Source organism: Ursus maritimus, unplaced genomic scaffold (genome assembly GCF_017311325.1).
Source record: "Ursus maritimus isolate PB19 unplaced genomic scaffold, ASM1731132v1 scaffold_6, whole genome shotgun sequence".
In the NCBI taxonomy this organism is placed as follows: Eukaryota; Metazoa; Chordata; class Mammalia; order Carnivora; family Ursidae; genus Ursus; species Ursus maritimus.
In genome coordinates this window covers 35,904,624-36,048,802 of record NW_024426774.1, presented here as the reverse complement: position 1 = coordinate 36,048,802, position 144,179 = coordinate 35,904,624, and the positions used below count along the sequence as shown (strand labels likewise).

Genomic DNA, 144,179 nt, shown 5'->3' with positions numbered 1-144,179 from the left:
TGCATAACACTCCATTGTGTGTATGAGTATATCATCATTTATTTAACCACTTTTCTATGAGTGGGGATTTAGGTGGTTCTCAATATTTGAAATTACAAACAACCTGGCAATGAATAACTTTGTGCATGTTTACTTTCATATTGTTGGAGGTGGTAGTTTCCTGATAGTGACATTCCTGGGTTAAAATATATTACATATTATATAGTAAATATATTGAAAAATATAATAGGTTTTTAAAAAAGATTTCATTCATTTGCCAGAGAAAGAGAGAGAGAGAACACAAGCAGGGGGAACAACAGGCAGAGGGAGAAGCAGGCGCCCCGCTGAGCAAGGAGCCAGATCTGGGACTCGATTCCAGGACCCTGGGATCATGACCTGAGCCAAAGGCAGACGCTTAACTGACTGAGCCACCCAGGCATCCCTATATAATAGGTTTTTAACCTTTGTAATATATTTTGGGCTCTATCATTAACCCAATATTCACATACATTGTTAAGTAGGTAACAGCAAAGTGTACAATGCAAAGTTACATTATCAGGTTTATAAACATTTAGTATATTATATATCCTAAAGTTATTAGCTTTTTGTCATATATATTGAAAATATCTTCTCCCAGTTTGCCATGCCATTTGACTTAAAAAAATTTATTTTCCCATGCAAATTAAAAATTTTTTTATGTAGTTACATTTATCGACCTATTTTTTTTATTGCCTTTGAAATTTGAATCATAGTTACAAAGGTTTCCCTATACCAAAATTAAGAGGCATTCATTGGTGTTTTCTTCTAATACTTATATGGTTTGACTTCACATTAGATTCCGTAATCCATTCAGAGTTCAATCTTGTATGTATCTTGAAATAGCAATCTAACTATATTTTTCCATATGGCTATTCAGTTGTCCCAGCACTATTTATTATAAACTCTATCTTTATCCAAATAATTTGAGCCACCTTTAATTTTTTTATGTGGGGGATAATTTTTAAAAATTAACTACAGTACGTTATGAATGAAAAATTTTAGTGTTTCTATGTAGTATTGTCTTCTAGAGAAAGTTTAATTTGTTCTGGTGGGCAATTAATGTAGGGAAAGGTCATGCTTATCCAATCAAAGCCTTGAGATGATTCAAGACTAATTTCACTCTTTGTAAGAAGATACTTATTTCCGGCTTGTTCTTGCTCCCGGGTGTAGTCTTTTGGGCTCTCTGCTGAAATCCTGGGGTGTTCATCAGGTTCCCCTCACATCGACAAGACCCAAACTCTAATTTTTGTTTTCTCAGAAATCGTGTTATAGCTGCCATTTTGTACATGGCTTTTCCACCTTTTGTCCTGTGTTCCTCAGGGATAAGTCCTGGCTGTCGTGGCTGTTCTCTGGGTTTAATAAACTATTTTATCCATCTTTTAAACTGTTCTTAGTGACCAGTTTAGTCTGATACACTTGCAGTTTGAAGCAGAAGTTTGAGAATGTTTACAGTTATGACTCCGATCATGATCTGAAAGATCGTCAATAATATCATTCAAACCAGAGAGTAAAAGCAGAAAGATAGAAACCAGGCATGAAGAAACAGTAGAATTGGAGGACAGGTCCAGGAGACCCAGTTTGCAAATAATGGGGCTTCTAGAAGGAGAAAAATGAAGATCGAGGAGAAGGAAAACTTTTAAACCAATAATAGGAGAAAGCCTGTTAATGACCCAAATGACCCAAATCTGTACATAAAAGCTGCTCCCTCAGTTCTCGAGGAGACTGTGGAGAAAAGAGACACCTAAAGCCTCTGCTGGTAAAATTCCTGAATTCTAAGTGCTTTCAGACAGAGGAAAAACGAGTTACTCACAAAAGAAAAATCAGTTAGACTGGTAACAAATAGACCGGCCTTGGAGTTCTCACCTGTACCTGTGGAGTCCAGAAGGTGCTGGAATTGGGTCTATGGGCAGCTGAGAGAAAAGGAACGCCACAAAGAATGGCCACATGCCATTATAGTGCCCCCCGCCAGCACAGGAAGGACATAACAGTGCAGATGTGCAAGGATGTGGTGACTGTTACCACTGTACCCCAATTCCAGAAACCAAGAAAATTAAAAAAAAAAAAAGATTAACAACACTAACCCACAAACAGAAACCAGAGACCTCAAGGTAAGGGAAGATGAAGAAGCAACGAGCTTTGTACAGGACAATAGTATCGCATCTTGGAATGCTTGATGGTACAATTCTTGGAAGAGAAAATGCAATGCTAAGGGAAATTCCAACTGCAGCTTCAAATGAATAACGTTAGACTATGTCAGCCGACTCTGAAAGCAGGGATGGGAGTGGGGGGTGAGGGGAAGACAGGAACATGGTCCTCAGGTCTCAAGGAAGAGGGAGGAGCGTGGGGAAGCCCAGCAGGTCATGACAGGGTGCCTACTGACCTTCTCTGTGTGAAGCACCTTGGACTCAAGCTGGTATTGGGATGTAGCCATTTAAATCGCCTTAACACAGCGCTCCACAGCCTCATTTCACATAGACAGCCCTGGTGTGTGACAGATTTGTTTCTCTTCCCTCCTTTTAACATGAAGAAATGGAAATCCCAAGAGGCCAGGCTGCATTGGGGAAGGTCCCAGCTCTGCAACTGAACAGCTGACAGGATGTGGCGAGTCCTATCTATGGGCTGAGCGGACTGCATGTCAACCTCGGCTGATGAGCACATTTACCGCAAGGAGTTAAAAGTGAAGTGAGGGAAGGAGACAGCTGTCACACATTCCTCACCCCTCATGTTTCAGCATTTCGGCATGCTGGGTTGTTTGGTTTCTGTCGTTCTGCACAAGGGGGAACTCTAGGGATATTTCTGACAAGAAATATCTGGGATGTTTGGAGCAAGCTGAGATGAGGGGCTTTGAAATTGGCTGCCACTACGTAAGGGACCAAAAGCTGAGAGGAGAGTCTCAGTGATTACTCCAGCTGGCACTCCTGTGTCCTCTCAGCCTACAATTCCGAAGGCACAGAGCTCAGCTTCATTTGCAAAGAATAATCGTAAGGGGGCCGGAGGACTTGGGACTTTTCTTGTTCTGTTTTGTGTAATTAGGAATTACTGTTGAAAGGGGAATGTTTGCATCACATGAAAACAGTTGCTGTGGACAGCTGTGTTCATGGAAATGGATTTTTGTTACGCAAAACCTCTCCTCTTGATAACATGGATTGAAATGAGATTCTAGGTATTTCTTTCTTACAAAAACAGGCTTTTTGTTTTTTGTAGTAATTATACATGTTCATTGCAGAGAAAATGAGAGGAATTCAAAAAGGAATGAAGCATATTTTTATTTTTAAAGGTTTTATTTGTTTATTTGTCAGAGAAAGAGAGCATAAGCAGGGGAAGTGGCAAGCAGAGGGAGAGGGAGAAGCAGGCTCCCCACTGAGCAGGGAGCCCAATGTGGGACTCGATCCCAGGACCCTGGGATCATGACCTGAGCCGAAGGCAGGAACTTAACTGACTGAGCCACCCAGGCGTCCCAATGAAGCATATTTTTAAATGCCAAGCTATAACCACAGTTTAATGATTATTCATCTAGATAGTTCTCTATGTAGATATGTACGTAAGTGAAAACGAAAGATCTTGCCATACATGCTACTTTATAATTTGGTTTTATTTACTTACATTACGTCTTGGAGAGGCTTTTATCACCATAAATACAGACCTACCTTGCCATTTTATTATTTTTATTTTTAATTTTTAAAGATTTTATTTATGTATTTATTTGACAGAGAGAGAGACAGCCAGCGAGAGAGGGAACACAAGCAGGGGGAGTGGGAGAGGAAGAAGCAGGCTCCCAGCAAAGAAGCCTCATGTGGGGCTTGATCCCAGGACTCTGGGATCACACCCTGAGCTGAAGGCAGACGCTTAACAACTGAGCCACCCAGGCGCCCCTACCTTGCCATTTTAAGGACTTCATAGTTCTCTGTAAATTCAATGTATCATAATTTCCTTATGGGATGTTTCTATTTTGTATCGTTCCATTCATGGATGTGTTGGTAATGCTGAATGAAAATGTGTCTGTCCAGGCTGGCAAGAGACTCTGAGGAGGAGTGGCTCTGGGAGGAAATGGGGCCTACTGCTGAGTCTCTGATCCTGTCTGGGAGGAACATCATGCTGGCAGCTCAGAAGCTCCATCTTCAGCCAGAATGTCAAAGACACCAGGAGGAGCTAGTAACTACAGCTCAGCAGATCCTGGTGGATACCACAAAGGTGAGGCTGATATTAGACCTGGTTAGCTGGTTAGTAGGACATAGCTCATTGCAAGGAAGCATGAACTGGGCAGGTCATTCCTAGAGTGGATGCCCTTTGCAGAGAGATCCCCTGCCCAAGCTCCCAGCAAGAGCACAGCACAGACTTCATTACCAATTTAATAAATACTAAATGTGGAAGATGCCATAGGGAGCCGGTAGACCTACTAAATTAGGGTCTATGGTCTTAAACCCGTATGTGCCCCCTCATCCCCCACAGCTGGCTTATCAACGCCCAATAAAAAGGTGTCACCGAGGGGTTCATTGTTCATCTGGCTCATGGCCAGGAGCTGTTGGGGAGAGTCTGCTGAAACGCCTGCAAGCCTTAGCTTATTTGGCAAATCTGGCTCCAAAATGAAAGCTCTGCTGGAAGGATCTCCAGGGGGGTGGGGGTGGGGTGGGGGGGCGAGGCAGACCCTCTTGGCCTCCAAATACTCCCCATTTTCCTGACATTCCGCCCAATGGCACAACTTTTGTCGGTTGGGGCATTGCTCCCTAATAGGATCTATATGTATTAAATATTACAATATTATTAACGTTCCTCATTAAACTTTAACAGTGTGGGTTATTGTGGGAGGATGGTGTTGGCAACTTAACAGATCCTCATTAAAGTGAGACTGGAAATGGGGAGACGTGAGAGACAAAGCCAGAGGGTTTTGGGCACCTGCTGATGAAAGGAGAAGAGGGGAAGAAGGGCAGGCTCTTGGAAGTGTTTGGGTACCAGCTCTGTGGCAGGGGATGGATAAAGCCATCCAGGATGGGCAGAATCGGGCGAGGAAAGATAAAGACACTTCCTGGACAGGCCATCTCGCCAGCCCCCATCATCCTCATCCAAATAGTAAGTCCCTCCTAATCACTTTTTCCTTAGTTATGTGTCCTTTACCAGATAGAGAGTTGACTGCTCCTCTTCTAACCTGGAGATGTCCACTCCAAACCCAAGTAGGACCTCACATTAAATGTAGCTCAAATTTAGGAAGCCTCACATTTTCAGTCAAGCCAAATGTTTACTTTAAAGGTCACTCCTACATAACTTGTTTTGTTTTGTTTGGGACCTGAGATTCTATACTCTTTAGCCTTGGGATGTTGGCGGGAACGTCTATTCCTAAAACTGGGGGAGGGAAGCAGGTGCCGTTGTTTGCTATCGCTCTTGGAACGTGCCAGCATTTTCAAGCTTCTCCCCCTCTGGCTGTCCGAACAGGTCCTGCTCTTTGAAGACGCGGCGACGGCGAGGAAGACGGCGCGGGCGGCGGGGTGGTGCCTGACCTGCCTGGATGCGCTGGAAGCCACGGAAGACGCGGCCTCGCTGCGCGGCCCCTTCGCGGACCTGGCCTCGGCGCTGCTCCGCCTGGGCGGCCTGATCGCGCGCGGGCCCGGGGAGCGCCTGGGCCACGCCCGGCGCCTGCTGCGAGGCTGTCTGCCCGCCCTGCTCGAGGCCGCCCGCGGCCACCTGCAGCGTCCGCGCGACCCGCAGCTGGCCGCTTCCCGGCGCCACACTTTGGCCCAGACCAGGAAGAGCCTGGGCGAGGTGCTGGCGCAGCTGGAGCCCAGCGCCGCGGCCCCTGTCGGCCGCTCGCGGGCGGGCGCGCTCACCTGGCGCCTGCGGCGGCTGCGCGCGCTGCTGGCGGCGCCCGAGCCCGAGCGCCTGCGTGACGGCGCTCTGGACGCGCTGCTGGCCGCCGTGGTGTGGCACTGCATGCGCCTGGCCGTCTGCTCCGCGCCGCTCGACAGGCTGCGCCTGGTGGCCCGCTGCGGCCGGTTGCTGCAGCTGCGGGGCGCCCGGCGCCTGCGTCGCATCAACGGACCTCCGGCCGGGAGCCTGGAGCCGGGGCAGGAGTGCGCGGCGCTGCAGGCCGCCACCGACGCCCTCGCCCAGGGAGTCCGGGCCGGGCTGCTGCGCCAGATCCTGGACACGTTCACCGACACGCAAAGTCCCCTTCAAAGACTGGTCCAGGCCGCCTTGGCCACTCGCCCAGTCGGCTCCCCGTGCAATGGCGAGGCCTTGTCAGAGAAACTCCAGCTTTTCCTTGCTGCTTTCCGTGACCAGGCCAAGCAGATGCTGAGAGTGGCTCACTTGGTCTTGGTTTGCTGCCCCCGACAACAAACTGGCGAAGACATGGAGGTCACCATGGCAGGCCTTTGGGCGCTTGTGGTCAGAGTGCAACAACTTTTTTCACAAAGCCCTCAAGGGTCTGATCTGGACTGGAGCCCTGCCGCCTTGCAGGCCCTGCTTCAGGCATGGACCAGGGCATCTGAAGGCCTGTTGGCATGTTTCGATGACGTTCTCGATATTCCTGAGTTCCTGAGTGTGTCCATTCAGGAAATGATCAACCACGTGGACTTCTTTACATGGGCTTTGAGGAGTGGAGATTCTGGAGAGCTTCCCCGACTCGTGGCATATTTACAGGGTCGAGCCACACACATAGCGCAGGTGATGAGCAGGTATGTGGACCAACATCGAGATCCCGTTTTCCGGAATGGCCTGAGAGTCCTGATCCAGCAGCTGGAGCAGTCTTCACTGTTCTTGACTGCAGCTGCTGAGTGCTGTTCAGGTGGGCACAGCACTCAGGACACAGATGCATTTCTAACCATGGCAAAACGTCTGATCTCCTCAGCCCAGAGCATCCAAGAGGGGCTGGATGGGACTAACCACCCAGATATCCTCAGCCCTCTTCGGGACCAGGTCCAAAGGGTTGACACTGCTAAGGGACGACCTAATTTTTTTCTCCCCAGCCTTCAGGACTCTACAGCTCCTGCACTGAAACACCAAGGGGAAGCTGGGGTGGAGAAAAGCAAGTCGGGTACCTCCTCTCCACTGAGGGACAATCTTTCCTGCCCCTTGATTCCTGACATCCATCCACAGAGGAGGGACTCTCCACCGCCAGCCACCAGCCAACTCATCCTTGCTGCAGAGAGCCAGAGCCACCAGGCAGTGACCTCAGCTAACACCAACTTGCAGGAGCAGGATGCAGCCGTGGATGGACCTCAGGAGGCCCTGGCTGGGGAGGGGCCGCTGGGGTCAGAGAGGATGCTTGGACTCCAAGAAATCCCAACACTAGCACCTTCTGTTATTGACCTAGCGAGGGAGATAGCACACTGCACAACTGCTAGAAGCAATGGGCTTCTGGAAGTGACTCTCCAGCTGTCTGGGAGACTCAGGGAAACCGGCCAGGGTTTGGTGGCCAGGGCTGGTGACTGGTACCCTCTGTGTCAGCAGCTGTTTTGTCACAGCCCAGCAGTGGATCTTCCAGGGAACATGGCAGCGTTCATGGAGCTGCAGCAGAACTTAGCCTCAGTGGTTCAACTAGCAGCCAAAAGTGGGCCTGTGGATTGGGATAAGCAGGACCCTGCCTCCACTGGGCATCCAGAAGCACTTTTACAAATGCAAGGCAGATTGGAGGAGGTGGAGACCCATTCTAAACAGCTGTTGGACAAGATTCTGGCTTCTGAAGGCCTCCAAGCCCCTGAGTCATGGGAGGAGAGCATTGAGGGTGGGTGCCTTCTATGGTCAGTGGCTGTCCAGCAGGAAACAAAGCCTGTTCTTACTGCCCCTGCAACAGGCCATGAAGGACCAGCAGGGACTGCAGGAAGGGTTGGCCCAGGCAGCAGATGGTTCTCAGAGGCTACAAGAGGCTGCCAGGCTCTCTAGCCTCCTGTGCGGGGATGTGCAGGTAAAAGGTGAGGTCTCCTTTTTGTGCAGGGAAATGCACGTGCTCACAGATGCTCTGCTGGATGTGGCAGAAATCCTGGCCTCCTCCCCCAAACCATCTCCCAGCCTGTCCACACGCTTTGAACTTCTCTGCTTGGAGCTCTCCTTTCGAGCCAAGGCCCTGACTGGCCACCTCAGCATCATCAATGCTGACTATGAACGTGCCTTCCAAGATGCCTTCTGTCCAAGGCTCCCTGTCTGTAAAGAACCTCAGACCAGGCCAGAAAGCTCCCTGGAAAGAATGGTGTCTGGTATCCAAGCTGCACAGGGAATCGTGGCAGGAAGTCAGGAGTCTGGGCCCTGCCAGAAAGACCTTTTTATGGCTCTGGAGAGCATTCTCGTCCTCACCAAGGAGGTGGCCCAGAGGGTCCCAGTGCTCCAAGAACACCCAGAGGAGTGGAGAATGCACACCCTGGACTGGCTTCAGTGGGAGTGGGCAGCCAAGGCTCATCATGCCATGGCCCAGCTCCAGGCCTGGAAGGGTGGTCACACCAAGGCCTGGAGACTCCTGGCCCAGTGCCTGAAGCCCAGTGAGGAGACAGCGGTGATGAAACCCAGGGATGAACAGAACCCTGCCCGGGCCCGGCTCCACTGTGAGGAGCATGCATCAGAAGCTGTTGCAGGGAGCAGTGTGGATTCTCAGGGTGCTGCCCCCCAAAACAGCCCAGGGAGCTCAGTAGGGACCTGTGCGGCTGACCCAGCCATTTTTGGGACAATCACGGCAGACCTGGACACAGTAGGGCAGTCAGCATCTTTACTCCTCCCCCACCACAGCCCTCTTTCTAGTAACCAAAGGCCATTGCCAAGTTCCAGAAAAAGCTGTCTTGGTGCCCATGTGTGTAATTCACATCTGGCCGGCAGCACAGTGAAGCCTTTGGGAGTCTGAGATCAGGAATCACACTGCTCGGGGCTGTGCCTGCCTCTAGCATGCCCTAGCTCTGAGATCTCAGTGACACTTCTGAGCTATGTTGGGCTTCAAGATTCTAGTCTAGGAAATGGGAACATGGATACTCTTCTGGCAGAGGGTAATGAAAGCTTCCGTGTAAAGTACTCACACTTGCCTGGACGTACATGGAACGTGTCCTCTAAGTGGTGGCTGTCATTATTGACATCTGCGAAGGTTTTCCCGTTGCCCCGGCAGGAAGTGGTTCCCCTTGCTGTGACCGACAGCACCCCTCCTGTGGGTGAGGCTGCCTCATGCCACCTCGACCTCTGTGATGTTACCTCCCTGCCCTGATCAAGATTCTTTTGTCGGCAAATGGCAGGGATCCAACTGGAAGCAGCCTAGGCAAAAAGGAAGATTTATTGGAAGGGTCCTGGGTGTGTTGAACACCTTCCACCCATAGTCCTTTCCTTCCGGGGCACCAGACAGGACAGTCAGCCATGGGGGCGCCCAAACATTTGATTTACTTACACCAGCCGTGACCAAAGTCAGTGGGAGGTACAGTAGGTTGGCAGTGCCCAAGAAATTCCCCAGCAGGCGTGCTCAGCTCAGAGTTTTATGCACAACTTTGTCTATCCCGTTCATGACCTTATGCTTGGCTTCCCAAACCCTTCCCTGGGCCTTCTCCCAAGGCAAAGCTGACCAGACCGTGTGCCTCCAACCCCTTACTCTATTTCCTTTTTCTCCCCAAAAGGTCATAACGATGGTAGGGGACCCTCTTCCCAAAGTGGCTGGGAGGAGAACAGGCACAGTGCCTTTCCCCCAAAGCGTAAGGCCTCTTGCCTCAGATTCCAGCTGTCCTCTAGGCTCACCTTGCTCCGTGGCTGTCGGTCTCACGAAGTCGATATCGTGCAGGCTCCTCCTTATCTGTTTCTCTGTACGGTCTTTCTGACACTTACTTGATGCCACCTCCTGACATTCTCTTTCTATTAGTTCCCCTGATGCAGCCCCTTCTCGTCAAAACCTCCTGTCAGAAGCATTTCGCACAACTGTGCCAGGGCAGGGAGGCTGGCCGCCCAGGTCTGACGCCCGGGATGGCGAGAACAGCAAGCCCGTTCAGCCTTCATCGCCACTCCTGTCCATGAAGGGGCATCATCTCTCCAGTTGGAGGCTGGTTTCCCCTGGGTGAAGGGCCAGGCCTCACGTTCCGCGGTTCCTATCCTGGAGGAAGCACTGTCCTAGCCACATCATCCCAATAGGGACAGTGGCTCTGCCTCGAGGGCCCACCCCCCGATGTGAGGGACTGCAGAAAAGGGAGAACCCCCATCCATGGTACCTGCTCCACTGTCCCACTCCCTGGGGCTCCTGGGGGACGGAGACACACCTTCCGTCCAGCCCAGAACAGCACCTCGAACAGTGAGCCCCTGCCAGCACCTGCTGAGGGAGGACGTGGGTTTGGGAAGGGGCTCATGCATCTTCCAGGCACTGGGAAGTCACAAGTGGAAGTTCTTTATTCCCGGTAAGGGGATCTCCACACACAGTGCTAGGCCTTTTCCCTCACCGAAGAGCCTGGAGACACATCTGGCTTTGGATGCTTGAAGTCCCTGACAGTTGAATGTGGGACATGAGTTGAAAAGAATATTTCCTCCTTTCTTAACCCTTGACTCAAGGACCCCGAATCGCACATTTGCCGTTTTTGCCCTTGTTTGCAGTCACTGTGGTTGAGTCGCAGTCTCAGGTGGATTCTTTCCCTTCTTCTCACCTACTCCAAGGCCCCTCTGGGCAACCCGAGGGCCTCGGTGTAATTTGGTCCCTCTTCAGAAAAGCCTGCCCCTTCCAGCATTCAGGGGACACCCCAGCCTGTCCAAAAGAAGGCTGACGAACAGTTTTCAGAGGGCAGGGAATTCTTTAATTGAAGAAGCCACGCGGAACGACGGCAAAGTGAGGTGATTCCTCAGTACACACGAGCACAGAAGGCCTCACGCTCCGTTACTAGCGTTCAGGGACTCAGTCATACTTGTCTTTCGATCCTTCAAACCGAGCACAGTCTCTGGGCCATCGCAGTGCACGGTAAGTGGTTTCGAACGCTTGCGACGGTGCTAGAGACAGCCTACAAGGGCAGAAGCGGTCCCCGTGTGGGGCAAAGTGGTCGTGGAAGGGATGAAACCGATGTTCTAGATGTCTCCTAAGAGGAGGGCAGTCTTGAGTTGTGTTTCAAAGGAAGCAGGGGATCTGTCTTGTCCCTGAGGATGGGAAGGGCTCTCCAGGCAGTAAAAGCTCTGAGGTGGGCTCGGGCCCAGAGGGCCTCCCCGTGCCTGTGCTGAGATCTGCCCCTAGTGTGAAAGTGAACACTTTATGGTTGGAGAGGAAAGCAGCCAGAGCCTAAGCCTTCACTGTGCCGGTTGCTGTTTTCCACAGCTCGACAGCTTCCGAGTCGAGCATGAGGCATCAGGACGCTTCCCACAGCCTTGGCAGCTGTTACTTCTGCTTCCTCCTGGGCCAAGCTTGGGGCCAAGTGCTTGGCTCTGGAGCCCCCAGGCCCCAGGGCAGGTCACCTGGATCTTGTCCTCTGTGGTCTCCTGGCCGCAGACTCACGCCCCTCGTCTGCCCCGTGGAAATATCTTACTTCCACACCCGCCTGAGCTCTACAGCAACAGCCAGAAGCATACGATTCGCCCAGCCCTTCCTCGGATGGCCGGTCTCCTGGTTCCACACCACTAGCTCTAGACCCCTTCCTGTGTGCTTGGCAGCGGGGAGCGTGGCAAAGACGGAACCCAGCCACCTACCAAGGTGGGGGTGCAAGGGACACGGGCAGGTCTCTCCACAGGCCTGGAACAGTTACACTTTGATTTCCATTCCTCCTTTGCTCAAATATTTGCTACATTTACAACCTCGGACCAAATAGAATCCGGAACTTATATCTTCCAATTTAGATAGACTTTATTATCATGTTCACGACCTCATACTTTTCCAACCATGACATCTATCAGTTCTATCCCTGGGGTACTGGGGAAGAAGGAGTGCTGGGGGCAGGCCCGGAGGTCCCTCCCACCCTCTTCCCTGCCCACCTACACCCCTGCCCTCAGGAGCTCAGGATCTGGTAGGTGGGGTGGAGAGACATCCAGGCCAGTCTTGATCCTCTGTCATTGGATTTGGCTCTAAGCCAGAACAATTTATCTCAATCCCAGAGTCTGGAAAAGGCTGAGGGGAGGTTCCACGAAGGGTCCAATTAAAAAAAAAAAAAAAACCTGGCCTAGCTGTGAGTGCCCCACTCACTTCTAGGTGCCTGTGGTAGCTCTTGTTCTCACTTGAAAATTACACATTCTTCCTAATCATTCTTATCAGAACTGTAAAGTCCTTTCACATGGAATGATTGGTGAGAAAGTGTCTGGGGCCCCGGAGTTAGAACATTCAAGGCTTCCCAAATTTCCTCGAGATGCTGAGAGTCTCCCCTCTCCTGTGTAAGGCCTGACACTTGACAGAGGGAGAGAAGGGGATGTTGGAACCGTACTGGGATCTGAGGATGCCAGGTTCCAGTTTATGCAAGTTCTGGATGAACAAAGCACCGAGTAATAGGAATTCACCGTTTCCCTGCGTACTTGGAGAAAACGGCCTCGGGCTGCGGGCACGTGGGGAATCAGGAAGGCCTCTTGACCCCCATTCTTCTTTAAAAAGTGGTGAGGGGGCCCTTGCCATCGCACAGCAGTGGGAAGGCCCGAGATCTGGAGTCTCATTAGCTGTTCCCTGTGCTCTTGCAGGAGCAGCCCGGCAGCCCGGCATCCAGCTCCCCGGGTCCCCTGGCCTGGCTGGGCCTTGAGCCGGACCAGCGGCTCCTGGAGGACGGCGGCGCAGACGGCGGGAGCAGAATCATCCAGATGACCCGGGAGATGGCCACAGAGGTGCTCCTGATGGCCCAGAGTCTGAGGAGGGGAGGACACATCTTGGTAACTTGGCCTTCCTTGGTGGTGGAAGGGCTGGGCGCCCTGGGGGCAGTGAGCCCCCTACGGCTGCCTGCAGGAGCTGGGACAGACCAGGCGGGGCAGCTCCCAGAAAGCAAGGGCCACGCTCCAGGCTGATGGGCACACAGGGTTTTAACGTGCTCTCTTCTTTCTCTATCCGGTGCACCCTAGAGTTCGCTTCCCTCTGCCCCTCCTTTTTTGGGCTCAGTCATGAGGTTTTGCTCTTATTACACTAGGAATGTAATTTGTCAGAAACTGCAACTCACTGAAATCAAGGACTCCTTCATATCCTGAAAGGATCAGAACTGAAGAGGGCTATTTACATCTTTAAAAGTTCCCCCAAGTAGGGGCGCCTGGGTGGCTCAGTCGGTTAAGTGTCTGCCTTCCACTCAGGTCATGATCTCAGGGTCCTGGGATTGAGTCCCATGTCGGGCTCCCTGCTCAGGGAGGGAGTCTGCTTCTCCCTCTCTCTCGGCTGTTCCCCCTGCTCATGCTCTCTTGCTCTTTCTCTCTCAAATAAATATTTTTTTTAAATGCCCCCAAATAGAAGTAACAGAGCAGCAACCTCCTGATGGACAGCCATTCGGGGCCGGCACAGCCTGAGGGGAAGGGGGCTGCTTTCCACTGGCTTCTGGAGGCCAACTTCAGTCGTGTATGGCCGTTCTAATTCTCTTTAGCCCTCTTCTAGATTCAAACCCAGCAGCCTCCACCACACCCCAGACTCAGACCTTTCATTGCCCTGCCCAGTTCAACCAGCCACTTTCTCACTGACTACCCCAGGCGTTGTTACCTCAGAAGGGGGAGTGGTACCTTCTTGCTGACTCCCATTTTCTTTCCAGACATCTCAGATATTCTCATTTATATGGGACTTGGGTGCTGGCAGTGCCATGTGGCTGAGGGCCCAGGAGTATGCTAACCCTCCACCCTGTGGAGCCCGCTGGGGAAGTGTACGCATAAGGGAAAATGGCAAAAGAACAGTCAAATGATAATCTTTGCTAGTGAGGCTAGTGCCTGGGAAGATGGAGTGCCTCTGAGGAATTCTCCCATAAACCTCCCAAATCTCACTGTTAATACCTTCCAGATTTTAACCACCAAAGTCAATCAGAGAGTTTAAAATAGCTGGTGAGGGGGAAACTGGCAGCCCAGGAGTGGGAGACCTAGGGTTTCCTGAAGCAGAACGTCAGATCCCATGACATTAATCTAGAACCAGCCACGTGAGCCACGTTTCAGCCCAGAGGCTGGGGAGAGCTGGAGGAAACAAGGAGGAAGGCGGGAAGATTGAAAGAAGGTGTCCCTTGGAGAGACAGAAAACGTAACCACCTCCTTTCGTGGTGGAGGTCTACACAAGATTATTCTCATGGGGTTTGAGTTTTCTCTGGCACCCATGAGACCTCTTCAGTGGAGCCCTTCCCCTTCACACACGGAGGTGATCTTACTGTAGACTTTTCACAGCATCATGGCATCTCAGATCTTTGTTTGCTCAACAGATATTTGTCGAACACCGTCTATGGGCCCGCAGAGAACCATAGCCGTTCCCTAGTCATGATCCGGATTAGAGAACTGTGACAGCAATGTGTACCATATTTTGTACCCACAGGAAAATGTGAGGAGTCTCTCACTCTCCTCTTCCCTATTCTCTTAGTATTCTTCATTCTTGTCCTAAAGACCATTGATTCTGAAATCAGGTCATCAAACCCACATTTCGTGCATCGAGAGAGCTGGCAGAGACAAAGAGCTTGTCCGTCTTTTATCCGTACTAGTTGCTTCAACGTTCACCATTGTGTTTAAGATTTTGTATAAAAGTTCGGTTTCTCTCTCCAGCCCGCTAATGATCGTTTCCCAGCTAGGAAGCTCTGCATGGGACTGTAGTCCTTTGCACCTTTGCTCCAGACGACATCCCTTTCAGCCTGGATGTTCCCCATACCTGGCCCTTCTTAGGGGCCTCATCTCTGCCCTGGGTCTGCTGAAAACTCACCCCGAGCCAGTGCAGGCCACACGGCTCCTGTGGGAAAAGGGCTAGAGCACGATCAGGAGGCTGGGCTGCCTTCCCTTCAGCAGTCGCCCCGCAGAAGCCTGGGTGCGGACTGCTGCATTCTGCTGGTTTTCGTGAGAGTGAGCCTCTGCGTGGCTGGTCCTGAAGCCTTTGGAGGAGGTTTGGGAGATCACGGTTTTAGACTAAGCAAAAATTTGTTCATTCTGGGGCTGACGCACCTTGTGCCAAACAAGTTTCAGATGTTTTATAGGTTCTTAAAAAAGATTATTTATTTTTATTTAGAGAGAGAGAGGGTGCAAGTGAGTGTGAGCAGGGGGAGGGGTAGAGGGAGAGGGGGAGAGAATCCCAAGCAGAGCCCAAGCTGAGCGTGGAGCCTGATGCAGGGCTCAATCTCACAACCCTGAGATCATGACTTGAGCTGAAACCAAGAGTCAGCCGCTTAATAGACTGAGCCACCCAGGCGCCCCCATTGGATGCTTTACAGTTTGCCACTGATTTCTTAGGGAAAACCTGGGGGGACACTGTTTATCGACTTCTAGCTCTTTCTTTTCTATGATACAGACCAAAGATCAACTCATTACCTCCGCTAGGAACATTGCGACTTCTGGACAAAACTTCGCCAGACTTATCCGCATCATTGCTAAGAACTGCGTAGATCAAAGATGTTCCCAGGAGCTGTTGTCTGTGGTAGAGCAGATTCAAACCATGAGCAACCAGCTCCGCATCATCTCCAGGTAGGAAACGGCTTCGGTGGCAACTGCTGTGCTCCGCTTTCCCAGGAACCAGAGGGAGGGCTCCGGACGGGGCAGATCTTTTCTTATTTTATTTTTTTGGTATACTTTTAAAAATGTTTCCTCCAAGAGTCTACATTTATGTTGAGAATATGAAACAGATGTTGAAAATATAGAGAATTATTACAGAGGACAAAAAAACCCACATTTTCAGTCACTGTCATGTCTCCTTTTATCCCCAAAATAGTGTATCTGGCAATATACATAAGAAACAAAGAGATGTGACATGCCAAACTAGTTCCGGAGGAGGTGTGAACAAAAATTAACCATAAGGAATGCTTAAAAATCAAATAAAAAAATAAATAAATAAAAATAAAACAATAAAAAATAAATAAAAATCAAACACATCAGAACTTCTGTTCCCCCGCAAGGCTCCCCCTCCCTTCACGGCACCGTGCACCCGCTCCAGGGGGCCTCCCGTGCTCACTTCACATCAGAGCTCATCCAGAAACAGAAATGACTGAGCTAGACTTTGTAATCATGTTTAAATTTTGAGCATTAGTTCTCTGTTTGTTTTCATATTAATCCTATCTAACCCAAAATCAGTTGTCTAGAAATACATGAATTCCGTGAGATCACCGTGAACGTCATCGGCCTAAGGGAAACCCTACCAGTACAAAGCTTACGTTAAGATTTACTCGTTTAGGGCGCCTGGCTGGCTCAGTCGGAAGAGCACGCGACTCTTGATCTTGGGGTCCCGAGTTTGAGCCCCACGGTGAGTGTAGAGGTTACTTAAATAAACAAAACTTAAACAATTATTAAAAAAAAGATTTATTGGGGTGCCTGGGTGGCACAGTTGGCTAAGCGTCCGACTTTTGGTTTCAGCTCAGGTCGTAGTCTCAGGGTGGTGAGATAGAGGGTCAGAGGGGAGTCTGCTTGAGGCTGTCTCTCCCTCTCCCTCTGCCCCATCGCCCCCCCCTTTTTAAAAACAAATATATAAACCTTAAAAAAATAGGTTTATTCATTTAATATGCAGACTCTGGAGTTAAGCAGTTTTTGTTCATTGTCTCCTTATGGCAGCTTTCGTGGGATAACATCCTAATGCAGGCATGGGATGGTTTCATTTCAACCCGAGTCTCCCAACACCCGCACTGGCTCATTTGTCAGTAGCAAACCCGTATTCATAATATTCTTATATTATGGGAAAGCATGATGGTTAAAACTATGATCAGTTGCTGGGAGCCATAAAGATAACATGGCCAAGATCAGGGTATGCGAATTTTTTAAAACAATTCTTTAAAAATAAAATGTGGCTACTGTTCTCTGGGAAATAATATTTCAGGCACATGATCACCTCAAGGATAGCTACTCAACCCTTTCCGCTTAGGATACAGGAACTGCAATTAATTTTAGCATTTCAGTTCTGGGTACTGTGGTACGGGTACTTGGGATTTGTTTCCATCAGGTACGGCAAGACGTGGAAATGTGGGAAAGACTAACGTGGAGGAAGAAGTCCCTAGGAACAGGGGGCATGGCAGGCCACGCAGGGCCGCACAGGGAAGCAGCAGGGTTGGTCAAAAGGCAGAGGGAGCAAGGGAGAAACGTGACGAAAGCCTTATTGGGGTTTTTGTGGGCAGGAATGGGCAAGGCAGGGGAAGGAGGCAAACAGGGTTAGGAGAGGCTAGAGTGAGTATTTTCAAGGGGCCCTGGAGGGTAGAGATGATCTCTAATTGGTACCTGGCCCTGGGGCGATGAGGGCTGTGGCCCCAGGGTGAGCGCCACCCACAAAGGAGGTGTTCGGGGCATGGGCTGGTTTGCCTGCGTCCGGGCCAGCAGGTCATTTACTCTCTCTGGGCTGTGTGTGGCACACCCCGGGAGGGACAGTCCTTCCAACGTCAGCAGCGCTCTAAGATGTCAGTGCATCTGAAATACAGAAGGAAAACAGGCATGATGAATACAGGTATAGTCATCAAGCTCTCAATCTTCGACAGCCCGTGGAAGTCCTGAGATTTTACCAAAGTTAAAGGAACTTAAATTTCACATCTTTATTTGCCTTTGTGGAAAACGGCTTGTCTAACTAAATCCAGTAACATTCCATTTAAAGCAAAAGTCACAGGATGTGGGGCGCCTGGGTGGCACAGCGGTTAAGCGTCTGCCTTCGGCTCAGGGTGTGATCCCGGCGTTGTGGGATCGAGCCCCACATCAGGCTCCTCCGCTATGAGCCTGCTTCTTCCTCTCCCACTCCCCCTGCTTGTGTTCCCTCTCTCGCTGGCTGTCTCTATCTCTGTCAAATAAATAAATAAAATCTTAAAAAAAAAAGTCACAGGATGTGCCAGTCTGATCTTTGAGCAGAACGTTGAAGTCCTGAATGCAATCCGTGCGAAATCCCTCGCTCCCTTCAACACGTGTGGATGTTGCCATGCGCTCTGCTCTTCTCTTCCGTTATTTTCTTTAAAACCACACTCCTTGTTAATTTGTAGATACTGTACGTGTCATGCTTTCTTAGGGTTAAAATAGACGTTTTATTTTAACACGTGAAATTTTGCCTTTATCGTCCCGACAAAAAGAGGCGCCCGTTTTAGAACCTTCTGGTACTGATTTATTTGAGATTGCGGGCCTTACCTGGTGTGATGTTGTCTGCTTCCCTCCCGCAAACGCTCAAGCGTAAAGGCGTCTCTGGCAAGAAGCCGGTCCTCCGAAGAGCTCCTTCTGGAAAGCGCGCGGCAGCTCCTCCGGGAAGCCGCAAGTGTCCGGGTGAGTGCGACGCCGGCAGCCGGCATCCTGGCGGAGACCACACGCGCCCAGGACCGGGGCTCGGGGTCACGGGCTGAGAGGAACGTTTATTGAACTGTAAACTCCCCGCGCAGCTGTGATGAGCCCCGGGTGCCGTATGGAAGTGTCGAAGCACCGGATGGTCCCCTGAGACTAACAGACCCTGGGTGTGAACTGCACTGGAATTCACCTTTTAAAAAGTCGGCTCCGTGAAGCCGCACATCTAGAATTGCGGGCTGCTTCATGGCGGTGCTAAGTAAATCGAAAGGGAATGTTCATGTCAGGCTGAAGGACACCTGGTACCAGTTAGCTCGAAGAGTCCATAGAATGGACACACCCAGTGGAAAGCATTTGAAACATGTGCAGATTTTAGCTATAGGTTCCAGTCTCTTGGATATGAAGAAGGCTCAGAGAAAAGCTCAGGCCTGGCCCCTCGGGAGCAGTGTCTCTCCCTCCCTGCTGGCTTGGCCACCGTCCCAGCCCGCCACGGACCCCGCAGCACCACTCGAGGGGGGGCCGGTCCCCACAGCCCAGTCTCCAGGCTGCTTGAGTGCCGGAGAACCCGAGAGTGGGGCTGGGTCCTGGCAGCGTGCACCGGTGTCCCGGTTCCACTTAGGCCACGGGTCAAAGACCCACGGGTAGTTTGCATAAAGCAAAGCAAAGCGAGATCCAAAAGGAGGCAGAATTTGGGGGCAGAGAGAGAATCTTTAATTGGCTACATTCTCAGAACATTCGATGGCGACGTTTGTTCAGTTATGCTTTTTTCGTGAGTGAGTGAATGAGTGGGCTTTAAGTCAGAGGACCTCTTCAAACACAGTTCCTTGATCTCTTTTAAAATAGGGACTGTGGTGCCTGGCCTGGCTCAGTCAGAAGAGCACGTGACTCTTGGAGTCGAACTCCATATTGGGAGTACAGTTTAATAAATAAATAAATAAGTAAATTAACTTTAAAAAATTAGGGTCCGAATGTCAGAAAATCAGCTCCAGCCTCACTCGGCGGAGTCCCCTAACAGATCAAGAGCTCCAATGAGTGTGCACAGTGTCCCCCAGTACCCAAAATTACCTCTCTCTCCTCCAGGGCTTGAGACAACCTTCCTCAGACCCAGAAGAATTGGAAGTTGCCGCCTTCTGCGTGCAGTGGAGAAGAAAACTGCTAAGGCACAGACTTCGAGAAACTTCAGACCTGGACTGTGATGAGCTGGGCCTGCGAAAAACCAGCACGAAAGGGCCTCCAACACTAGCAGCCCTGGTTGAAGAAGCCTTATAAAGGCTGAGAAGTATTCCCCGAGTCAGACTCTCTGTTGTTGTGAGATGGGCTCCCCAGGGTGGGGAGGGCCTTTTAGGCGGAATCAGCCTGTGGGGACACAGGGTGATGTAGTGGGTCAGGCAGGGGTGAGGTGGCCGGGGCTGGGCCTCACAGAGAGCTGCCCTGGCCGTGTTCCAGGTTCCGGGAGACTGTCCCTGAGCCCCTGGTGAGGCTGATCTCCTCCTGGAAAGGATGCTTCTGTTTCTGGGCTTAGAAGGAACATCACATATAGACTGTGGAAGGAGGGAGAAAAACATCCAAGCCCCGTCAGCTGAAGCCTTTATTACGGCATTGCAAAGGGAGCACAGTCCCAGGGGTACAGGAAGCCAGGTACTGGAAGGTTTGTAGGTTGAATTGGGGAGGTCGGTTGAGTTCTGGGTATGGGGAAGCCGAGGTGGTGTTAGCCTGGGATGGGGTCCCTACCAGGGCTGCTTGCGTTGCTGTTGCTGCGTAAAGATTAGTTTGCGTTCTCTAGGATTTTTACAAACCTGGGATCTTGTGGTAGCACTCTCTCTTTCCCCTCTGGCTTCTTTCCTCCAGCAAGGTGACTGTGAGGTCCCTTCCCAGCTCCCAAGGACTCTTTGCCTCACTTAGGTCACAAGATTTCCTCCGATGTTGTCGTCGGAAAGATTGATGTAGACATTTCTCCATGTTACGTATCTTTTTAAGTAACCAACTTTTGGTTTTATTGACTTTCTAAGATGTCGGTTTTCTACTTCGTGGATTCCTCCTCTTTAATATTTTTCTTTTCATGACTTTGGGCTTAACTTGCTCTCAAGTTTCTGAATGTAGGAGGGGAGATCATTGTTCTGTAGTGTTCATTTCTTTTCTTTTTAAAGATTTTATTTATTTAATTATTTGAGAGAGAGAGCACGAGCTGAGGGCGGGGGCAGAGGGAGAGGGACGAGCAGACTCCTTGCTTGAGCTCGGAGACTGATGAGGGGCTTGATCCCAAGACCCCGAGATCCTGATCTGAGTAGAAATCAAGAGTTGGACGCCTAACCAACTGCGCCACCCAGGTGCCCCTGTTCTTTTCTAATACAGGCTTTTCCTGCTCTAATTTCTAAGCACGACTTCAGGATTATCCTCCAATTTTTATTGTTTTCTTTCTCGTTATGCATTCTAATTTCCTTTTTGAATTCTTTGTTGACCTATGGATTATTTGCAATGGTGTTATTTAGTTTCAAAGTATTTGGGGAGAATTTTCAGATTTTTTTGTTTTAATTTCTCATTTGATTCCTTTGTGGTTAGAAAACATTCTTTGTATTATCTGAATCCTTTTAAATCTTTTGAGCTTTGTTTTGTGGCCTGGGTTATAGTCTTATCTTGATCAATGTTCCACATGTCCTGGGTAAGAATGTCCTCCCTGATGTTCATTCTACTTTTTCTACCCACTTGGATGGCGGGGTATTGAAATCTGCAACTAGGAGTGTGAATTTGCCCGTTGGGTTTAATGTCTCTTAAGGACGACTATCCCGTGCTGCCCGGAGTCCAAGACTGAGGACTCTTGTTTTGTACGTTTCATCCGGTGTTTTCGTGCCTTCGGGCCGGGTGTGTGTGCACAGAACTGGTCTGTTACTCTCTCTCGGCCATCTTTTGAACTCCCTTTTCTCTGGCTCATGTTTGAGTCTCCCTTTTTCAGAAACATTCGCTGGATGATCTCCTACTATTCAGGACCAAGTTCCTATAAATATTAGTCTACCACTGCTGTTTTGTTTCTTTACCATCCACCAATTCTTCAAAAATCTGGCTTAGTTTTTCATTTTTTTCCAATGTGTCAGATGCAATGGGCTCTTCCCAGAACTCAGTCTCCCTGAGTTCTCGACTCAGCCAACTCCAGGGACTTCTTCCTCCTTGACATTCTCTCCTCTGTCGGCCTCCTTTCTGCAGTCTTCCCCTTTGCTGGCTGGGTTTTTTTTAAGGACCTTTATTCCATCCCACCTCCACCTATTCTCTCCTCCACACCGTTGTCATTTTATTTATTTTATTTCATTTTATTTTAAGTAGGCTCCACACCCAGTGTGGAGCTCAAAACAGGGCTTGAACTCATAACCCTGAGATGAAGGCCTGAGCTGAGACCACGAGTTCAGACACTCCACGCTCCACGGACTGAGCACCCAGGCTCCCCGTTGTTGCCATTTCACCCTTCTAATTTGCAACTTCACGTCGCTTTCTGGCTTCATATCCTTCACCCCAAGCACAAGGCAGAGCAGGAACGAGGAGCCAGCCTTCAGCCCCTACTGAAGATCCACTGTGCTGTCAGAGCGAAGCACTTTAAGGACGGGCTTGTCTCCTCAGGCACCAGACTCTTCCCCAGTGTCGCAGTGAGGAGGCCGAGAGAGCCCTTCGCAGGGCTCCAGACACTTGGGAGGGGAGGCTTTTGGAAAGGCGTGTGAGGGAGACAGGTACCAACTCGGGGGTGGGGTGAAGCCGGGTTGAATCTTGCCGCAGGATGGGATCTGTCTCGTGCGTGCGTGCGCGTGTGTGTGTGTCTAATCAGTTCACCCCTAAAGCCAAGGACAGAGCGCCAAGCCTTCCGTGTTCGCGGAAGATGTGTGCGGGATGGACCTGGTGCTCCCTCTGTGAGCCGTTATTCCACACGGCCTCCAGAGGGCGATCAGACTCAGCGGTCCTGCCCGTAAGGGGCTGACACAAGTTCCTCCCGGGAAGAGAAGGACAGTTGCAGCCGCGTCCTTCTCCAAGCGCCCTGCGACTCAGCAGCCCTGAGAAATGGCACTTGGCCCCCTGGAATTACATGCTCACGGCATGTTAGGCTCCTCCATTCAGCTGTAAACTCCAAGCCCATCTGTCCCCTTTGCGTTTGAATCCCCAGGGCCTATTGCTGAGCCTGACAGAGAATAGACGCTTAATATTTGCTGAACTAATACATAAAGCACAGGAGTTATTCACAACTAGCTAAAATACCTTCCTGTTAAACATCTTTCACAAAGCACAGACAACTATGCAGATGGACTCCCCATTTTTCTTGCATATATAGATATAGATATAGAAACATAATTAACAAGAGTGAAGCTCCAGGTTTATAGAATAAACTCCATTTCCTCTATTCCAGGATATTTCTTGGTTTTAGATTCTGGGTTGGAAGCAGGAGCCTGTGTTGACCTCCATAGGCCCTAAGTACTCTCATTTCTAAAGATCTCACTCCAGCATCATAAATGCACCCATCCTTTACACTAAGCGTGTCTGTGTACATTTATTTATGGATGTGCTTATATGTATGTGTAAAATATATACTTATATAATTATTCATTATAAACAGTATGAAAATACTTAATAACTTTGCTTCCAAAATTAAACATTTCACATTTACGATTTCTTATAACATTTTTAAATCGAAATTCTTTTTCAAGTCTCAAACATTTTTGTAGACTTTTGAAAAGGCTGTGGGACCTGGAAGTGTGCCACCTGTATGGAGGAAGGCCTCGGATTTGGGATCCCGGTCTGCCTCCCCCTAGTCACTACTGACGGAGCCCCTGCTGAGGAACAGAGCCTGTGTGTCCTCCCTTGTCCCCGGGGGAGATTGAGGCAAATAGGAAAAGAGCTCAAGGTGCAACAGAGGACAAACTTCAGCTCATCCACAGAGAGAACAATTTGTTCTCTGCCGACCCAGCGGTTGACAGCCAGAGGGGGGAAGGCACGGGGAAAAGAGCCTGGACTACTGCTACGCCGCAGAGTTCGGACTTTTTGGGCAGATAAGGGAAATCCCGGAGGGCTTTAAAGGCAGTGAGAGGCAGCCGTGATAGCTAGAGCTGCATTCTACAATGAGCCGGTTGCCGTGGGGGATGGGGGGTGGGGGGACTTAGATTAGGGCTCTCACAGGCATTCCTGTTCTTTTGAGGTGATGTAGGTGTGGGATTCAGCACCCCACCCCAACTTCAGCCAGAATGTCTCCACTTTTACCCATTTTGCAGACCGGGTTTCACATACATGTTTCATTGGGGGAAATGCAGACTATGAAAGCAGCCCATCTTAGCCCTCGCTGTAACCCAGCACCCAATAGCCTATGCTGAACGTTCAAACAATCTTTCTTAAAGGAGTGATGGATCCTGATTTTGTCCATGAGGAGAGTGAGGCTCAGGGAAGTCCTGACTTGCCCAGGGTCCCACTGCTCAGGATACTGTGCACCAGGACAAGACAGCCAGTTCTCAAAAAAGACCTTTCTACAGAGTTGCTCAATAATTAAATCCGGGAATCTGCTAGGCCCCCTTATTCAAGACAGTGTGTCTTGGCCACTGAACATACTAGAACAGAAACCAGAAAACATCTTTTGATGAGGCTTCCGGACCTTTGAGGGATGCAAGATTCGTCACTTCTTTGTTGCTCCCGATCTCGAAGGGAAGTGCCTACCCCATTGCTGGGAGCCCTTCCTCTGCAGTGAGGTGTGTTCTACTCTGGTCTTGAAGAGCAGAGCAGAGCATTTGCTAGCAACCTCTCAGATTCAGATCATTTAATCAAAAATTAATGTAAGCTAATGTAAGAGATGCTTACATATCCAGAACAAAGGCAATATCAGGAAATAGGACTTCAGATGCTACGGAGCTGTGTGGCTAAGTAAAGCACAATCTCTGTGTACTAAAGGGCCATTGAAGGACTGCCATCCCTCGCTTTCAGGAAGGCCTGCGATGGGCTCCAGTTGTACATTCTTACATGAGTACATGATCCCCTGTAGTCTGTCTTTATGATTTTTTAAAGACTTATTTAGAGAGAGAACGAGAGAGAGAGAGAGAGAGCATGCATGAGCAGGGGCAGGGGCAGAGGGAGAGGGAGAGAGAGAATCTCAAGCAGACTCCCAGCTGGTCACAGAGACAGAGCCAACATGGGGCTTGATCTCAGGACCCTGAGGAGCGTGACTTGAGCCAAAATTAAGAACCAAATGCTCAGGGGCGCCTGGGTGGCTCAGTCGTTGAGTGTCTGCCTTCGGCTCAGGGCATGACCCCGACATTCTGGGATCGAGCCCCACATCGGGCTCCTCCGCTGGGAGCCTGCTTCTTCCTCTCCCACTCCCCCTGCTTGTGTTCCCTCTCTTGCTGGCTGTCTCTTTCTCTGTCGAATGAATAGATAGAATCTTTAAAAAATAAAATAAAAAAAAGAACCAAATGCTCAATCGACTGAGCCACCCAGGCGCCCCTGTATTCTGTCTTTAAATGATAAAGATTTGTTAAAGAAAAGCAACACGGTGTCAGACAGATATTATCAGAAAACTTTTTATTTAAAGTCAGACGATAGAAAGGTGTCACAGAAAAAAATTACAGAAACTCGCAACAACAGAACGTAACTTGGAAAGTTATTAGTAAATGAGAAGAAATAATATTCCTGATTTTCTCAAATGATTTGTTAGTCCTTAAGTAGAATAATTTATCAATTCGGCAAAATACACCCTGCTGGTAACTTTTGAACAGAGAGTAGATTAACAGTTCCGTTAACTTACTAGATGGGGATCTCAAAAACCTTGCAAAGTGAAACAGTCAAGGCAGCATTTCCCCAACGTTTGAGATATGACTTGGGGAATTGAAATAATAACACTAGAAATTTTTGCTCTGTTTTAAAATCCCGCCTCATTCTGAATAGGTTTGACCTGCATTTTAGCCCACAGATGGTGCTTGTGGGTCTGATAGAAAATGGATGATCGTAAGTCTGGACACAGAACGTCCCCCTCCAGTTCCCCCCCACCCCCACCCTTGACACACATTGCGTCCTAGGACACAGCGCCATCAATGCCTTTGTCATGTGCAGGCATAGAAGCCCTGGACTAAAACCAAAATGACCTGGGCCCTGGAAACCTGGGTCTCTGCTGAGCCCTTTCTGAATCTTGGGTCGGGGAGCAGGGGATTTAGGGTCAGGAATGTAAAATTCTTTTTAAAACTTTGGCAAGTAAGTATACAAATGACTACTTCTTGATTGTCACTTTTATAAGGAAATATCATTCCACCTCTTGAAAAGATATTTTCCTCTCTTATTTGACTTCCCTCTCAAACAACTGGAGGGCAAACGTCTGTAAAACGGAGGTGGACAAAAACCTCTTGTAATAATGATTAGTTTATAATTTTTCACTTTCTCTATTTAAAAAGCCTATAAAATGTATAGTCTATCACTGACAACTAACACTAAAATATTGCTCATAATGGAGGTTTGGGAATAACATGGCTAGTTTTTTGGGGGCGGGCTCTATATATTTAATTCTTTTACAATAAACTATATATCAGACCTCTGACAAAATAATATTAGCTAATGCAAATTCTACTGCTCCTCTTAACCTTAATACCCTCACAGAAGTATGAAAATCAGTAATGAGCCAGGAAGTGTGGGGACTGGTAATTCAGAGAGCTAATATTTTTCTAAAATGCTATAGTTAGCTATATGTTAACTTTTTCTGACAAATTCAAAGTTTTAAAAACAAGAGATTCAAGGATATACAAGACTATAGAATACTAGTCTAAGAACTCACAATCTTGTTTGAAGAAATAGATTTTCTCTATGCCCACAATGATTTTGCCCACTGTAACATATGACTGTTCTATTCCAAAGGCGAATGAAGGGTATTAAGGAACACACAAGACCCAATGTAGAGTCCAAGTCATGACTTTAAAGAGTAAATTACCGTTCAAGGTGTTGGGATAAAAATAAAAAATTAAACGTTACTGGAAATTCACTAGGTTAGGCATACCTTCAGAATTGTGGTTGATATTTTGAGAAGGGCAAGAGAGAAATTAAAGAAACATATTTTAAGGTAAAAATACGGCTCTGACTATGCAGTTCTTTCTGGCTATAGAAAGAATCCTGCATAGATCTACAGGAATAAATTATTGATCAATTCAAACTTCCATCATGAAGTAGTAATCTTGTAAATCTGGAGGGCTCTTAGAGTACTGAATTATTGTAGAAACATTTAACTTCTAATAAGTAAAGCTGCCGTAACCCTACCTTCACATTGTTTCGTTGAGAGAGGGGGAGGGGAGGCAAGAAAAAAAAGGAGAGAGAAGGTAGGTGCCTTGTGTCTACTGAAAGAGGTATACTTTATGAATTGTACTCTTGGGTACAATCATGGAATGGCTCTGCCACATCAAAATCTAAACTTGGATGGATGTCGGGAAGCAGTTAACAAGCAATTAACAAAGAAGCCACCCTGTGCCTAGAACCAGGCTTGTTGCTGTGGGGAAACAGCAAAGCAAGGAGGCACATACCGGTCCTGCCTCCAAAAGCATATAATACCACTTAAAATGTGCTTTTTATTTCTTATTTAAGAATTAGAAATTCTAAATATTATGTTGATGTTAACCTAAAGTCCTTTCTTAGGTCCTTAGTCCTTTCCAAGAAAAGCAGGTTAATTTGGGCTCTATTACAACTGGCAGACACTGCTGATAAAATACTCAAAAACAAAACCCCTGCAACTTGGTGATGGGGAGCCACTGAAACCGGTTCTGTAGATCACAGTAAACTCCGTAGAGGAAAGGCATTACATAAAGGCTAAATCATAATGCATACGTGAGGAAAACAGCTTTAAACACTCAAGCCCTGTTCATTACATTTTGTTAAAGCTTACATTCCTAAACTAAGCCTTATTTAAACTAATTGTTCACTAATGACTTATATATCCTACTAGACTTAATTTTGACCATAAATATGATCAAGTGTTGCAACCCATTTCTGAAAAGATAATTACAACTCTTCATTTTAGATATTCACAAAAGCCCAGTTACCAAAGTTTGCAGGGGCCCTATCAGTGGACCACTTGACCGCAGACCACACCTGCAAGTCTGTGCCTTTGGCACAGACCACCTCTCTGAGGTGTAGGCCCAAGCCCAGAAGGATAAAATCAGGGAGAACATCTCTACCTTGACTTTGCATTGTGCAACTGGAAGGATTTTGACAAGACCTCACATTTAGGTTCCTAGGAACCTCCAAACTTTAAGTTACCATGAACCAAAGGAAAATGAAACCTTTATCAAGCAAGTGGTCACTCAGAAAGAACTAATTGTCATGTGCTTGCAGAAATACATACTAAGAAGTGGGAGTAAACATCTCCATCGTTTCTAAGAGCCAATGGCTTTTATAATGAATAAACTGGCCACTTTGCCCACACCACACATGTTATAATCGAAGCAAATACACCATGCAACATGGACTGTCGTAGCATTTTTAACCCTCCATCAATATCCAACTTGTATAAAATGGGCAGAGTGGTCAGATCTTGAATAGATGCTACTAGTCCACACAGCTCTAAATTACAAAAGTCCTGTGTCTTACCAACACACAAAATGTTAAAGGGAGTTGCTAACTTGATGGGTTAATATTCTCTAAAACAACCTCTCACGCAATTCTATTGTGTCTTTAATATATATCATCTGAAACAACATAAAATTGGTGAACCGCACAAATGATGTTATTTTGGAATTTGTACAGCTTGATGCACCCTGGTGGAAGTGTAATGATTACGTCTGTGAAAGTTATAAACCAATTTTACATTTAAAAATACTTTAAGAATTCATTCACTCCTTACCTCAAATCTGTGAGCAGTCAAAATTATACCCATTTCACAGATAAGGAACTGGACATTGAGAAACGACACCTACAAATCAATTCAGAACAAGAATATGAATTCATTGTCTTTAAGCCCCCAGCCCTCCTGAGTTCTCCTTTTCCTTCTTCTCTTTTTCTAATTAATTCAGCAAAGTGGCTTATATGTACACTCATACAGGATTTCTTTACTAATCAACTATTCTTCCACTCTTAATATAAGTAGGACAAGCAAGGAAAACTAGTCCTTATGGCAAGTTAAAAGACAAACAGAAACCTAAGCAAACATCATCCTATAATTAGGCTGTTTCAGTTGCAACCTAATTCTGGGGTTTGGCACATGCAGCTGGGTAACACAGAGGGTCCCTACAGAAGCAGATGTAATTGCTGAAGCAGAATCTGAAATCACTCCAGTATTTGGTTTACTTTCAGGTTCAGAATGAAGTCCTAACTGGGAAAGCTCCCAAGACAGGAGTCTGGAGCAAAAACTAAACATTAAACTGTGGGAAAGTAGCTGTCCAAACTAAATTATGGTCACCTGGGTATTCCAGTTCAACACTCTGATGTATACCCCATTCTACTCGACATCACAGTAACCAGGTATAAACCTTCTGTCACAAACCAGCAGGAATAGTTAAGTTACACCTCAATCAATAAGTCTCATCCAGACTCTTTTAGGACACAATTATTTCTGTTACCTGTAAATGTTTGGCTTATGAGAATAGGGACATAAAGTATTTTCCAGTGTGCTAGTGTAAATCAACTTTACATGGATTCTAACAAACACTCATTCATCTTAAAGAAGACCTTATTCATCAGGGAAAATGGCTACTTATTAAATTTTGGTGAGAAAAAGGAAAAAGGAAGATTAAAATAATCTCAATTGACAGGATATGATAGACTACCCCTAAGCTAAAGTTATCTTGATTAAAAAAGACCAAAAATTAAAATTATAATTTAAACATAAATAAAACATTTTCATATAAAATACATTGTTAAATTTGAAACTATGCCCACGCTTTCTTATAAAATAGCCTCTAGCACACTAGCTGACATAATAGGGACTCAAGAATATTGAGCAAATAGACATGATAATTTGCATTAATGATTTTTAAACCTTACTTTTTAATTAATCTTTTAACACCTCTCTTAAGTAAAAAGGATCTTCTGTTAAGAATTTGGGTTCTGTTTGGATCTTTAACAAGCCAAATTATCTTTTTTGTATAATATTTAAAATATGAACATCATTACTTAATGTAATTATAAAGTACAAGAGGGAATTAAAGGTTTGCTAAAAATTTCAGTTTAATTACTAAAACTCAGCAATTTTACTGATCTTTTCCTGATAAAGTAGTATTATATATATGTACGTATATAAGTGTATGTGTGTATACATACACACATACTTTTTTCTGTCAGTTTTAACCACTTATTGACTTTTCAATTAACAATAGAAGTTCATGTGGGCAGTAAATCAGAAAATACTTTCTATGGTGGCTTTAAAGTGCATTTTTTAACCAAAAAATGTTATCCAGAGCCATTTTAGGCAACAATGTAACCAAAGTATAAATAGTAAAAATTCACATCCCCTTGAACAACTGTCCTTCCACTTAGAGCACCGTGAACTTCTTAGGTAAGCAGAGTTCCTATTCACTTAGCTGCAACCCCATTTAAGCATGGAATCAAAGCAAAAAAAAAAAAAAAAAAATGAAGTGAATAGAAAAAATATGCATTGATATTAAACCATATGCTAGCTGAGTGTTAGGTTCCCACAGAAATATTTTGCTGTATATTTTTGAGATTTACTTCTCAAGCGTAGTTATTTTCATCCAAGGACCAACTTTCTTCACTTGCATTATCTTTTAGAGTGAAATGCTCTGTCTCAAGTTCCTTATTGGAGCTGTTACCAGCAAATGCAGTCACACGCGTCCAGTTCAAGATATGGATATCAGTGTAATACTCAGTTTCTGTTATAAATAATATATGTATAAAACAAATAGGGCTGCCATTATTTATATACTGCACAAAAGACACAAGAATGAATACAAATTATTTTTCATAAAAATACAATTTCTAATCAATTTCGGGGATTTCCAAACTATGAAAACATTTAAAACACCAGGCAGTCTCTTCTGTTACAGAATGCCAGTCAGGAGAGATCTGAAAGAGCTTCTTTATTGGTAGCTGTATACAGTTGATTATGCCATCTCTGTGTTTTCTTGCTATTTAAAATATAGAACCTGGACATTTAAAACATTATCAATGCAATAATCACTACAGACTGTCACTGGATCTTTTAAAATTTTGTTAAAAATTACCAAAGTCATGATGAATACAATTATTGCAGCTACATCATTTGAAAAAGTAATATAAATTATGCTGCTAAAGACAAAAAACATTGAAACACATAAACCTCACGATGTAACACAGCAAGAACTCAGAACTATTTAATATGAAAAATCAAATTTAAAAAGTTATGTTAGAGAACTTGGGGGATTTTTCACGTTAGCAAAAACAATCTATGTATCTCCAACTGCTATGATACAGTATGCAATAAAATACTTTTAAAAGATATGACATTCAAATGCTTCATTTACACAAATAATATTGCCAATACTAATAAAAGTGATGCCCTTAAACACGAACTGCTCTGCTGATTGTGATTTTAAAAAGTTTTCTTTACTTCATTTTACATTTTAGTTAGCAGTTAGCATTACATATTAATCAATTCTGTGTTGACAAATAGAGAAGACCCTAGTCAAAATACTGTTGTTGCTCAAAAGTAATGTACATCATATTGCTTGAAACTAACAACCATATAAAAGTGGTAATCATTTATCTAAACATGGATTATGAAAGACGACTGGCATACACTTGGGCAGAGTGTCGAGTTCATGATGGTTTATTTACGATAAAAGTACTTTTACCGAAGCTAACATGATATATAGGTTTCTATGTCAATTACTACAGTCTCTTAAAGTTATAAAAATATTATATAAAATACCACAGGCTTTAGAGGATATAACTTCATGTGGTTCTGATACTAGCAGCTGAAAAGTATTTATAATTTAAAAATAAATAAACTATAGAGGTAAACCAGTTACAAAACAGCAGAGGACTGCAACAGTCACAGAGTGAAAAGAATTGCTTAATTACACGATAGCTAACAAAATGGTGAAGCAGTTGGATCAAAAGTTTTAAAAACCTCTTTCAGAGATTTGTCATCTGGTTCTTTACTGAGATCACTTTCTGGGGTGGGGCTCATCTGTCCTGGCTGCCTGGACTGCCTTGGATCGCTGTACTGGGGTCTAATTAAGCCTGTTAATGCCTGAATAGGAAGACTGTGCACTGCTGGGACCTGAACCACACCAGGACTCCTGAGACTATCAGCCTGTGGGTCAGCCGGCCCATCCGCGGCGACTTCCACGTTCGCACTGGTTTTCTGTGGCAGGACTGCTTCTCCAGAAGGCTCATTTTCCTCACTACTCTTTAAACCACCACTTTTTTTCTGGTTCTCTGGATTTTCTGTTGCTAGCTCTGATGCAGATGGTGAAGCATGCTCCCTAGGGTCATACAAACTAATGCCACTAAGAACTGAACTTGGAGTTCCCAGGGGAAGGCCAGCTGAAGAGGAGAGTTTAGGGGCATATGGAGGCAAAGCCCCCGGCCCAGAACTACTAGTCGCTGCCCCTGAGGGCTGGGATGAGGCAGGGTTAGATCTGGCTAAGTGAGGGGTGCCCTTTAATGTATGTGAGTCCTTCATAACCGCTGCGTGGGACTCTGTACTGTGCAGTCTATGAAGTCTAGGATCAAAATTTTTTTGCAGCCTAGGATCTCCTAATTTACTTCCTGAACTGTGTAAGTCTCCAAATTGTTCTAGGTAGCCTTCTCTGTTTGTGGTGTTCACTTTGGCTTTGGCTGCTGATTTTGAATCAATGGGCACCGTGTTCCGATGAAGATCACTTTTTGTACTCCATAACCTATTGAGCCTCTGGTCAGCGATAAGAGGGGGCAGAGGTAAATTGATTGAAGATACTGGGTCAGGTTTAGGTAAAGGGACTGGAAGTAAGTCTTCTGGAGCCCACACGATGTGTTTTGCAAAGTTGGGTTTGGTTAGGATAATATCCATTTTAATGTGACTGAACTGCCTCAGCTGTGACCTTGGATCCTGGAGCGTTATGCCAGGGGAAGAATCCAAAGGTATTAAGAAAGCTTTTTCTCTCAATTCTCTTTCTGCGTCTTCATCATCATCATCTCCTCTCTTGTGTTTGACAGAGCCAGCATTTGCGTGATGTGAATCAAACTTTGTTCCGCCAACAGATGATCCTACATGACCGCTTCCGTTCCCTCTCAATTTCCTGGGATCCCACGCAAGCCTAAGATCCAGTGGGGTAGATTCAGAAGATTTTCTCATGTCTTGCCTTGGGATAGTCCTAAGTCGAGGGTCAACAACTTGGTTTCCTTTGCTTTTCTCTTTAGCCAGTCTTGGGTCAGTAGGAGTGCTGAGCTCTGTGGAAGGCTGTTGCTGATTCCTGAAAGTTTCTGTTTGTTTCTGTAATGTTTTCAGGATTGACTTCACACTGCTTCCTTCTTCCTCTTCACTACTGGAATACCAGTTAACAGTATCATCTAAATACAGACAAAAACTTACTGTAAAGAATGAAGCATTCATATTTGACCTTAATTAAGATAATTAAAAAAAACACTTAAAATTTCTGGAATTAGTGCAGTCTAACTTCAAGAAAATGCATCATAGAAATGCCAGAGTTTCAACACTGGAATAAAATTAGATATGGAATGACAATGATCAAATTAGTCATTGTGCCCTATTAAGAAAGAGGTATGATATTAGAGTATGTGTAAAGTCCTTCCATTCAGGAAGAAGTCAGGACCTTTCATTCGGACTGGCCAAAAGTGTATGTAGTATGATAGAGTGGGGGAAAAAGAGAAAATACTCTTGGAAAAGAATACTAAAATGTTTTGGATCTCTTTAATTCAAGTAATACTTAGGCTTCATAGCTCTGGATTTATCAAGATAACGAGGATGAAATATTTTTTTTTAAAAATCTGGAGAAAGGAAAAAAAAAAGAAAAAAAATTCTGGAAAGAAAACAAAACACTAACAGTACTGGTTAAGGAAGCAATGGGAACCAAGCAAATGAGGGATGATGTAGAGATTTGTCATTTATAGCTTATTATATTTTTAGATGTTTGACATATGTGAATATATTAGCTATTTAAACATTTAAAAGTAAAAATAACAAAACTGACATCCTGAAATTTATATACTTTAACTTTATGGGAACACTTTGGGCCTTAATCTTAAAAAAAAAGATTCTCTTTAAAAAAAAAATTGGACCCACAAAAGGAAATGCTATTTTATTCTCTCATATCAATATATATATATATATTAAAAGATTTTATTTATTTATTTGACAGAGAGAGAGACAGCCAGCGAGAGAGGGAACACAAGCAGGGGGAGTGGGAGAGGAAGAAGCAGGCTCCCAGCGGAGGAGCCTGATGTGGGGCTCGATCCCAGAACGCTGGGATCATGCCCTGAGCCAAAGGCAAACGCTTAACAGCTGAGCCACCCAGGTGCCCCCATATCAATATATTTCATAAGCAATCTTAAATCCTTTTTGGAATGAGAATGAATATAGAACAGAAGGAAAACATACCAGTAGAGATAGGCCAATGGAAAGGAGATATTAGATAAGAAATGACAGTTAAAAGCTTTGTATCAGCTTTTTATCAAAGGATAGATTAAAACTATAAGGGCATTAAAATTAATAAAAATGAACACAAACATACAAAAAAACCCCCTAGCTGTTCACTACTAGGTATTTACCCCAAAGATACAAATGTAGTGATCCAAAGGGGCACCTGCACCCCAATGTTTATAGCAGCAGTGTCCACAATAGCCAAACTGTGGAAAGAGCCCAGATGTCCACTGACAGATGAATGGATAAAGAAGATAATGGTATATATGTGTGTGTGTATACACACACACACACACACACACACATATATATATATACATACATACATACACATACACATACACACCAAGGAATTTTACTCAGCCATCAAAAAGAATGAAATCTTACCATTTGCAATGACATGGATGGAACTATAGGGTATGCTAAGTGAAATAAGTCAGAGAAAGACAATGATCATATGATCTCACTCATACGTGGAATTTAAGAAACGAAACAGAGGAGCATAGGGGAAGGGAGGGAAAAATAAAACAAGATGAAATCAGAGGGGGAGACAAACCATAAGAGACTCTTAATCGTAGGAAACAAACTGAGGGCTGCCAGAGGGGAGGGGAGTTGGGGGATGGGATAACTGGGTAACGGGCATTAAGGAGGGCACATGATATAATGAGCACTGGGTATTACATACAACTGATGAATCACCGAACTTTACCTCTGAAACTAGTAATACACTATACGTTAATTGAATTTAATTTTTTCTGGACACAGAGAAAAAACCTTCATAAAACATCACCAATTATATTATTATAGTACAAAATTTTATATCCAGAAAAATTGTAATTTTCTTGTTTATGAAAACGTAAATCTTTGCAAGACTTTATAGAAAGATTATCATTAAAATTGTTTTTTCTTAAAATTAAGTTTTAGCACTTTAAGGAACAAACATAAATTGTACAGGAAATTAACTTATTGGGAATCCTTCTTTTCCCTGTGATGTTAAATAAATGAAGGGTTAATGCTACCTTCTTTGAAAAGGTAACAGATAATGTTTATATCATAACTTGTAGCTATCTAATGTTATCTAGTTTTACAAATTTATAAATTTTATGCTTAAGAGTGGGCAAACGGGCACCTGGCTGCCTTAGTTGGTGAAGCATGAGACTCTTGGTCTTGGAGTCATGGATTTGAGCCCCATGTTGGCCGTGCAATTTACTTAATAAAAAATATATATACATAAAAGAGAATGGGCAAACATACTAATTTTGTAATTTGTAAGAAGAACTGGATGCATTAAGCTTTCTCTCCTTAACTGAATTAACTAATTGCTGTATACTTATCAATATCAAAAACACTAAGGTAAACTTGAGGTTTCCACATTATCTTTTATATTAAAAATAATATTCCTTCATAATATAGTAGAATCTTAAGTATACAGCCTATGCCCATAAAAACTTCTCTAATACCTGAAGCATTTTAAACTTGGGCTAGAAGTCAAAATTCCTGAACTGGAAGATGTCAGTTCCTGTTCTATTTCCTTCTTCCATATAAAGGGCTTCAGCCAGGCCTCGCACTATAGCTTCAGATCTACTCACTGCTTCAGGTTAAACTCTTCGCAATTAATTACTAAAGCATTAATGGCACTGGAAACCACAATCAATTCCAAGCAGACAGGAGCTACAAGGTAAACCGGAAATAGAACAGAGTTCAGAGGAACTCATTTTTCAAATTTTAACCTATTCAAGAGCATTTTAGGAACTGAGTAATCCAAAGTAAGATGCTATCATCATAACACCTGACACACCTTCTTCCTTGCTTGGTGCCCTCTGAGGTTGGGTGCTGCTTGGTTCATCTTCTTCTTGGTACTTCTGAGTAAGTCTGAGAAAAAGAGCTCTCTGCACTGCAGGGAGGAGGCCCGGTGCAGGCAGGGAGCTGTGGCCTGTCGTGTTGCTGCTGCCATCAGATCCACTCCCACGGTTAGGGGAGTCTTGAACAATGGGAGCCTGATGCTGGGCAAAGTCAACATGCCACATCCCATCTATACACATAACACAGGAAGACACAGACACCGATTTAGCACAGAACTCCACTAGAGAGTACCACGGTCAGTTATAAGAAACTGAAGCTTTAATAATAACTACATTCAATTATCAAATTATTATGTGATTGTAAATATTTTTTAAAGATTTTATTTTATTGGGGAAGCTGGGTGGCTCAGTCGTTAAGCGTCTGCCTTCAGCTCAGGTCACGATCCCAGGGTCCTGGGATCGAGCCCCGCATCGGGCTCCCTGCTGGGTGGGAAGCCTGCTTCTTCCTCTCCCACTCCCCCTGCTTGTGTTCCCTTTCTCACTGTGTCTCTCCCTCTGTCACATAAATAAATAAAATCTTAAAAAAAAAAGATTTTATTTTATTTATTTTAGAGAGAGTGAGCATGGAAGGGAAAGGCAGAGGCAAGCAGACTCCATGCTGAGCGTGGAGCTAGATGCGGGGCTTGATCTCATGACCCGGAGATCATGACCTGAGCTGAAACCAAGATGTGGATGCTTAACCGAGCCACCCAGGTGCCCAATTGTAAATATTTTTTTTTAAAACTATCTAAAGTTCTGGTGTAGCAAATGTTTGGCTAAATTTAAAATCTATCTTATGGCTTAAATTTCATTACATTTTACTAAGCTTTATTAAAAACATACATTCTTACCATTTTTTTAACAAAAAATAGAGAACTCCAAAGATTTTAAGTTAAAAATGAGTTATCTGAGGGGCGCCTGGGTGGCACAGCGGTTAAGCGTCTGCCTTCGGCTCAGGACGTGATCCCGGCATTCTGGGATCGAGCCCCACATCAGGCTCCTCTGCTATGAGCCTGCTTCTTCCTCTCCCACTCCCCCTGCTTGTGTTCCCTCTCTTGCTGGCTGTCTCTATCTCTGTCAAATAAATAAATAAAATCTTAAAAAAAAAAAAAAGAGTTATCTGAGAAGGTAAACTTACCACCAGGGTTATTGGGTGGCTGAAAATTATGTACAGCATGCTGTGAATAGTAATTATCATAAAATTCAGCTGGGTTTTGTAGGGACTCATAATCGGTATTGAGCTGCATTTCCCCAGTACTTTGCAGGTATGAGGAACCTGGAGAACAGTGGTTCTCTCTAGGTACTTTCATCATGTGTTCTGGAAAGCCCGAGCAATGGTAAGCACCACTCATGCTCGGTGGTGTCAAAGGTGCATCTGGCTGAATGAGCACTCCAGCTTGACCGTGAGGACCTAAAATTCCAGGTGGAGCAGGTGGCAAAGGTGGGCTGTGTGGCACTGCTGCGCAAGGATGATGTCCCGGGGAGCCCGGGTGCATCACAGGACTGCTGTGTCCCTGAGACATATTAGGTCCAGGACCTGGACTTGATCCAGAACTGTAAATATGTTGAGGATGTGGGCTGCTTTCCTGAAACTGTGGTCCTGGTGGTGAGGCACTGTTATAAAATGCTGGTGGCCTGTAGACAGAAAGAATAATATTTCTTAGTTCAAAGAAAAGAGGCAAACAAGAATGTTAATATTTTTAAATATGTATTGGTTACATGTTTTTTCCCACTATCAGAACGTGTTTTTAAGAAGCCCTTTATTCTACATTATCTCCAAATGAAAACACCAATATCTGCATCTTGCCTTCATTTTAGCCCACAGTCTTAATTGACACTATCAGCTATTCTAAACCTTACAGATATTTTGAAAAATACAGAAAAGTACAAAGATAAGAATCACCTCTAATCCTGCCACCCAAAGATACATTTTTTGATTTGTTCTCTCCTAGACTTTTTCTAGGCATACACAGACCTTTTTTTAAATATAACAAAATTAGGAATTACACTATATAAACATACAACTTCCCAATTTCTAATCGATTGCTGCTGGCATATAAAAAGACCTTTAGGTTTTGATTCTTCTTCTTTCTGGACATTTTATAATTTAATTACTATTTCTAATAGTTTTGTCAGTTGATTCCTTCAGGTTTACTGAGGGAAACCACTCAAATAATGAGCTGCCTCTCCATTGCTAATCTTTATATCTATTATATCTGTCTCTTTTTCCATTGGCTAGGATCTGATCTACAATATTAGCCAAACAGTGGACATACCTGTCTTCTTGACCTTAATAGAAATAATTTTAATGGTTCACATTAACTGTGACATTTCCTGTAGATTTCTTGTTCCTCATTTGGCTGAGATCTCATTGCTTTCCTGAGTGTTCAGGGTTAAAATAATCGACAATGGGACTTAAGGCCCAGGTGCACAGACCCTGGGAAAGGACAGCAGGACTGGAATGGTGTTGTTAGCAAATGCGAATCTGGATCCAGCTTACCCAAGGGTTTTCCTCTAACAGCCCAAGGAAATATTTCTCTAAAAGAATCAAATATTCTGGAGACATGCTAATGCCATTATTTGAAGACGTTATCAATGTCAAATGTAGCTTCATAACGAATTGGGAGAAATACCAACTCCATCCACCGGGCAGTGTCGTTCAGGGTTACTATGTGGAAAGGTTTCTGAAGCTGTTAAGGATTCCATAGAGAGAAGCACTGATGGCATGCAGCAGAGAGCAGAGACAAAGAGGAAGCAGGAAGAGCAATCGGGGTGAATGCCAGGTATCTGCTATCTCTACCTAAGTTTAATTATATGATTAACATGGAATTCAAGTTAGTTTCTTAATAAGAACTCTAAGGGGAAAAATGATGCCATTTTTGAAAATTTTAACTTACTTCTTCCCAATCTTATGTGCTAAATCAACAGTAGGTTTTACAACTATTTCAAAAAGAGATGGGATTTTCTTGAAATCATCAGAAAGATCTGTCTGAAAATCGTCCTCAGGATCAGAAAAGGGAAAATGCTCTGGTGGGGTTGGCAGAAGCCCAACTCCTGGAGGTGGTTTGGGAAGAGGAGTTATGCCCCGTTTTCTCAGTTCTTCTAATTCTCGTTCGTCTTCATTTGTGGCTTCTTCTTCCGTGTTCAACACCTAAGAATGATTGGCAAAGATTACTATTCCAAAACAAGCTTTCTTCCTTACATTTAAAAACTGTGAAGATGTCAATAAACCAGTTTTGTTATTAGAAAAATATCATTTTGAAGTTAAAATGGGTCAGAGAGAGCTAACTCATTTTTGATAATGAGGTTCAAAATGGTAAAGGATATTTCTCAAAGTACATTAGCTTTTTAAAGGCAGAACAAGGGTAAGAATGAAAGATTCTTAATTCCTAGTCCAATATGTCTGCTCTTCTAACACACTACATTCATAGATTAAAACATAAAATAACAAATCCTTGATTTCTCAGACTTTTATGAAATACGATTTACAAATCATGATTCAAGTCAAATGAATCCGTGGTGAGACCTAACAAATAATTGAAGTGCAAAAATATTACTTACTTTATCCAAAAGTTTCTTTGTCTCTTTAGTCAGATCATCATGTGAAAATTTACAATTGTCTCCTTGGTAACATTTTGCTCCACTATGATAGAACTTACATGGAAATTCATGTAAATAAAAATATTAAGGAATAGACCAAGTGAAATCAAACTCTAATATTTTTAAACCCAAAAACATAACTGTGCTGAGTCAATAAGACTGTATTACTATATATTGTACTGAATTTTTTACAATCATGTCAGAGTAGACAATTTAATTTTTAAGATGAAATATTTCAATTATGCAGCAAAACAGTCAAAGATTTTAATCTTCCTCACTATATTAAGCTAGAAAATTTTTTAAAGAAAAAATATAATTGTTACAGCAAATACTATAGTATGTCAATTATGTAAGTTCTGTTACTTTACACAATAAAAATTGTAGACAGAGCAAATAAATTTTGTAGCAAGAGCTTCTATCTATGAAGAAAACAAAAGGGCTCAATAGGTCATGTTAAAGTCAAATATCCCAACATGAAAACTACAAGCTAAGCTATCTTGTGATTTTGGAAACAAATTTTAAACTTCTAAAGAAAATATTAAATTCAGAAGTTTATTGAAAATTATGCCATTTTCAGGTGGTTTACATTCAGGGAATTCCTGAGGGGTTTTAGAAAATTTATTACTGTAATCAGCACTTTGACAGGATCAAGAGAAAAAAATATGACCATAGAAGATTCTATTTTAAATTTAAAACCAAAGTAGGTTTTCTAGAGATTTTGAAAAACCTCAGTAATGTTTTACAACCTCAATATTTTGGTTAACATCTTTTTAATAAAGGATATTGTGCATATAAATGCAGTTCTCTCCTTTGGTACAATATCCTTGTAAATAAAATTTGCAGATCTCCTTTCTCTTCTCCAGCTCTGCATCATGATCAAATTTACACTGATCTCCCTGTCACAAAAGAAAAAAAGAAAGAGAAAAAAAAGAAACAATTGAGTATTCTCTATGGTGTGTCATGGTGGAACTATGGCCATATCTTCAGTGTTTAAATAATGATCTACTAATAATTCAAACCACCCCCTTGGAAGTCTTGCCCAAGACAGCGGATGTGGCTATGTACAGGGGCAGCGCAGTGAGCATGGCCCCAGCAGCTGCTGCCTAGATTACACCAGCACTCACCATTTCTAGCTGAGCTACTGTGGGCACTTATTTGACCTCCCGGTCTGGCCGTGTTTAAAATGGGGATAATAACAGTAACTACTTAATAGGCTTGCTGTAAAGATTAAAACATTTAATATTGTAATCCACTTTGAACAGTACTTGCCACACAGTCAGCGTTATGTGTTTGTTAAAAAAATCTGATTTCAACAAATTATATTACTGTCCCAGAATATAATTAAATGAGCTCTGATATACAGTATTTCCATAGATACACTTTGAGGATACACTTTGAAGAACCAGCTTTATTATTTATGAAGATATAAAGATACACTTTGAAGAACCAGCTTTATTATTACAACTGTATGAGAAATGAAAAAAACTAACCACCCCCTCAAAAGACTCTACATTTTAAAGACTATTTTGGAAGTTAAAATGATTTATGATAGCCCCCCCGAAAATTTACCTTAATACATCTCCCTTCCAGAAAGTATTTACAGATTTGTTTTCCTTTGTGTTCCACTGTGTGCTGATTAATGAATTCCTGAGTCATAACCTTCCATTTTTTCCCTGGTTTACTATACTGTAAGAAAGAAAAATTAATTTGAATACAACATATGAAATATTAAATATGTACTAAAATGGATAGTCAAATGGATTGGGAAAGCAGTACAAATTACTATTTAAAGTGGTCAAGAGGGGACATTCAGATGCTATTCATTTATTTAGAGAGATAGGCTTATAATACACTGCTCATTGCTACTAGTGGTCGCAAAGAACCCTATTTCTATTTTAAAGAGGATGTACAACTACTTTTTAAAAATAAAATTATGAAAAGCTTGAAAATTAACAATAATATTCTGTTGGCAAAGATGTTAAATGTGCATTCTTGTGATTGTTGATAGCTATGTTATAAAAGATTTACGATATCCATACTGTTTAACAAAAAATTTGTACTTTTCAGAAGTATTCTGAAGGAATTATCAGGGAGGCACACACACATTTATTCACAAAAATAACTACTGCAGAATTACTTTACATGATAAAACGACAGACAGACACCTAGAACTACTCCACACATCCCAAACAATGAGACCAGTCAAATACATTATGATGCCGATCAGTGGTAGATTAGTATGTAATCAATACAAACGGATGAGATGGAAAGACAATTTAGGGATATAAGAAAATGTTTACTAAGTAGAAAATTGATCTGAATTTTATAATAATAAAGACAAAGAGAAAAGACTAAAAGAATATACGCCCATGTTTAAGAGTGTATGTCTCTAGATGGATCTCCCCCAAAATAGAGATTTTTTGCATGTGTGGTTATTCCGTACTTCCTTTGGGGAAAAAAAAAAGGGAGGATGTATTTCCTTTAACTTTTAAAGAATAACAAAAAGAAGTATATGGTAGAAAATCTCACAGCCCTACCTGTTTTCCTTCCTTTCTCCTTAGACCCCTATCCAACTTTTGCTGAGTACTAGAAGATTGAGTAAGAAGCGAATGACGCTTAGCCATGCTCAGGACTTACATTCGTAAGTTCTATAAAACAGCACTGCTTTTCAAAAACCTGGTATGCACCATGCTTTGTATACAGCAGGAGCTCACAATAACTATTTGCTTTTCTAATTTGATTTGTTTCCCTTCCTTCAATTTGCTAGGAGATGGAGAACAAAACACAACCTACTGAAAATAGGAAACTGCCTCACAGTAAACACCGGAGGCAAGAGATGGCTACTCTTAAATCTGATCCTCAGTGCTTGCGTTTGAAATACACATTTTACTGCAAGAATTCTGAGAAAAAAGGTACAAAAATACCAAGAAAACAGATAATCCTATAAGTTCTTTTTAAAAATATAAGTATACGGAATTGCCCCAGGAAAAACGCAGTGAAATTGCTTATACTATTCTCTGATAGGATCCTTTAAAATGTCTTAAATTTATGTGAGTTTGACTCACAAATATTTTCTATTTCCAGGCTCATTTAGAACAAGTAGATATAAATGACCAGCTCACATATGCCTTCTGTACAAAGAATGATGGCTATAATAAAATAGGAAGCCAAGGAGAATGCATTATACAAAATCAACAGGCCAACTTGAAGAATGTAACTGAAATTAAAAAGTAAAATATTAGGTAATCACCAGAAAAACCCAAAACCACTCTGAAAAATACACCAAGTTGTACCTTTATTTCATCAGTAACTCATTCTATGTTACTTTCTAATGATGTGCCTCATTGTTTTAATAGAGGATAGCGGGTTTTTCTGATTTGTTTTTTAGTTTAGTTTAGTTTAAATGAGTAGAAAGTATATCAGTATCCATAACCATGAGAAACTTAATTATAATCAAGATACTCTAGAAAATCTAAAGCAACTTTAACAAAATTTTAGGACAAAATAACATGCCTAGAAGATCTGATCTTTTAAGTCTAAGCCTATAGAAGCAAATGTCCTCTATCTTTAAGATCTCTTGTAATATAAGAGTTGGAAGAACCACAGAAGTCATTTATAAAGTTCATCACCCTCACTAGACAAATGTGAAAAGTGAAGATTAGAGAAATTAGTGACTTGCCAAGAGTCATATGGCGAGTCAGGGTAGAACTCTTTGCACTGTATCACACTACCTCTAAGAAAACACTTCAATTCAAGAAAGAGGGAGGAAAAAAAAAGAGGGAGAGAAAGGAAAGATGGAGAGAGGGAAAACTAAACTACCTACTTGGTTATTTTAAAATGTATTTACTCTAGAAGATGTATTATATTGGCATAAGGAACAAGAGCATAAAATATTTTTAAAAATATATAAGGAAGAGGGAATGAAAAGATCTGCCAGCAAAATAGTATGTATTTATACAGAAAATGTAGCAGCTGTTACAAATACAAAAAAAATTAAGCAGTTTAATGGCCGATAGAATAAATAAGTCCTTCAAATCTATCAAAAATTTGCTTGTCCTATGACCACCCTTGAGTGTTCAAGACAGTTCTTGTGGACATACAAGTATCTGTGAATTTATCTGGCTTTTGGAGGATCTCACACTCCCTGGAAAGGATGGAAATGGATCTATGTTGGCCACTCTGGCATGTTCACTCTAACCTGGATAGGTTTCCCCCAGACCACTCCCGAATATGAGCTACTTGCTTGGGCTCTGGCACTCTCCTGGTTGTTTCTGGAATCATAACAAGAAATCTCTCTTGACAGCCAATAAACTGACACAGTTGATAACATTTTAATCTTAATAAACAAAAGGAAAAATATTCTAAATCTGATGAACGCAAAAGAAATAATTTATTCTGATTTTCTACAACATGATGAGGAATCTTTTAGTTGCAATCCAGATCTGTAAACATGTTAGTGCTTGAAGATCTCCTTAGAGTTAATTTAATACCATACTTTCATTTTACAAATTAAGCAAACCGAAGCTCAGAGATAGGTAGTAACTTGTTCAAAGCCACACTTTCTTGGAAGCTAATTTTTTTTCCAAGCATAGTGTGTACCTATTGGATATAGGAGAAAGCTTACTTTCAGACAGCATTCATATTAACTTGGTCTATGGAAAGCAGCACATTCTAGAGGAGTGTAGGAAAATGAACAGGCAGGTTACAATCACTCAGAAATTCTAAGCTTGTTTCCATAGCTGCTATTGAGTGGAACAGTGAGTGGCTCAATGAATGTTAATAAATTGGGAAGGGGTGGGGGGGGGATGTTCCGGGTCAAGTAAAATATGAAAACAATGGATTGAACAAAGTAAAACAGACTTTTTATACCTAAGTTGCAAGAAGTCTTTAATACATTAATATCAACTGAGAATCCCCAAGAGTAGACTGGAATGTGCTGGGTTTCACAAATTTATTTGGGCCTGAACTTCTTTTTTTAGGTCATACTTATTAACATCTCCCTAAACAGTATACTAACTAAGGAGTACATATTAAGAAATCTTTGCCCCTTATCTTTAAACCCAGACATGAGAAAACCAAGCATTTTCAAATTACAATATATTGCTATCCCTTTGCTCTCACTCAAGGTTGTAGCTTTTAATAACCTACCCTTGCTCTATATAATTCAATCAATCTTACTGGAACAGTGGCAGAAAACTGGATTTGGACCACTTTAATCCCAAGAGTGGCAACAAGGCTGCAATGTACATGTTCAAAATTCAATTAACATATATTTATTCAATATCTACTATACACAAGGTACACAAGTTCATCTTTCCAACCATTTATATTGCCTTTTCTTCTCTTTCAATGCTTTCAGTTCTAATAAGTTCATTTACTACTATAGTATGTCCCTTATTAGTGATGCTTCATATTGAGCTACTAGCATTACACTGCCCTTTGCATCTGGGGAAGATGACTCCTAGGAACAAAAAGTACAACAGAGAACTACTAGAGTCACATTTCTGCTTTCTGACATACCACTTTTATTTTGAGGTGCTTTCGAACACATTAATTTTATTTCAAGGTCACCTAAATTTGCATCTCTATACAGTTTCTTGACTAATTAAAACAATTCTTTTAATTTTTTTTTTAGAATCTATTTATACTCTTTTGATCTTAGCTGGAAAATTTTCATTTACTAGGAAAGTAGCATTAAAATCACGATGCCTTCTCTGCGGCCAAACAGGTTAAAAGATGGAAAAGCTCTCCTCATTATCTATAAATTCTCAGTACCTCTTGATAGTCATCCATTCCTGAAAAAATATTAGGCCCTTTATTGGTTCTTCCCCCACGGTCTTTGCGTTTGATTTTCTTCGGCAAACCACGTCCACGACCAACATTAAAACTTTTAACCCTCTGTTCAATACCTAAAAGAGTTAAAATGTACTTCAAATATCATAGAAAAACAACACACCCCTCAATCTATTAGTTTATAGGGAACAGCATATTTCAAATAGTCTATAATATACAGTGCATTCTTTTTCTTCCTTTCTAGAGTCAATGAAAAAAATTAATTATAGCTTTACATTTTACTTTCCAGGTAGTGCTTCTCATTCTTTTTTTTTTTTTTTTTTTTTTAAGGGCTATTGGGAGGGCAGGGCACAAGAATACACATGGCTACAGAAGTCAAAGCTAGTTTTGTTCTTTTCAATTTTCCTCAGAATAAGAAATAACAATCCTTTCTGTTTTTAAGAGAATTAAATATTATATTCATCCTTAAGGAAGACATTGTAGGTATTAGTGGTTAATTTGACCAAACTGAGTTTCTAGTGATAATTCTGAGTAGGTATCACATGTATTTTCAAGTAAAATTTATACCTGTCTTTTACTTTTAAAAAACTTGGCATTTAAAAGTATCTGCAATTGCAAAAATTATGTATTAGGATAGTAAGTTACTATACAGAGTCATTTCTCATTTTACCAAAGTCACATTCAACTAATACATTTTCTTACATATTAAGTGATCTTAAATCTACAAAACAGCAGATAAATATATGAAAAAATGTTTTACTTTATTAAAAGAAATCAGAGAAATTAAAAATTTTAAAATAACATATCAATTTTTACCTCAAAGAATAGTATTGGTAGGGATTTGGAGAAATTGGCATTTCCACATACTGGTGGGGTGTTATAAATTGGTCTACCAACTTTTTGGAAATCAACCTGGTATGTGGATCAAAAATCTTCAAATGTGTGGCTATATCTTTTAATTCTGCATTTCAGAATTTATTCTTGAGAAAAAAATACTGTGAAGATGTTCTTTGACACAGGTATAAATACACAGGGTTAATCACAGAATTAAAAGAAAAAACTGGGTGCAACTTAAATCTCAAGTGATTACACAAACCTAAGAATCTGTTGACAAATTATGGTATATCTATTTAATTGAATACAATGTTGGCATTAAAAGCTACTCATTAACATAAGAATGACTGAGATACAATTCATAGTTAAGGGAAAAAACAAGTTAAACAGTACGCATAGTTCTTTGCTAAAAATAATTGTCAGAAAAATTCTGGAAGAATGTACACCAAAACTATTTATAGTAATTATTTCTGCGTGTAAGGATCCAAATTACTTTTGTTTTATCTTTGATCTTTGTTGGGTTATTGTTTCCACACATAGAAAAAGTTTTCTGCATTTGACCATATATTACTTTCATAACTAAGGGGGGAAAATGAATACCAAAAATAAAAGAATACTCAATTCTTTAACAGAACAAACAGGAAGAGCTTGAAAGGGAAAACCCCAGGTGGGAATGGATGAGCAAAACCTCTCTATGTTCCCTTATTCCCCAAGTGGAATGATTCCTGACACCACTATGTCTAGACTTCAGGAACAAACTTACTAATTACAATAGCATATGCACAGACAAATGCCTTTCCTTTTTAGGTCAGCAAAGCCTGGGTTCATATTTTTCAAAGGAATTTTGCTAAGAAATCAAGAAAAAAATAAAGTCACAAAAATAATCACATTTGCTCATAACTGATTCCTTTTTTCAACAATATAGAAAGTATAGCAACATTGGGTTTGGGGCTAATTTCTTCATCTCAGCCTCATCTTGCTCCAGTTTTCTTGAAGCAGACATTGAGGGGACAATTCATAAGGTTGATTTGACTTTTATGTGACCCACAGTTTCTATGGCAACTTGCCCTGGCCTCTCCAGGGATCATGTGCCTCGATACAGCAGATGAAGTGATGATCACTCCAGAAATTTCTTTAGTTTATGTTTTTATTTCCAATCTTGAAGGATACCCATAATCCTAAATATAAGTACATTTGCACAGCAAAGATGATCACCATCTTTTAAAGTCTAATAAAAGAATAACTCCTCAGAATTCTGTCTTTACATGTCTAAAATATAAAGCAATGCATAGAGTAACAGAAACAACTGAAAAAGGTAAGCCATTTTTTCAGTATACTGATATCATTATACAAGGAAAGGGAAAAAACATAATGGGAAAGTTGTTTTACATTTTTATATGCTTTAAAAATATTAACATATCTTTCTAATTCAAATATTAAGATACCATGGAGACTGAAATATTTGCAGTCTCAAAGTCTATAAAATAAATATATATATTTATATAAATATATATATATTTATATAAAAATATATTTGTTCTCAAAGTCTATAAAATAAAAACAAATTCAGGAACCATGGGAATAAGCTGATCTTGAGAAAGGACTGAGAAATTTAGGTTGTTACTCCATAGCTACCTGTTGTAATAAGGTTCTCATACTCAAAGACAGACTGACAATTTCACACTTACCTTGCTGAACTTTCATTCTTTGTTTTTTCCCTGGTTCTTTAGAAAATGATGATCCTAAAGCAGTAGTTGAAGTTTCTTTAGCTTGTCTGTATTGTTTCAGCTGACTGGCAAAATCTTCCTCTGTTTCCTGACTGTAGGTACCGAAGTTGTCATCACTGTACGTACTGTACTCATCATATTCTTTACTTTTAAATTTTTTGTTATGTTGACTCTTCTTTGATGTCATGTAGCTTCCTGATAAATGTCCATGCTAAGTGAAAATGGACAATTGTTATCAGGATTTTTCAGTTAAATAGATGAATTGATAGTAACACAGGACATCCTTTTTCCCTCAGAAATTTAGAGAAAGAAGGGGAAAAGATAGTTGTAGTTCTGACTCTTGGTTAGTACTTATCTATGACAGTATTTTAAACTAAGTTCAAAAAGCTAAGTGCTACTCTGGTATTTATTAAACATTATAAAGTTCATAGATCTTGCTGGTGAGTGTGTTTTGTTCAGTTTTTGTTTTCCATCTCCCATGTCTCAATATTTGTACACAAAAGTATACTTAAAAATCCACACCATTATACATGTATTCCTTTTCCAAAAACTTTAAAGTATTTTTGAAAATATGGAAAATATAGTAAAATAGTTTGAGGTGGAAGAAAATATATATTCTCCTAATACTGTCCCAAATGACAAGTTTAAGCATATTATACTTAATAAAAAAAATGTGTGGAAATTTCAGAAAAAGGAAATGTTTATATCTGAGGTCTAACAAGGATTTCCCTAAAAGTTAAAAACATCTAGTGAAAAAATTGCTCATTAGGAAATACTTATAATATACATTATTAATTTTATTAATAATTTATTTTACTAAAGCATATGAAAACTAAGAATAGACTTTAGTCCTACAATTTTTTTTAAAGCAGCATGAAGCCTAATGCGGGGCTTGAACTTACAATCCTGAGGTCAAGACCCGGACACTTAACCAACTGAGACACCCAGGCACCCCTAGTCCTACAATTTTATTTAATGATAGTATTCAATTCTATCTCTAGTCACTAAAATATTTATATTAGTTCAGTCATCTCTTCTGTCAATTGTTTTTAAAAGAAAGGAAGAAAAAATGCACCTAATTACAATTTGAAAATCTAGAAAAACCCAGACCATGATTCATCTTTAGCTTAGTACATTTTAAATACAATATAAAAATACTGTCTGCCGTGGTAGATTACCAACATGAGACTATGTGTTTTTAATAAATTGCAGGGAAATGTTAGGATCTTTTCTGAAATTATAAAACAGAGAAAAAAGTACTTAACTAAATATATCAAGAAAATCAGTTAGCTCATCAATTTTAAATTTTAAAGACATTGTATTAGATTTCTGACTTGTTTTAAGCAGTGTTTTAGAGATTTTTTTTTTGTTGTTTGTTTTTTCTAAAATCAACTGTTCTCATCTAGCACTTCAGAAATTCAGAAGGGGATTTATAATTGTAGGCAAAAGGCAGTGTTTCTGACATTTTTAATAAAAACACTATGAAAATAAAATAAAAGGTAATTGCTTAGACTAAGGCGAAGATTGATTAATTAGCTGGATGGTACCAACTTTTCTTTTTATTAAAAAATGTGATTCCAGGGGCGCCTGGGTGGCTCAGTCTGTTAAACGTCTGTCTTCAGCCCAGTCATAATCCTGGAGTCCTCGGATCAAGTCCCTCATCACGCTCCCTGCTCAGTAGGGAGCCTGCTTCTCCCTCTCCCTCTGCCTGCTGCTTCCCCTGCATGTGCTCTTTCTCTCTCAAATAAATAAATAAAATCTTTTAAAAAAAATGTGATTCCATGATACACTAGACCAGATGGATTTAATAGATATACTCAGAACATTCCATCCTAAAACAGAATACACATTCTTTTCAAGTGCACATGGTACACTCTCCAGAATAGATCACATATTAGATCACAAAACAAGTCTCAACAAATTAAAAAAGATTGAAGTTATACCATGCATCTCTTCTGACCACAACACAATGAAACTAGAAATTAATCACAAGAAAAAAATCTGGAAAGAGCACAAATACATGGAGGTTAAGTAACGTGCTACTAAACAATGAGTGGGTCAATGAAGAAATCAAAGAAGAAATTAAAAAAATACATGGAGACAAGTGAAAATAAAAACACAACAGTCCAAAATCTTTGGGATGCAGCAAAAGCAGTTCTAAAAGGGAAATTTAAAGCAATACAAGCCTACCTCAAGAAGAAAAAAAATCTCAATAACCTAACCTTATACCTAAAGGAGTCAGAAAAAGAACAAACAAAACCAAAAATCAGCAGAAGGAAGGAAATAATAAAGATTAGAGGAGAAATAAATGATATGGGAAACTAAAAAAGCAATAGAACAGATCAATGAAACCAGGAACTGGTTCTTTGAAAAGACAACAAAATTGACTAAATCTCTAGTCAAACTCATAAAAAAAAAAAAAAAAGAGGACTCAAACAAAATCAGAAACAAAAGAGGCGAAATAACAACCAATACCACAGAAACACAACAGACTGTAAGAGAATATTATGAAAAATATGCCAATAACTGGACAACCTAGAAGAAATGGATAAACTCCCAGAAACACAAACCTACCAAAACCGATCAGGAAGAAATAGAAAATTTGAACAGACTGATTACTAGCAATGAAATTGATTCAGTAATCAAAAAACTCCCAAAAACAAAAGCTCAGGACCCAAATGGTTTCACAGGTGAATTCTACCAAACATTTAAAGAAGAGTTAATACCTATTCTCCTCCAACTTTTCCAAAAAATAGGAGAGGAAGAAAAACTTGCAAATTCATTCTATGAGGCCAGCATTACCCTGATTCCAAAATCAGATAAAGACACCACCAAAACAGAAAACTATAGGCCAATATCTCTGATTAACATATATGCAAAAATCCTCAACAAAATATTAGCAAACCAAATCCAACAATACATTAAAAATATCATTCATGATGTTCAAGTGGGATTTATTCTTAGGCTGCAAAGGTGGTTCAATATTCACAAATCAATCAATGCGATACATCACATCAATAAGAGAAAGGATAAAAACCATATGATCATTTCAATAGTTAAAGAAAAAACATTTAACAGAGTATAACATCCATTTGTGATAAAAATCCTCAGCAAAGGGGTGCCTGGGTGGCGCAGTTGTTAAGCGTCTGCCTTCAGCTCAGGGCAGCGTTCTGGGATCGAGCCTCACATCAGGCTCCTCTGCTGGGAGCCTGCTTCTTCCTCTCCCACTCCCCCTGCTTGTGTTCCCTCTCTTGCTGGCTGTCTCTGTCAAATAAATAAATAAAATCTTAAAAAAAAAAAATCCTCAGCAAAGTAGGTTTAGAAGGAACATACCTCAACATAATAAAGGCCTTATATGAAAAACCCATAGCTAACATCATACTCTATGGGGAAAAACTGAGAGCTTCCCCCTAAGGTCAGGATCAAGACAAGGATGTCAACTCTCACCTCTTTTATTCAACATAGTACTGGAAGTCCTAGCCACAGCAATCAGACAAGAGAAAGGAATAAAAGGCATCCAAATTGGTTAAGGAAGAAGTAAAATTTTCACCATTTGCAGATGACATGATACTATACAGAGAAAGCCCTAATGACTCCACAAAAAACTACTAGAATTGATAAATGTATTCAGTAAGGTCACAGAGCCTACAAAATCAGTATACAGAAATTTGCTGGATTTTTATACACTAATAATGAAGCAGCAGAAAGAGAAATTAAGAAAACAATCCCATTTACAGTTGCACCAAAAATAATAAAATACCTAGGAATAAACTTAACCAAAGAGGTGAAAATCTGTACTATGAAAACTATAAAACATTGATGAAAGAAATGGAAGAGGAGGGGTGCCTGGGTGACTCAGATGGTTAAGGGTCTGCCTTGGGCTCAGGTCATGATCCCAGCATTCTGGGATCAACCCTACATTGGGCTCTCTGCTCAGCAAGGAGTCAGTTTTCCCCTCTCCTCCCACTCATGCTTGTACTCTCTTTCTCTCTCTTTCCCTCTCTGAAATATATAAATAAAATCTTAAAAAAAAAATTGAAGATGACACAAACAAATGGAAAGACATTCCATGCTCATAGACTGGAAGAACAAATATTGTTAAAATGTCTATACTACCCAAAGCAATCTACAGATTTAATGCAATCCCTATCAAAATACCAACAGCATTTTTTACAGAACTAGAATAAACAATCCTAAAATTTGTATGGACCCACAAAAGACTTCGAATGGGCCAAAACAATCTTGAAAAAGAAAAACAAAACTGGAGGTATCACAATTCCAGACTTCAAGTTATATTACAAAGCTGCAGTAATCAAAACAGTATGGTACTAGCACAAAAACAGACACATAGATCAATGGGACAGAATAGAAAGCCCAGAAATAGCCCCACAATTATATGGTCAATCAATCTTTGACAAAGGAGGCAAGAATATGTAATGGGAAAAAGACAGTCTCAGGGCACCTGGGTGGCTCAGTCAGTTAAGTGTCTGCCTTTGACTCGGGTCATGATCCCAGGGTCCTCGGATCGAGCCCCATGTTGGGGCTCCCTGCTCAGTGTGGAGTCTACTTCTCCCTCTCCCTCTACCCTCCTCCCCCACTGTGTTCTCTCCTGCTTATTCTGCTTTTTCTCTCTCTCAAATAAATAAATAAATAAATAAATAAATAATCTTTTTAAAAGAGAAAAAAGAAAAAGTCTTTTCAACAAATGGTGTTGGGAAAATTGGACAGATACATGCAAAAGAATGAAATTGTACCACTTTCTTACACCATACACAAAAACAAACTCAAAACGGATTAAGGACCTAAATGTGAGACCTGAAACCATAAAAATCCTAGAAGAGGCCACAGGTAGTAATTTCCCCAACATTGGCTGTACATCTTTCTAGATGTGTCTCTTGAGACAGGGGAAACAAAAGCAAAAATAAACTATTGGGACTACCTCAAAATAAAAAGCTTCTGCTCAGCAAAGGAAACAACTAGCAAAACTAAAAGCCAATCTACTGAATGGGAGAATATATCTGCAAATGACATATTTGATAAAGGGTCAGCATCCAAAATATGTAAAGAACTTAATCAACTCAACACCAAAAAACAAATAATCCCCAAAAATGTGATTCTATTAATGCTTCAAGGATATATTTCAATAATCTAGGACTAAAGAGCACTCTTTAATGAGTATGAACTTTTCTCTGCAGATTAGATGCTTGTTATAACTTTTAATTCTTTTTTTTTTTTTTAAGCAGACTCCATGCCCAGCATAGAGCCCAATGGGGGGCTTAAATTCACAACCCTGAGGATCAAGATCTGAGCTAAGATTAAGAGTCGGATGCTTAACTGACTGAAACACCCATACACCCCCAAAACTTTTAATTCTTTTTTTTTTAAAGATTTTATTTATTTATTTGACAGAGAGAGAGAGAGCATAAGCAGGCAGAGCGGCAGGCAGAAGGAGAGGGAGAAGCGGGCTCCCAGCCAAGCAGAGAGCCCAACGAAGGGCTCGATCACAGGATCCCGGATCATGACCTGAGCCGAAGGCAGACGCTTAACCAATTGAGTCACCCAGGTGCCCCCAAACCTTTTAATTCTTAATAATTTAATTCTCTGATTTTTCATAGCTTTTACAAAAATAATCTCCATATTCCTACTTTTTAAAATAGAATTACCCCTAAACTTTCTATTTATTCCCCTAGCTAGTTTTCCTAACTGCGGATATTCCTAATAGCCCCCTAATGATGCAAACCTCCCCTCCTCCCAGGGCTCCTTCTGCAGTCAGAGACTCTAATATTTGGGTCTGGGCATCACCCATGCAGTGCTAGTTTCACGAAGCACTAAATGGATGACATTACAGGAGCAGCCCCAGTTTTCTAGGAGAATATCTCATGCTTCACATGTCCATCATTTGGAATGAACAAAATGCATTCATCAGCAAGGATCTAGCAAGTATTTTTTAAAGCCTTCCTGCAAGAATATAACAGAAATGAAAAAGCCTGTAAGTTCTACCAAAGGATACAGTTTCTCCAATCACTTTGCTGACTGATTATCAGGCTAGATTCCTGGCCAGAGGGCCTACAGGACAGACTGGTTTCTGTAAAATGGAAACTGGTCCCACAATGATCACTATAAACATGAAATAAGGGAATGGGAGCCTTTGAATAAGGATGAAGAAAAGGGAAGATATACTAACTCCTCAAATTTAGTAGCTAGATGTTAATACTATCGTCTCTTTTTGGCCTAAATTATAGAAGTTATACAGCAGACATTTGTTATCTAGGAAAACAGGATTTTTAGGATGTACTTAGGGTATTTTCTAATCTCAGTGAGTCAACTCTAAAACATATGTGGAGGAAATGGTACTGAAATTTCTTTTCTCCTAGCAGACTAAATAATTCCAATCAGTTCTCCTCCTAAAAAATGTACAAAAGATAGACACAATATTTTTTTAAATCCACTGTAAACATCAGAGAGCTATCAAATGTGTGAGGGATTACTGGACCATTAATATCCATGGAGGAGATGAAAATCGTGAGAAATGAGCAGCATCTGGAGCGGTTTTTGCTCTGAAAGCATCAGCCTGACATGAAAAATCAAATGAAAGGTTCAAAAGCACTTCTGACTACCCCTCTAATCTATGGGAACAAAAGGAGAAATCCAGAGTCTAGAAAAAGTAGAAGCCTTAGTAACCCCCACCCATCAATTTTGGGTCAATCTCAAAACATGGATCAGAGACTACAGTCCAATCTATCATCTGGGTGGCCAAGAAGAGTTTCAAACCCTGAAGTTGGAATAAAGTTTGTAAAGGTCACTAAAAATTTGTCAGGAGCAAGTAAAAATCCTCTCTGGAGGAAATTAATATCATCCCAGGCCTCATATAATTTTTACAAAATGCACCATATTTTGCAAACACAATGCTCAGCACACAATACAAAAAGCAAACAAAAAAACCTAGTCATATGAGGAGACAAGATCAGAAAGAGGACCAGCTAAAAGCAACCAGTAATAGAAAGAGACTCCAGGGGCGCCTGGGTGGCACAGCAGTTAAGCGTCTGCCTTCAGCTCAGGAGGGCGTGACCCCAGGGTTATGGGATCGAGCCCCACGTCAGGCTCCTCGCTATGAGCCTGCTTCTTCCTCTTCCTCTCCCACTCCCCCTGCTTGTGTTCCCTCCCTCTCTCATTGGCTGTCTCTGTCAAATAAATAAATAAAATCTTAAAAGAAAAGAAAAAGAAACAGACTCCAGCTATTGAAATTCACGTGACACAGATTTTAAAATATCTGCGCTTGTTATTTTCAAGTAAATGACATGAGAATTTTAGCAGCAAACTGGGAACTATAAAATTACTCTGAAGATTTGAAAAAAAATTAAATTTCTAGGTTTGAAAAATACAAACATGGGAATTAAGAACTTAATAGATGGGGGCGCCTGGGTGGCACAGCGGTTAAGCGTCTGCCTTCGGCTCAGGGCGTGATCCCGGCGTTATGGGATCGAGCCCCGTATCAGGCTCCTCCGCTGGGAGCCTGCTTCTTCCTCTCCTACTCCCCCTGCTTGTGTTCCCTCTCTCGCTGGCTGTCTCTCTCTCTGTCAAATAAATAAATAAATTCTTTAAAAAAAAAAAAAAAGAACTTAATAGATGGATTTAACGGCAAATTAGGTCCTCTAAAGAGAAGAGGAGAAAAGAAAGGTAAAGGATAAAACAAAGCATATGCAGTAAAATGTTAACATTCTGGGAATCTGGGTGAAAGATATACAGGAATTCTTTGCACCATTTTTGGAACTTTTCTACAAGTCATTACGACAAAATTAAAAGTTATTAAAAATAACAAACAGTTTCCCAATATATAAAAGCTAAGAGATTTTATTGACAGTGAAACTGCACCACAAACAATGCTAAATAAAGACTAAGTACTTTAGGTTTAAAAAAATGATACCAGATGGAAATTCAGATCTACACAAAGGAACAAAGAGCACTGGAAGTGAAATGTGGGTAAATATAAAATACCATCCCTTTTCTTTTCTTAATTTCTTTAACTGAGTTTTTGAAACAAAAATAATTACATTGTATTTGTAGCGATATATAATAGTATAATGACAATAAATAACTAGAATGTTTAAGAAAATATGAGTCAGTTAAAACAAATGTAATGTGTATACATACAACTGATTTTGTCCTTCAGAGTAGCCCCCATATAAGGCTATATATTTATTAAAATACTTCTGCCACTGTTTTAAAATATTCTATACCTCCTCTTCTGGAACAACTTTTATGGCAGCTTATGAATCAAGAGCTTATAAATCTCATTATTTGGTATTTTCAACTGCTTTGCTATCTGAAATAGTGATGATCATTCTGAGCATTTTTTGATTGTTTGAAATAGTCTCTAAACAACTTTTGATTATTTCTTTTTTTTTTTAAGATTTTATTTATTTATTTGACAGAGAGAGAGGCAGCGAGAGAGGGAACACAAGCAGGGGGAGTGGGAGAGGGAGAAGCAGGCTTCCTGCTGAGCAGGGAGCCCGATGCAGGGCTCAATCCCAGAGGGCTGGGATCATGACCTGAGCCGAAGACAGATGCTTAACGACTGAGCCACCCAGGCGCCCCACTTTTGATTATTTCTAAAAAATAAATCTACCTGCAAATGATGAAATTTAGGTACCACATCAGTGCTTGATATATTTAAAAATTTTGTCATTAGTAAAAATAATTCTAATGAATAGCTGTTACAATGTTCTGAGAAATGGCAGCTCCATTTACTCCAAAGTCAGCAGACACACTGAATATACAAATACATTCACCTAACTCAATAAAATTATTAACTAGAGTATAATTCTTTTCAAATTTTAAAAGAAGATATGATAATAAACTTCATTTATTCAATAGTTACTTACTGAGCAACCTCAACTATAAAGAAGGCAATAGAAAAACAGACGGCAATGAAAGAACTCGAACACACACAGTATTTTGTTTTCTAAGCTCACAAGAGATTAGGAACACCAAATTAGGAAAACGAATGGAACTCTGTACACAAGCATATTGACAGATTGGCAGAAACCAGAACTCAGAAAGTTTGCGGTTTTTCAGATAGGTGCAGGTTGATCTGAATATTCCCCAGTGTTCCTGAGAGCATCATGATTTTTCTAGCACAAAATACTATTTATACTGAAGACCGTTTATACAGTACAACATGTCTGAGAAAGATATAAAGTATATCATGTGGTTTTAATTCTTTTCTATTTAAAACACTTCAAATAATTTCTGCACTTAAAAAGGTAGATGTCACAAAGTTCATATGTGAAAGCCCTAACCCCCAATAGGGGGATCAGAATGTAACTGCATTTGGAGATAGGCCTTTAAAGAGGTGATGAAGTTAAAATGAGGTTGCTGGGGTGGGCTCTGATCTAATCTGACTGATGTCCTTATAAGAGGGCATCGGACACACAGAGAGACACCAGGGGTGTGCATGCACAGCAGAATGACCGTTGGAGGACAAAGCAGCAAGACGCTAGCCATCTACAAGCCTGGGAGAAAAGGCTAAACAGATCTTTCCCTTATGGTCCTCAAAGGATACCAACCCTGTTGGCATCTTGATCTGGCACTTCTAGCCACCAGACTACTAGAAAATAAACTTTTGTTGTTTAAACCACTAGTCTGCAGTATTTTGTTACGACCCTAGCAATCTAATATATGATGTATGATTTTCAAAGTAAAATTTATAGCATGCATCTATATAAGTCTCTTTTTCTATACTGAAAAATATAAAACGTTTTTTCAAAATATCAGAAGGCAAAGAATAAAACTGAAAATTTTATTTTACCCTTAAAAGAGGTACCTGAGTGGCTTAGTCAGTTAAGCATTTGCCTTCAGCACAGGTCGTGCGATGGAGTCCCACGTTGGGCTCCCTGCTCAACGGGGAGTCTGCTTCTACCCCTACCCTTCCCCTGCTTGTGCTCTCTCGCTTTCTCTCTCTCTCAAATAAATAAAATCTTAAAAATCAATAAATAAAAGGCAATACCTCAAAACCACAATGAAATGTCATTTCACACCCTTTAGGAAGACTATTATAAAATAAATAAATAAAATAAAACCCAAAGCAAAACAAAGCAAAAAACCCCCTCAGAAAATAACAAGTTTGGCAAGGATATGGAGAAACCGGAAAACCTCATGTATTGTGGTGGGAATGTAAAATTGTAGCCATTATGGGAAACATCTTGGCAGTTCCTCAGAAAATTAAACACAGGATTACTATATGACCCAGCAATTCCAGTCTTAGGTATATGTTCCAAGGAACTGAAAGCAGGGTCTTGAAGAGATGTCATCCACCCATGTACATAAGCAGCATTATTCACAATAGTCAAAAGGTGGAAGCAATCCATGCGTCCAACAACAGAGGACCACACAAACAAAATATGGTGCACACATACGATGGAATATTATCCAGCCTTAAAAAGGAATGAAATTCTGATACATGCCAGATGAACCTTCAAAAATTATGATAAATGAAATAAGCCAGACAGAAAAAGACAAATATAGTATGATTCCACCTATATGCCTATAGAGTAGGCAAATTCATAGAGACAAAGTAGAATAGCAGTTACCGGGGGCTGGTGGGGAGGGAGAAGTGGGGTGTTATCATTTGATGGGTACGCAGATTCTGTTTGGGATGATGAAAAAGTTCTAGAAATGGATAGTGGTGATGGGTACACAACATTGTGAATATACTTAATGCCACTGAATTGTATGTTGAAAAATGGTTAAAATGGTAAATTTTATATTAATGTATATTTGATCACATTTTTTTAAAAAAGGCAATACCTGAGAAAATGGAATGTCATAATCCCTGTAGAAACCAGCTCTTTTTTTGTGGGAACTTTCTGTATGTTCGACATCTGAATCAAGGCTGTAGTCTGAACTATCATCACTAGATGGAGAATTATGCTAAAAGAAAGGAAAAAACAAATAGTTATATTTGCAAAAGGAAGAAACTTTAGTAACTAGATAGGCTTGTTTCAGCCAGAAGTGCCAACCAATAGACTGTAATATGCTAGTAGGTTCTGAAGTATTAACCAAAAAATAGTTGCTCCAAAAGCCACCACTACAACTTCTCTAAAATTTTCTGAGGAAAATTATATCTTTTCCTCATGGCAGCATTCTCTTCATCATCCCTGTGGTCCAAGGACTTGTGCCCCTCTATGCTCAAAAGTGATCTTAAAGTTAATCTTAAAAGAATAAAATTAGATCTTCAAAGAGGATCATAGAACATAAGTAGAGTATGAATTAATTACTTTTACCTAACATGGCTTTAGAATTCTTATTCTTTTCATAAGTACCCTAAAGCTAAAAGATACCCAAACACACCAAATTATAAATGTGATATAAATCCAACCCACAAAATCGAACAAAAGTGAAATGGAAACCACAAGTAACTAATAATGATTAGTAAATATCAAGAGTAAGCTATTTAAAGTATGAAGGCACTTCCCCAAAAAAGTCACCGTATCTCCATTGAGTCAAAATAATTACCTTCTCAGGGTAAGCACTCTCTTTAAAGAATTCTTAAGTTCTTATCAGTGAAGATACTGACTCAGTAAAAATTTGCTGAACTAAATTGAACTCTGATATTTTCACAGTAGAAGGATGTCTTCCTCTACTCCATTCCTACAGGCTCTTTTAAGAAAGACAAACTTTTCTTCCATTTGTTCTTAAATGTTCTCAGGTTTAGTTTTTTGGTGGTATTATTTCTGTTTTTGCTGATTTGATAGGTGATATGAAGAAATCTTTTTATAATTATGCTATGAAATGCTTCAAGCTTATCTAATATTTGTTGGTCAGGGTTTGAAATAAATATTGTCCATTTCTCTCTCTCTCTCTCTTTTTTTAAGTAGGCTCCATGCCCAATGCAGGGCTTGAACTCATGACCCCGAGATCAAGAGATGTGCTCTGTGGACTGAGCTGGTCAGGCGCCTCAAAGCATTGTCCATTTAAAAGCCAAGTTTACTGAGTCAATAGCAGAAGTCGGCTCCAGCTCAAAGGAAAATTTTCACTTGAAGATCACTAAAGGAATAAGACTTGATTAAGAAGCTCAAACGAAGACACTGTACTGAAAAACCACCAGAGAAGAGAAGGTTCTGCTTAAGGTAGAAGTTTCTTAAGATTATTCCAAAACAGTGAGGCTAAGAAAACATACGGACTTTAAGAAGCCATTAAGAAGACTATTATCAAAAAATATATATATGTGACAGGGTGCCTGGGTGGCTCAGTCAGGGTTAAGTGTCCGACTCTTGGTTTTGGCTCCGGTCATGACCTCAGGGTTGTGAGATTGAGCCCCACATGGGGTTCCTTGCTCAGCGAGAAGTCTACTCGAGATTGCCTCTCCTTCACCTTCTGCCCCACCCCCTGCTCTCACACAGGCTCTCTCTCTCTCTTAAATAAATAAATAAATAAATAAATAAATAAATAAATAAATATCTTAAAAAAAGAAGTTGAGTAATTATTAACCTGAATTAGCCACTGGACTGCATTAAAAATAGCTAGTAAATAGAATAGGTCAGGAGAGATGGTATATCACTGCTGAGATTAGGTTATAAAAAAGACTATAGCTTTCATCTTGGGTGCTCTCTCTTGTTCTCTCTCACTTATGGTTCACCTGTTTTGGGCGAAGCCAGATAACATCATGAGGACACTGAGGCAGTCTGTAGAGAGGTCCACACGGTTAGGAACTGAGGTCTGCCAAGAGCCATGTGAGTGAACATGGAAAAGGATCCTCCCTCAGTCAAGCCTTGAGAGGATTGCAACCCCATGAGAAAAGCTGAGCCAGAATCACCTGGTTATGCTGCACCCAGATTCCTGACCCACAAAAACTGGAAATAAATTTCTGTTTTTTTAAGCTTCTAAGTTTGGGGTAATGTTGTGCAGCAATAGTTAACTAATAAGATTTTGGTGTCTGGAAACGCTGTGCTTCCATAAGAAATATCTAAAAGGTAGGAGGGCTTTTGGAAACAGGCAGTGGATAGAAACTGGAAGGACTTTGAGGAGAGTATTAGTGAAAGTCTAAACCGCCTCAAATGAGGGGCGCCGGGCTAGCTCAGTGGGTGGAATACGCAACTCTTAATCTTCAGGTCATGAGTTCAAGCCCCACATTGGGTGTACAGATACAAAAAATAATAATAATAATAATAATTTAAAAAGTGGGTTAGGCAACCAACTCTTGGTTTCCTCCTGGGTCATGATTTCATAGGTCATGAGATCGAGCCCCGTGTCAGGCTCCATGCTCATCAGGCAGTCTGCTTGGGATTCTCTCTCTGCCTCTTCCCCTCCCCCAACTCGTGCACATGTGTGCGCTCTCTCTCTCAAATACATAAATCTTTAAATAAATAAATAAATAAACTACCTTGAATGATTGTTAGTAAAATTCTGACCTTTGAAGCAACTTAAAGGAAAGTGGGATATCTTATTAAAACCAGAAAAACGGAAATCTCATTATGCAGTGGCAGAAAGTTGCACGACACAGCTACATTCAGTAATATGATAAGTAGAAATTGTGTCTAGTGATCTAGTTAAGATTATCAGGAAAAATGCTGAAAGTATATATCTGCCAAAGAAGATACACAAAGGAAAGGCTGTTAAAAAGAAGATGGGACTTGATGGTTTTGAAAGTTCTTAGCTTCAACATACTGAACTTTATTTTTGCTTTTCCCTTTTTTCTTTTCTTTTTTTCTTAAGCTCACCCAACATGGAGCTCAAACTCACACCCCAGGATGAAGAGTCCCATGTTCCACTGACTGAGCCAGCCAGGTGCCCCTTTTTCTTGATTAGTCTGGCCAATGATTTATATATATTATTGATCTTTTTTTTACTAACTAGTGGTTTTTCATTTTAATTCATTAAGTTCTGCTTGTAATTTAATTAGAAGTCCTTCCTGTTTGTTTTTGTTTTGATTTGCTACTTTCTAGCATTTATTACTGTAATACTCTTAATTTTTCTCCTGATAATTGCTTTAGCTATGTCCTGTTGGTACTTACACATCAAGATTTTATCATTATTTTCACGAAATTCTGAAGTTTTTATCTGTTTCCCCTGTGTTCCACAGGCTATTTATAGCAGGTATTTGGATTACAAAGCAAAAAGACATTTTGTTTTTTGACTTTATTAGTAATATCTAATTTTAGTGTATTGTGTTTGACATTGCTCTTTGTAACACTTCCACTCTGTATCAAAGTAATTGGAGCTTATAAAGCCTACTGCATGGCCATAAAGATGAGACACAGATGTATTCTCAGGATTCAGAGCTCACTATATAATCTCTCTTTAATATTCTCACCACCTTTTCATCCACTTGATTGATCTCTTTGGGTTAAGAGAGGCATACTGGTATATCTCCTGTCATTAGTGCATTCTTATTTCTTCTTACAGTTCCTATAGTTCTTGCTTTACAAAAGTTGCTGTTTGGGGGCATATAAAATATTACCAACTTATACTTCATCGTGAATTATAGCCTTTAACATCATAAAATGTCCTTCTTGTTTCTTTCAATGCCTTTTTGAACTAATTTTCACTTTTTCAGATATCAACGTTATGACTTTTTTTTCTTAAGATTTTATTTATTTGAGAGAGAGAGACAGAGTCAGAGCATGAGCAGGGGGGAGGGGCAGAGGGAGAGGGACAAGTAAACTCCCCGCTGAGCAGGGAGCCTGACTCAGGGCTTGATCCCAGGACCCCAAGATCATGACCTGAGCCGAAGGCAGACACTTAATCAACTCAGCCACCCAGGCACCCCACAACAATATGACTCCTGCCTTTTCCTTCTTTGCATTTGCCTGGCATAGCTTTACCCATTTTTTAAACCCTTCTCTTATACACAGCTTAGAGTTGGATTTTGCATCATTGGGGAGTATACATTTTGGTATTTAGAAAGGTTTGTGTTTTTGTTTAAATTATTTTACCATTCATTCATTCATTCATTCATTTATAAGTAGGCTCCATGCCCGGAATGGAACCCAATGCGGGGCTTGAACTCACAACCCTGAGATCAAGACCTGAGCTGAATCAAGAGTCTGACGCTCAACCAACTGAGCCACCCAAGTGTCCCTCAATTATTTCTTTCACACAACCTTTTTCTAATAACTTTAGTCCCTGTCCCTTCTTTGCATACTCTTTCTTTACTAACAGGACCAATAGTAAAGTTCAGCACTAACCTCTTCTCCTTCCTTTTTCATTCCCAGGATGACAATGTGAAGCAACATCCTTTTACTGTGAGCTAATAAACGTAAGGCAATCAGTAAGCTTATCCTGCTTGCCATATACTCTTCTGTTTTCCTGATAATTTTTATAGTTGTAATATTCGGGTATGTAATAATACACTGCTCTTATGTTCATCATTTAGTCTTAGTTTTACAAGGAAATATATACCTGTATGTAGATCCTCTCTCTCAACTAGTCATTTTGGTTATCTAAACTTGTTCTATGGTGGAGTCTACAGGAAGGCTCATGATATCAATATTTCCAGAGTTCTCCCATATATATATGGTTTTGACAACTTTATATCTGAAGGTCAGTATTTAGCTGGATATAAAATTCTTGGCCCGTATCTTATTTAAATATGTCATTCCAGGGGTGGCTCAGTTCGTTAACTGTCTGCCTTTGGCTCAGGTCATGATCCCAGGGTCCTGGGATTGAGCCCTGTGTCAGGCTCCTGGCTCAATGGGAGAGTCTGCTTCTCCCTCTCCCTCTGCTCCTCCCTCTACTTGTGCTCTCTCTCTTGCTCTCCTCTCTGTTTAATAAAATCTTTAAAAAAAATGTCATGGAATGACATATGGAATCATTATCTCTTGGCATAAAATATTTATATCAAAAATTTTTATATAAACCTGATTCTCTTTCCCTAATAAGGGACTTGGTCTTTTTGCCTTGATGACCAAAGGATATTTCCCCAAAATTGTGTTTATGCTGTTTGATCATAGCTTATATTACTTTATTAAATTTTTTTATCATTTTGAAATATTAGGTTAGATATTTTATATGTTTTGTGGGAATTCTTTCTCTTCTGAAAGAATATTATTCTATTATTCTTTTCTTAAATTATTTTATTTTATTTTTTAATTTATTTGAGATAGAGCAAGAGAGAAAGCACAAGCCGGGTGGAGGGGCAGAGGGAGAGGGAGAAGCAGGCTCCCCACTGAGCAGAGAGCCTGATGTGGGGCTCGATCCCAGGACCTGGAGATCATGACCCGAGCTGAAGGCAGATGCTTAACTGACTGAGCCACCCAGGCGTCCCTCTTTTTTTTTTTTTTTAATAATAATTTACATGGAGTGTATCATAGTCCTATCTTGTTTTCTAGGGTTATTTCTTCTGTTGTTTGCATGAAGTATTAATAAATATGGCTATGTATCTTCTGAGATATGCCTTGCTTTTTCCCTTCCCTCTTTTTTAAAATCTATTTCTTTCCTTGCCCAGCCCTAGTATGCCTGTCCTTTCAGTTTAAATCCTAATGACAGCAGTTATATTCTCAGTGTAGGACTCTGTCTGAGAAGAGGGATTTGGTTGATTAGTATTAGGAGTTCTTCAGGCCCAGACCATTCAAGCACCATCCAAATTCACGTGGTCACCTTACACTCACATGTGAATTGAAACTAGTAAAGTCCCCTCTCACTTTCTGCTACTGTTCTCAGTTTGGCCCATGGACTTTCCACACGGAGTGAGGACTCCTCCATTTGAGAGGAGTACCTGTTGGCAATCTGTTTTCTGGAACGCCCATTACCTTCCCTCTGCCTCAGTATGCACAGTTGCTGATGCTATACAGGTCTTGGTGCTGTCTGTGGTTTGGCCTTTTCCATTTGTATTTTTAAGGTTTGTGGTGATAACTTGTTACTTCACTCTTTTGTGGATGTTGCCAATGAGTTTTTGATTTTGCTATCCTTATTGCTCTGTTTTTACGGGCGAGTTCCAGGGAGTTTGAAAAACTACCCCACCACAGATGCCAACTTTTCCCTGAGTTCTCTGTCAGCACAGATGTCCCTTCTTCCCTACCCAAACTACATGATTCTCTACGCAGAACCCTACTCTTTTTTCTTGATCACATTTGTTTTTCATTTGTTTATTGCTTTCTCTTTCCCATTTCAATGTAATCTCTATTAGAGACTGTTTCACTCATTACTATAACCCTAGCATAGAGCACAGAGATTTCCACAGCAAGCACACGAACATACATATGAATGAATAAATAAATAAGTGGACAGACAATGCCAATGCTGCTAATCTATATTTGTAGAGAATAAAACTTTCCATAACCTTTTATCATCCTTGCATATAATTCTATTAATTAAAAAGATTTATTTTAGGGATGCCTGGGTGGCTCAGTTGGTTAAACATCTGCCTTAGGCTCAGGTCTGGGCTCCAGTCCGTGTTGGGCTCCTTGCTCAGCAGGGAGCCTCCTTCTCCCTCAGCCTGCAGGTCTCCCTGCTTGTGCTCTCTCCCTCTGACAAATAAATAAAATCTTAAAAAAAAAGAAAAGATTTATTTTAACTTGCATTAAAAGTTACCTTGATTAATTTTTTAATCTTTGAGATAATTCATAAAATCTTCACGTTCAGAAAATTTATTAATCACACAAATATCTAATCAACAAGTTGTTTTGGGGGGGGGTGGAGGGGCAGAGGGAGAGAGAGAATCTTAAGCAGGCTCCATGCCCAGTGAGGAGCCTGACACAGGGCTCAGTCTCATGCCCCAAGGTCATGACCTGAGCTGAAATCCAGAGTCAGACACTTAGCTGACTGAGCCACCCAGGCACCCCTCTAATCAATTAGTTTTATAATAAAATAAGCAATGATTTATACTTTCTTTTTTTTTTAAAGATCTTATTTTTTTATTTATTTGACAGAGATAGAGACAACCAGCGAGAGAGGGAACTCAAGCAGGGGGAGTGAGAGAGGAAGAAGCAGGCTCATAGTGGAGGAGCCTGATGTGGGGCTCAATCCCAGAACGCCCTGAGCCGAAGGCAGACGCTTAACCGCTATGCCACCCAGGCGCCCCTGATTTATACTTTCTAATTTTCAGTATTTTATATTTCATACAAATTTACTAAAAGAATTAAAAGTAGATTCTAACTAACCTTATGTTTTTCACGTTTTCTCCTTTTGGATTTTTTCTTCTCTCTTTCCTTCTTGTGCTTCTTCCTTGATTTTCTATAGGCTTTTTCATTTTTCTGTTTTTCATCCTCTTTTGCTTCCTGTTCTTGTGTTTCTTCAAGTCCTGCATCATCTATTTCACCATCTTCTAATTCGCCATCTTCTCTGTAGAAAATGATGACATTTTTATTTTCAAATGTTATTCAAAAATGAATCTTATAGAAATATTTCCAAAAGAAAAACAAGCACATGCCAAGGATTCAAGTTACATTCATTTAGATCAGGGATGGCAAACTTTTCCTTTAAAGGGCCAGGTAGTATATTTACAGGCCACATATGGTTTCCTTTGCAAATTCTTCTCCCTTTTTGAGGAACAATCCTTCAAAAATGTAAGAACCAGTCTCAGCAGCAAAAATTTGCCAACCTCTGATTTGGATTAAGATCACTGACTCTCACCAAATGAATGAATGCACACATGAATGCAGTGCTATTCCACGGTATTACAATAGTTACCATCTACTAAACCACCTTTTAAGAAAAGGTTAAAACATTTTAGTAAGTAAACATTCTTACTACAGGAAGGAATTTTTAACTTAGTGTCATGTAAACAACTATAATTAGCTTTAAAATAAAAGTAATCTATATTAATTCTCACCATCAAAGTAAACTTCAATAAGAAAACAGATTTCAATACGTAGATAAGGAGCAAAACCTGAGCTACAGAAGAATCATTAATTAAACTTGAATCTGCAAAAAATATTCATAGTAAAATCGTTAACTGAATTCCAAACTTTTCAAATACTAATATGTTTCCTATAATGGAGACTAAACTAGAAGCAAACTTTTATATTGTTTATGACCTTTTTATACTTATAAAGGCAAAATATTCATTAATAGTATTTTCAAGGCAAATTAAACAATGATCTATCTACATAAGATAAGTATATAAAATAAGTTTAGCATTTAATCATGTTTCCATACAGTTTGAAAAAATGCTAACTGCTATAATACAGAAAGACAAATGTCTGTAGGACGGAAGCAAATGAGAAGCAACCAAACTATGGTACAGATACTTTAAAGTTACAAGGGATATGTGATTTCTGAAATGCAAAAAACTGATGTCACTCTCCTGCTCAAAATCTTCAATGATGATATATCTCAAATTTGCTTCACAGCTATCCATGGGAGGAAGTGGTATCAAAAAGATTGGTCATGAGTTGGTAATATTGCTCAAATTGTGGAATGTATAGGTGTTTGAAGTTTTCCATAATAAAAAGGACAGTACCAGTGATTCCCTTCTGAGCTGAGGATGACATCAGAACTCCATATTACCAAAAGGCCCTTTATAATTGAGTCCCTGCTTACCCAGCTACTTTCTATTTCTCACATCTCCAAGCTTTAAACATTGCCTTAAAAACTCTCATTGCCCCGCTCTTCTCAACACCCACCCTCCACTTCCTTCACCTGGCTAATTGCAGTTCATTCTACTGGACCCAGTTCAGATGTCATTTCCTCTAAGATGCTTCCACTGACTACCCAGGTTTAGGTGAGATGCTTCACCCTAAGTACTTCCCTAATAATTCTCATTTCTTTATCACTGCACTCTACGCATTATGTTCAAATAACCAGAACATATTGGTTGAGGAAAGTAGGATGTGATTGTGTCTTTCATAGCCGTATCTCTAACCCCTAGGATGGTTCCCTGCTGTTCACTGAATGAATGAATATACAGTATCCATAACCCTTGCATTATTGAACAGGCACATAACATCCAAAACTGGCTGTGAAGTCACTGTTACTTTCCCCCAGTTTCTATTATAAAATCAAAGAGATGTATATCCATTTAGGCAGTCTTGAAAATTTCTTGTGAGGCAGGCTTGACATTCTGGTGTTTTAACAAAAAACGTTCTGAACTTTTATAACACTATAAAACCTTAAGTCCCAAGAAAAATGAGTGCATATATTCACCAAAAGATAAGCACAAGAATGTTCTTCACGGTGTTAGTCACAATAGTAAAAAACTGTTAACCACCCAAATCCCCATCAAGAGGTGAATGGATAAATTGTGCTTTATTTATATAATGAAATACTATAAAGCAAAAAAAAAAAAAATTAGCTACTGCTACACACAATATGGATGAATCTTACAGACACAATTATGAGTAAAAGAAGCTAGACGCAAGACAGTACTGTTTGATTCCATTTATATGCATTTCAAGAAGAGGCAAAACTAACCTATGGTGACAGAAGTCAAAATAGTGATTACCTCTTAGAGGGTTGTAACTGACAAAAAAGAGGTACTTAGGAACCTTCTGAGGTGCTGAAATATTCTGTATATTGATCTGTGTGGTGACCATTACATATACATACATATTTATGTGTAAAAATTCATCAAGTTGTACATTTATGAATTGTGTACTTTACTGCCTATACTTACACCATAACAAAATTTAAACAGCACCAAAAAAACCTACAGGCATTCATTCTTTCTTTTACCACCCTTCTCCAACTTGAGCTCCTTAAAGATAAATCTTTTTATATCTTAAAATCACTAATTCATACTTAACATTTTGACTGGAGCTATTTAAATACCTAAGTATTCAAGCTAAAAATGCTGCATATGAATTTATGTCCTGCTTTACATAAATTCTTTAACTGTGAAATATGGGGTGTTCATATTTGTCATTAGACAAAAAGCGCTGAAAGGTATTTTGCTTTTCTTTCTTCTCCCTTAGCCTATTTACCATTTCAGCATTCACACAATAACAAATTTAAACTTGTGAACTTATGTATGGTTATAAGAAATAGGATAGAAAAAGGAAATAAAGAGCATTGATCCCCATTTCCATGAACTGTTTACAAATGCTCTACAAAATCAGCTTTGGGCACAAACGGAAAGCATGTGTGGCATAATGGAAACAGGAGACTTCCAGGGAGGACAGCTGGATTCTAATTCTAGTTCTGTCACCAAAATAAAATAAAGCTATCTTGATTGAGCACCTATGAATGTATCAGATACTAATCCACCTCTGTGAAAAATAAAAAACAGAAGAGATAATATAATTAAGAGTGCTTAGCATTCTCTAGATTTTGAATTAGCTCAACACCATCATGAAAACTGTTTTGTTTACTAAACCCAAGATACTTTTTAAAATTTAATAAGTCAAAAAGAGAAGCTCCCAGTTCAATTCAATATGGATGACTTTTCATTAATGTAGAGTGATTATGTCCTTTTTAGGAAAAGGCATATTCATGTTTATGGACATGTAAATAACTGTTCAGTTAACCAACAAAATTATTTTTAAAATAATATATAGCTCTTAGGCAAATCCATAAAGACAGAAAGTAGATTAGGGATTTCCAGGTAGATCAGAAGGAGGAATGAGGAGTGACTGTCAATGGTCTTGGGGTTTTTCTTTTTGGAGTGATGAAAATGCTCTAAAATTTTTTTTAAAAATGTTCTAAAATTAGATAGTGGTAATGACTGCACAACTCTGAATATCCTAAAAAAACAGTGAATTGTATACTTTAAAAAGGTGAATTTTATCTCTATAAAGCTATTATTTTAAAAAATGATTAAGTTTTAAAAGACTATATCTCTAGGTTTAAATATCTACACTGCAGACAACTGGAGAAAATTGTAACACACAGTGGAATAAATTAAAAACTCTGAAATTGGTCAATGCCCTCACTGTCCATGATATGCTCTTATTCTGAGGTAAGTCTCGCTAAATCCTTATAAATTGATTTGCTTCGTAAAGGATTATACTTTTCCCATTCTGATATTGCTGCTATTAAAACAACTTAACCTAAACCATTCAGTCTTACCTCCATAGGTAGTTTCTGCTTTTTCTTTATGCTTGCCTAAAGGCTCCTGTTACAAGCTACAGATCAGAAACTGAGTCTTCTGGAAGAAACACAAAAGCCTCGATAAAAGACTATACAAGTACTCCTGGTAGATGATATTACAAAGATATTACTCATAAATGCAAGTGTCCTAGGATAAGCTGATACGATCACCAGAAAAAAGACATTTCTCAGAAGGTACCAAATGACTGTGAGGATGTCAAAGATGTCTTTACATTCCAGAAGCAGACGACTATATAGAAGTAGGCTGCTTATCCTAAGACCAATAGAACACAAATTTCCTAGATACTTGTAACTATTGGTTGTAACACTTTTTTTTCCATGCGTTTGTTCTAATTCACCCTGTCATTTCTTCTTTACCATAGAAGAACTGCTCTGTACTGATGCCCTGGCAACCTTACATGTCTCCACCTAGCTCACACAGGTAAGGCTCAACCGCAGGCTCACCTGAGCCCTGGCAGAATGCCTCATGATCCTCCAGAATACGGAAATATAGGCAGTCTTGGGAGGTGCTGCTACGAAGCTATTTTTAACCCACCTCCATGTACTCTCCTCATATGGCCACTGTTCCTCAGCCACAGGGTACCCTACCACTCATGCTGCCTGTGATTATCTGGCCTCTTTGGTTTCGGTGTTACCCAGTGAGACAATGGACATGAGGAGCTGACACCATGGTGATCCTACATTTGTCATCTATGTAAGTAATAAACTGAATTTTACTGGCTAAATCTGTCAGCATGCTTAATGGAAATCTTACTTGGGTCTAGGCTTGCCCATGCCTACTCTGATCTTTTCCCTCAACCTTTATAGCTTATGTATGATCCTCTTGACAAAACCTTGTCCTAACTCCCTACCTTATACCTCCCAAACTAGTTATTTCTTCTCAAGGAAAACACTCTCTGTCATATCAGGGCCATGGAAGAGCTAAAATCTTATGATTTTATGTTTATCCCCAAACTGGACCTTGAACATTTACATGCTAGATGGCTCATCTTACTTGTTTCAGCAAAAGTTTCTCTTTACAAATTACCAGTGGTAAAATCTGATAGATTTCTGCAACTTTCAAAGTGTTTTTATCTTCATCCTTTATCAAATACATTCTTAACACCTTTTGGAATGTATTTGGTTTGCAGAAATTCAGCTTATCCCTTTTTGACTATCTACAGCCACAGCAAGTTTCACTCCTCAAGCCAACCTCAGAATTTGTGAAAGCCTCAACCCAAATACAAAATCCTTCAAGAATGAGACTTGGTACAAATTTATGGGCAAAATTATAAATTCTAATTAGACTAACATCCTCCATAGTCTTATGACAACCCTTCCAAATTTTGCTTAACTCTATGTAAGTTATCTGTATCCCAGAGATAACTAAGAATTCCTTTCTCACTCACTTTTTTTTTTTTTACAAGTAATTCTACTTCTGTTTTTACATATGTGGCCTTTCTAATCTTTATTTCCTGAATCAACAACATACTTATTCATATTTGCCTCATCAAAACCTAACTTGCATATACAGATAACTATACATAAAAATATAATAGACAATTTTAGATATTTCCTTCCCATGTCCTTCAGCAGATTATGCTTCTGTGGGAGTGTCTGAAGGGACACTGATCTCCCTGGAGAAAACCAGATACTTCCTTTATGCTAAAATTACTGGGGCTCTATTTTCAACTAGAGAGGTCACATAACTTGAAAATGTTATCCAAAATTTGTTACTAACATTGACTGAAAAGATAAATAATACTGCAAAGCCCCAGAGTTACGACAAACTAAAGTCATTGATCTAAGTGGTTGTGGATACTAGCATAAGCTCTAGATTTCTTGCTGGCAAGCCAAGAAAAAAAAAATACGAATTACTGCTAATACTTCCTGCTGCCCATGAAGTACTATCACAGGGAAAGTTGATCAATCTATATTCGAACAAAAGACAAGACAACTTGGTTATCAGAAGTGGACTCAGGGGGCGCCTGGGTGGCTCAGTCAGTTAAGCGTTTGCCTTTGGCTCAGATCGTGATCTCAGGGTCCTTGCTTGTCTCTCTGCCTCTGCCCCTCCCTCCTGCTCATGCTCTCTCTCTTGCTTGCTCTTTCTCTCTCAAATAAATAAATAAAATCTTTAAAAAAAAAAAAAGTGGACTCAAAAGTAAGATTCCCTTACTTTGGTCATCACTCTAAAGTGCTTTCTAGTCTCTTCTTCTAATTTAGTCATGGCTATTCTTACTTGTCAAAGTCTTCCAATGCCTGGTCTCCAGAGTCACATATGCTTCTGCATAGCTGTTATTTCATCAGATGGTACAAAAATTCATTTTGTAACAGAAGGAAAACAAAAGGACTCTGATACCCAGTCAGGCTAAATACTAAGGCCTTTGATCACAATTCATACAAAGATCATAGCCCATACAGCAGTGAATATGTAGCATGCTGTTCTATAATGGCAGGACTAAGGCGGTAGTGTTAAAACTCTACCAAGTTCCCAGCATGTGTGTATAAAAGTGCTGATCTAAAAAGAAAAAAACAAATTGCTGATCTTGTATCTCTGAATCTAACAGATACTTTTCATATCCCACCTCAGACCTCTTTATAAAGCAATCTCTACGCTTTTATGACAGCAGAACAAAATCAAAGGAGAGAATTTCTAGTTCCCAAATGACCCAATCAGAACATAAAACCTAGAATTCCTAATATATAATAAACCTTTTATTTTCTTCTCTGTCTTTTCCACTTTCAGCATGGAAAGACAAAGTGAACTCATTTCTTACCCAGCAAGTGGATTAATTTGGCTTCAAAAAAAAAAAAATCTTGGGTGAATTTTATTACTCCTTAATGCTATTTAATACTTTAAAATTCGAAAGATTAAGGTGAAAGTAAGACTAAGATTAATTTACACAGGGGTATGCCAGAAATTCTTGACTAGGGGCGCCTGGGTGGCACAGCGGTTAAGCGTCTGCCTTCGGCTCAGGGCGTGATCCTGGCGTTATGGGATCGAGCCCCACATCAGGCTCTTCCGCTATGAGCCTGCTTCTTCCTCTCCCACTCCCCCTGCTTGTGTTCCCTCTCTCGCTGGCTGTCTCTATCTCTGTCAAATAAATAAATAAAATCTAAAAAAAAAAAAAAAAAAAAAAAAAAAAAAAAGAAATTCTTGACTAATTTTTATATGTGAGATGCAAATTTGGCTCTGAGTTTCAGGAAACAAGGATTAGGTATAAGACAACAGTGCTTCCAAGACAGAAACAGACCAGTTGCTCAAGAGAGGCATAGTTTTTTCTAGCAGTGAGATTAGAAAGAAATTTCTCCCTTGAGTCCTCATAAAGACAATATTATCTGATACAATGGTCAGTACTTGACACAATGGACACTACCTTCAATAGTGTCCATACAACCAATGCAATAGTTTATCACCTACAGCATGCCCCACTTTGAACCAAGGGCTTGCTGCCAAAATCCAATTGTGAAAAAGCAATTATATAAGGAAACAAATATTGTTCAAGTACGCAATTATCTGATGTTCTGATTTTTTTTAAGATTCTATTTTTTTAAGTAATCTCTTTGGGGCTCGAACTCACAACCCTGAGACCAAGAGTAGCATGCTCAACTGAGTAAGCCAGCTAGCCAGGTACTCCTCTGATATTCTGATTTAATCTGGGGATGAAATCTACAACATCTAGAGCAGGGATTCTCAAAAACTAGATGTATATTAGAATTTTCTGTCCTCCCAACAAAAAAGGGGAGGCATTCATTCATTTAACATGTATTTATTCACCACTTTTTCAATGGGCATACAATGATAAAAAAGAAAGACATGGTTTCTTCTCTCAAGAAGTTTTTAATCTAGTGATGGGGGAGACAGACATCAATGAAAGAATCACATAAATAAATATAAAGTAACAACCATACAGGTAAATGTAGGAGGTAAATAGTGCTATGGGAGCACCCAATAGGAGGAATTCATCTGTCAGAGAAGTCTGGAAGGCTTTCCCTGAGGAAGTCATGAGTAAACTGAGATGAGGAGTTCTAACCTAAGAGATAAAGGGTTGCGGAGGGATCTCTGGCAGGCAGAGATAATAGGATAAGCAAAATTTTTTGCAGAAGAATTGAGACAGAAACTGAGACAATGCCAACGTCACTGGATTATAAAGAAAAAGGGAAAGCTCGTTTAAAATTATGCTGGAGGGGCGCCTGGGTGGCGCAGTCGTTAAGCGTCTGCCTTCGGCTCAGGGCGTGATCCCGGTGTTATGGGATCGAGCCCCACATCAGGCTCCTCTGCTGGGAGCCTGCTTCTTCCTCTCCCACTCCCCCTGCTTGTGTTCCCTCTCTCGCTGGCTGTCTCTGTCAACTAAATAAATAAAATCTTTAAAAGAACAAAAATTAAAAAAAAATAAAATTATGCTGGAGTGATGGGTGGTTCTAGATCATGCCTAGCTTTGACCATGTTTGGGGTTTATTCTAATACAAATGAGAAAGCCACAGAAGTGGTTCCAGGAAACGAGGTGATGTAATTAGATCTCCATTCTGAAAGATAAAACTTTAACAGTAAAAAACAGACCTAAAGGGGAAATAAAACAGACACAGGAAAGCAGTTAGGACGCCACTGCAATAACCAAGCAAGAATACAAAAGAAGAATGGAATATATTTGGAGAACCTGATAACTTGACACTCCTCACTCAAATACGCACACTTTATCATGATGGGAATGTTTTTTCTACAACAGTGTTGAGGCAAAAAAAAAAAAAGCTGAAAACTAATATCGAGAAATTAGTAGAATATTATCCTTTGGGCAATCCTCCATGAATATTACAAACATTCCCATGATTTATACCTTTTAAAGGTCACTTCCTTATTCCTGAGGTCATTCCTTTGACTAGGGTCAACATTTTTCTTAAAATAAGTAAGTATCTGAATAAATAATGTGTTAAACTTCTATATCACAGGAGCACATAATCCCTATCATTTCAGCCTCAAAATGTTCAAAGCAGGCATTATAATGATCTGATGCAGGTAATGAATATATCAGTAACAGAATAATGAAACATCTAAATTCAAGCAATGTAACTTCCTGGTGAACCTCCCACTATAAATTTGGTGCAGAATACACCAGGAAGTTATTGATCAAAAGACCTAAACAAAGAAAAGGAGCCCTTAGAAGGAGATCTATGCTTTTATTTAAACACACTTTTCAGGAAATAAAAAAGTTAAAAACAAATGAGCTATACACTCAACTAAAGAACTTAGAAATGGGTAAACCCAGGAGAAAAATGAGAATAACAAATACAAGGACAGAAATCAACAAAATACAGAAAACAAAAGAGAACATAAATAAAACTAATGGCTCTTCTTTAAAGAAAGTATTAACATTGATCATTCACTATAGTGCCAGTTTGTCTTAGTCCTGCAATCTCTCAAATCTAGACATTAACAAATAAAAAATGCGAATGATTCCATTTTAGCTGTTTCTTTTCTAAAAAAGGGTAAGTTAACTTTGTTATTTTCTCCATAAAGTCCAAAATACTGCCTGGAACAGAACCTTTAAAAAGCTGGGGGCCATCAGAGGATTATGGATATATGACTTTAACAAATACTTTAAAATTTAATTCTCAGCAATTTTTAGTCTACACTTTTCATTATCTAATTCTTTCACTATTTAAGATTATCTTCAATTCCAGCAAATGTGTTTATGAACAAATAACAGTAATTCTGAAGTAAAATAACATCTTAAATAAAATTTATAGTAAAAAAACCCAGTATGTTAGCTAACATTACTGAATAATTACTGTGCTGCAGATATGTTAAATCAGTTTACTTCATTTTCATGTTAACTATGAAATATGTTGTTATCCTCATTAAACAGGTGAAGAAAGGGAACAAAGAGCTTAACTGATTCTGCTAGCAGATGACAGAGCTAGAGCCCAAACTCAGTCTGATTCTAAGATCCATAATTCTTCACCATGTTGCTATAATAGCTATACATATTTGGTGTTAGGAGGAAACTGCATATAGCCAAAACACTTAATAGCAGCTAATGTGAAGAAGATTATTTAAGAAGCTCACCAACTGGTGGGTAGGATATGGGGGTGTTTACTGTAAACTTTTTTCAACATCTTTGCATATTTGAAACTTTTCGTAATAAAATGTTGAGAAAAAGAAATGTCATCAACACACATTTAAGTAGTATTTTAAGAGATGATACAGAGAAGCTGTTAAGGTCTAAATTTCTCCCATGCAAAAGTAAATATGAGTTACGTCAATTCCACAGAAGTTATTTTATTTTATTTTATTTTCTAAAAGATTTTACTTATTTGATAGAGACAGAGAGGAGGAGAGCATAAGCAGGCAGAGCGGCAGGCAGAGGAAGAGGGAGAAGCAGGCTCCCCACCAAGCAGAGAGCCCAACGTGGGGCTCCATCCCAGAACCCCAGGATCACGAACAGAGCCGAAGGCAGATGTTTAACCGACTGAGCCACCCCCACACACACCGAAGTTATCTTAATGTTTGTAAGGAAATGGCAGATGGCAACTACCAGGTTAGATCAGTTGGACTGCTAATATGGGACGTGGAGTTATAAGGTGCTATAGGGTTTTCTTTTTACTCAACAATATTTTTTTAGGGGCTCAAAGGAAATTAGTCAAAAATTTTTATTGTATAGATTTTTTACTTTTTATTTTAATTTTTTTTAAAGATTTTATTTATTTATTCGACAGAGATAGAGACAGCCAGCGAGAGAGGGAACACAAGCAGAGGGAGTGGGAGAGGAAGAAGCAGGCTCATAGCGGAGGAGCCTGACGTGGGGCTCAATCCCAGAACGCCGGGATCACGCCCTGAGCCCAAGGCAGACGCCTAACCGCTGTGCCACCCAGGCGCCCCTGTATAGACTTTTTAAAAAGTAAAATAATCAAATCACATAGAGCTGAAAAATGGGTTTCCCTGTTCATTTCAGGGTCCCACACAAGTTGATAAAGTAGTGGTGTAGTTTAGTCGGAATATAAATTGGTGTATCCACTGTGGAAAACAGTATTTAGGGGCCTCAAAAAACTGAATATAGAACTGCAATCCAGTAATTCCACTACTGGGTTTTTACTCAAAGAAAATGAAAACAGTAACTTGAAAAGATATATGCACCCCTATGTTTATTGCAGCATTATTTAAATAGACAAGATATGGAAGCAACCTAAGTGTCCATCACTAGACGAATGGATAAAGATGATGTGGTGTATATATATATACATGTATATGTATACATATATATGTGTGTGTGTATATATATATACACACACATACATACACACACACAGTGGAATATTACTCAGCCCTAAAGAGAATGAGATCTTGCCATTTGTGACAACAGGGTTGGGCATAGAGGGTATTATGCTAAGTGAAATAAGTCAGACAAAAAACAAATACTGTATGATTTCACTTACATGTGGAATCTAAAAAATAAAACAAGGAAGCAAGCAAACAAACAAAAAAACAGAAACAGATTTATAAATACAGAGAACAAACTGGTGAATGCCAGAGTGGAGGGGGTTAGAGGAAAGGGCAAAACAAGTGAAGGGGATTAAAAGGTATAAACTTCCAGTTATAAAATAAATAAGTCATGGGGATGAAAAGTACAGCACAGAGAATATAGTTAATAATGTTGTGTAATAACATTCTATGGTGACAGATGGGGACTACGCTTCTTGTGATGAGCACTGAGTAATATATGGAATTGTTGAATCACTATGTTGTACACTAATCTAACATTGTATGTCAACTGTACTTCAATAAAAAAATTTTAAATATATATATATTAATTCACTGCCTTCTGGCCTCCAGGATTTCTGATGAGAAGTACTGTTTAATTCTATTTAAAAATCACTTATGTGACTTGCGGAAAAAAAAAAGTGGTGCAGTTTATGTTAACAGCTTTTGTAAGATGAAAGCCTCCACATCAAAGTCAGAAGAAGGAAAGAAAAGAGAGGAATGCTGGAAGTGATGAAAACTGCTATGTTATCACTAAGGTTTGCCATTCAATAAAAACAAAAAGGGGCTAAGCACCAATATCCAGAAAACAGAGTAGAATACTAATGAGGTAGTTGGCTGCCAGAATAGCAATTTTCACCTAAAGTTAGAGGACCCAAACCGAAATCAAACAAACACCTTATTTAATGAGGACCCAGGATTCTGGCAAAGTGAGCTCACCGGAACCTGGAAATTAAAGGAGGAGTGTTAAACAAGAACAATAACCAAACTTGTGGCATGTTAAAACGGATTACTTAAAAAAGCATTGTAGTAAGGTGGAAGCACAAAAGCTTTACAGCCAGAAAAATCTGGGTTCAGATTCTGCTTCCCAGTCATATACTACCTATACTAACTTGAACCAATTATCTTGCCCCCTACTATTCAGTTTCCTTATCTACAGATAGGATTCATCAATCTACCATCACAAAGTTGTTTAAAGACTAAGTGAGATAAAGTTAAGTAATTACTTTCACTGTTCATAAGAGACAGCCCTCAACTGAAGTTTCCTTTTCTCTTGAGATTTACCTGAAATACATGCATTTTAATAGAATGGGAGGGAAGATGACAGACACTTTCATAGAAACTGGGAAAGGTTACAAATCCCAAAAGCATGGATTCCAAGGGGGAAATTTATTTTCCTTCAGAGAATAACAATGAAAAATTATTTCAAACAAGTACAAGCAGAAAAGAAACTGGTAGACCAAATCTGGAGTCTGTTGCTAAGGCTGTTTCTCCTTTATCCTATCATTATGCAATACTTAGCAACAGTCTGTGTGAAAGCCTCCCATATTTCCAAAGTCTCCTGGGAAAACACAAGATGGAGTATAATACCTAGGGTTTATACTGATTATGATGACAATAGATGTTCATGATGATCCAAAGTAATTAAGAAAAAGATAAATCAGTAATTGTCTAGTTAGTAAGAGAGGAAAGCATGCCACATATTTTATTTACAAAGAGATCCTTTGAAAATATTTGTAATAAAATTAGTTTCTGATAATAAAATATCTGTTGATGCTAAATTCCCTGCTCAGTGCCAGACAGAAGAGGAATTACTGTATATTAATCTAGAGAAATGAAGAATTTTTAAATATATCCTTGAGCTTGTATGTTTGACATCGTGAAGGAAAACCATATTACTTCTCAAACATCCTTTATGCCATAAGCAGAGACAGACTATTACAGGAATAAAACAACATTGTGTATTAATTTGCCATAGGTTTTTTTGAGACTACATTTTAAAAATTATTTTTTATATTTCATGTACTATCTTGGTTATCTCACTAAGCTAAAATTCATTTACTTTCATTCCAATTTATCCTTTTTTTTTTTTTAAGATTTTTATTTATTTGACAGAGATAGAGATAGCCAGGAAGAGAGGGAACAGAAGCAGGGGGAGTGGGAGAGGAAGAAGCAGGCTTCCAGTGGAGGAGCCTGATGTGGGGCTCGACAGAACGCTGGGATCACACCCTGAGCCGAAGGCAGATGCTTAATTAACGACTGAGCCACCCAGGCGTCCCTCCAATTTATCCTCTTGACTTAGGCTGTCCAGTATAAACTGGAGAAACCAGAAATTCAACAGAAACAAATCACAGCAAATAAAATACACAGAGTTTGAAAGCTAGAAAATAATGTTCTAGGTGTCATGACATCAGAACAAAAGTCGAAAAAGTTTTGTTGGATGAATCTACAGTGAACTGGGTAAAACTGCCTATGACCCAGTAATATTAAAAAAATGCCACTTGGTCTGTTAAAGTTCCCAATGTGCCAAAGTATTTGATATCATATTACCTATGATATGAGGTACTGGGGCTCCAGGTTTTGGGGAGTGTTGTTGGAGTAAATTTTTTTTAAAAGACATGCAAAAATTAGGCTTTGGCCTAAGTATCCAGCCACAGCATGTTTCTCCATTCTGCCTTGGCCTGCTTCAAGTCATTTCTGGATCCCTGAATATGACATGACTGGAAATTACATGATCCTTAGGTTAGTTACTATTATATCTAATCAGCGTAATAGAGCATATATATTAAAAAAGCCATGTCATCTGGATTTACTATTAGTATCTGAATATCCATTTTCCAGGTTAAGATGGTATTTTAGATATAACTTACAATAAGAATCTCCCTGTGTGGGGCGCCTGGGTGGCACAGCGGTTAATCGTCTGCCTTCGGCTCAGGGCGTGATCCCGGCATTACGGGATCGAGTCCCACATCAGGCTCTTCCGCTATGAGTCTGCTTCTTCCTCTCCCACTCCCCCTGCTTGTGTTCCCTCTCTCGCTGGCTGTCTTTCTCTGTCGAATAAATAAAATCTTTAAAAAAAAAAAGAATCTCCCTGTGTGCTTTATATATTGAAATTTTATCAATCAGATGAAGTACAACCGTACATTAATATAAGAGAAAAACGTGTAATTAATGATTATGAAAACCATTTTGTGTACAAAAGAAACTAACACTCTTCAAATAGCCAAGTAGAAAACTGGAGTAATGATATTGAGAGAGTAATTTAGGTATTGATTTTAAGAATATTATACACTGTTTGAGCTGACAAATGATTATAAAAATTTAAATGAAAAATACAAAACAGGGGTGCCTGAATGGCTCAGATGGTTAAGCGTCTGCCTTCGGCTCAAGTCATGATCCCGGGGTCCTGGGATCAAACCCCACATTGGACTCCCTGCTCAGTGGGGAGCCGGCTTCTCCCTCTCCTTCTGCTCCCCCTGCTTGTGCTCTCTCACTCTGTCAAATGAATTAAAAAAAAAAAAAAGAAAAATACAAAACAGAATAGAAATTATGTCATAATTCTATTTTTATCCATTTATTTGGCATTCTAACATTCATAACATTAAACAGAATAACTTCTAAAGAATATTTTTAATTATTTAATCCCACGAATCTTTCAAGAAAAAATCCTATTTGAGAATTCACATCTTTTGTGGATGGATTAAAAACAGAATGTTAACTTTGCTACCTCAAAATTTCATGAGAAAAAAACTCTAGGGGTGCCTGGGTGGCTCAGTCATTAATCGTCTGTGCCTTCAGCTCAGGTCGTGATCCCAGGGTGCCGGGATTGAGCCCCGCGTCAGGCTCCCTGCTCAGCGGGAAGCCTGCTTCTCCCTCCCCCACTCCCCCTGCTTGTGTTCCCTCTCTCACTGTCTCTCTCTCTCTGTCAAATAGACAAATAAAATCTTAAAAAAAAAAAAAAGAAAACTTTAAAGTTATGTGTCACATAATCAATCATCTTTGCTCCAGATATTAAAAAAAATATGTAAAAAGGAAAATGTTAGAGGAAAAAAAAGTTCCCCCAACTATCTTGTATTCCACTAATCTCAGTTGAAAGTGACCCTGTATTCAGTACCCATAATGTGCATTACAGCAATTACAGCAGTAATTTAGCAATAGGCAGTATTGAGAAATTATTACTTCACTGGAATTTCCTATTTTTAAAAATAGACCACTAAAATTTCTAATAATAAATTATAATAATTGGAGGATATTTCAGTTTTATTCATGTATTCCAGAAATTTAATCTATGATGATGATATTAACTTTAGTCTAAGGTTTGGTCAAATGTTGGTTTTCACACTTGGATATCTGTAATTTTTTTAAAAACGTATGTTTGGTACGATATGTATATACAGCCAAAATATGTAGGTATTTCTTACATAAATGCATTATTCACTTCCATTTTTGTTTGCTTACATAAAACATAATTTTAAAATAGACTCCTATATATGCCAAGGATGTAGAAAAGAAATCAACCCACAAGCTCCTTTATGGGCCAAAGAGTAGCCTTTATAAAGAACTCAAACCCCACACACAAGAACCAGTGATCTAATGTTTTATTGTCAACTACCAGTCATCAAGAAAAATCCAAGCAAAAGAGGTGTTGGCTCTTCTGATCTCTATGCATTTTCAATAAATTCTCTTAATAGGTTAAGACCAGTATACAATGGAAGAATTCTTGTCTTCCATAGCTAAAAATGTGCAGATGTAACTAGATTTAACTGATTTCATACTCTTAAAAGTATGTGAAAATTAATATTCTTTATACATTCAATTTTTAATATTTTAGGATTTAGAAAAACTTTGTCATATAAGATGAATTTATAATAAAGTAGGCTGAAATTGCCTGGGATCAAGTAATATCTAACAGGAAAAAAAAAAAAACCCAAATCCTTTTAGGAATCCAATATCCCAGTCCAGCATCTGGTGTCAGATTTACTACCATCATGAGGCAATGGTGGCAAGGAAAAGAGTACAAAATCAAATGCTATGAGACACAGACTGTGGTAAGTAGTTATTTACCCTCTAAATCTGTTTCCTAAACTATAAAATGAAGATATTGATATCTGTCCTGTCTACATGAATCAAATGAATTAAAGTATGTGAACTATAAATAGCAATATATGTAAAATATAGAGTATCATGAGTTCTAAACCTAGGTTCTTTTTTTCTGTCACTTTTATATATAGTTAATGATTTTTACATGGTTTTATAATTTTAATGATAATTAACTTAGGATTCCCTTTATACACTCCTTGGGATTTCCTTTGGTTATTTGCCACTCAAAAATGTGGGTTTTATGAAAGTTGGAGTATTATAAGAGTTCATTTGAAGTAGTAATGTTAAGCCATGAACTCACATAAAAAAACAAAGCAAAGCATGGGGTGCCTGGGTGGCTTAGTCAGTTAAATGTCTGACTCCATCTCAGCTCAGGTCTTGGTGTCAGATTATGAGTTCAAGCCCTGCACTGGGCTCTGGAGCCTACTCAAAGAAAGAAAGAAAGAAAGAAAGAAAGAAAGAAAAGGCAAGATAAAATAAATATAAAGCTATTTTACATTAGAGAAAGGTTGCTCTTTGCCAAGAGTAATAATAATCTGCTGAAACTGCTTTTGCAAAGGTCATCCAATGACTGCTATTTGGGTTGGTACATGGCATCAGCACTCAAGCAACAACAGCCCCCAGGACCCAAACACCTCGAAAAAGATATTAGAAATAGTATCTCCTCATAACAGTATCATCACCTCAGAAAGTTCAACCATAAAATCAAAGTAAGATGAACCAAAACAGAGATGAGGAAGTCAGACACACAGGACCAAGTAAAAGATGACTAATTAAATTTAATATATTAACATGCAATGAAAAGAAATGTACCTATCAGAAAGGAGGGCTGGTTAGCAATAGAAATGATGAAAAAAGAAAGGTAGAGAGACAAATGTGGCCAGTGCCCATTTAAGCACTGCCCAGGAGAGGGGATATCCTGTAAGGCTGACAGATTCAAGTAACTGCTTGGAAGATACATTATGAAGATGGAAATATCACTTTATCAGGGCTTGATGCCATTTAAAATTCCAGTCACTTACAATCAACGCCCTCATTCTAATCCCATGCTTCTGTTCATCAGGCAATTTTTGGTAATTTGGTTTTCCATATAGCATTCTACATGGAGAGAATACCCTCCCTGATGCAAATATCTAAATATCCAATCCTCATTTTACATGACGGAATTGGTATTCTGATACACACACACACACACACACACACACACACACGTTCTCTTGTGATAGGGATGTCTATCCTCGAATAAAAATGCAGGCTCTAGCATCAGATTATTTGAGTACCCACTGATGTACTCTGTGACCTTGGGAAATTCATCAATCTCTTAGTGTCTATTTCCTTATTTGTAAAATGAAGGTTGCTGTGTAGGGTTGTCATGAAGATTACATGCAGTAATTCAAGTAAATCACTTAAAACAGAACCTGGCATATAGTAAGCACCACGTAAATGTTAGCCACTTTTATTACTTTTTAGCATGAATTAACATCTCCAAGTCTGATCAGCTCTGACACTGATCCTTTTCTGAATCTGGAAAACTGAGGCAAGGCCACTGGGGGCATCGATGCACAACAGAATACTGTGACAGTCCGAGACTGACTGGAAGCTTGACCCGGTGAATTCAAGGCCACCCATCTCTGAGATTTTTTTGGAAACCAGATCACCTGTCTGTCCAGGTGAAAACCCGCCTTCATTGCATAACGAAGGGTCACAAACTCAAATGACTACGTGGTCAGGCAAGTCACCCAATGAGTAGACCTCGGGTGCTGAGTTTGCAAAGAAAGTATCAGTGAACACAGGTCAAATCTAATGGCATTCAAACACAAATATTTTTAAACATCGTGTCAGGCAAACAACCATGTGGACATTTTATGTGTGAAGGCCAGCTGCTTGCAAGCCCTGAAGCACTCTTTCATTCATGCTTTTCAAGGTCCTAATTTAGGATATCCTGTGGCCAATTTCCAACCCTTTCCTTTATCTGCTCTATGATCATCCCTTCCTTGAAACGTTCTCCTCCCTTGGCTTCCAGAAAACTTGTCTTCTTTATGGTCTACCACACATACCTGGGTGATCTCATCATTTTGACTAACATCTTTGCTAAAAACTCTGAGATCTTTATCTCCAGTTCTATCAATTCTAAGAAATATCTCATGAATTTTGCCTTTTATCTGCTTTCTCATTGCCAATGCTTTTGATCTGGTGCTCATTACTCAATTTCTACAATTTTACAGTAGCTTTGACTCATTACTTTCTTTCATACGCCACATCGATCAGCAGATCCTATTGGTTCTATCTCCAAACCACATCCAAAATCCAACCATTTTCTCCTCACTGGCCTAAAACCATCATCACTTGTCACTGATATTACCATAAGCAACTTCCTTTTTACCATTCCTTTACCACGGCGTGACCGTGCTCCTCCTCTGCTCAAATCCTCCAGTGGCTCCTTACCACTCGGAGTGAAATCCAAGCTCCTGAAAATGGCTTTACACGGCCCTACGCAACTGCCCCTGTTGCCCACCTAACTTCATCTCTTACTTCTCTCCCCCTTGCTCTTTCCTTAACTACACTAGGCTCAATCCGGGTTCTAGGCTTTTTTCACCTTCTGTTCCCTTTATCTAAAATCCTTTCCCCCCAGACATACTGGGCCTGAACTGCTCTCTTATTCCAGGGCTTTACTCAAATGTTACTTTTTCCGTTGAATATTTCCCTAAAACCTATTTAAAATGGAAATACCCTCCCTACACCCATTACGATACCCCGCCTCCCTTTCTACTTTATCAGCATTGAACACATTTGTTTTTCATGTTTAGCATCGCTTTCTCCAAAGAAAATGTAAGCTCCATTAGGCAAATGATTTTTGTCTTTACTGCTGTGTTCCCCAAGTCCAAAACAATATATATTAAATATCAGATACTTAATGAAAATTATTTAAAGTTCCCTAAATTGTCTTCCGTCTACTGATCTCCCTTTCTGTAGTCTGTCTCCTCCTAGCCCCTAGGTATCATGCCAAAAAAGGCATCTGAACATTCTACCGCTTAAAAAACCTTGATGACAGGAGTGCCTGCCCCGTGGGCTCAGTCAGAAGAACACATGACTCTTGATCTTGGGATCGCAAGTTTGAGCCTCACGCTGGGTATAGAGATTACTCGAGTAAATAAATAAATAAACTTTAAAAAAATAAAAAACTTTGGGGCGCCTCAGTCGTTAAGCATCTGCCTTCGGCTCAGGGCGTGATCCCGGAGTCCTGGGATCGAGCCCCACATCGGGCTCCTCCACTGGGAGCCTGCTTCTCCCACTCCCACTCCCCCTGCTTGTGTTCCCTCTCTCACTGGCTGTCTCTCTCTCTGTCAAATAAATAAATAAAATCTTTAAAAAGAAAAACAAACTTTGATGAGATCTTTACATCATTCAGGGTCAGATCCCTAGTTCACTGAAGCTTTTCCTCATTCCCCAAAATATGTTGCACATGTTTCACATACTAACAATTTTAGCATCTCTGAACCCACCATGCCAGTTCACTTCTTCGTGCTTTTCATATATTTGACTCTGCTTGGCCAAACTTTTACTCATCCTCCAAATGTAGCTAATTCCATGATGCCTCCCTGAAGCTCCCATCTATGCCACCATGGCACTCAATTTATACCTTTGTTATAGGACTAGTGCTATAACTATGCATTACCAGTCTGTTTCTCCTACTACATTAAAAGATCAAGAGAGCAAGTGCAGTGATATTGTATTCAGATTTGTTTCCCCAGTGCTTAATACTATATACGTGGCACAGAAATCTGTTGAATGAAAATTTAATCAATGAGAATTTAAAAGTAAATGGAACAGTTTGTTTATGAAGGGCTAGGAAAAGAAAAATGTCTAAGAGTCAAAGTGCTTTCCTACATCAAACCTGAACGTGATGTATAACTTGAGTTTTTTACATTTGCTAAAGAAAAGCTCATTTTGATAGTTTTAACAATAAATTAGTAGATTCAGGAGTAAATAATAAACTAATGATAAAATTTAAGTTTTTCAAGATGAAAAGTGTTCTGAAGATTGGTTGTACAACGATGTGAAGGTACTTAACACTACTGAACTGGCCACTTAGAAATGGTTAAGATGTAAATTTTACACGTGTATTTCACCACAATTAAAAATAAATTAATTAGTAGCCTAGTGAGGGGGGGCATTTGCTCAAGTATACATATTAATTTATAAACCAGGTATAGAACATCAAGTGAACTCTAATGTAATTTTTTAAATTAAAATTACTGACTTATTAAAGTAGGAAGGGAGATTGGATATCACCTAGTTCAACTACCTCATTTCACAAATAAGAAAAATAATCATGGAAAACAGGAAAATATTAACTAAGAGGAAAAACCAGGATTAAAACCCAGGTTTTACTAAGAATGCAGGGCTCTCTTAATTGCACCACATGACAATCCCTAACAATTTAGAAAGTAGAGGCTAGAACTTATTGTATTCCATCCACATGCAAACATAATGAAGAGTGAAAGTAATACTTCAGGTAGGAGTTTGCATACCTAGGCTCTATCTAGCCTCTATCTATGGTTATCTCGTGAACAAGTTACTGAGCATTGTAATACTATACTACCTCATGGGATTAATGTGAGAATCAAATGAAAACCCTGTTACAAATGGAGAGTGTATCATCGTCTCTATCATCATCCTTTCAGATTCTCCAGGGTAGTCTCTTAGTAATGTTTTAATAATTATGTGGGGGAGACAGAGCAGGGAGAAAAATATAAACTATTATAATTCTGACTACTTGGAGTTTGGTTCTTGTTTTACATGAGGAAGGAGAGTGGGGGAGAAGAGGGAAAGAACATAGAAGGTTGTTTATAATGGGCAAAGAATAACCTCTTCCCAAAGGAAAGTATTATAAATAGCTCTTATCAATTAAAGACTCAGAATCACAAGCTCTTACATTACTCATGTTAAAATTATCATTTTTCCCAGTCTAGACTCTGTAAAACTTTTTACTTTTAGCATATTTCAGAAAATTATGTAATAGTTACTTAGGTATATATTTATCTTTCCTACTCTACTGTACATGTGTCCAAACAGGGACTCATAGTATTTAGCCTTTAAAAGTTGTGTATTGTTTTAACTGGGTCAACATCCAGTGAAATATAAAGCTAGATGGCTGAAGCTGTGCCTCAGACAACTGGATGAAAGGGAAGAATTGAATGAAAAGAGAGACAAGAATTTTATCTATCTCCCTTTGGCTTCCCCCAATTCCTTCTCCACCTCTGTTCTTGATTTCTCAGATACCACGCAGAAGTCCTCTACTAATATTCTATATATCCACAAGTTCATTTATGTATATTGTTACATTTAGTAACACATATAAAAATACCATGTTTTCACTCCAGGCATGAAAATATTTAAAGAAAAGTACACCGAATCAGTATTTTTTAAAAAAGCAACCTCATCTGGCAAACAAATCTTGTGTAAAATGGTCACCATATAAAACATGTGCAAGAAAACTACCATTTTTTAAAAGAAAAAAACCTGCATCTTCTGTGAATTTCCATTTCCATTTAAAATCTCATTCTGATGTAAATTATAATAGTAATATTTTAATTTGTATAAAGCAGTTGTAAATAAAGATCATATATGCAACTTTTTCCCTTGTACTCACAATATGACTTAACTTTAAGAAAATATCAGAAAAAGGATATCCTTGAAATAATGCCTAGCTCCAAATACTGGAATTCATATATCTTCTCCAATAATTCACAGAGACTTGTATTACAGTATAGAATAGCTATAACATGGAAGCACCAAACATTTCGGGATTCCACAGACTAGTCCATTTTTCCCCACATTTCTTAAGAATCACCTGGGCAGGCTATTAAAAATAGATGGAACACAATCCTCCCCTGGAGATTGTCATTCAGTTGCTCTGGGCAAGACAAAAATCTTTATTCCTTAAAGTGATTTTGATGGTTAGCTAAGATTGTAAAACATTAATCTAGTATAGTGATTCTCAATTTGGCACATGTTAGAATTGCCTGAGGAGCTTTAAAAAATTTTTAAACCCAGGCTGAAGCTCAGACCAATAGAAATGATAACAACACTTTTTTAAAAGGCTTCCCAGAGGAGGCTGAAAAACACTGACCCGGTAAAAACTTGAAAAAATCCTGTAGAACCCTCTCATCAATAAAGAAACTAGGCTTGCTGAAGTTCACAAAACTAAGTGGTAGCAAAGCTGGAGCTAGACCATTTCCTGACTCCCAATACACTTCATTTTTTGATGTAATTGTTTTCCATATAGGTCGACAAAAAAAAAAAAAGTGTGAAAAAGTTAAACCATCTCTTCTTGCCTCAAAATAATACTGTCATTTAACAACTGAGTAAGTTAAAATGAAACTTACTTTTTTGTTTCAATATCACTAGTAAATATTTTCTCAATGCTAATATAAAACAAAAAAGACTAAATATCACTATTTAATCTTTAGTTCTTAGTACTAAGCTGTTAATAAATCTTACAAAAACTTCTTTAAAAATTTTTTAACTTCTAATTCAATATTTTAAAATTCCAAATTCTTTTTGATGTCTGGCATCACAGTTCCTTACTGGCAAAGTTATTTCCATACCTGAATTTGGTGACAAGGTTTCTTCATTACATAGAATACGTAATTCTACATATTGAAGCTGCTTTGTGAACAGACCAACACATTTCCTTTTTCTATACAAAATAATTCCACAGATATTCAGAGTGGGAAATTCAGAATGGGAAATTTCTCAAAATATTGTTAACCCATTCCAAGAATTCTGTCATTTTAGTGACAAAATAATGTAAAATAATCATGAAAGATATGTCAAGTGCAAGCTTATATTGCCATAATTTTTAAGAGTGTTTTTTTACTTTCTAAAAATTACTGTATGTTTAATTGACTTGTCTTCTGGTGATCTACTTGCATTACTAGGATATCAAAGTTGTTGAAATATTTTTATCACTCTCAAGGTTGCCAAATGTTTAGATATTTCAAATTTCAGTATGTTTGTTATTTCTACTTGTGGAGTTAGAAAAAAAAGTGTGTGGAATGCTTCGCCAAAAGCATATCACATTACTCCACAGGTAAAACTTAGGCAATTTGTATCTAGTTTAGACTAGAGTACAATGTATACTTTTGATTACTTCTATTTACAAAGGAGAAATTGCCAGGTTCCATATTTTTAAATATTCTAAATAAGAATCAGATGCAACAGATTTTATTCCAGTAATTTAATGAACTAAAGCCCTCTCTTCTTGTTTTTGCAATCAAGGTAGATAGCAATGTAAACTAAAAACCTAACCAAAACTTCAGTATACTATTTGCGCTTTTTAAAATATGAAAATACCCCCAAACCACTAAAAGGAACCAAGAATGTGCCCTTAAAGCAAAAACAAAATATCAGAATCTCCGTTAAATGTTCAAATTATATACAGTACTTAGAAAATGCAGCTACAGGGGATAATCCTTGGAGTTCTTAACTTCAGGAGAAAGCTGTGCTACACTAAGGTTTGCAAAGCCTCAGTATTTTGTGTTAACATTTTTAATTTGAAACTCTTTCAAATTCTGAGTAAGACTATAAATACATGGCCTTTGAGGGTTGTTTAAAAATTTTCCTAAAAAAAAAAAGTTTATTTTTAGGAGTGTGCTAGGGCAGTAGTCAAATAGAACACCAGCTATTACAAATTCCTGGCTGGTCCCATCTGGAAGTGAACGGCGGACCCTGGGCTGGGAGAGGCTTCGTTTCAGCCCAGGCTGGACCGCAGCACCGAGCCAGCACGCGGGAGGCGCCGGGCGCAGACCGAGCGGCAGACGGAGCCGCCCGGGGGCGGGGGGCTCGCACGTGCCGGCCGGGGGCGGGGCCGGCCGGAAAGGACCCCGGCGCGGGGAGGCGGGCGCGGCCGGGCCGACCTCCCCCGCGGCCGCCAGCCTGGGCTTTACATAAGGGCGCACGTCATGGAACTGATGGAGCCACACAGAGACGTCTAAGTCATGCAGGAGGCGCGCGGCCCCGGCCCGCTCCCGCCGCCCCAGACCCCTCCTCTCATCCGACAGAAAGACAGACAAGAAGGGTTCCCGACCTGTCGTGCCCTGCATGTTCAGAGTCTGTCATGTTTGGTCAAGAACGGGGCGGGGCTGGAGGACAGGTCTGCGAGGCCGGCGGCGGCGGGGCGCTGGGAGGACCCCTGCGCCGCCTGCGGGTACCTGCTCCCGGCCGCCGCCGAGAGGTGACGAAGTGGTAAAAACTCACGGTTACTAGTGAGCGACACAGACACAGACTTTCCAGTCTATTAACAACCACGCCAGAGAGATGGGGCTCTAACTGCAAACACTGGCCAACGGCCCCGCGCTGCCGGCGCTGCCGCTTTAGTCTCTATTCGCCGCCGGTGGCTGAGGCTTGGGAGCGGGCGGGCGGGCGGCGTGCAGCGACGCGGGGATTTGGACACTGGCCGTAACGGTGATTTCTCCTCACCAACATGGCGGCACCCGAGACAGGCGGCTCGATAAAATGGCGCCTGCCGCAACACCTAGCCCGGGACTAAAGGGCAGGAGAGATTCCTCCGCGTGCCGCGGCCCTTGCCCGGCCCGCAGGGGCCGAGCGCGTTGGCCATTGGAGGAGGCAGCCCGTCAATCACCCCCAGGGGCGGGTCCCCTTCCTTCTCTGTGAAGCGGCGGAGGCGGCAGCCAGCTAGCGTAGACGGGCGGCGCCTCGGGTGGCACTGGGCGGGGGAGGAGGCCTGCGAGCCCCGTGCTGTTGATCCGCGCTTTCGGGCGCATCTGGCGGGCTGGGAAACGGGCGGAGGGGTTCAAGACGCACCCTAACAAACGGGCCCCCAAAGCCATTCTGCGGCCGGGTTAGGGGTGGGGTGATAAAGAACAGGCGGGTGTTGGGTCTTTTAAAAAATCACCTCGGTCGCTTAAATAATGGGAAAATGTGCTTCCTCCTACAAGGTAGCGCCTCTTTTTGTAATGCCTAGTGCTCATAATCGCGTTTTGAAGAAAGTAGCTTGGCATGTGACTTTTTCTCATAGTTAATAATAAATTTACCTACCCAATTATTAAATAATAATAAATTATTAATAAAAGTTAAAAGTAAATCAGATTTGTTATTTTAAAACATTAATATTCCATATGTAAAATATACACAAATATTTTCTAAATAAGTCACACGTCTTTATACTTATGAACGTGACCTTTAGCAATAATTTTTTTAAAAACAAGTCAATGTTTTGGCCTATTTAATAAATTAATTTCCTTCTGAAGGAAAGTTCCTTGTTTTGTAATGAAAAGATGAACTTCATGGTAAATCCTCTCAGATACTGACTTCGTGGTAGTGAATGCATTTGACTAGTGCATAAATGCAGTGCATTCAGAAGCAATCGCAATTAATAAATTTTAAAATAAAAAAATTAGATATGTACATTGAAAAAAAGAAAAGAAATCGCAATTTTTGTTGTTGTTGTTAAGTTGAATGCAGCCATTGACAAGACCTGCACACTGATAGATAATTCCACAGGCACTTGCCGCATTTCAACATAATACATTCCTAGGACACTCAAAAAGCAGGTCTATTTTGTCTGGAGTAACAGTAATTAGCATTTGGAGTTAGATTAGAATCTCTAGGTCTTTGTCTATTATAACTATCTTAATTTAGGTTTTACTGTAACTAATTCAGATAGCCGACTTCTCATGCTCCCACACTTAACGACTGAGCCACCCAGGTGCCCTCTCCCTTTATTATTATTTTTAAATAGCTTTATTGATATAAAAGCATATACCTGAAATTTTACCCATTTTAAGTGTACAATTTAATGACTTTTAGTAAATTTGCCAAGTAATGCAGCCATCACCGACGTTCAGTTTCAGAACATTCCATTCCCGCAAGTGCCTATTTACAATTAATCCTGTCTTGCCACCCCTGCCTCAGGCAACTGAAAATCTACTTTCTGTCTCTATAGATTTGCCTTTTTGAACATTTCATGTAGATTGAATATGTTATTTCATTCTCCCTTTATTTTTTATTTTTATTTTTTTAAAGATTTTATTATTATTTATTTGACAGAGAGAAACACAGCAAGAAAGGGAACACAAGCAGGGGGAATGGGAGAGGAAGAAGCAGGCTTCCTGCTGAGCAGGGAGCCCAACTCAGGGCTGGATCCCGGGCCCTGGGATCATGACCTGAGCCCAAGGCAGACGCTTAATGACTGAGCCACCCAGGCGCCCCTCATTCTCCCTTTAAAACACCCAGTCACCTCTACACAATCTGAATGGAGTTCAGCCCTTTAGCTACAGTCAATAGTTTCTGAATAAAATCTGTTTTTGCTACTTTAATGTCTGGCTTTGTTTATCTTTGACAATCATCCCCACCCTTAACGCACACAAATACTGTAATCACTATAAAGGTGCCAACAGGGGAAGGAGTGCTACTGGCATCTAGTGGGGAGAGGCCAGGGGTGCTGCTAAACATCCTATCATGCATAGGACTGTCACTCAGCCCAAAATGTCAAAATGCTCAGGTTGAAAAGCTCTGCTCTTGACAAGCAGAACTAAAAGTTTTGGGGATTAGAAGCAAAAATTAAAAAAAAAAAAAAAAAAAAAAAAGCAAGACTTTTACTACGGTCTCCAGGGTTAATAAAGGAAGGGTCGACTCCCATTTCCATGGTTTGTTTCCCAGGCCCATGAATCCTGAGTATGGGAGAAACAGCACCATATTATTGATTGTTGATTTATACCATATGTTTACAAAACATATACTCTGCATCTAGCTAGTACTGAAACTAGTACTCAAGAGACCATTCCGCCATCTTATTATGTCAGTTGCTTTTTTGTATGTGGTAAAATATATATGATACAAAATTTGCCATTTTAACCATTTTGAAGTGACAGTTCAGTGGCATTAACTACCTTCACACTGCTGTGCAACTATCACTGTCTGCTTCCAAACTTTTCCATCACCCCTAATAGAAACTGTAACCGTCGAGCTATAACCCATTTCTCCCTCTCCCAGCACTGAAAGCCTCTAATCTATTATCTGTCTCTCTGATTTCAGTCCCAGTTTTCTATTTTTTGGGGTATATACCTAGGAGTAGAATTGCTGGGTCATATGATAGTTCTATGTTTAGGCCAGCTGCTTTATAATGCTAGGGGCATCACTTATCTATTGCTGCACAGCAAATTATCCCAAAACTTTGTGGTTTAAAACATAAATGAGCGGCGCCTGGGTGGTTTAGGCAGTTAAGCGTCTGCCTTTGGCTCAGGTCATGATCTCAGGGTCTTGGGATCAAGCCCTGCGTTGGGTTCTCTGCTCGACAGGGGAGTCTGCTTCTCCCTGTCTCTCTCTCCCTCTGTGCTCAGTCTCTCTCTCAAATTAATAAAATCTTAAAAACACACACACACATAAATGAGACAGGGACCTTGGGAACAGGCCCCCATGCACCTGGGACTCTCCTGGGTGGCTGTCATTACTTGTCTTGCAGAGCGACCTGTAGGCTGTAACTGCCTATTCTTGCAGAGCATAGCACTAGCCAAGGAACAAGCCTAGACCAGGTTCAGACTAGTCTCAGATAAAATGGGCAGCAAATTTACCTTTCACTGACTTTTTCCCTTATTATTATGCTAAAACACACACCTAGAGGTGGAGACAACATGCAAATGAAACAGACATGCGAAGAAGCATGCTTTGTCAACTGGGCCTGTGCCCCCAATTTCCTGGAATTCCCTGCCCCTACAAGCTTAAACATCACTCCTTTCCCACCTCAACCTCTTTAAAAGTTTCCCTGGTTATTGTTCAGAGAGCCAGTCTGACCCCTTGGTCACGACTGCGTCTCCCTTCAGCTGCAGCTGCTGCCCCTATATCAAAGCCTTGCCTGTGTTTTTAAATTTTGGCTCCAGCCTCATTTCTGCTGTTGCTGAGTCCAAAGACCTGAGTCCAGTAACATAAACATTTATCTTCCTATATTTTCTGTGGATCAGGAATGCAGGAGCTACTCAGCTGTGTGGCTCTGTCCAAGTCTCTTATGAGGTTGGAGTGGCATGGGCAGATCAGCTTCCAAGGTGGCTCACTCACATGGTTGGCTTTTCACAGGCTGCGGGAGTGTTTTCTGACATAGTGACTGACTTCTCTTCAGGTAGGCGACTCAAGGGAGGAAGGCAGAAACTGCTGTGCTTTTTACCACCTAGCCTCAGAAGTCAGGCACCATCTAACACAGTATCTGTTAGAAGTCACTGGATCTAGTCTACATTTAAGGAGAGGGGACTAGGCTCCAGCTTTTGAAGGGAGAATTGTTAAAGAATTTGTGAACACATTTTAAAAGTACCAAATCGGGGCACCTGGGTGGCTCAGTCGGTTAAGCGTCTGCCTTCGGCTCTGGTTGTGATCTCAGGGTCCTGGGATCGAGCCCCGCATCGGGCTCCCTGCTCTGCTAGGAGCCTCCTTCTTCCTCTCCCACTCCTCCTGCTTGTGTTCCTTCTCTTGCTGGCTGTCTCTCTGTCAAATAAATAAATAAATAAACAAATAAATAAATAAATAAAATCTTAAAAAAAAAAGTTAACTTTCTTCAAGCTTATGCACTCCTTGCTTGCTGACCAAAGTCCCTTGGTCTATAGGAGAACCAGGCTACTTTCCTTGAAATTTGCAGACGTTTGACAGATGTTTCAGAGACCATCTTCCCTGTCCAGGTGAAGCTGGAGGGTTTTAAAAGAGAGAGGGCTAAGTGCAGAAGCAGGTGACCAGATGCTTAGTCATATGTTAAAATGACCCTGAAGAGACTTGCTGGCATCAGCAGCAGCTGTTTTCAAGTGTAGTCGGGCTTTATCTTCAGGGAAAGTTTGGCCCTCACTCCCAAAGGCCAGTGATACCTGTCCTGTAATAAATCTACCACAAACATACTTTGCCTTTTATAGTCTTTATCTGAAAAGGTAGTATGTGATGCTTTTGCAGGTCAGTTTTTCTTGCTATGTTTGCTGATTTTTACCTATCATTTTAATCTCCTTCTCTGGCCTGGTTAACTTTTGCTGTATACTGGACTTTTTATATGAAAATGTATGTGTCAATAAATTGAGTTTTGTAATATAGTACTTTCCTCCAAATGGGGTAATACCTTAATTCATTTCAATTTTCCTCTCAATTTTTTAGTAATGATTCAGGTACAAAAAGGGATTGCCTATAATATAAACAACAGGAGAAAGTACAGCTTCCATTTGTTTGTCTGGGAAGTGGACCCTGATTCGTGCCGGGAATCAAACACTCCCTCACTAGTAGGAGCCTGTCAGGATCAATGTCACCGTCCTACCTTTTCATTATTTCCACAACTTCCACTTTTCCACAGGCATTAGAGTAAGCAAAACTCAACAGTTCCCGTTTCCCAAATGTGTGTTCTATTTTTGTGCCTTGATACAATTCTCTCCACTTGGGATGCCCACTTACCCCTAATGAAAGTGAAAGAAAGGAGACTCCCAAAGACTTAGGATAAAAATTCTAAAAATATGTTAGATAACAGATCTAAAAGCGCACTGAAAAGAACGCACTTAGAGTGGCGCCTGCGCACAGTCGCGGGGAAGGAGCCAGCGGGCGTGCGCGGGGCGGGGCGGGGCGGCGCATGCGCGGGGCGACCTGGGGCCGGTGTGACGCTCTGGGTCCCTCCTCCTCCTCACGCGGTTGTTGTTACTCTAGCTGCCGGGCCCTCGCGAGGGTGATGGATTTTGAGAATCTTTTCTCCAAACCCCCGAACCCGGCCCTGGGTAAAAAACCGACCACGGACTTTGATGAAAGGTGATTCCCCATCTTTTTATGCTTTGATCGCAGGGCCCCAGCCGGGTTCCGCCTTTTGGTTCCATTCGGAGGTCGCCGGGGCCGCGTGTGGGCCACGCCGCTGGGTCGCGCGGGGAGTGCGTGGGGTCCGCCTGGCAGGTGCGGGGGTCGGACGTGGAGCGGTCGCTCTGGGGCCGCGGGGATGGAAGCCGGCAATGGGGCTCCGTTTGTAAGCCGCCGCGGCCGGGACCCTGCTTGAGGGAAGCAGCGGGGTCCAGGCGACGATCTCTTCCCTTTCTCGGCGCTCCTGACCCTCTAGACCCGGTTAGAAACCTCCATGTGTTTCCACACTACTCGTCCTTCCACCGGACCGTCAGCTCCAAGGGGACAGATCATTTGTCATTTCTCACTGACACATGCTAAACACTTTTTTTTTTTTTAAACCGAAACCCTAGGTTCATTAAACAATGAGGGTAAATAGTGAATAGTTTGCCTTTAGTTCATTGATTTGCATCAGAAGACCCTAAAGACCATAATAAAGCAGCAAACACCATTTGGATGTAACGTTTCCATTAGGTAGCGAAAGGAACTGACACCGCTGGCCAAATGATGCTAATTTATTGATCTCATTTTTAGAGACGTGTATAGTGTAGTTTGTTAACACCCAGATATTCATTTACATTTTTTTGTTTGAAGTGCTAAAGACCAACTTCTAAACCTGTATGTTTTCCCCAATTTCCTTAAGCTGAAACCGAGACACACAGCCTTTTTGTTCCTTTATTTCTCTCATTCTCAGTATATCTCTTATTTTGGTTGATTTTTACTTACCGATATCACTCAGATCTGTTCACTTCTGTCTCAAATAACTTAATTAAAACTGTTACCTTAATTCGGGCTACCATCAAGAGTTTTTACTAAGTGCTTTACGTGAAATATGTCATTTAATCTTAACCTTGAAGAAAAGATACTGCCCTTGTTTTTGCATATGAGAAAATTGAGGCACAGAGAGGATAAATAACTTTCCAAGATTGCAGTGTAAGTGGCAAAACTAGGACTAAGTTACCCATGATTTGATTTCTGTGTTTCTAAGGCAAAATAACTAACATAAGATCTATAAATACTGAAAAGAGACAAAGACGTTAATTACTTGCAGATGATATGATCCACCTACAAAGGAAAACAAGAGGAATGTTAATAAACTATTAAAATCCATAAGAGAATTCAGCAAGGTGAATCATCATGAGACAATAGCTGCATGTTAGAAAACAATAGCATTTATCAATTTGAAAATGTGTTGGACAGAAGATTCTTCACAAAAACTTTACTAAAATACATCAAAGACGCTTCTCGATTTTTGCCCAAATGTTAGGTGTAGAATGCTATTTAAGTATGGAAAGCATCTGTGAACTCTTCCTTGTTCATATCCTTTGCCTGTTTTTCTTTTCTTTGGTCCTTCTCTTTAAAATTTTAGGATCTCTAATCTGCAGATATTTTACTTCCAATTTGTTATTTGTCTTTTGACTCTGCTTATGGCATTATTTTCATTGCATAAAGGGTTTTTTTGTTTGTTTGTTTTAAATAAGGTCGCAGGAATCAACCTTTTTTGGTTTCTGGGTTTTTTCCTAGTAATTTTATGATGGGATTACTCATTTCTTGAGCACCTACCATTATCCTAGGCCTTGGGGCTATAGCAATAAATAAAGAAAAGATAAAAATCTCTATATTAATAAGATTTATCCTCCCCTCCAGCCCCACAGACAATGCATAATATATATAGTGTTTTGGGTGATGATAAATGCCATGGAGAAAATGAAAGCTGGATAGGGGGTTAGGAAGGGAAAATGGGATGGTAGGGAGAATGTAGATATTTTAAAGAAAGTAGTTAAAGCCTCAGTAATATCACTGATAAGTAGTATTTGAGTAGGGAGGTGAGGTGAGGAAGATTGACTTCTAGCAGAGAGAATATCAAGGTCTTGAGGTGGAGTGAGCGTGGTATGATTAGTGATGGGAACAAAGTGGCCAGAATGGCAGCTGGAGTGGAGTTACAATAGCAGGACTTGAAGAGAAGTGGGACTTGAGAGGTACTTGGGGGTAGGGTCAGGGAGGCAGATCATGTAGGGACTTGTAGATGCCATAAGAAGGACTTCGGCTTTTATGCTGAATGAGATGAAAAGCTAGTGGAAGGTTTTCAACAGAGAGTGACATTTGAGCAGGGTCATCCTGGTTGTGTTGAGAGTAGAATGTAACAGAGCAAGAGGAGCTTGGATCAAGAAGTGCCCAAGTAGAGAGATATTTTGAAGATAAACTGGATTTTCTCACAGATTGCGTGGGGGATATGAAAGGAGTATAAGTTACTTCAAGGTTTTGGGTCAGTATCATTAGAAGGATGGATTTGCTGTTTAAAGTAATAGGAGAGGGGCACCCGGGTGGCTCAGTCGGTTGAGTGTCTGCCTTTGGCTCCGGTCATGATCCCAGGGTCCCGGGATTGAGTCCCGCATTGGGCTCCTGCTCGGCAGGGAGTCTGCTTCTCCCTTTCCCTCTTCCTTTCTTGCCATTCATGCTCACGCACACGTGTGCTCTCTCTCCCTCTCGCTCTCTCTCAAATAAATAAATAAAATCTTAAAAAAATATAACAGGAGGATTAGGTCAAGGGTTCAGTTTGGGCTCTATTAAAAATATGTCAAGTAGCTATCCGGGTGGATGTGTTGACGAGGAAGGTGGCTTTGCCTGCCTGGGCTCAAATCTGAGCCCTACCAGTTAAGCAGGTGTGTGGCAAGTTTTACAAGCTTTCTGTAATTCCGTTTTCTCATCTGTAAAATGGGCTTTTAACCACCAGTGCAGTGCGTATGCCTTTGGGCTGTTGTGATGTGGGTGATAGGCATGGACTGGCTTCTGGCGCAGGGTGAGCATAACGCAAGTGCCAGCTGCCGCTGGTGCTGCTCTCGTAGGCATTATTGTCACTACTGCGTTGCCTCAGGAGAGCCCGCTTCCTATGATAACCGGAGCAGTGAAGCTTCACAGTATTCGGCTTATTGGCTCTTGTAGCGATGGCTTCTGTGGAGGTTCACAACCTGGTACCTTATCTGATAGACGAAGCTCTGAGGCTCTGACTAGGGACAGATGAGCCGTACGCTGTTGGATTGGGTGAAGGTCTGAAGCCCGAGCTCCTCCTGTAACTTTGCAAGAAGCTCAGAGCGTCTATTCACGTTTTTGTGCTAGTAGTGTATTCCGTTTGTAACATGTTTTTTGCGAATGTACACATTGCCTCCTCCTCGCCTTGATCTGGCACGTAACTCCTGTCTTAAGCTTTTATTCAATAGCCACGACTCGTCCAGACACAATTGCTTGCAGCCCCCTGTATTTATGGTGTAAGCCGTCATTTAGATTTACCTGTAGATTTCAGTGACATCTTTGTTCACCAGCTTCCCATCTTCATCTTTCTTGGGTTCATTCTTAGTTTTGGTAGAATATCATCAAGTCATTGTTTCAGACAATGTCTCTCTGCATATTCAACTTCTCAGTCCTTGCGAGTCTGAAAACAACTTTTCTTTTTCATCTTCCCACTCTCCTGACCTTGAAAGGCACCTTGCATTCTACCTGAAATACTATTCTCCCTTATGTTCCTCTTTATTTGCTAATTTTTCTTTTTTCTTTTTTAAAAGATTTTATTTATTTATTTGAGAGAGAGATTGCATGGCGGGGGGGCAGAGGGACAGAGACAAGCAGGCTCCCCGCTGAGCAGGGAGCCCAACTCCGGGCTCGATCCCAGGACCCTGGTATCACGACTTGAATGGAAGGCAGACGCTTAACCAGCTGAGCCACCCAGGTGCCCCGCTAACTTTTTAAAAAAGTTTATTTATTTATTAATTTTGAGTAATCTCTGCACTCGTTTTGGGGCTCAAACTCACAACCTGGAGATCAAGAGTCATGCACTGTACTGACTGAGCCAGCCAGGCACCCCTGTTTGCTAACTCTTACATATCTTTTAAGCTTAGAAGACCTTTGGCCCCCAAATCTAGGTTAAGTGTTCCTCATGTATGGACCTGTGCTTATCATACTATATTAAAACTGCTTTTTTTTCCCTCCCAAGCACATAGAAAGTTCTCAGAAGGTAGGGACAAGGTCTTTTTCATTGTTGTATCCCAGGATTTAAAGCCGACAGCCTAGTATATGGTGGATACTCAGTATTTGTTGAATGAATGGAGTGATGAATGAATGGGTGGTTTATATAGCTTCTGTTACTAGGACGTGAAGGTTATGTAATCTAAAATTTCAGCTTTACGATTTACTTACAAACACATGTTGACGTGTACTGTTCATCATAAATTTGTACATTATTCCTTGGAGTGTTTGGAGTAGACTTTGAATTTGGAATTTCTTTGAGAGCAAGTAGAAGAGAAGCCAAAGCTGTGAATTTTAATGCTATGGTATGAACCATTTTCAGATTGAAAAAACTCTTGTGTTATTTGATATTTTTGCTGCAGAATCGATGATGGAATAGATGATACAGAAGTTGAAGAAACACAAGGAGAGAAAAGAAAATGGGAAGTAAAACTGGAATGTGAGCAAATACCTAAAAAAGTAAGATTAAGTTGGCATATTGAAAAAACAGACAGGAGTGGGTATGAGAAATTTGTTAGGGGTCCTGTTTGTCCCAGTTTAGTCAGCATTGGAGACCTAGTTGGCTTATATCAAGGAAACCTGATAACACTTCAGAAAATTCATCATTCAGATACTTTAGTCTTTTAACATGAACTTTTTTAGTGTATTACCTTTATTTTGGTTTTCCCTGTTTCTGAAATGGGTTGTAAACCATTTCAAAAACTTCTCATTTCAAATTAGGCCACAATTTTTAAGCGTTTGATTTATTTGCCAGCTTAACTAACCTTAGTGATTTACAGCTTACAGCTTGTGTTACTTTGCTAGGACTGCCCTAACAAAGTACCACAAACGTTGACTTATGCAACAGAAGGTTCTTGTCTTGTGTTTCTGGAGACTAGATGTCTGTTATCAAGCTGTTGGCAGGGTTTGTTCCTTCTGAGGGCTGTGAGGGAGAATCTGTTCCATGCTCCTCGTGTAGTTTCTGGTGGTTTGCTGGCAATTTTGGTGTTCCTTGGCAAGGCTTCCAGAAGCATCACCCTGATCTTTACCTTCATATTTGAATTCTGTTCTCCCTATGTGCATATATCTGGGTCCCTTTTTATAGGGACACCAGTCATATTGGATTAGAACCTACCCTAATGACCTCATCTTAACCAACTATACATGTAATGGCCCTATTTCCAAATAAGGCCACATTCTAAGGTACTGGCTGTTAGGACTTCATCGGGAGAATTTGGGGAGGACACAGTCAACCCATAACAGCCAACATCTGCTCCTCTCTCGCCTCTTTTTCTCTTTTTAAACTTTTTTTTTATTGTGAATTTTAACACACCACAAAATGATGAGTTTGAATTGGCAGTGAGACTCAGGAGACACAAATAGGCTTTAATGTGATACTCTTATACCTAGCTTTATAAAAGATACAGGACAGAAAATACAACAGGTATAGCATCTTCGTCTCCTCAGCAAGCCTCTTAACTACCCAAGTATGTAACTTCTTTCACCTTTTGGGGCGTGTATGGCAGTTATGGACAAGAGCCAAGGTCTTAACACTGAAAAACTGTGGCCTGGATATCTCTCTCTTTGTTTTTTTTAAGATTTATTTATTTTTTTGAGAGAAAGAGAGCATGCGCACACAAAAGATAGAGAGCGAGCGTGAGCACACGCACATGCGCACGCACGAATGGGGGGAGGGTCAGAGGAGCTTCAAACAGGCTCCACGTTCAACATGGAGCCCCACTCAGAGCTTGACCCCATGACCCGGAGATCATGAGCCAAGCTGAAACCAAGAGCTGGACACTCAACCGACTAAGCCACACAGGCACCCCTCCCCCCAATTTTTTATACTGTTTTAATCACATAGACCCCCGTCCTTCATGCCCACTTAAAGTTCCCTAATTCATGTATAACCCAATACAGGAGATAGGCAGGTAGAACATGCTACAATTATTTTAAGTAGATTCCAATAATGGACACCTGCATTATTCCTAAGCAGGCTTGCTTCAGCCCAGGCCCTTTACTCACAAGTGCATAAAACATTAATGTACAGTATCACAGCTGATTAAAAAGAGAACACCAGGTAAAGACTTTGCCAAGTCAAGAAAGAGCATTACCCGCAAAGCCTCTGATGCCTTCTTTCTCAGTCATATTTCTTCATTTCCTACTAGAGATAACTAGAGTCCTAACTTGCATGCTAATCACTTCCTTGCTCTTCTTTACAGTTTTAGTTTTACTACTAATGCTGTAATCCTTAAGAATACAAATTTTCCTCGCCTGTTTTTATACTTTATAGAAATAGAAGAATATTTTATGAGTTCTTTCTGTTGTGTTTTTTCAACATTGTATTTATAAGATTCATAGATGTTGTGGCATATACTTGTCTATTTCCTGAGCTGAATAGTATTCCATTATTGAATATACTAGATTTCATGTTTGGTCTGATTCCCATTTTGGGGGGTTATGGGTAGTGCTGCAACATTCTTTCACTTGTATCCTGTAGCACATGTACTCTGTAGTTACCCAGGAGTAAAACTGCTGGGTCTTAGAGTATAAGCATCTTTGCCTTTCCTTTAATGCCAAACTGTACTCCAAAGTGGTTCTGCCAATTTTATTCCCAGAGGTAGTGTCTGAGAGACTGTATTTCTCCTGCTCCACACTTGGTATTGTCATCCGTCATAGTTTTCGCCATCTGGTGAAGTAGGTCATTGTAACTACGTTTGCATTTTATTGATTACTATTGAGATGGAGCGTCTTTTCATGTGTTTGTCCATTTGGATTTCCCTTTTTTTGGTGCCTTTTCAAGTCTTTTTGACTTCTTCTTCTTATCATTATTGGTTTGTCTGTGATTTTTTTTTTTCTTGTAGTTATTTTGGATCGTAAAGGTTTTTTTCCCTTCATTGTGGGTTGTGTGTTGCAAATATCTGCTCATTTTGTGGCTTTACACAATGGTATTTTTTAACTAAAAGTTCATAATTTTAGTGTATTCAAATTTATTAATTTTCTTTATAGTTAGTGTTTTATGTGTTTTATTTAAATATCCCAAGATAATAAAAATATTTTACTATGATGTCTTCTAAAAGATTGTTTTGCTTATTGTTTTGCTTTTCGCATTTAAGTTTGTAGTCATCCGTAATTGATTTTTGTATCTGTATACTGTGAGGTAGGGGTGACAAATTCTGTTTTACTTTTTTTTTTCCCCTGTTATCATACCCAATTGTTCCAGCACCATTCACTGAGGGAAAAAGCATTGTCTTTTCCCCCATTGGTCTGCAGTGTCACCATTGTCAAAAATCAAATGTTCATGTTTGGTGGGTTTGTTTCTGGACTCCATTTTCTTCCGCTGGTTTATCTGTCTAGCCCTCCCCCAAGACCTCACCATGTTAATTACTGCAGCTTTATAATGAGCTTGGATGTCAGGTAAGCAAATCCTCTCACCTTGTTTTTCTTCCTTAAGTGTCTTGAATATTCTTAGCCCTTTGCATTTCTTTTTTTTTTCCTCTTTTTATTTTTATTTGCATTTATTCTATGCAGAATTTACTCCTGAGCCATAAGTTTTTGTTTCTTTAGTTTCTTCTGGGATATCTTTCTCTTCTGTGCAACCTCCTCTTCTTGTTTAGGAACAATGTGCTCTTTTTCAATAAGGATCATCTCGATGTGGCAGGGAGAGCTCATGTGTGAGTTAATCCGACCATGAGCACTGTAAGTTCTATGCTGTATCTTTGGGGCTTTGCTCACCTGGCTGTGCTCAATGACCAGAGAGAGAATCTGCCTCTAAACCCTTAAGTTCAGCATTACCCTCTGCATTTTTAAGCATGTGCAGTAAAAATTCAACACTCTTCTTGGGCCGCTGACCCTGTGTCCAGCGCCACTGTTTGGCCTGGGCGCACCTACCAACTCCAGCATTGTAGCGACGGAATGGTACACACTGCTTCTGCAAAGTGACATCTTTCAGGTACTTGGTGGCTTTTTGGATGTGCATACCCTTGATGGCCTGGGCAGTTTCATGTGTGTTCTTAAAGTGAACACGAAGATTTGAACCTCTTGATTTGCATGATTTTGTAGGGTTTCCTGGGTCGAGTGAATAGTGAACCATTTTCAGAGGTCACCTCAGGCCACTTAGGGGAAGAGAGACCTTTTGCATTTCTATATAAATTTGAGAATCAGTTTGTCAAGTTCCTTGGAAAATCCTGGTGGGATTTTCATTAGGAATGCATTTAATCTACAGATCATTTGGAAGAGAACTGACATCTTTAGAATATTGAATTGTCTAATTTTCAGGTCCTCTAATTTCTCTCAACAGTGTTTTGTAATTTCTTTGTAGATGTCTTACATCTTCCATACCTTTTGTTAGGTTAATTGCTAGGTGTTTGGTGAGGCTATTATAAATTATGTCTTTTTTTAAAGCAGCATTTTCTAATTGTGGGTTTCTCATAATTTAGCTATTCAAGAGTTCTTTCTTGTTCTTTGTTTTGATGTTATAGCTTTCTAGCATCTTTTTTAAATGTAATGTCTTGAATGTCTTTATGGTCTGTTTTGCAAATACTAAACTCTGGTATTGTAGTGTGAAAGCAATTATTATAGTGTATAAATGAATGAGCGTGGCTGTGTTCCATTAAATTTTATTTATGGATGCTGAAATTTGAATTTTATATAACTTTCATTGTCATGAAATGTTATTCTTTTGTGTTTTTTTCCCCAGCCATTAAAAAAAAAAAATCTAAGGACCATTCTTAGCTTGCTGACTATTACAGAAATAGGTGGTAAGATGGATTTGGCCTTGGGGTCATAGTTTAAGGACACCTGCTCCAGATTTCTGTCATGTGTTTTTGTGTTCCTTCATTGTCCCTTGATTTAAGAGAGGCCGGGAGAGTTGGTGGATGGCCTTCACTGGTGTGTTAGTGGGCCTGTGTCTCTATAGGCTTTTCCTCCAGATGGGAAGCCTGATTGGGCGTTCAGTACATGGATGGGCTGTGTGGGTAGGTGGGTTTCCTCCAGCATAGTCGTTCTTAACCTTGTTTGTGCTATGCACTCCTCTTGGCAGTCTGGTGAAGCCCATGGGCCCCTTCTCAGAATAATGTTTTTAAGTGAATAAAATGAAATATGTTGGATTACAAAGGAAATTTATTTTGAAATTGAAATTTATTTGAAATTGAAATATGATTATCAAAAAATAAGTGTGGAAAGAGTAATATGTTCTTCATTAATGCACTAAGTAATAAGAAGGTCTAGCAGTAGGTCTAATTATTGTAACTTTGACATAGTGATGAATGTAAAAGATATTTTGAGATTTGCAACAACTGTAACGTGATATATGAAAGTACCTGTGATTCTCCTAGTGACAGCGGCAGGTACTGTTGAGACTACTGTTTGTTCCCTGTGTTCAGGACAGGAAAATGCTAAATGTCAGCTTAGAGGTTGGTGTAAATAATGTGTGATTTGTATTCCCATTCAAGTTCGTTGAATTCTGTGTGTAGACCCCTGTGAGGAGTCTCTTCTGGACAGCAGGGTAGAACCGGTCTTGTAGGTTGAATGGATGGAGTATATTTCTGTTGGGGGTTGCTCCCAAATGCCAGAATGTGGAGGACTTCACTCTGGGGTCTTAGTACCCACACAAGAAGATTTGGCTTTATCAGACATTTTATTCAATTTCTTTATTCTCTTTTTTGCCTGGGGTAAATTTCTGTTTGAATGTATCCTGGTGAGGGACGGGGCAGAGAGAATTCGTTACAATTGCTTTGTCTGTTTTTATGTAGAGTTTTAATTCATCCTTACTTACAGTCCCATTTCTCACACTCCAACTGAAACCCAGCCTTCCAATTATAACTTGCTTTTTGTTTTTCAAAAATTTGCCAAGAATTTGTTAAACTTTTCTCAATTACTGATGAATGTACTTCATGTCCTACCCCCCATTAATATTATGAACCTATGTTTACAATTCTGTACTTTTATTTCTTTGGAGTCTCAGGAGGCCATACTAGTTCAGTAAATCCTCCTGAGTTAGAAGTCTTTTGCTTGAAAAAAACTTTAAGCTCCTTCATTAAAGGGAAAAAAGTTGCATATTTGTATACTTTCTAAATTTTATAGAAAACAACATATATCAAAGCAATGAGTTTATAGCTAGCTGCATGAAGAAAAGTATTAAAGCAATTATTTGTATTTCGTGTATTTCATTGCCCTCTGAAAAGAATCATTATCGATTAGTAATACTGATCTCTAATGAATAATAAAACAACATAGTTGATGATTGTCCTGTTTTTGTTCATGTTGCCATGTCATCTTATCTCTTCATTTAATACAAATCAGACATGTTATCACCTTTTAAAGGGGGTCTGCTTTGGTACATATTTTGTGTGTAAGGGAGCACTTAATCACTCATTTGGATCATTGTGATATTTTGATTCAGATATACTGAATAGAATCTCATCTCTGTGTGTTTGACTAAGCCAAGCTTTATGGGAGCTGTTGCATGATGACTTTCCCTGTCCCCTCTAAATAAAATTAAAGGCCAAAAACCTGGTGAACATAATAATTATCACAAGAATTGGCCAACTTTTTCATAAAGGACCAGGTAGTGCATCTTGCCGACTTCGTGAACCATATTGACTCTGTCACAACTAAACAGGTGTAGATAACACTGAAGTGAATGAATGTGTGTGACTGCGTTCCAGCAAAACTTTGTTTAACAAAAATAGAAGGCCAGATTGACATCCGCCGACCCCTGACCAGATGTTATGTTTACAAGTTTGTTCTATGGTATTAGTTTTAAAAGGTGCTCTTTCTTGAAAACTTGGAGACAGGGAACTTGGTGGCCTGATATTGTCAGATTGGTTGATGGTCTTGTCTGGTGTAATGAAGATGAGGTAGGTGTACATTGGGGCCATTGTCAGGTTAGGAAACTTTCTCTTCTTCACGCAGGGAACAAATTCATTTTATAGGCCTCTGATCAATCCTCTGGTGGTACAACTCCTAGCTTTGAAGTTAACATCAAAAGTAAACCATTAAGTTGGACCACCTAGTATATTTTATCATAGCAGTTCTTCTGGTTTGCTTTTGGTTGTTTTTGAATCTGCTGCCTTCATCAGTTATGTGAAAGTAGATAAGAGACCAGACCCCAGAGCATGCTCTGGAGAAGGATCATTGGCCAGTTTAATGGTAGAAGTGTTATCCCTTCCTGACATCAAAATAGGAGCCTTTTGGCACTTGGATATTTTTTATATAAACCTTTTAATTAAAATGTATCATACATACTAACTGTAATTATACAGCTTGATACCCTTGTGTCACCATGTGTAGACATGTATGCCAATACTTGGAAATTCTTGTACACAAAGTACTTTAAGTTGTCTGCTGTGATCATCTCAGGCTGACTCAGGGTCAGCTGCCATACCTGGCTTCCTGTCCAGTGGGTGCCTGTGTTTGCCTCTGGTGCCTTGGGGCAGCTGCAACAACAGAGTTAGAAAACTGTTTCTGAAAGTAAAGTTAACTTGATTACGGAGAACTGGGCAGTTCTTTGTTCCTTGTCATCAGTGTGTGCCCCCAATGCTGTGAGTTATAAGAATAAGAATAGGCTTTGCTAGCTGTGATATATCTTAGTACAGTGGATTTTCGCTTGGGCCATTACAGTTTACTTATTCTTTAATGAAATGATGAGTTATTGAATTAAACCATTTAAAAGCATAGTTGATGCAAAGGGAGAAACAAAATGTGAATTATATTGTAGTTCAATCAAATTATATCAAATAATTAAGATTTGGGGTTTACTCTTTTAATTCAGTAAAGCACATCTGGTGTATAAATTCAGAACCTTCCATCAGATTTTTTTTTTTTTTTGAGGTGGATATGTTGTGTTGGTTTTGGTTTTGGTTTTGTTTTTTTTTTAATTCCGGATAATTTTAAAAATATAAGAGTGGAAAGAATAGTTATGTGAAACCCCATATACCCACCACGCAACCTCAACAATGATCAGTTCATGGCCAGTCTTTATTTCTTCTTTATAACCAGATTATTTTGAATATGCCAGCTTTTTAAAATTGAAAATTTAATTTTTACTTAGTTTAGGCACTTTGGGAACTCTACAACATCACCGAAGAATTTGCAATATAGAAAATCAAGAAGTAAAGACTACGATGTATATAGTGATAATGATACCTGCAGTCAGGAATCAGAAGATAATTTTGCTAAAGAGCTTCAGCAGTACATACAAGCTAAAGAAATGGCAAATGCTGCTCAGTCCTCACCATTTCCTGAAGAATCAGTGAAAAAAGAGGGAGTGAAGGAGACACAGAAAGGTAAGGGTGAAACTATTTTGTCATTTAAAGTTTATCTAGAGAATCCGTCACAATTGTCCATATATGGACTGGGGTTTGGGGAGAGGGGAGATTTTCTCCTGCATTTTATCTCATAGTAAGATCATGCTTTCCATGGATCTTTATACCAGATGTCAGCTTGCACAGCCTGAGACGCACCCACCACCGCCCCCCAACCTGGTCATTCAGCATACAAAGCTTAGGTTACAAGAGGAGAGTACAGGAGGGTTATCAAAGGCCATGACTGCTTTGAAAGGGAGAATGCTAAACTCTTGACCTCTGCGTATATGAAGGACAAGATGTGCCTGTTTGTATTGCTGTCGGTTTAGAGAGGAATTGACTTAATGTCTGATACAGTGGTGTGTCAGACTAAAATGAAATTTAGTTGTAGATATGAGGACAAATGACAACTACAGATGAAAGTAATCCTCTCGTTTTACTGCCTTTTTTTTTTTTTAAATACTCTTATTTTCTAATGTGATCTGTACACTCAATGTGGGGCTCAAACTCACAACCCCAGGATCAGGAGTGTACGTTCTACTGACTGAGCCGGCCGGGCTCCCCTATGTAAAATGTTTTCAGTGAAAACTCTGACAGTAGCATGGGAGGTCATTTTAAACACTTGAAGCTTTGGCTGCTGTAGTGCTGTGGCAGTTGCTGATTAGCTCCATTACGCTCCGAGCTCTTCAAGAGGTCTGGCTTGGGGCAGGCAAGAGTCGGACGCCTAACCGACCACCCAGGCCCCCTATAGAGTATACTGTGGAGTCACCTGTGCCTCCGTGTTCTCATAAATTAAAGTTAAAATCTTAACACTTTGTGTCTAAGATTTAACACATAAAATGAACTTTCTTGTTTTTAGCAGTTAAACAAAAAACTAAAAACCTTAAAGCTGTTCAGAAAAATGGTAAACAGAAGAAAATGAAGCGAAAACGGGCTTGCGCTGGACAGAAAGGATCAAACGCTCCCGTGCGGAACAGCGGCTCACGGGAACAGGTACAAGAGTGTGGGCGCGCGGGGGGACGCCTGCGTGCTGCAGAATTCTTGTCTCCCACCTCTGTGCGAGCCGCAGAGCAAGGCTCTCTGGTGGTGAAACATCCCCTCACCGTCAGTGCGCTCCCATGTTCTTCCTTGTCACTGTCGCAGCTGCCTTCCCTGCCGCTCGTTAGCTGCCAGCACCGGTGCTAAGCCTTAGTGTCGTGCCCGTTTACCTGAGCACGTGCACACAAGTGCCTTGCTTTTGCAGTGTTGTACTGTCGATGACTGGAAAAGCAGGGGAAGCAGGGAGAAGATAAAGTGGCCAAGAGAACACTTCAAAAGTCACAGAGTCTTATAGAGTTTCTGCTGTTGTGGTCCCTGTGGACATTAAAAATGAATATTTCTGAGCATGGACCTTCCAAAACACCCTAACCCTCCTGGTATTTTGATTTTGCTTTGTAGAAGTTCCTCTTCCCTGGTCTGCAGATGTATTCAGGATAGGACAGTAAGGACTCTGCTTTTCTGAGGGCTTCTAAACTAGCCTTTTTTGTTAGGCTTGGTCCAGAAGACAAGAGTTAGGGGTGGTAAAATATTAGAAAGATCAAATATTATAAATTAAAATATATTTATATAAAATCTTGCCCTGCTTCCATTATTTTACAGGTGAGGACTCTGAAGCCCTGGGGGTTCGGGTAACTGCTCAGAGTCACACAGGGCCAGGCCACAGCTGGAGCTTTATTTCCTGACACCCCCCCCCCCCCCCCGGGAGTATTCCCTGTGATTCATTTGGTTTACACTGACTTAAATGATTATTCAGCTGACAGCCCTTCTACATAAGGAATGGATTATAAACATGTATGTTAGAATTTAATAACACAGTCAAATAAAACCAAAGATTTACATTGACGCATCTTCATTAGACACATAGTTTTGATGGTGTTAAGTGGAAACTTGACATTATTACAAAACAGATCACATTAATGTAGTCAGGTCCCTTCTTTGCACGTACTGATTTCCTAAAACTATTCAGAAATTTGATAATCAAAAGCTATAAATTGTACCACAAGTTAACACGCTAAAAATGGTTTATGCTCCTAAAAGAGCTAAAATGTATTATGAAATTCCCCTTTGTCTTTATATAAAAGTCACCTTTTGTTTATATATTTCTGTTGCCACCTTTGAGGTTATATTTGTAATTATGTTTGTTAACTTGAGCTGGTTATTACTCCCCGCTGTCACTCGGTGAGCTTCTCATTGAGATTAGCACGCCGCTTTTGGTTCACCTTACGGTTTCCAGCTTTGTCTCCATTGTTCTCAGGAGCCTTATTCCTAGACTTTGGTTTTTATCACAAGTAGTAGCACTTTCATTTAAAAAAATTTTTTTATCCAATTTTTAAAAATAAGGGCAAAGTACAATAAAATATTCACATTGTACAAACACTAATATTCAATGCTGGAATGCTGTTACTATTGGCAGAATATTTATTTTTTAACTGCTGTGCAAGAGTTCAAATCTTAAAAATGAAGGCCAACTTAGAAGAGTCACTTTTTAATGTTTTAAAGGTGGTTAAAATAATTTAAATTTCTCTTTCTCACATTTAGTTCTTTGTCTTTGTTTTCAAAGGATGATAAGCCTAAAGAGAAGCAGCAGCATGTGAGAATGAGTCAGGGATTCATCAACCAACATACGGTGGAACGCAAGGGGAAGCAAGTTTGTAAATATTTTCTTGAAAGGAAATGTATTAAGGTATAAAAAACTAAGCAAAAATGTACTAAAATGTAAGGTCTAGCAAAAATGTACTAAACTCCTCTTTCCCTTGGATATTCTAAAAGCATAGCTGTACATTTTTATAATGTTTCCTTCTGGAAAAGGTTCAACTAGAAAACTTTATTGAAATATTCTTTTATGTTTAAGAAAGATACTTTTTAAAAAATGCTTTGTGTTGAAGATGTTTAGGACTTAACAAGATTTTAAGCAGATGCGCGTAGTGTGGTTATAAGATAGCTCTTTAAGAATTAGACTGTAGTAAAAAAAAAGTTTTATACTTTAATGTTTCTAAGACTTTCTGGAATCATGTGCTTATCTTAAGCTTAGTAGGTGTTGAATGACTTAATTATGAGAAATAATGCCTTTTCCATGTTCCTTTTGGCCCAGGGAGACCAGTGTAAATTTGATCATGATGCAGAGATAGAGAAGAAGAAGGAAATGTGTAAGTTTTATGTACAAGGATATTGTACCAGAGGTGAAAACTGTCTGTATTTGCATAATATCCTTTATCACAAGGTGGAATACCTTTACTTTTTCTAAATATTTACACGAACATTTTAAATACGTATACTTTTGAATGAAACCCGTGTTTTAGCTGTGGTAAAATTATGTTATCCAACCCCAACTCAGTATCAAAGTGGTTACATTGTACAGATTTTTTTTTTCCCCAAGAAAGAGAAGATGGATTCTTTCACCTGGGCAGTATAGCAGCAGTTTCACGAGACCTGTTCAGCCCCCAGAAAGACTGTCAGAATTTCTGCTGTGACATTAACTAATTGTGTCTATATTCATATAAGCTCCTTTATTGTTTTGGGGGTTTTTTTTTAATGATTTTATTTTTAAGTAATCTGTACACCCAACATGGGACTCAAACTTACAACTCCAGGGTCAAGAGTTGCATGCTCTACTGATTGAGCCAGCTAGGTACCCTCATAAAATCTACTTTGTAAAAGAAAAAAAGGGGGGGGCAGGAATTACGTAATTTGGGAGTACTTATTTTCTGTATATTCTATACTGAATAGAGGCTAATTGTTCCTTAATTTGGAAAACAACCCTAACTCTTTAGTGCAAATGGTACAGACATGTTGTAGAAACATGGAACATAAACACTTTAGGATAATAGCACATTTGGGCACCACAAAAGTTGTTTTCCTTCAGTCATCAATAGAAGGAATCTCAAATTCTAACTTGAGACTTTTGTCCTAGAAAACAATATTGAAGTTGTTTAAATTGATCCTATTTTAAACAAGCCTTATATCTGAAGGGTTCAGATTTGTAAGACCTATCATTGTTATTGACTTTGATTCCCCCACCCCAAAAGAATGCCTTAAGAATAATCACATTTCTTAAAGTATTTAAAATACACATCCCTTTTTTATATCAATGAAGTATGCCTGTAGTTTATTATAAAAATGGATATGAAGGAGGGGCGCCTGGGTGGCACAGCGGTTAAGCCTCTGCCTTTGGCTCAGGGCGTGATCCCGGCGTTACGGGATCGAGCCCCACATCAGGCTCCTCCGCTATGAGTCTGCTTCTTCCTCTCCCACTCCCCCTGCTTGTGTTCCCTCTCTCGCAGACTGTCTCTATCTCTGTCGAATAAATAAATAAAATCTTTAAAAAAAAAAATGGATATGAAGGAAAAGTATCCTGTGATAGCTGTTAAACTTGATTTACATAGTTATTCTGAAATTATATGTTTCATGTAATTCAATTAATAATCTCTTGTCTCATATCTTAAGTAGAGAATTTAGTGTTTCTACTATTAGGAAAGGCCTTGATATAGGGAAAATAAAGTCAGTAAGTTAATAACAAATTATTTTATTTGGATTAAAGTTGTTTTCTTCCTTAACATTTGGATTACATGAATATCCTTGCAAGTTTTACCATACAGGAACAAAATGTTATCAGGGTGAATACTGCAAGTTTTCACATTCTCCACTGACTCCTGAAACACAAGAATTGTTGGCCAGAGTAAGTACAATTTTAATTTTTATTTTTCTTTTTTAAAGAATATGTTTGAACTAAGGGTGAGAATTTTGAAAACACACTGTTCTTTAAGGTTACCATATGGGATATATTAGGACTGACAATCTTAGAATTTAGTTCCGTTTAGAAAATTATTATTCATTTGTATATATTTTTTGTAGCTTAAAGGAAAATTTATACTTATTGCAGGTGAGAACATTCCCGTTTATACTTACACAAGCAATAAGTATAAATTAGAATGTTCTTAAAGCCCTCAACGTAGTTAGTAACGTTGGTAGCCAAGCTAACTGGGAGAATGAGTACTCCTGTTATACTCTTAGAAGGAAAGCTAAGAATCACTGGGTGGAAAATATTTTTAGTTACATTAAAACATACTCAAGTAGTTATTTCAGAAGTTTTCTCACAGGGTGCAGTTGGTTAGGCATCTGCCTTCAAATTGTCATGATCCCGGAGTCCTGGAATCGAGCTCCACGTTGGGCCCCTTGCTCAGTGCTGGAGCCTGCTTCTCCCTCTATCTCTGCTCACCTCCCTTCGTGCTCTCTGTCATTCTCTCTCTCTCAAATAAAAATCTTTAAAAAAAAAAAGTTTTTCTTCAAATATTCTTTCAGTTCATGAGGAAAGATAATTGAAAAATAATAGTCATTTATATTCTTTTGTTTCTTACATGTTAGTTGGAACTAGTGTCTTCAAAATTAAATTGAAATACAAGTAAAAATAAGAGATTCTCCTAGAACGAAGCCATCTTTCAGCATATGCAGATACTAGAAAGTCAGAAGTGCTTATTTCTGGATATTTTTAGGTTGTAAAAATGAAAGCTCATCCTGGCATAAAAATCATATCAAATATTTTGTTATTAGTATGAAATACATATGGAAAAAAATAGATGTAAAGGTCGTCTTTTAGGCCTTATAGTAAATATTAGATGATTACTAGGATAAATAGTATTGGACTCACTAAGCAATTACAAGGGCATTATGATGTACCTGAATTAGACATTGATGCATAAAAATGTGATTTTTTTTCATATTAGGTTTTGGATACTGAAAAGAAGTCATCATGAAAATAAAAGGCATAAAAAAGGTAAAATTAGTATTTAGCACATTTCTTTTTTATTCACTGAAACATCTCTAGAAATTGGCTTGGGAATGTAGGACTTTTCCATTTTCTAAAATAGAAATATTTTCCTTTATCTTCCCCTGCTAAAAAATTAGAAAATACTTGATACATATATATCGATACATATGTCTGTCTCCTTGGACCTGCTTCCATTTCTTGGTTTATCACTATATTTTGTATTTTTATTCTCTTCTTTTGTTTCTTTGTAGATTTACCAAGTGTGTATGATGCACTAAACAGTATTTTTAGTTTTGCTTGTGTTTGGATTTTATTTAAATAGTTTGGATTTTATTTAAACAATAAATATTCTGTGTCTTTATTGGTGACTTGCTATTTTCACTCAACATTACACTTGTTTTTCGGAGGAGGGTGGAGAGAGAGAGCGGGAGCACAAGCAAGCGAGCAGGAGAGAGAGGCAGAGGGAGAGGGAGAGAGAATCTCAAGCAAGCTCCATGCCCGGTGTGGAGCCTGATGCGGGCTTGATCTCATGACCCTGAGATCATGACCTGAGGTGAAATCAAGAGTCAGATGCTGGACTGACTGAGCCACCCAGGTGCCCTTCAACATTATGCTTCTAAGATTCATACATGTAGATGCACACAGCTCTTATTCACTAACTTATACTTTATGTAGCATTTCATTCTGTGAATTTGTTAAAATTTGTTTAGTCATTCTACTACTGATGACATTCAGGTTATTTTCAATTTTCTAATATAAAGTATTATAAATAATTATATATATGTCTTTTTTTTTTTTTTTTTTAAGATTTTATTTATTTATTTGACAGAGAGTAGAGACAGCCAGCAAGAGAGGGAACACAAGCAGGGGGAGTGGGAGAGGAAGAAGCAGGCTCATAGCAGAGGAGCCTGATGTGGGACTCAATCCCGGAACGCCAGGATCACGCCCTGAGCCGAAAGCAGACGCTTAACGACTGAGCCACCCAGGCGCCCCTATATATATATGTCTTTTGATGTAGATGTGTGTGAGTTATCCTGGCTATAAACCAAGGGAAATTTAAAATTTAAGATAATACCGATCTTGGGGCACCTGGGTAGCGCAGTCGTTAGGCGTCTGCCTTCGGCTCAGGGCGTGATCCTGGCGTTCCGGGATTGAGTCCCACATCAGGCTCCTCTGCTATGAGCCTGCTTCTTCCTCTCCCACTCCCCCTGCTTGTGTTCCCTCTCTCGCTGGCTGGCTATGTCTGTCAAATAAATAAATAAAAAATCTTAAAAAAAAAAAAGATGGGGCGCCTGGGTGGCACAGTGGTTAGGCGCCTGCCTTCGGCTCAGGGCGTGATCCCGGCGTTACGGGATCGAGCCCCACATCAGGCTCCTCTGCTGTGAGCCTGCTTCTTCCTCTCCCACTCCCCCTGCTTGTGTTCCCTCTCTCGCTGGCTGTCTCTATCTCTGTCAAATAAATAAATAAAATCTTTAAAAAAAAAAAAAAAAGATAATACCGATCTTTTCTAAAGTAGTTAGAACAGTTTATACTCCCACGACTGTGTACGAGAACTCCTGTTGCTCTATACTTGCCAGTGCTTTGTATTGTCAAGACTTTCAGTTTATTGGGCATAAAAGTGATTTCACATAGCTTTATTTTCATGAAATCAGCATCTTATGCTTACTAGATTTTGAGTTTCATTTTTGGTGAAATCCTTCCTGTATTTCTATTGGGCTGATGTTTGTAAGTGGATTTAATAGATTCCTGATGTAATCCTTTGTGAGGTATGTGTGGCGGGTCTTCTCCCATTTTGTGGGCTGTCTTTTCAGTTTTTCTGAGGTGCCTCAATGGGCACAATACTTCTTTTGGCAATCTTTCTGAGTTTTGGAGTTTTGCTTTTTACATTTATTTTTTTACTCCTTTGGAAAAGGTATTAGTTAACAGTTGCTGCCATAATGGTGTTAACAACCCAAAGCCTCTCCCTAACAAATAAAAATAAACATTTCTTTCCCATGCATCTGCAGGTTGGTTGGGCGTCAGCTAGTCTAGGCTGGCTTTGGCTGGGTTGGCTCTGCTTCGTAAAGCAGGTTGACTAGGACGGTTCTGCTCCACGTTCGTCTCAGTCCCCTCTGGGACCAGCAGGCTAGCTAGCTGGGATGTGTTCTTCTCATGGCTTTGGCGGAAGCTCAAGGCTGTTTGCATCCCATTTACTCACAAATTACTGGCCTAAGTAAGTGACACAGCCAAGAAGTAGGAAAGTACACTCTACTTAGTAAACTTTCCACGTGGGAGGAGCTGCTAAGTTACATAAAAAAGAGGATGGTTGTGGCTATAGGGAGAAAAGAATTAAGATTAACTGATTTCTTTTTGAATGGTATGTGGTAGGGACCTAATTTCCCCTCTTTCCTTGGCCAGATAATCAACCTTCCAGTACCATTCAACTGAAAAGACTGTCCTTTCCCCACTGGTCTGTAATGCCTGCCCCCTCTCCTATATATAAAGTTTCCTTCAAACAAAGCTTGATTTCTGGGGTGTCTTTTCTGCTTCATTTCTGTCTTTCTCTAATACTCTGTCTCAATTACTGGAGCTTTACTGGATTTTATATAGTTTGATAGTTTATCTGATGCTGTTCTTCACAAATGCCTTGGCTATTTGGGGCCCTTTTTAAAAAAATTTTTTTGGGGGTAAGATTTTATTTATTTATTTGAGACAGAGACAGAGCACAGGTTGGGGGAGAGGCAGAGGAAGAGGGAGGGGGTCAAGCAGACTCCCCGCTGAGCGGAGAGCCTGACCTGGGCCTCAATCCCAAGACCCTGAGATCATGACCTGAGCTGAACTCGGACACTTACTAACTGAGCCACTTATTTTGGGCCCTTTTACTTTGATACAGTTTTCACTTGTTTTCAGTGTAAAACTGACACTTTTTGGTAAATTTTACAAAGTTGTGTGACATCACCATACCCAATTTTAGAATGTTTTTGACACCCACAAAAAGATCCTTTGTACCCATTTTCATTGCTCCCCAGTCCCACCTCCAGTCATAGGCAACCACTGATCTCCTTTCTGTCTCTAGGTTTGCCTTTTCTGGGCATTTCATATAAATTTCAATATGTGGTCTTTTGCTTCTGGCTCTTCATATAATATAATATTTTTGAGATTCATCCATGCCTTATCATAGACCACTAATTTTTTTAAATAATTGCCCCATTATCCCATTGTATGGTTAGGGGTTTCTGAGTACTGTGGTAAATATATGTTTAACTTTTTAAGAACTGCAACATTGTTATCCAAAGTGGCTGTATCATTTTACATTCTAGACAGCAAAGTAAGAAGATTTTAGTTTCTCCACGTCCTCACCCACACTTGTTATTGTCCGTTGTTTTGATTATAGCTTTTCTGGCAGGGGTGAAGTGGTATCTCACTATGGCTGTAATTTGCATTTTTCTAATGATTAATGGTGTTAAGCATTTTTTCATGTGCCATTGGTCAGTTCAGATCTTTATCCAGTCTACAACTGGATCATCTTACTGTTGGGTTCTGAGAGTTCTTTGTTGAATACACGTTCATTATCACATATATGATTTAGAAATACTCTGTCCCAATATGTGGCTTTGTCTTTTTGTCCTAATGTGTGCTTGCCTTTTTAAAATAGTGTCTGTTGAAGCATGAACATTTTAATTTAATGTAGTAAGTTTATCATTTTTTTTTTTATGGATCATGCTTTTGATGTTGTATCTAAAAATTCTGTGTCTAACCCAAGATCACAAGATTTGCTTTTATGTTTTTGTCTAAACATTTTTTATAGTTTCAGCTCTTATATTTATGTCTATGATTCCTTTTGAGTTAATTCTTAGGAAAAGTATAAACTAAGGACCTAAATTTTTCTTTTTACATATAGATATCCAGTTGTCCCAGCACCATTTTAAAAAAAGACTACCGTTTCTCCACTGAGTTGCCTTGGCACCTTGGTCAGAAATCAGTTGTCTATAGATGTAAGAATTTCTTTCTGGACTTTCAGTTGTGTTCAGTTGCTTTATATATTTATTCTTGTATGTTATATGTTATGCTCTGTATGTTTGGTGCTCTATGTGTTTATCCTTAAATGCTATCACACTGTCTTGTGATGGTGTCTTGTGATTACTATAGCTTTATACTAAGTTTTAAAATAAGGAAATATAAACTGTCCAGTTTTATTCACCTTTTCAAAGATTGTTTTGGCTATTTGGTGTCTTTTGCTTTTCCATATAAATTTTAGGATCAGCTTGTAAATTTCTGCAAAAAACCTATGCTGGGATTTTGACCGAGTTTGCATTGATTTGTGAAGAATTGCCACGTTATATGAATATGAAATGTGTCTCAATTTATTTAGGTCTTTAATTTCTCTCAGTTTTGTAGTTTTCAGTGTACAAGTGTGTTCTTTACACTTCTTTTGTTAAATTTATTTACACATATTTTGTCCTCTTTAATGCTGTTGATGAATGAAATTTTTTTAAACTTCATTTTTGGATCATACATTCATAGTATAGAGAAATAGAATTAATTTTTGCGTTTCAATCTTATTTCCTGAGGCTTTTCTGAACTCATTTATTTGCTCTATAGGTTTGTGTGTGTGTTCCTTAGGAATTTCCACATATTATCTGAGAATAGAGACAGTTTTACTTCTTCCGTTCTAATTTGGATGCCTATTGTTTCTTTTTCTTGAGTGATTTCACTGGCTCACACCTCCTATGCAATGTTAAATAGAAAGGATAGCACACATCACTGACGTTTTCTGATATTAGGCAAAAAGCATTCAGACTTTCACCATTGTGTATGATTTTAGTTGTAGATTTTTCAGTGATACTCTTCATTGGTTTGAGGAAGTTGCCTTCTATTCCTATTTTATCAAGAGCTTTTATCGTGGGTGGGTATTAGATTTTGTCAAATGTGTTTTCTGTATCTACTGAGATGCTCATATCATTTCCCCCCTTTATCCTATTAATATGATACAGTACATCATTATGACATATTCAGATGTTAAACCAGTCTTGCATTCTTGAGATAACCCCACTTGATCATGGTATATAACCTGTTTTGAATATTTTTGGATTTGGTGTGCTAATATTTTATGAAGAATTTTTATTCTATTCATATATAGCTTTCTTTTCTTATGATGTCTTTTTCTAGCTTTGGTATCAGAGTAATATTGGCTTCCTCAAGTGAATTGAGAAGTGTTCCTTCTTCCTTTATTTTCTAGAAGAGTTTTGAAGGATTAGTATTATTTCTTGTTTAAATGTGTGGTAGAATTCACCAGTGAAGACACCTGAGCCTGAGCTTTTCTTTAACAGAAGATTTTACATACTGATTCAATTTCTTTCCTTTTTATAGGTTTATTCAGGTTTTTTTTCTTGAATCAGTTTTGGTAATTTGTATCTTACTATTAATTTACCATTTCACCTAAGATGTCTACTTTGTTGGTATAAATTTGTCCATAGTACTGTTTTATAATCCTTCTGATTTCTATATCAAAAAGATTTTTATATCAAGAAGAGATTTCTTTGCCAAAAGTTTTGAGTTCTGTATCAAGAACTCAAAAGATGTATCAAAAGATGTCCCCTCTTTTGTTCCTCATTTTGGTACTTTTGAGTCTACTGTTTTTTTTCTTGGTCATTGTAACTGAATGTCTGTTTTGTTGATCTTTCAAAGAACCAACTTGGTTTTATCGATTATTCTCTCTCTCTCTCTCTCTCTCTCTTTTTTAATTGATTTCCACTCAGTTTTTCTTTATTTTCTTCCTTCTGCTTGCTTTGTGTTTCGTTTGCTCCTATGTAGATTTTAGAGTCAGTTTGCCAAATCCCTCTTCCCCAGCAAAGCAAAACAAGGACAGATGCATTGGGGTTTTTTATTGGAATTTCTTTAGCTGTATGCATCAGTTTGGAAACAATTAACAGCTTTTTGAGAGTGAGTTCTTCAGTCCATGAATATATTGTCTATAGTCTTTTTAAATGTCTTTTTGATAAAGCTATCATTTCCCCCAGTGGACCTACACGTTTTTGTTAGATTATTTTTTCTTAAATACTTTATAATTTTGGATGTTATTCTCACTCGTTTTTTAAAGTTGATTTTTCTGAATTGAATTGGCCACTTTGCTAATTTCTGTAAATTTGATAATCTGAGTAAGTTTTTCTGCATTTTTCTGCAGACATATCATCTGCATATCATGATTTTTATTCCTTTTGCAGTTATTTATTTTTATTTTTCTTGTCTTGTTGACTAGGCCTCATAGTACAAGATTTTACAAAACAGCTATATTAAAGTATATATTATATATAATGGACTCATTTAAGCATACAGTTCAATTACGTTAAGTATATTCACACTGTTTTGCATCCAATCTTCAGAACTTTTTCATCTTGCAAAACTTAAACTCTGAACCCATTGAACAGTAACTACCTATTCCCTCCCTTGCCCAAGCCCTTGGCAACCACCATTCTCCTTTATGTCTCTGTGATTTTGATGACTCCAGATACCTCACGTAGGTGGAATCCTAGAGTATTTGTCTTTTTGTGACTGGCTTATGTCACTTAACATAATGTCCTCAAGGTTCATTAATACAGCATGTGTCAGAATGCCCATCCTTTTTCAGGCTGAGTAATACTCCATTATATGTATCTACCACATTTTGCTTAACCATTCATCTGTTGATGGTTACTTGGGTGGCTTCCATGTTTTAACTATTGTGAATAATGCTGTTATGAACATGATGTACAAATACCTTTTTGAAAATCTCCTTTCAATTTTGGCTATGTACCCAGAAGTGGAATTGTTGGGCCATGTGATAATTCTGTTCTTAATTTTTTGAGGAACCACCATACTGTTTCCATGGTAGCTGTCCCATTTTACATTCCCACCAGAAGTGCATAGGATTCCAATTTCTCCACATTCTCACCAACACTTGTTACTCTCTTTTTCTTTTTTTATTTGATAGTAGCCATCCTAGTGGATATGAGGTGGTAGGCATCTCCTTGTAGTTGTAATTTGCATTTTCCTAATGATTAGTGATGTTGAGCATCTTTTCATGTGCTTATTGGCCATTTGTATATCATCTTTGGAGAAATTCAAAGGCTATTCAAGTCCTTTGCACAATTTTGAATAGGGTTTTTGTTGTTGTTTTAGGGAATTCTCTGTATATTCTGGATTTTAATCACTTATGGTATATATGACTTGAAAATATTTTCTCCCATTCTGTAGGTTGCCCTTTCACTCTGTTGATAGTGTCCTTTGATGTACAAGATTTTAAAATTTTCATGAAATCCAATTTGTCTTTCTTTTTTTTTTTTTTCTTGTGCTTCCTGTGCCTTTGGTCTCCTATTCAGGAAGTCACTGCTGAATCCAGTGTTGTCAAACTTGTATCCTGTCTTTTTTTTCTACGAGTTTTATAGTTCTAGTTCTTAGTTTAAGTCTTTAATCCATTTTGAGTTAATTTTTGTATGAAGTGTTTGGGAAAGGTTCTAACTTCATTCTTTTGCATTTGGATATCCAGTTTTGCCAGCCCCGTTTGTTGAAAAGGCTGTCCTTTCCCCATTGAATGGCTTTGGCACCCTTGTCAAAAATTATTTGACCATGTATGGGAAGGTTTATTTCTGGGCTCTGTATTCTATTCCATCGGTCTTATATGTTTGTCTTTATGCCAATACCATACTGTTTGATTACTGTAGCTTTCTAGGAAGTTTTGAAATTTAGAAGTGTAAGCCTCAGCTTTGGTTTTTTTCAAGATTATTTTGGCTCTTTCGGGCCTATTGAGATTCCATATGGATTTTAGGAGGGATTTTTGTTTCTGCAAAAAATGTCATTGTGATTTTGATAGTGAATATATTGAAGTTGTAGATCACTTTGGACACTACTGACAATTTAACTATATTAAGCCCTTCCAATTCATGAACATGGGATGTCTTTCCATTTATTTATGTCTTTATCTTATTTCAGAAATGTTTTGTAGTTTTCATTGTACAAGTCTTTCACCATTTTGGGTAAATTGATTCCTAAGAATTTTATTCTTTTCGAGGTATAGTAAATGGAATTGTCTTCTTGACTTCCTTTTCAGATTGTTTACTATTAGTTTATGGGAATGCAGCTGATTCTTATGTGTTGACTTTATATCCTGCTGGTTTGTTGAATTCATTTATTCGTTCTAACAGTATTTTTGTGGAAGCTTTAAGGTTTCCTACATATAGATCATAGATTCTACGTATAGATTAGAGATATATAGATGAATGTTTTCTTAACATGATAAAATATACCTTATTAAGAAAAGTAAGCATCATACTAAATGGGGAAACAGTAGAGGCATTTCCACTAGAAGAGTTTATGTCCGGTGGGACTGTCTAGTTTCTGAAAGTTGAATAGAATTCCCCTCTGAAAACATCTGTATCTGGTGCCACTTTCATTAAGAATGTCCTTGATGAAACAGTAAAAATTATTAATGTTGTGAAACCTCGATTCTTGAGTATGTGTCTTGTCAATATTATGCATAGCGAAATGGGAAGATGTATAAAGTATTTGTACATACTCAATGGTATTCTCAAGGAAAAACATCTGTGTGCTTTTATCTTAATTGCAAGCTGAATTAGCTGTGTTTTTTCATGAACACTCAACGACTGAGGGGCAGACTTTTTTTCAGATGTGGATGCTTGGCAGGTACTTCTTCACAAACGAATGAAATGATTCCATTACTTCAAAGAAAATAACTGAAAATATTTGTTATCAATGATAAAATTCTGGCTTTTGAGCAAAAATTATAATTTTGGAACATTTGATCTGTCTCTATGAGGTTGATAGCTTTCCTTTACTTTTTGTAAGATTGGTTGGTGATATTAAAGACTGGTGATATTTTAAAATGTGGTGTTTTAAATAATGTATAATGTATAATGAAACGTTTGAAAGGTATGCATAAATTAGTAAGCTAATATTTCCAAATAAATAGTGCAAGGTGTTACAAAATTATGGGTTAAACATCCGTCCAACCTACAATATAGATCACTGGGGGTTTTTTGTTTTTTGTTTCTTTAAAGATTTTATTTATTTATTTGAGGGTGAGAGCAAGAGAGAGACAGCGTGAGCAGGGGGAGGGGCAGAGGGAGAAGCAGACTCACCGCCGGAGCAGGGAGCCGGACGTGGGGCTCGGTCCTGGGACTCTGGATCGTGACCTGAGCTGACGTCAGGTGCCTAACTGACTGAACCACCTAGGCACCCCAGATTACTGGGTTTTGATGTAACAGTACAAAAAGTTCCTTCTTGTGGTTTCAGATTTTATATTGCAACTGGAAATTTGGTTGCATTTGCTTTTAGTATTTATTTGCCCACCACTTTATTTTTTAGCTTTTCTGAATAAGTTTTAGCCTTTCTCATATGGAGTATATAGTTAGGTTTTGTTTTGTGAGCCAAACATAAAATCCTTTACTTCCTTTGATAAGTGAATTAAGCCCATTCACATTTATTAAAATTACTGAATGTTTGGGTTAGTTTCTGTCATTTTGTATTATAGTTACTGTGTAAATTATGTTACATTTGTGTGTCTTCCCTCTATGATGCATTTTCTTTTTTTGCTCTTTTATAAATTTTGCTTTCTTCATCTCATTTTTATGCTTTTTCCACTTTTATCCAATAAACCTTATTAAGTTTCCATTAAAATCGGTCCAGTTTTGTAATATAGTCTACATTTTTGACATGATCTCTTTTTTTGTATCATTTCTGAGGTCAATCAACTCTTGTTTCATTACTTGCATTTTTTGTCTTAGTTTTGAATTTCAGTTCAGGTTTTTTCATATTCCTAAGCAGGGATATTTAATTCAGTTTGGATTTTTGTGTTACAGTTTGCTGCTGCTGCATGGTTTTTTGGGGGGAAGGGAGTAGGGGTGGCTAAGTTGATAATTTTCATTGGCTGATGTGTTTTTGTTGTTTTTTTCCTGTAGTTTTGTATAGATGAAGAATACTTATGCCTACGCCTGTTCAAGACTGTTGATTTGGAGTGGTTTACAGGAGTCCTCATTTAAAGCGCCCTCTTGTGTCACTATGATGTTGTGCATCTTCTTTAATGGGTGGTGCGGAGGGGACAGAATCTAGTCTACCATTGAGGGAATTAGTCTTCACCAAGATGTGCCAGTCAGTGGAACAAGAGAGGAGCATATATGGCAGAGATGCTGGCTGGTAGGTCAATGTTGTGGTAGTAAATTGCAGAAGTCTTTTCTGATTCAGTTTTGTCAGTAAAGTAGGAAGCAAGGTTAGGCTGAATGAGGATAGATGAGATACAGGAGATCGAAGAGAGAAAACTCAGGTTTCTCTAAGAAGACATTGGGATAATAGGTAGATGATGACTATATGGTTAGATCTTTTCGTGTCATTAAATACATTTGCAACATATTTTTAATGGCTGCTCACAATTTTGTTTTATGACTTAAATTATGATTTTGTGTTTTTTTTTAAACCACTTAACTGTTTTTTCCAATTTCTTACTATTGTAAATAAAATGGAACAATGTCTCTTGCTGTGGCATCCCTACACTTGGAGTTCTTAACTTTTTTGTTGTTAAGACATGAGAATGGTTATCTTTCTCATTGGTTCATGAACTGTAGTGAGATTGTACACTTGTGTAACATGTAAATTTTAGAAGTGTGATGCTATCTTTAACACAATAGTCAAAGGCAGAATTCTCCAAGCACAAATCATGAAATTCAAATATGCACTTTTATATAGTGGTACTGATTATTATTAGAACAATACTGTGAGACTGAAACTGTCAGCATCATATTGCTTTATTGCTGGGAAGAATGATAGCATCACTGACTTGCTGTATACACAGAGTATACCAAAGGTGGCAAATTCTTAGCAAAGTTCTGTTTGAAAATATGAGTCAGTTACTTTGTTTGTAACCTAATACTGCTAAAGAAAGAAAGGGAATTGTGTGTGCTTCAAGCAGAAGTTTATCAGAAAAGACCTAGGAAAGAAAGAAACCAGGATAGTTCCTGGGCCCTTAGCATCGGGAGCGTATGAGCTAAGAGTGAGTTGTCTTTTCATGCGCCATTGCTGTCTGCCAGGGTGATTGGTTCACTCCCTGGCAGTGGCTGGGGAGGAGGGCAAGACAATGCACTAGAAGCTGCCAGAGGAACTCCGAGGAGATAGACTGAGTTGATACTTCAAAAGGATCCATTACAAAAGTCTTCAATAATTTAATGAAATTATGCAAAGGAGTGATTATATTACCTGTAGCATTGGTACTTTGTATCTTTTAAACATCACATACAATTCAAAGGATTTCCAGATCCTCTCATAGCTCACAATAGAAGGTCAATTTTATGGCAGACCTGTGTGTAAGCTAACCTCGGTCAGCAATAAGCTAGCACTCGTGCACACTTATCAGCTGTGGGCACTGTGCTATTTTATTTAATACTGTTTAACTTTCTTATTTAAGCCATATTACTCTATGAGATAGATAATAGGATCAATGGCATAGAAAAGGGAATAAATAGAAACATTTACCTTCTACTTTTTCTATTTCCATGAACCTTGAAAATACTTATATTTGATCCTCTATGACAGTTCAACAGTTTATTTCCTTATAATGTTACCTCATGTTCAGTTCAATACTGATGAGGTATAAACATTTACCTGTAAATTTCATGTATAAGAAAACAATTTTATATTCCAAGGGGCACTACCCATCTCACTTTTAAACTTAGAAGACCAAGGAGAGGTTTGAGGGACTGAGAAGTCAGAGAAGTTAAAAAAAAATCTTACTTTACAACTCCTGTTTTGAAGAGGCAAAAATATTTGTGTCAGTGAAACCTCTGAACTTCTGTTAAATCAAGTTGAGGAGAGACCTGTTCTCCCCCATGTGCCCTTCATGCCTAGGGCAGCCATTAGGCTGTGGGTGTCTTACTCTGGGTTATTATTGCACCCTTCAGCACACTCTCCTGCCTCGATTTTCCATTTTCTGCTCTCCAGTTCACTCTCTTTTCCCGTTAGAGCCCATTTCCCAGTGTCCTGCTTGAGCCCTGCCCCCACCCCGAGCAGTACCCGAATCGAGATCCATTTGTCCGCCAGGTCTCCAGCGCCCCGCAGTATGGCCGTCTCGGCCGTACCACGCGCAGTTCCTGCTGCCTTGTGCGCCTCGCTGCCCCTCTCGGTTTCGTCCTGTGAAGGAAATGTCACTGACCCTGGACGCAGTTCCAGGCAGGTCCATGAGTACTAAAACCAGAATCAGTCAAAAAACATCTGGACCAGAAGAAATGGAAGACCACGGTGATAGGAAAGGCTGTACGTGGATTTCCGCATCATGTGCCGGCGTGGTTATCTCGGCTACATTACGGTTATCTCTGATCTTTTTTAGAGCCGAAACAAAAAGGACGAAGTGGTTATCTGTTCAACCTCTCATTATCAGAAAGGAGGTGGCATGTAAAACCTCACCTCTCCTAATAATTCATGCAAACAGTTCTCACGTGGGTCTGCTTCACGAGTAGAATGAACACAATGTTCATTTCTAAGATTCGGTGTGACAGGTTTCATATAACTTTTTTTGTGGTCAGTTACTAAAAGCCCCAAGACAGTAAAACTCAGTTTTTTTTCAGTTGGTAAGACGATAGAAGTCGGGTGTGTAGTCTTTTGGTGTTTTGACTTGATCTGGTTGTAGAGCTTCAGGAATTCAGACCCAGAGATGTTAAATGACTTGTCCCTTGTCTTAATAGGCTTCCTGACTTCCAGCACCAAGTATCTTAGTTCATTGACTGGTTTTGCTAAGCATAGCCATTGGAGGGTTCCTTTCAAAGATTTCTTCTGAGCTGTTGCTTGTTAGAGTTAAAATACTATGATTTGGTGATATGACCTAAGGAATATGGGGCTCATACTGCCAATTAGAAGCACGAATGCCGCATTTGGGGTTTGGGGAGATCAGAATATCTCAGGTCAAGCACCTGCTGAATGCTAGGATCATACATATGAAATCCTTTTCAATACCTGTTACAATCCTATAATAGGGATTATTATAGCAATAGTAGTTGTTATTACTATTTACTGATAAGGAAACTATGTTTATAAGAAGGCATTACCTGCCCTGAGTCTCCACAGCTTATATGCTTAATTGCAAACCATCACATATATTTTCTCCCTTTCCTAACAGAATTGCAGTTTTGCTTAGGTATCCTTTCCTCCTCCATTATATCATCCGTGCTTTGTAGATGGTGGGCTTTGGCCTCAACCGTTAGGGTTGTATCAACAAAGATCTAAAGTTGTGGTTCTCAACCTTGGCTTGGCATTGGAATGTTTTTAAAGGGAAACTTAAAACAGTGATGCCTGGGGCCTGCTCTCAGAACTTCTGATTTTCTTTTGGCAGGGGCAGGATGCAGGGAGGCCTGAGGTGTGGACATGAGATTTTTGGTAGCTTCTAGGTGATTCTAAAGCATAGCCAAGGTTGAAAACCATTGGTCTCAGCAACTAATGGAAGTGCCATTCTTGCCGGTGGCTGGCTTAGGCTTGAAATATGAATCCCTGTCCTCTGGTACACTTCTGGGGAAGTTGACATCTCTTGAGACACAGAAGGAGGTTAGACATTGCCATGTCTAAATATGACACCCGGAACTGACGCAGCTGTCTTACGACCTCAAGGGGAGCTAGCTAACCAGCCGCAGGTGACAGAGAAGGAAGCTGGGGAGAAGCTGGGTCCCTGATAACAACTGAGCCGTGGAATTCCTCAGCCTTAGAAGATACCAGCCTTCACGTTTCGCGTTATACCCAATGAGTAACGTATTTTCTTTACTCCTTAAGCCATTTTTATTTGAGTTCCCTGTTACCTGCAGCCAAAGGCAAGCTAATAAACATGAGCCAAGAATCAGACCTCCTTTCATCTGTCCAAAGTTCACGTTTCTCCCCTGACCACCTTCTTCCCTGAAGACAGTGTTCCCTCCGGCATGGAGTAGAAACTGGGAGGGCATAGATATATTTAAGGGAAAGGAGAAAATGTACATGTTGGGTCTGGAAGGATAAGATGCCCAACCCATCTCTAAGTGGTGTTGATTCCTGTGAAATTTGCAACACTCTTCACATTATTTAAAAATAAAGTAAGAAAAATGTAGACAGGGGCGCCTGGGTGGGTGGCTCAGTTGTTAAGCGTCTGCCTTAGGCTCAGGGCGTGATCCCGGGTTCCTGGGATCGAGCCCCACGTCGGGCTCCTCCGCTGGGAGCCTACTTCTTCCTCTCCCATTCCCCCTGCCTGTGTTCCTTCTCTCACGGGCTGTCTCTCTGTCAAATAAATAAATAAAATCTTTTTTAAAAAAAAGAAAAATCACATATTTTTTGTTGCTATATGTCATTCTGGATTACGTGTTTATTTTCATAGTTAACATCTCTGCAATTGGAATGTATTTTATAGTTGATGGAATATCGTATTTCACTCAGCAGGTTATTTTTTCTTACTGGTGCATAAAAAATGATGGATCTTACTGATAAGTTAGTGACATTTAGATTTGATTGAATGTAATTTTAAAATTGAACTTGTATATGTATATAGTCAAAAGTTTACTGTGAAATAAACTTACGAAATTTATTTTGGATTAATAAATTATAAAAACATAAAAAAGCGTTTTTTGTGTGTGAAGAAGAGTGGTTCCCTGTCTCCCAACTTCCCCTGCCCTCTTTGTGGTAGGCAGATTCTAAGGTGGCTCCCAAGATTCTTTGCTCCTGGTGCACACGACCTGTTTAACGACTTCCCTCTGTGGGCTTCACTTTGTGACGGATTTCACTCCCGTGATTATCTTACATGATGTGTCAAAGAAGAAGTGGTTTTACTTCTGATATAATTGAGATCTTAAATCAGTTGGTTTGGAATTTAATCAAAAGGGAGATGTTCCCAGGTGAGCCTAAGCTACAAGCAGGTGAAAACTTAAAAGAGGCTGGGTCCTTCCTAAAGCCGAAGATTAGAACGGAGCTTCTCCCACTGGCCTTGAAGAACTAGGGTGCCATGTTGTGAGAGGGTCATGTGTCTAGAGCCGAGAACAACCCTCGAATGATGTGGAAGAAGTGAGAACCCAGTCTTGAAACCACGAGTTACTGAAATCTGCCAACCAGCTGAGTGAATTTGGAACAGGTGTTCAGGGCTCATTTTGTATATTCCCACCCCAGCCCTCAAACCAGCCGTTTCTCTAAGGAGCTCAGATGCCTTCTAATTGAGAAGAGTATTTATAATCCAAGATGTCGGTGCTGCATATGCTTATTGCTATTGAGTTTGGTCAGATGAAGACGGGCCCCAAGAGCACAGATCAAAAAATGACAGTCTGGGGGGAATGGGGCTTCTGAGGCGCTCCGGCTCTGTCATACGCACTCTGGGGACCACTAGGGTGAGGGTTCTGGTTTTCACGGTTACTGTAGTTGGGCTGTAGATCTTCAAGGCTGCTGGGGAGAGGAGAATGAGAAGAGGGCCAGTCATTGCCACAAGGCATTTCACCAAGATTCAGCTGTTTTTCTTGAGTAAATTCTCTGTTGTAAGCCTTTAATTTCCAGAATTCTGAAAAAATTGGTTTTGACTGTTTTTGCCATTTCTCTCATGCCTTTTATGGAGTGGTGGATTTTCAGAGCTTAGTCTGCCATTCCGGAAGTAGAAACTCTGGTTCACGTTTAAGTATTGTTTGACATCATAATACCTTCTCCCCCCCCTCCCCCGTCTGCACTTTAGAGATATTTATTTGTGCCTGGTGTGAAGACTGAATGTGTGCCGGCTTCTAGTCCTTTCATTTCACAACTCCCCCTTTCCTGCCTTGCTGTCCAGGGACTCCTCTTTCTGGCAGGATGCTCTTTGTTCCCGAGTATTTGGGACCTTCACTCCTGTTCCAGATTTTTAACTACCTTTTTTAAGGAGTTCCACAGAAGTGGTCTTATTTACCATTCACATAAGTCTTAAATAAATACAAGTTTTATATCCCAGCTGTGTCCTATGCAAAAATACTTCAAATTTATTTGCCTGCATGTGTTGCTTGGCAGGCATATTTGTTACATAATAATATAAACTAGACTTTAATCTTGGACTTCCTGAGCAAATTTGTGATTCAGCCCCATATCTGCTGACACACCAGCTCTTTTCAGCTTTCTGTATGCCCGCGGATTGCAAGCCAATTTAAACTTCCTCGCGGAGCTGAACTCTGTTAGGTGAGCCCGGAATCAACAGAAATGCTCCTTATTTCAGCCAAATGCACATGAAACAGTCATTTCAGTCCATGAAGAGGGAAAACCTGGTCCCGGTGAATTCCTGATTGTCTCAGAGGCTGAATGCCCGTCCTTGTGCGGCTGTGAAGGGTTCTATGTTCTCCCCGAGCTGGGGAGACGATGTGCGCGGCCCCGCGGGAAGCAGAAGCCCGCGCAGCCTCCCTTGGCCGCTGCCGCTCCAGCCTGCCGGCAGCTCTGCAGGGCTGCGTTCTTCGGGATGCGCCTCCGGCTGAATCCGTACCAGGAGAAAAAAAACAGAAAAGAATGACCCTGACTTTTTAAATGGGATATGCAGCGCCCCCCCCCCCCATCTGGGGACCAAAAGGCAAGACAGAGAAGAGGGTGCCCGGTAACGAATGGGGAGACGCTATGGGTGCCCGTGGCCTCCGTTTTGCTCAGTCCCAGCGAGAATACCGTAGCTGTGCCAAGCGTGGTGTGGCAGCTGCGTGAAGGACCGTGACCCAGGCCTCCCGGGCCCACCCTCGAAACAGCAAGGCCCCAGGTCAAATCCCGGGATTGGAAAACAGGGGTTTAGGACCTCAGTCGTGCTTGCAGGGGTCATTCTCCCTGTTGGCCTGCTTTCCTCCGAGGCCTGGCCCCCATCTCTGTGGTCAGGGGACCGCTGTAGTGAACGCCGGACACGGCGCCCTTCATCCCCCCCACCCCCAGCTGGGCTCAGCAGCCCCTGCACTCCTTGTCTTAAATGGTCCTCCCTGATATTCTGGAAGCAACACAAGGGCATTCAATGTCTCTGTCTTGTTCCAGGCTGTATTCCCCGCAAGGATCAGGCACATAGAAGACCCTCACTCAGTATTCATTAAATCATTATAAAAAAAATATTTGTTTAGAGAGAGAGCATGCAAGTGGGGGCTGACGTGTCCTGAGCGCACGTAGGCCGGGCTGAGCTATGACGTCCCGCAGGTTAGGGTGTGAGATGCATTTTCCCCTTCCCCATCTTTTCACTTATAATGGGCTTATGGGGACATGACCCCATCATGATGCAAGATCTGTACGTGACATTCACGTGCACAAGGGAGGGGCCTTCGAGGCTTTGCCGTTCCTCCTGAGCCATCCGGCCTCCCTTCTCATTTCCAGACTCAGGACTCTTTAGCGCCGTCCCCAACTACCTAGGACACACTCGCAGTTGAGCTCCGCCCGCCGGCGGATCCAGGGCCCGTGGTGGAGACCGCTGGTTGCTCACCTGGGAGTTGATGCCCATCAGTCAGAGACCACCCGGGACCCGCTTAGAGTCAACGACGACAGGTTTATTATTTGCTGTGGCGAGGGAGAGGTTGCGTTTCGGGGGGCTGCGGGCCATCTCAACAGGAGGGAGTTAGGGAAGGAGAATTTGGTTCTCGAGCCGAGAGTGCGTCATGGGATGGTCTCGGCGGGGGGGTCAGACTTCGTCAGCTGGAGAGCTGCAGGCAGGGTCGGTGGTCTTGCGTGTGAGTGAGCGAGTGTTGGAGTTTACGCTTGGACGCTTTGTGACGTGCACGCCCTGAAGGGGGCAGTTCTCGGGGTGCGTGAGGCCTAGAGCGCTGCGCTGTGTCAAGTCGTGGTTTCTGTGTCGGTTCCCTGGTTCTGCGCCGCAGCCCGGCTGGCCGCAGAGCAGGTGCTCACTCCGTGTCGAGGGGAGAGTGTGGCAAAAGCCACGAGGGGAGTGCCTGTCTGACCACCGTGTCCCCCCCGCCAGCAGTGAGGGGACCGCGGTGCCCGGGGAGCCGGCCAGGGAGGTGTCTCGGGTTCGGGGCGGGCCCTGCCTGGCCTCGGAGGAGTTTCTCTGGAATTCCCATCCGGGTGTGTTTCGCCTCACTTTTGATCTAGATTATAAATCGTATCTTCTGTTTGTCTAAGAGGAAAAGGGAGGCACCTGCGTGGCTCAGTCGGTTAAGCATCCGACTCTTGAGTTCGGCTCAGGTCATGATGTCAGGGTTCTGGAACGGAGCCCTGCATTGGGCTCCGCGCTCAGCGGGGCGTCTGCTTGAGATTCTCTCTCTCCCTCTGCCCCTCTCTCCTCTCTCTTTCTCTGAATAAATAAATAAAATCTTAAAAAAAAAAAAAAAGAGGAAAAAGAAATGCAGGCCATGCTTTCTGGGTCTTAGGGCACAAGTTGACTGTTACCAAGTCCTCCCCTTGCTCTCTAACGTCGCTTGATGTTAATGACAGCAGAGACTCTCCCGGAGTGTGCTCGTTCAGTGGCAAGCCACAGAGGGAGGGGGCTCCCATGGCGGTGCTGTGGGAGTAGGAGCCGCACCCCTTCTGCTGTGGGAATCCTGCTGGAGGGGGGAGAGTAGAGTGGAGGGAGGGAAGGGAGGGGCAGACCCCGAGGGGAGAATGGCTTTGATTTTGTTTCCAGTCCTCTAGGCTAATCCAGGGTTAGGATTAAGCGTCCAAATTCCTTCCTTATCCCTGGAGTCAATGACTCTTTTTATGAAATATGCTGATTGAGCCCTTTGTTTGGGCTGGTACTGCAGAAAGAAGTAGAATTATATCATTACTAGTTGTAACATGAGCCAATTTCTCTTTTAAAAAAAGAAATAAAGGACACAATGTTTGAAAATCAGCCTCCGGAAAGTCCCCAATGTGACTCTGTACTCCTTGCAAATGGCCTTCTGGGACTCGAGCAGTGGTTACACCGACGAAGTGATCATCTTTCTTGACAAAGACAAGGATGGCCGGGCCGGGATGTGGACTTCCCAAGAGAGGCATGTGCATGGCCGATGTTGGCTGCCTGTGTTCCCCGGGGGTTCTCCGGGTTGGAGACGACCCCTCCCCCAGCAGGGCAGATGGTGGACCCTCAGCAGCTGTTCTGGAGGCGAGCCTGGGATGCAAGGTGTGAATGTTTCCTAGGGTTGCTGTAACAGGCACCACAAACTGGGTGCCTTAAAACAACAGAAATTTATTCTCTCACAGTTCTGGAAGCTACAAGTCTGAAATCAGGGCTCTAAGGCGTGACCTTGCCTTGCTTCTTCCTAGCTTCTGGTGGCAACTGGCAATCCTTGGCATTTCCTAGCTCTGACTGTGGATCCAACCTCAGCCTCTGTCTTCTCTCCCGTAGTTGTGTCTATGTCTCTGTTTTCTCTTCTTATAAGGATACTAGGTGTTGGATTGAGGCCCACCGTCACTTTCATTTAACGGCTTACGTCTGTGAAAACCCTATTTACAAGCAAGGTCACAGTCACAGGTACCAGGGGTTAGGATTGAACATATCTTTTCAGGAGGACACAATTCAACCAACAACACAAAGCCTGCTCTGCTCCAAGGCGAGAGGTTGGGGTAGAGCTGGGGTTTGGCCTTTCCAACTTCCTAATGCTCTCCCGTGGTGCTGGGAAGCACACCTCAAACTTTGAGACCTACCATTCTAGCCCAGTTTTGCAACTGAAGATATCAGTCATGTGCCTGACTGTTCGTTTGTGGTAAAGCAGGTAGAAGGAGTTGAATTTATTCCATTCCTCCGTCTACAGCATAATCTCATCATCAACGATGGAGGGATTCTTTCTCCTTTATTTTTTCCCTTTCTGCGCTGAACCAGTCAGGCTAGTTACGCTGGGGTAACAAACAATCCAAAAATCTCCAGGGCTTGAAACCACAAGGACGATATGACACTCACTGTTCACGTCGTGGGTCAGTTCACTGCATCAGTCAGGCACCTGAGCTGAAAGGGCGGCCTCCACCTGAGTGGGGCCAGCCGCCATGTTGGAGGCTAGAGGACTTGGGGGTTCCACTGGCACAGCCCAGTCCTTGGCCCTGAAGAGACGTGTACTACCTCTTAGCCAGGACTGGTCCCACCCCAACCACAGGGGACAGAAGTGCAGGCCTACCATGGCCCCCCCAGAGGTGAGAGAATAGGAATGGTCTCACCAAATTCACCAGTGTCTGCCAGGAACGCCATTTCTCTTCTTTTGTGGCTTGTTCATCACCTTGTTCACAGGTTTCCGTTAAGGGTTTCCTATCTGTAGGAGGCCCTCACTCCTGTTTCCTTCCTATTCCTCTAATATTCCCTTTCCCAATCTATCATCTCAGGGCCCTGCTCTTTACAAACTGAATTAAAACCAGGTTGTTTATGGCAGCGATGGGTAGTCCCTCTTAACCCATTCACATTGGACCTCATGATTGAAGGTTCTTCAGTCATCAGTTGATGGACAAGTATTGAGCACCTTCTGCGAGCAGGCAGATGCTGGGGCTACGTCAGCGGGCGTGCAGACGAGATGTCAGCTCTCATGGATCTGGGAGTCAGGCCGGTTAGATTCAGACTGTATTGGGCTACAAACAGCAAGAACTCCATCTCTAGCCCATGGACACCGTAACCATGTTATCTCATACAACAGGAAGTCCAGAGGTGGGAAAGGTCCAGGTGTATTTAACTGGGACCCCAGCTCCATTTCCCTTGGCTCTGCTTTTAGCCAGGAGGCTTTTTCCTTACATGCTCTTCTCTTGTGGTAAAAAAAAAAATGGCTTCCAGCAGCAACCGTGATGACATATTTCTTCCCGCTCAGTGGAAAAGAGACCTTTCCAACCATATTGTAAGAAAGTCCTTCCCTTCCCTCTGCCTGGGACAGTCCCTGGATGTATAGCGCTCACTGGGGAAGGCCCTGCAGGGCTGGGTCCAGCCTGGGTCTCTGACCCTCATCAGCCAGGGAGGACGCACCGTGTTGCCTTGGAGCCTGGAGGGTAGGGGGTGTGGTGGTGCCCTTCCCCTAAGACACAGGCTGCAGTAAGGAATGTATTTGTTGGCTAGTGCTGCCGTAACAGAGTCCCAAAGACTGGGTGATGTCACAGCGAAACCATTTCCTCACAAGTCTGGGGGCTAGAAGTCTGAGATCAAGCTGTCAGCAAGGTTCATTTCTTCTGAGGCCTCGCTCCTTGACTTGTGGATGTCTGTCTTCTCCTCCCTCTGTCCTCATGTGGTCTTCCAACTGTGTGTATCTCTTTCCTAATCTGTTTTTACTTTTTATTTTTTAAAAAAGATTTGTTTACTTATATTTGCGAGAGAGAGCGCGTACACAAGTTCGGGGTGGGGGGCAGAAGCAGGCCCCCTGTCAAGCAGGGAGCCCGATGCAGGGCTTGATCCCAGGACCCCGGGATCATGACCTGAGCCAAGGCAGACGCTTAACTGACTGAGCCACCCAGGAGCCCCCAATGACCTCATTTTAAGTGAATTACCTCTTTAAAGACCCTGTCTCCAAATACAGTCACATTCTGAGGTACTGGGGATGAGGACTTCAACATAGGAATTTTGGGGGGGTGGTGACAGAGTTCAGCCCCCACCAACGAGGGAAGGTGGTCTGGACAAAACAGGCTTCTTTTCGGAAGGTAGGAATGGCAAATGGGTACTAGCTGGGCAACCAGCAGGGTCTGTGCTTGGGGAGAGACAGGAAAAAAAAACAAAACAGGTAACAAATACAATGATTTCAGATAGTGAGAAATACTTTTAAAGACAATGCAGCAGAGTAAGGCCATCAGGAGGGACTGCCGAGGGTGAGCAGCGTTGGCAAGGGTGGCTGGGACGGCCTCTCTGACGAGGCTGTTTGAGCTACACCAAGTGGAAGGCTGAGCAAGGAGCACTGCGGGGAGGAAGCCGCAAACCCAAAGGCCCCCAGGCAGGAATGAGCCTGGCAGAGTCAAGGCGCAGAAAGGAGGCCCGTGCGTTTAGGAGCATCATGAGCAGGGCTCCAGGAGGTGGGCGGGGCCAGACCACTCTGGACTCTCGGGATTTGGGGTTACATTCTAAGATCCAGCTGCCTTTGGGGAGACACTGCGATTATGACTGAACATGGAGTGTGTTGAATTTCCACCTGGTCGAGTAACCGCAGAGATGTATCTGTCCCGTGGACAGGCTCGACTACCTAAAACCAGCATCGCTGGGAAAAAGACCCCCCCACCCCCACCCCAGAGGGCGGTGGTCTCATCTCCAGCATTCGAGACTGGGCCCGCAACCAAGTCTGCCACCCCCTGCTGGCCAAAGGTGGGAATGAAGGAACCCGGACCGGAACTTCTACTAACCAGAGGGAGGACGAGGAGGTGGGGGATGAGGAGCAAACCCTTCCTTCCTGTGATGGCACTTGGCGCCTTCGGTAGGGAGGACGGATGCGTCCAAGAAGCAGAGATCTTTGTCTTCAGAAACATGTCTGACAACTCAGCCAACTAGAAAGGGAAGGAAGGCGAGCCATTGTACCAGTGTCACCGTGTGACTGTAGTGAACACTGGCGTAAGCCAGGTGGACATACCCCAGAGCCTGTTTTCCCCCTCAAAAGTGTATCTAGAGAGCTTCCTGGAGATAAAGAACTAGATTGCTAAAATCTAATTTTTCATTTGGAGGTGGTCTGATTCAGAAAATTCTTTTAGCCCAAACCCGCTTTTCACCAAGTCGTGCACTGTCGTTTGTAAGTTAGCAGACTCCGTGGCTGTGCCAGTGCTGGGTTTTGTCTGGGATCCTCCTTGTGAGAGTGAGTATAGCAGGCTGTGGCCTGCACTTCCCGCTGGAGTTCCTCTACCGAGAACCATCTGAAGGGCTTACTTCTCCACCAACTGGTCCCGACCCTTCCAGTGGTCTCCTTCCCCCCACCTCGGACCTTGGCGAGCTTGCAGCACCATGCATGTTGGACTTTAACTCTTTCTACCATCGTCAAAGGTACCCTCTTGTGATAGAAGTGAAGATCTTATCTCTCAACGTAAGTCCTGTCTTAGGCAGGGGTCACATGTTTGAAAAGGACACCCAAAAGAGGTTGAGCAAGGGAGGATAGAAAGGACACAAGGCTATCGGGTAAAACTCACAGGCTGGAAGCCAGATTTCATGAGGCATCGGAACCCGAAAGAGGAAACTAGAAATGGCAGTTTTAAAACATGGCCCCCAAATCCTTTAAAACTTCTCAATTCAACTCAGCTTGACTCTGTGAAGACTCACTGGTCCATGTCCACTCCCCTTGACTCAGAGGCTGCCTGTGACTACTTCAACCAACAGTGTGGCAGAGGTGACCCCATGTGACTTCTGAGGCTGGGTCACAAAGGCCATGCCTACCTCGTTTTCTGGAACACGCACCCCAGCAATCCTGAGCCACCGTGTCAGAAGTCTGATTATCCTGGGGCCACCACACTGAGACAGCTGAGCCACATGAGGAGCCCAAGGGTGGCTGTTCTGGTCATCAGTCCCCGTCTCCACGTTTCCCAGCCCAGATCGGACAAGCGAGTGAGTGAATGACCCTCGGGTTGTCACAGCCCTGGCCCTGGAGGCTTCCTAGCGGAGGCAGGTGCAGATATTGTGGGTCAAATACAGACCATCCCCCTATGCTCTTTCTGAACTCCTGACCCACAGAATCCATGAGCATAATACAATAATGGGATATTTCATACAGCAGTAATAACCAGAACACAAAATTAGGCTCCCCTGCAAGTCCCCATGGTCTCTTGTTTCCTCTCTTTCCATGTCGGCGTCATTGTTCTCTCTGTGTAGATGCTTTTCCTTTGAGCCCAGAAGCCAGTGTGGTCATCCTAGGCCTTGCTTTACATCACTCCTTCATTCAAACACTCGAGATTCCGGGTCATCACTGCAAACACCGAGAGGTGGGGACCTCACTGTCACCACACACGATTACAGTATTGGCAGCTTCTCGGCTCCCTGGATGGTCTGCATGCATTTGTGCATTTGCTGGACGCTGACCCCTCTCGTGCTGCTTCTATTCTCATAGCACTCACCCCTCTTTGAAATCATGGACTTTTCTTGTTTTCCTGTGTATTATCTTCTCACTTGCTGAAACGTAAGCTCCATGAGGCCAGGACCTCAGAGAGTCGATCTTGTCAACTTTTGTGTCCTCGGCAACTAAAAAGTGCCTGCAACAGCATAGACATTCAGGAATATTCATGCAGTTCATAAACACCCGTAGATTTTCCTGTGTTCCAGGTAAAAGTCATGACAGTCCACCTTTCCATCCCTGCAGTGTGAGCGTGGGAAAAGCTGAGGCAGTGGCTGGTGGCAGGTGACCCATTCCGGTCTGGCTTCTTCGTGTCTGTCCTTGGGGCGCGTGACTCTGCAGGGATATTTCCTTCTAGGCTTATTTTCCTTTTTGTTCGCTAGTGTTGGAGATGCTACATTTAAAAAAATACGACTCTTAAAAGTTATCCAAAAACTTAGCTAACTTTCCGTCTCTCATGAGTCAGTGATCCGCTTGGCTGGACTCTCATCTCTTGCTGGTGGCTGTTGACCGCTGGGAGTCCAGGACAGGCAGGGGGGCTAGTCATGGAACGACCCTGCATTCGGGGCTCTCTGTCCTTCCCAAGGAAGGTCTGGTGGGTGTGCAGATGTGAGAACTACGGACACCACTGGGGCCTTCTCTGATTCAGGAATAGGAATTCCCATACACTGTCGCAGATAGAAAGCAGTGTAATCCTTGTGGAGGAAAAAATTGACCTCAGAGCTACAAAGGCGAAAATACAAGAAGACAAATGCATATTGCTGCAATACTTTTAATAGCAAAGGATTGGAAACAACCCAAATGTCAATCAGGTGACTGGTTGAATAAACAATCGTATGTATGACCTCATAATGGAACATTTAATAGAATATTCTATCCGGTTCTATGGAATGATATTCAATATATTGTTATGGGGGAAAAAAGCAAGACCAAGGAAAGTGTGAAATAGTGTGCTATCATTTATCATTTGTTTATATATATATATTTATGAATTTAATAGAAGGGTGAAATGTAAAAAAATTTATCTAAGGCAGAAGGAGGAAATAGGTGGAGGGGACTGGGTCAGAATACAGATTTCTCTGAATGAAGCTCCTTTCATGGATTTGACTTTGGAGCCATGTAAATAGTTTACATAATTATAAAAAATTAAAATGAAAAAAGCAATTTTTCAAAATTTAAGCAAAATAAAGTGAACCATAACCCTGATTCAAGTTTGGAACATAGCCACTATTCTAAGTTATTTTAAAATGGTAATTTGACTGAACATCCCTAATGGCAAAAACCTTAAGGACAAAAAGAATTGCAAAACAAAATTTTAACTGTTTTCAGTAATTATTTTTTATGATAGTTTGGGCATTGTTATTCTGAGGATTTAAAACAATGTGTAATTATTTTGGTGATTTGGAGAAAGAGGTTTTTAGAAGGAGTAAAAGAAGAACAGACATAAAATCAGTAAGGGTACATTAAAAACCCTGTAGTCCTGAGTTGAATTGGAAGTACCATTATAAAATCATGTAGTTAAAAAAACACACACACACCCCCCCAAACTCATTGTACATATTTCCTAGTTCTGTCCACTGACACCAAGAGACAGTGACCAAACCACTACCAATGAGCACTCCTAGCACCCAGATTTTGGTCTCTAATTATTATTCCCCACTAAGAGGAGCCAGGGATCCCTGGGAATCACTGGATGACTTCGGGGCTGGGGCATAAAATCATAAGATGAGCTTCAAACATCTTGTCATACAAGATAATTACGAAATATCAAAGACCACTAGGGTCATGTGAAAAGGAATCAGCCAACTTAACACAGTTCCCAAGAGCCAAAGATGGGATAACATGAGTAACAGTAAAAGATAACAATTGCAAAGGACTGAAACACACATGAAATATGATTAAATCAGGAGTTCATAATGTTCTCAATGAAAAGAAAACAACTCTCACTGGACAGCTTGGAAAGATGCCAGAAAACCACCTTGGAAACTGAGGAAGGGGAAAAAGCCAAGATTTTAGGCTGCCTTCCTCTACAAACCAAACCTCAGGGTAACCAAATGAATCACTGATAGAAATTAAGTTTCTCTTTATAAAGTATGCCAGCTAACAAACAAAGAGGAAACAACAGCACCAGAATATTGTTTGCAGCCCCTAACGAAGTTACGAGTCTATGCAATAATCATGAACGGCTGCTCCCATCAGAAAAGAGAGGCAGCTAGAGAGTAAATGGCTCCCACCAGAAGTACCCATCACCACCAATAAAGTCGTCTTGCACAAATAAACACAACTGGACTCTGACTTAATCTCCAGATACAACTACTGATGCATAAGAAATGGGACAGAGGAACATGTTAAAAGACACTACAGAGACGCACCCGGGGAGACCCAGGCTGTGAGAAATTCTACAGGGCACACCATTCAGTACTGATTTCCAACAGGCCTCCAGTGATCCCAGTACGTGCTACCAGGTGAGAGCCGATGCTACATTTAAAGGAGACTCAAGAGACGTGTCCACAGATTACAGAGCATGGACCTAACTCAAACAAATGAAAACTCCTGAGCCACTCAGAAGTTTGAACAATGACTGAATAGTTGAAGGTATTAAGGAAATAGTGCTGATTTTTAAAGTGTCATTGGTATGGAGGTTAAGCTTATTCAGAAGTCCTTGTGGTTTGGAGGTACATGTTGAAATATTTACTGATGAAATGATATGATGTCCAGGATCTGCTTCAGAATCATCATCAGGTGGGGTGAGAGAAGAGGTGGGGGAAGGTTGGCTGTGGGTTAATTGTTGAAGCTGGTGGTTTGCACGTGGGGTTCACCATGCTGTTCTCTCTACTTCTGTACATGTTTGCAACTATGCATGATAACAAGTTTTACAAGCCCCCTGCCAATGATAGGAAGCTCTCTTACCTGGAAAGGGGTGCAACTCCTAGCTACTCTGTTAACTCCTCACTACTCTGGCCTAGTGCATCCTGCAGCTAGGAAAGGACAAGGGAGAAGCTGGTTTCTCCAGGGGAAAGTGAGTGGTAGAGACAGTGCAGAGACAAGGTATTGCCCATGGAGGAAGGGCCCAGGCACCATCCACAAGAGGGGGTCCCAAGCTGCCAGGCATTCATATACTGGTGCTGCGGGGATGGGGGTGGATGTGGGATTTCATAAATGGGAAGCAGCTTTGCTTATGGTAGGTCCTGGTGATGTAAACCACTGGTTTACACTGGGCCTGTATGACATCCAAGTCCCCACCATACGCCAGTCTAGGCGGGTGTATGATGGCAGCTACACTGCTCTGTAGCTCCCTAAATCACTCTTTGCCTGCTGGGAGGTGAGAGGCTTGCCCCTGGGAACCAGTCCTGCTCCCGGCAGGAAGGAGGAACGCACCGCTGTGACACTGTACTTTCAGGGTCATGGCCATGCTCTCGGATGGCCCTCCCTGGCGTTCTGCACAGGGCACTGGATGGCATGCGGGCTTCCAAGCCGAGTCATAGCACCATTTGAAAACACAAGGCTGTGGCTAATAGTGTGAAGACAAGCTGTGACAACCCGCCAAGGCAGCTGTGCAGCCCCCGTTCTGCTGTTGGGAGAGACTGCAGCCAAGCCATGGGAGAAGGAACATGTCAGAAGCAGGTCTTGACTGTGTCTCGCTCTTTGACAAAATAAGACAAGGATAGGTTTTTCTAGAAACCATCTTGGCATAGGACTCGATCACTAAACGGGCAACACACCTTCTCCGGCTCCGTCTCATACCAAGGCAAATAGAAGGAATTTTAAAATAAAACATCTGATGAAATCTCACCTAGATTAGCTTGTATTTGGATACTGAAATCTCCTCCCAATTCAGTTGGCTTTTAGGTTTTAACACGAATGCTCCGCACCCCAGCCCATGCCCCAGCCAGTGCTCACTTTCTTCAGTCACCTGGAGGGCACGGCCCCTTGGCTCCTCCTTCAGGAGTAGGAGGCCCTGGAATCAATGTAAATTCAAGCATTTTCTTAAGCTCGCCACAGCCAGATGTGGCCTTACCAATCTCCTGTTTGGCCAAGCCAGATTTCTATTGGTGGTGTGATCCCAAGGTCACCTCCACATTTTTTTCTTGTGCATTTATCCCAGTGGGTCCAGCCTAGATTGGAAGAGAGCCAGGTGTCCCTTCCTAGAAGGCACTGGCCTAACTCATGTGCAGGGACAGGCCAGGTGGGCACCGAGGGGCAAGAGACTTTATTTCTCCAGTTGCGAGACCAGGTTATGTTCTGAGATACGATGTCTCAAAAGGGAATTCATTCAGGCAGAACTTAGGCTTTAACGTTGGTTCCTTGGTCTAGAAGAATCTGCATGGGGGTTCCAGGCCCTGCCGTGGCTTTCTGATGAGAAGGCTGGCAGGCATGTCACAGAAGGGAATGCGGACAAGAGCACCGTGCTGGGCTGTGGCAGGAGGCCTGCTCCCTATGCCGCACGAGTGGGGCACGATGGGCCCCCAGCATGCTGGAACCGCTTCGTTACAAGGCTTGACTATAACCGTACAGAGGACTGATAGGCATCTCAGACACATACCATCAGCTTTTCCCTCCCCAGCTGGTTCGAACCCACAATGCCATTCAGCCAGCATTTTGAAAGACTGCCCACTTCCCTGTAAAGATTGAGAGAGTTAGTGCATAATCTATGGGAAGAGCTTAAAGCAGAGAAAAGAACACCGTGACGGCAGCAGTCGTAGCTGCCCTTCCGTGCTACTCCCTGCAAGAGTGTGCGGCCCTGCCCTAGAAACCTGGGGGCACGGGCAGGTGGGTGGGTGGGCGAGTGGGCAGGGCAAGGCAGGGTGGGGAGAGAGAGCCGTGGCAGTCTGGGCCCACAGCCAGATCTCTGAGGAAGCGAAATGAGCCCAGATCTCCACACCGCAGTGACCCCCCGGCTGCCTTAGAAGTCATAAGGGGACACAAAGATGGTGACCTTGGACACGTGGTTGGCTTGGAAGGAGCGGTCCAGGTATTCTGACATGTCAACATCCACCTCTAGCGTCTGAGGCCCCTCCAGGGTCTGCACGAGGATCAGCTCCCCTGTCTGCCGGTCTGAGCGCTGCATCACAAAGTGGCCCCGGCTGTTCCCGCCCACGATCCCAAAGCGCAGGCTGTTGGGTCCAGGTCGGCCGGGGGCTGAGGCTGTGGCCATGCGGAAGAGCGTGATGGGCGTCTTCAGGTTGGAGGGCAGAGAAAGGTAATGGAAAGAGATGGTCTTGGGCAAGTGGCGGCAGGGTCGGCTGTCCATGGGGCAGGGGTTTCGCTCACACTGGCTGGAACAGAGAGGCAAAAAACGGAGGGAGTCAGCCTTGGGGAGACTTCGGGAGGGGCTGCTCTGACCTGGCTTGCCTGCCCCACTGCCTTCCTGCAGAGGCGTCCGGAGTGACCTTTCCCAGACACCAGTCCCTCAGCACAGAGGCTCAGAGCTGCTGGCAGGTGAGGGTGGCGGGGTGCTCCCCGGACCCACCTGTATATGTACACACGTACACGCATATTTATACATGCTGTTACCAGAGTTTTTACAGACAAGTGAAGCCGGGATGATAAACCAGGTGCCCCTTCTGCCCGTGCCAAGACCTTTCTCCATAATGGTGGGACCCCAGCACACAGCTGGCAACACCCTGGAATGCGGTGCTCTGCACGAGGTGAACTCTGCAAACACCCAGGGTTTATTCTTCAAGAGGAAACCCTGCCTTTCTTAACCATTGGGAACCAGGATCTTGTGGAAGTGTTTCTGATATTTCTCCACCTTATCCAACACATAGATACGATTTAGCATATTTCGTGACTCATATAATCACAGTTATGCAGGTCGAATATCGCATCCGGCTGATAATCAGGGATGTCCCCAGAGGCTATGACAGTACAGTCCCTTCACCGAGTGACTTCGGAGGAAGATCCTGGCGCCTTCAGTCTCAGTAAATAACTGCCCCTCTTCAGTGCCACTGACTTTCCTGAAGCTTCTACTCCGCTAGAGCCCAAACGGCAGTTCAGGGGTCTGAGCTTGTGAGGTTAATTCACTCTAAAGACAATGCTAGGGCGCCTGCGACCTCTTTTTCAGAATTCATGTACTTCGTGATGGCTATTATTCCCCGGAAAGGCCTGTCTCCCAGCTTTTGAAGAAAAAACACCAACCAACCATTAGGTGCTGAGGTTCCTGGAAATCAAACCTCCGAAACCAGTGGAAAAGTCCATCGACATGATGCAAAGTGTAGGGGACATGCAGTGTGACTGGAACCGACCAGTTATTAGCCACGTGAATAAGAGAGAATGCTCCTCTCCCGAATCTGTGTGATATGTACCTGCCTCCCGGTAAGGTCACCACAGTGGTCTGCCCTCCAGTGGCCC

General features: G+C 40.9%; 3 protein-coding genes and 1 pseudogene across 5 annotated transcripts in view; 1 reads left to right on the top strand and 3 right to left on the bottom strand.

Annotated features, from left to right (window-relative positions):
* Nucleotides 1-30,285: 30,285 nt before the first annotated feature.
* On the bottom strand, nucleotides 30,286-90,539 carry ZC3H6 (zinc finger CCCH-type containing 6). The gene is made up of 12 exons (XM_040623201.1): nucleotides 90,056-90,539; nucleotides 65,744-65,924; nucleotides 58,452-58,574; nucleotides 47,607-47,856; nucleotides 45,067-45,200; nucleotides 40,861-40,977; nucleotides 40,076-40,187; nucleotides 39,253-39,362; nucleotides 38,589-38,842; nucleotides 36,830-37,326; nucleotides 35,649-35,882; nucleotides 30,286-32,760 (listed from the first exon to the last, which is right to left on the bottom strand). The coding sequence occupies exons 1-12, from the start codon at nucleotides 90,085-90,087 to the stop codon at nucleotides 31,295-31,297; spliced, it is 3,510 nt and encodes a 1,169-aa protein (XP_040479135.1). The 5' UTR covers nucleotides 90,088-90,539; the 3' UTR covers nucleotides 30,286-31,294.
* Nucleotides 90,540-95,590: 5,051 nt separating this feature from the next.
* Nucleotides 95,591-124,314, top strand: ZC3H8 (zinc finger CCCH-type containing 8). 3 transcript variants are annotated; one of them, XM_040623200.1, is made up of 9 exons: nucleotides 95,591-95,745; nucleotides 100,209-100,305; nucleotides 107,879-108,113; nucleotides 108,994-109,124; nucleotides 110,731-110,853; nucleotides 111,262-111,373; nucleotides 112,736-112,845; nucleotides 113,891-113,940; nucleotides 123,867-124,314. In XM_040623200.1, exons 1-8 carry the CDS (start codon nucleotides 95,669-95,671, stop codon nucleotides 113,918-113,920), a joined length of 915 nt encoding a protein of 304 aa, XP_040479134.1. In that variant the 5' UTR covers nucleotides 95,591-95,668; the 3' UTR covers nucleotides 113,921-113,940; nucleotides 123,867-124,314. The 3 variants fall into 3 exon arrangements, with proteins under 3 accessions (XP_040479134.1, XP_008698346.1, XP_008698345.1); XM_008700124.2 differs by having other exon boundaries at nucleotides 108,991-109,124; nucleotides 110,731-110,817; XM_008700123.2 differs by having other exon boundaries at nucleotides 108,991-109,124.
* On the bottom strand, nucleotides 103,078-104,412 carry LOC121101003 (annotated as a pseudogene).
* A 14,270-nt stretch (nucleotides 124,315-138,584) lies between the features above and the next one.
* FBLN7 (fibulin 7) overlaps nucleotides 138,585-144,179 on the bottom strand; it is a 41,023-nt gene continuing 35,428 nt past the window's right edge. The window contains exon 9 of the mRNA XM_040623693.1: nucleotides 138,585-143,104. Coding sequence (XP_040479627.1) covers nucleotides 142,732-143,104 — 373 coding nt within the window. The 3' untranslated portion in view covers nucleotides 138,585-142,731. The remainder of the gene's footprint in view (nucleotides 143,105-144,179) is intronic.

Excerpts from the sequence above, each read along its gene's own strand:
- ZC3H6 (XM_040623201.1), bottom strand. The coding sequence starts at position 90,087 with ATGACAGACTCTGAACATGCAGGGCACGACAG. Across the intron at positions 58,575-65,743 it reads GAAAACGTGAAAAACATAAG|CATAATTCTCCATCTAGTGA; the intron begins GTTAGTTAGAAT and ends CCTTTCTTTTAG. Across the intron at positions 40,188-40,860 it reads TGGAAGGGAGATGTATTAAG|GGAGATCAGTGTAAATTTGA; the intron begins GTAAATTTTCGG and ends CTTTTGTGACAG.
- ZC3H8 (XM_008700123.2), top strand. The coding sequence starts at position 95,669 with ATGGATTTTGAGAATCTTTTCTCCAAACCCCCGAACCCGGCCCTGGGT. Across the intron at positions 95,746-100,208 it reads ACCACGGACTTTGATGAAAG|AATCGATGATGGAATAGATG; the intron begins GTGATTCCCCAT and ends TTTTTGCTGCAG. Across the intron at positions 100,306-107,878 it reads GTGAGCAAATACCTAAAAAA|TTTAGGCACTTTGGGAACTC; the intron begins GTAAGATTAAGT and ends ATTTTTACTTAG.